Source organism: Drosophila innubila, assembly GCF_004354385.1.
Source record: "Drosophila innubila isolate TH190305 chromosome 2L unlocalized genomic scaffold, UK_Dinn_1.0 4_B_2L, whole genome shotgun sequence".
Lineage (NCBI taxonomy): Eukaryota > Metazoa > Arthropoda > Insecta > Diptera > Drosophilidae > Drosophila > Drosophila innubila.
The window spans coordinates 3972447-4094342 of NW_022995372.1; the positions used below are offsets into that span (position 1 = coordinate 3972447).

The 121896-nt window shown below is 32.1% G+C and overlaps 1 protein-coding gene and 2 long non-coding RNA genes across 9 annotated transcripts; 2 read left to right on the forward strand and 1 right to left on the reverse strand.

Annotated features, from left to right (window-relative positions):
- The first annotated feature begins 18729 nt into the window (after positions 1 to 18729).
- Positions 18730 to 120798, forward strand: LOC117780831 (neurogenic protein mastermind). 6 transcript variants are annotated; one of them, XM_034617502.1, is made up of 15 exons: positions 18778 to 19069; positions 19653 to 20084; positions 43469 to 43639; positions 100343 to 100919; positions 102035 to 102196; positions 106622 to 107507; positions 108264 to 109786; positions 109858 to 110052; positions 111468 to 112908; positions 112978 to 113163; positions 114357 to 114739; positions 114809 to 115115; positions 116980 to 117348; positions 119221 to 119523; positions 120700 to 120798. In XM_034617502.1, exons 3-15 carry the CDS (start codon positions 43611 to 43613, stop codon positions 120729 to 120731), a joined length of 6393 nt encoding a protein of 2130 aa, XP_034473393.1. In that variant the 5' UTR covers positions 18778 to 19069; positions 19653 to 20084; positions 43469 to 43610; the 3' UTR covers positions 120732 to 120798. The 6 variants fall into 6 exon arrangements, 5 of the variants coding, with proteins under 5 accessions (XP_034473390.1, XP_034473391.1, XP_034473393.1 ...); XM_034617499.1 differs by having other exon boundaries at positions 18730 to 18802; positions 114357 to 115115; XM_034617500.1 differs by having other exon boundaries at positions 18775 to 18807; positions 114357 to 115115.
- On the forward strand, positions 56953 to 67486 carry LOC117780857. Its single transcript, XR_004617125.1, has 2 exons — positions 56953 to 57141; positions 67315 to 67486. It is a non-coding gene; the product is annotated as an uncharacterized LOC117780857 (long non-coding RNA).
- LOC117780856 lies at positions 85764 to 97834 on the reverse strand. Of its 2 annotated transcripts, none has more exons than XR_004617123.1 (3): positions 97724 to 97834; positions 86397 to 86669; positions 85764 to 86082 (listed from the first exon to the last, which is right to left on the reverse strand). It is a non-coding gene; the product is annotated as an uncharacterized LOC117780856 (long non-coding RNA). The 2 variants fall into 2 exon arrangements; XR_004617124.1 differs by having other exon boundaries at positions 85764 to 86015; positions 97724 to 97832.
- Positions 120799 to 121896: the final 1098 nt, after the last annotated feature.

Consider the following 121896-nt stretch of genomic DNA (forward strand, 5'->3'; position numbering starts at 1 on the left):
AATTTATGTGCTTTCGAAGCGCACCGACAACGTCGTCTAGTTTTTGGCCAGGCTCAGATTTTGGCTCCGACCTCATCTCGTCTGACTCCAAGTTCTTCCTGAACGCCATTTGAAAGGCAGCCAAAGTTTTGGGCATACTTCAGTTTAATTTCTTTCGGTGCTGCTTGCCTTTTCCGGCCGGAAGTTGAGTGATTAAGTGTCCGCTTTTTGCACTTATGCTTTTTGCATAATTTTCCTGACTAATTTCAGATTCTCTAGCTCCCTTGCGGCATATGTTATTCTGTTTGTTTTTATTATCATTTCTATTTGTCCCACGTCGAATTGAATCAGTGATTTTATATAGGAATTTCGACAGAAAATAATTAAAATTCCAAAACAAAACTATAAAGCATGTTATTTGAAATTGTATATTTTTTGAAAGCAATATTATTAATAATAAATTATAAATTAATAATTCAAGAATATGTTTTATTAAAAAAATCCCCTATTAAAATAAATTATCTTTTGAATATTCGCTAACTTTTATATGTTTAAAGTTAAATTAATTTTTTTTGTATCTTTCCATCTTTCTATTTTTAATCTTATTTATATTTTTAAATTTATTAAATTTACATTTAATTTAGTTTATCATAATATCAATATGTATGTCACGATTTGAAAGGAAAAATGAATGAAAAAAAAATTAATCGAGCTTAAAATTCGTTTTTTATCAATTTTTATACTTGAAATATTTAAAATAAATGTCAATAATGTCAAGTATAGTTATAATAAATATTAATATTAAATAAAAAAATCGTGTTTTATCAATTTTTATACTTAATCTATTTTTTTTATGGAATTGATATCCTTTATTGCCATCCTTACTTTCGTTGTTTCTAAGTTAATCTAATATTGCAAAAATATATTCGGAAGTTACTTTCAGATTGTCTAAACGTTCCAACTTCAAACTTTTAATTAAAAGTTTTCACAAAAATTTAGTGGTTCACTCATAAAAAAGACTTTTACACGCCTATTCTGTCCCCAAAGAGAGACACAGTATCAGAATTAGAGAGAGAGGAGTGTGTATCGATAAATTTGATGACAGAACGGCTCCCGGAATTTTCGTTTTATTGAAATTAATCGAATAATGGCCCAGCTGTGGGTTGAGTTTCGGGACATAAGAACACAGGAAAAAGTCGACAATAAAGAAAGCAAGAACAAGAATTCGAATAAGAATAAGAATGAGAAAGAGAGAGAGAAAGAGAAAGAGGGGAAAACGTAGAAAACAAAAGGCAGAAACGGAGCAATTTTATGGCGCACTTGTTTCGCGTTAATCGCAAATCGTAAACTAAGCATTTTTACGGCACCTGCGGTAATGGATTACTAAAGCAACAACTACCCCTCATTCCACCCCGCTCTCTTAACGCTATGTGCCCCAAAGCGTGGCCAGGACTCGTCATTGGTTGGAAAATTAATAAAGTTAAGTGTCGAGCACAATAAAAATGAAATTTGTGTGAGTCCCCAGGCCTATGGCCACTCGAACTGGAACCCCCTGTTAGCCTTATCCATATAGGGGTGCAAGGGGTGCAAAGGGAGGGGGTGGAGGAGGAGGAGGAGTCAAGTTAGCGAGGCGTGAAACAGCCGCTATCCGAAACAGTCGCAATGTCAGGCTCTATGGCCTTTCTCAGTTATGGCTTTGGTTTGCAATAATTGCAAAAGTGCAATAAATTTCTTTTATTTGGCGGCTTTAAACTGAAAAGGCAGTGGCAATAACATGTGAAACTCGAGCCCTGTGGCATGCGTATCCGCTGTACCTTCAGAGCCGCTTACCACGTGCCCCTGCCACATGCCTCTTGCCACGTGTGTCGTCGCATGCACCTGTGTCCCTGGAAATGTTAATATTCGTACATTCCGACCATATAACAATGGGTAAAATTACAACATTAGCCCATATTAATTACACTAGATAACAGTCGAATTCTGACATGAACCAAATCCACGTTGTTTTATTTTTTGATTTAAACAAATTCATAAAAAAAAATGTCTTCTTTATAATGTCTAACTATAATTATTAGCAAAAATAATGTCTGCTGTTTGTGTATTAAATATATTTTTTTTGCGATGCATAAAAGAAATAAACTTGTATTTTTAAAATTAAAATAAATGCTTTTTTAATTGGTAAATACATCTTTTAACTATTCGTTATTATTAATTAATTATTTTAAAGACTTGATATGGTAAGTACAGCTATATATATAAAACTGTTTAACCTGATCGACTGACTGAGCGCAGCTCCAACGGTACGACCAAGGAGTCTGAAATTTTGACACAACATAGCTGAGACAAATTCATTGTGTAATCAGACGGCTTATTAAATATATCATAATCTCATACCATTTTAAACACGCCCATATAGATATTTTTATTAAATATATATCTTGAAAAATATAATAAATTACACATGAATAATTTATAACTGGTTTGTAGTGTTGGTAATCAAATAGATTAGAAAATATAAATTTATTCGAGCTTTGAAACTTTTAAATCAATACAAGCGAATCGTGTCTTTCTTGCCACTGTGCGTATGTCTGTGTTCTTCTGTCCGTTGATTGACAATGGGTCGACGGAGCGACTTTGTGGCGACTCTGATTGGAATTTATAGCACGTTTTCGGTTAGATGGCGTTATTGGGCTCTGTAATGCGTATTGTGGCATGTGGCATGTGGCTTGTGGCATGCGGCATGCTTTTCGCAGCATTATGCAACACGGGGCAGCAGCACAGTGGAGCAGCTCTATATCACTTGGTGTGCTGTCAATTACAAAGACAACGCTGGCCAGTGTTGAGAAATTAAATAAGTAAAACACGAGCTGCAATAAAAACTCGCAGCAGCAATAAAAAACTTTCCTCTGTCCGACGCCATTTGCCACATATGTATCTGTGTGAGTGTCTGTGTGTGCGTGTGTGTGTGTGTGTGAGACTTAACACGCAGTCGATGGGCACATTTCCGGCGTAAAAATCCGCACGTCGAGTTGCGCGTTGCAAGTTGCGAGTTGCGAGTTGCGTGCTCCGTCGCGGACAGCGCGCATTGCATAAATCACATAATAAAACCCATAAATTTCGTATGCAGCGCCAAGATGAAAAGTGCGCAAGAGAGAATCGAAAAAAATTGAACGCGATATTCAAGACCCTGACCTTAAAACACCCGATACTCAATTTAAATATACAGTTAGTGAAGAAAATGCCTTGACAAAATCAAAAATTTACACATTTTTTATTATTCATTTCATTTTTATTTTATTATTCAATAGAATAATATTATTCATTAAAATGAGCTATTTTAAAAAAATAATTTTTTTTTTTCAATAAATACGAGAGTTTTTATATTATCGAAGTTTATTTTTTACAATCTGTACAGCAGGAAACGTAATATTGCTTATTATTATTTTTTAATTCTTAAAAAAGTCAATAATTTAGAAAGTACATAAATAAAAATAAGAAATAACCCATAATGATTCTTTTACAAATATCTTTGCACATTTGCATTTTAATTAAAGGAACCCAAACTATCCACCAAACGAAAACAATAAAAATTAATTAATAAATTGAAAATTATGGCTCAATTCCGCTATATACATATTAACTCTGCTATAAATTAATTGAAATAAGTTCAAGATAAAGATTTATTGTGATGGTATCTATGACTCATGGGCTACAAAGAAATATAAAAAGTATTGCACACTTTAAGGCACTCGGTTTTTCGAAATAACTTAAAAAAGTCATAACTATTGTTTTTTTTAACCAATGTGGATTCAATTAAATGGTAGAATTATACAATTATAACAAAGGAGTTTTCATTTTAAGCAAAAAGTGTTTTAATCTACAAACGGTTGGTGTGGTGAAGATTTTAAAATTTTCTTGAGCGATAATGGGCATGGAAAATTTAAAAATATAACCGGATGTCCTGTTAATTCATTGCAACGACTACAATATACCCTTGTACTCTACAAGTGACGGGTATAAAAAGGGCAACAGGAAAAAGCTGCTGTGGCAACAGAGGGGAGTAGGAAAAGGAGGAGATGGCAGCAGCAACCGAACTTGCCACACAGCATCTACATAGATGCAGCAATCGAAGTGAATGATAATGTTAAAAGACTATTCCTCGTCCTCTCTCTCTCTCTCTCTCTCTCTCTCTCTCTCTCTTTCTCGCTTTCTTCCTTTCTGTTATAAGAGCAACAATGTTGTAGCCTGCAACTTTAAGTTGCAACAACAATTAATGCAAAGCAATTGCCACAGGCACTGGCGGCAAGTTACTTGACTATGCATTGCATTTCATTTGATTTGCCAGCCTGACACTGCGAGGGATTCACTTGAATTGCATTGGGCTTGTTTTCATCATCGTCATCCCTTTTGTCATCGTGTTTCTCAGCCTCATTCTCACACTGGCAAAATTTATGTTCTCTATATAATTATTTTCTTATATTTTAAAAGCTTTACAATTGAGAAAAATTACTATTATTGATCAAAATTCGGCATGCATTTATAAAAATAAAAAAAAACTATTTTATTAAAGATAAAAACATTATTATTATTATTATTGGGTAATTTGTTTATTTATAGCCAACTTAAACCAATAAGCATTACAAAATTTAGTGAAAATAAATAATAAGTAGATAAATAAATAAATAGACAAATATGTATAAATAATATTATGAATAATTGAAATTTATAACTGAAAAAAACATAGTTAAGTTAAGCCATGATTTTAAATACTAAAAAAGAACTAAAAAATTTAATTATTTGAATTGAAATTAAGAAAAGTTATTTCTGAAAATATTTCTAACACTCAGGTCTGCATTTATTTGGAACTAGCAAAAATATTATAAAGTTGGTACCTATTATTATAAATAATTTAAATTTATAACTGATTTATTTTATTTTAGCTGGAAACTTTGTATGTATTTATGATCATTTTAAGATACGATTTTTTTCAAGTGCATTCGCATTGTGATCCTGAGCTGAGTGTCTGTCTGTCTGTCTGTCTGTGTGTTGAGCTGCTTGCCACTAAACACATTGTGCGCAAATCGCAGTCCAAATCCCAGACGTGCCGTTGTTGCATCCAAAATGGAACTGGAATTGCATTGGCATCTGAACTGCATTGACAGCATTTTACAATGGGGTCAACAGCGCCTCCTGGTGGTCGCAGGTGGGCGTGGCCCATTTTAGTGGCATGTTTGTGCTAATTTATTACGCCTGCGAAGCATAATGGCTGCCACCAAATTCCGACGCCGATCTCCAATACCGAGGGGACAACGACGACATGACAGACGGACAGACAGACGGACAGACAGACAGACAGACAGACGGACAGACAGATAGGTGAATAGCGGGGGTGGTGGTGTTGCTGCCTCAGGGGTTGCAGGTTGCAGATTGCAGTTTGCTGTTGAAAATGAATGTCTAATTAATTAAAGTGCGAATTGCTCTACGGGTTTCGACTACGGTTTGTTGTTTTGGCAGCTGCATTAATTGTTCTCCCCTCTCCCTCTTAGACCACTCCCTCGCTATTCTCTCTCCCTCTTCTCGTCTCCAGCTTCCAGTTCCATTTGCTCCGCATGTTTGATTTATTGAAATTGTTTCTGCTTTTTGCATAACAATTTTCTATGCAACACACACAAAATGATATTTTATGCGGCGCAAATTTTTAACCAAAATATTATCATTGCCCTCTATTTTTAGCCCAGTAACTAAAAACTTAGCAGGGTTTGTGGGCTTGTGACAATGTTTGTGACAATATCAATATTTAAATGGAAATCAAAAATATATTTAAGCAGGAATCTTTTCATCGCATTTTGGTTATGGGTAATCGGTTACGTTTAGTATTTGTATATCGGTTTAGTAACGGTTATTAAATTTTTGTATGTATCGGTTTTAAAATACTGGTATAATATTATATAATTATATAATTTCAGTTAAAATAAAATATTACAAAAATATTTAAATTGTGTTAGTTTGTATACAAAATTCATCAATTTCAAAAAAGACCCAATTTCTAATTTAAAACAAAATTGCTAGACTGAACCGATATTGTTTATTATACATAAATCGGCTACTAGGTTCAAATTATTTAGTATAGTTATTCAATTGTTTACGGTTTCTGTTAAAGATTTCGATTTCAATTGGCAATTCCCGGCTAAGTTTTACGGTTCCCGCTACGATTTTAATCCTTGCATTGAATAATTTATTTTTTTAGAATAGCAATAACTGCCGAGTTGATATAAAAGTAAGAACAAGCAAATTTTGGCCCACTGACTTTTATGATTATATTTATTATTGCTGTTTTAAGTTAATTTTTTTTTTAACCGTAACAGTTTAGAATTTTTAAAATAGTGTATAATATACAAATATTTAAATTGTTTAAGGGGTAACTGCATACATATATTGGGCTTTTAACAGTCGAGCAGCTTAAATTAAGTGTTTTTTTTTTTTTTGGTTATCTCTCTCTTTTTCGCTGTCCATCTCTTTTTTTTCTCTTACTGTCTGCATCGTCGAATAGCAAAAATTGTCGCGCAATGAAGTTGACTGCCACTTCCCCTTCCCCTTCCTGCTCATCCTTCCCTTCTATCCCCTCTATGCACAGCAAAGCTTAGCGCCACATAAATAATAAATTTGTAGCATTGCATTTTACGAGCATATGTGTGTGTGTGTGTAATGGTATGTATGTGTGTGTGTGTGTGTGTGCGTGGCTTGACATTAACAATTTATCAGTGAATCGAAAAGCAACAAGCCAATAAAAATCACTCCGTTTGACCGGCAACATTCGGCCTTTTGCCCTGTCCTGTCCTGTCCTGTCCTGTCCTGTCATAGCACCCCTCTTCACCCCTTCCGCATTCCCCCATCTTTATTCCCTTCCCATTACTCGGACTGCGCTGCAGTTGGCATCGTTTTGTAACAAATGTCAAATGGCATTGCAATATTGATGTTAGAATACATGACGCTATTGTGTTTGTGTATGTGTCGTCAGCTGTTACACTGTGAGAAATTATAGATATTGATAGAATTATACCTAAAAATTCAACGTACATTTTTCCATTTAAATACTTTTTTCTAACTAATTTTTATTTATTAAATATACATTTTATTACAACATAAACATTTTTATGTACAATTTAATTTAATGTATAAGTTATCATGTATAATTTATGCAGACGTTCTTTTCTTTATCCACCTAGTATCCAATACTAAACTTATTAATTGTTAATCGACCACTAGCTACAAGGACCTTTGACTAAATTCAGATATTTATTTAAGGATACATTTTTTTTATTTTCCAAAATTTCAAATGTAAATTTATCTTTGTTTAGTTATTTTCCTTTTTTTAATAATATTTAAGGCATGTTATTTTTAATTCATTAAAATAATTAGTTACAAATATTCCATATATATATATTATTTACATATCTATAAAATATGTTGTTTAAATTCAACGTTTGCTAATTGAAAACGTCTGGCAACGTTGCTTACGAAAGCTCTTTTAGAATTCAGCAGTGACACAAACCAAACTTGAAACCCCGCTAGTTATCTTCTTCATACCCTTTATGTAATAAAAGCTTTCAGTGCGAGCGAGATGACTATACTATATGCCTTACAAACGACACGCAGTTGAGGCGCGCATTTGAATCTGTATTTGTGCATTGACTGAAACCAAAACGGTTTTAAATAAATCAAACTTTACGTATAATATAAACAAATATTTTTTTTATTAAAAATACTAGATTAAAATTTACTAGATTCTATGTTTGTTTTTTGTGTAGATGTGTAATATTTTTAAATTTAATTTGTTTATTTGATCAATCAATCAATTGTAAGGTCAATCGCTAAGATATTTTCACTTTTTAAAGCTACAGCTATGCATAGAGTACGGAAATTTTATGTGTTGCCCTTTTTGATTGCGTTATATTTATTTATTATTTATTTATTTTTTTTATTTAATTAATTGTAAAGTAGAATTTATTCTAGGAAACAATAGTATAGCCAAAACAACTGAGGCCTTAAGGCTTTTTGCGTAATATTATAAATCAGAATATATTATAAATGAGTAAACATCTATAATAATAACCGTATTAACAGCTTTATAATTAAACCAAAATTTCACTTATTTGGTTTGCATTAATTGTCATATTGATTTTTATCACAAGATTCTGTTTCTGATCCCATTTTAAATATTTTCTTAATTTAAAAGAATGCACGTTTCAAACTATCCATTTAGCAAATTAAGTTGAACAGAAGCGTAAAAAATATACATTTTAAGAATTATATATCGCATGAAATCAAAAACAGACGTATTTACATCAAAGCGAAGCAATTAACAAGAAGGAATTGTTGGAAAGGGAAAGTGTAGGAAGTGAGAAGGCAATACTCGTACATTAGAGGCAAATACATGGAGCGGGGGATCGCATTGGGTGTTGGATTCCTCCTTCCTTCCTTCTTTCAAGGATGCCACAAAATGCTTGTTAAACTGCGAAGTACGAGTATTTTGTGTTATTGTTACTGATGGAATTATGCAGAACCCCCAAGGCGTTTGGGTCACATTAATGGGGTGGTTCTTAGGGTTGCCTGATGGCTGAAAACATATGTTGCTTGTTAGGACAGCAGGTTGGCAAATGTTAAGCAGCTCTCACTGTGTGTTGCTTAGCAATCAAATGAGAACGAATTCTCACAGAAAAATATAGAATATTCTCAAGTAGTTGATATATAAGCTTGTTTGAGAAATAATCTGTTGCTTGAATCATATTCCGTATTTATAAGTTATAGATATTTTTATAGAACTTACAGACTCTTTGCTTGAGCAATAATCTGTTGATTAAATCATTATAGTTAAATATAAATAAATAGTTTTCAATATTTATAAGTTATAGATATATTTCTGGAGCTCTGTAAGGACTATACATTTCATAAATAAATCATTAACTCAACAAGCATCAATCTAGTGTATCTTTTTTGTTTTATACCCTTTGTTTGCTTATTATAAGCTTGTACAAATGTTTATAACAGGTAAATAAAAAACACTCGTCAATCTCAGAGGAAAAAAACTTAAGTCTAAATAATTGTTATGTAGTTTTCAAAAGATTTCACCACCCACCGATTAAAAAAGAATTGAAAGAGCAATTTTTACTAAATTTTTAATTAATTTAATAATATTTATATATAACAATTTATTTACTGACTGCTTCCTTATGATAAACAAGACATAAATTATTCAGAGTAAAATTTGTAATGTAATGTTTAATCGACGGCTTCTTTTTTTATTGAATTTCTGATAATGTGATATTGAGAATAACTGCAATACAGAATTCTAGAATACTTTTCTTACCACTCGCGTGATTTTCGATTTGACTTTCCATTATTTTTACACCAAAACTTGAATTCCAGAAATTCTTTAATTATTATTTCTCAGTGCTAATTTTTAAATTAAAAGTTTTCTCTATCTTTGCTTCTAATTTGTTAGTCCATCTTTTAAAATATTTAATATAATTCTTATAGGGAAGTTTACATACTCTTATGTAAACTTTTTTAGCTGGATATCTGTCAGTCGATCAGGCTGAATATTAGCCTTGTTGCTTGTTTTTATCATTAGGCATTTGTATGAAACTGATTGAATACTCGTAGATTCTGCTTGGCAACTGGATGCCAGCTGGAGGTCTTAACTCCCCGGGCGGTTGATGGATTCCATTCATAGGGACGACTCCCGCAATGGTTGATGTCCTGGCTGGCACAGTCCTTCAAGCAAAGGGAGTGGGGGAATGGAGGAGGGGTAGGGGGAGAGGGAAGACTGCTTGTCGGCTTTGACATTTTAATTTTACAACTGGCAATCATTTCTGTTGCTATCATGTGCCTTGACAAATTGTCCGCAAAGTCAACAAAAATCTATGTCAATAGATGAGTGTGTCTCTGTGTGTATGTGTGTGTGTAAGACAGGTCATGGTGATATATGGATTGGATGCTACCAACAACCAACTAACAACTAACAACTGACGATTCCTGTTGCGCTCTCAAGTAGCCGCAACATGTGTCGACTTTCCAACAATTTTCAATTAAGCGAACAATCACGATAAATAAATCTCATTGTGCAGCGAACTTCATCTAACCCGTTCTCTTCCTATTCCTCTTCCTCTGTCTTTTAGTCTTCCTCTTTCTTGGGGGTCTTGAACGCACTGTAGCGTGTAGCTTAAGCCATGGGCTCCACTTAATGTTAGGTATATGTTACTGTATATGTAGTAGCTACTAGCTACTGCCATATTGCCACTTTATTGCAGTCTTCAAGCTTCCTCTGTGCCGCTAACACGCTTTTGCTTCTAGCCATTAGATACACTATGCCAATCACAGAATCCAATCGACTAGCTCAACAGCTTGACAACACTTAAATATATATATATATAGCGAAGTTTGAATGCAGATTGAATTTATAGGCGAACCCATTATCAAAATGACAACCCGTTTGACAATCGGTTGAGTTTTGATAAAGGTATGTCAGTTTAAAGTTGTCAAGACAACAAAAAAATGAAAGGTCCCAGAATTAAATTTAAAGTGTTATTATATACTAATTATGATATAAGGCGTTGATTAAAAGTGAAAACTAGAGATTTAAATTTCTAAATTTTCAAAATTTCAAAGGGGGTACCCTTACAATAAAAATCGAATTCCAACAAAAAATTATTTTTTTTAAGAAATTAACAAAATTTGAATGCAGAATGAATAAAAATGCCAATCCATGATCAAAATGACATTCCGCTTGAAAATCGGTTCAGTTTTGCCAGAGTTATGACGGTTTGAGGTTGGTCAAACCTTCTAACTAGCAACTTAACAAGTCCAAATTTTTGTTTAATTTGACATGATCCAAATAATAAAATCTGAGTGCACAATCCAGCCACTTTGCAATGAAAATTAAAGATCTCAGTAACAATTTTAAAGAGGTTTTTTTTAACACTAATTGAAAAATACATGTAATTTATTTCTTTTATATTTTTATTTGTGAATTTAGTATATTGCGAGTACTATCTGAAATACTTGTTAGAACTGTTAGAGTATTTAAGTTTCGTATTGAAACTCTTGGAAACACATCTCAAGTTGTTTATGTTTCATTTCCTTGCCATAAATTATGCGTTTAGTGAGCTCTGAGTGTGTTTTTCTAATGTTGATATATTTGTGTTAAGATGGCAATTTATGAGTTACATATGAAACAATTCAACAGTTATGTTTAGTCTGGATGCTGTTATGTGTGTGTGTGAGACTGTGTGTGTGTGGTCAGTTTTAGACGCTTGACAAATATATAATAATGATAAAAAAGGAACCGCCAAATGCAGGCAAATTCAATCAAGCAAAAATTAAAAAAAAATAAGATTTCCGTGAAGAATTAAGCGTCTCTCACTCTCTTACTCTCTTGCTCCCTCTCTCTTTCAAATGCATAGCGGTTTTACCCCTCCCAAAAAAAAATTGAAAGAAAAAAGATTACATAAACACAAAACGAGAACGATGAGAAAAAGATTCGCCAAAGCCAAAAGCAAAGGCATTTTTTATAAAGTAAATAATAAATCAGCGACGAGACGAGATATATGAAAACCGAACCACATAAAGAGACACACACACACACTCACAGATACACGCAGACATATGCAGATACAAAAGCATCTGAGAAACTACCTATAGAAGATTTAGTGGTTGTCTTCTTTAGCTGTTTAGGTAACTCAAAGGAAGTAAACAGGATTTGAAATTTACCAGGAATTTGGCTCTTCAGTTTCTCTTGTTGTTGTTGTCTCAGTTTGTTGCTGTTGTTATTGTTGTGGCATGCCTTTAACCTATGCATTAGGTACACAAATAGTTTGGTTTTTTTTTTTTTGGCTCCCTAAATTTAAGCTTTGCTTCATAATTTTTTCTTTCTTATTTTTATTTATTTTGCGAGTGGAAATTCGATATATTTAAATATGTAGTTAGTTCAGTTTGTTGTTCGTTCTTCAATGAATTCACCTGAAATTTATTAAATGATAAGACGTGTAATTTGAAGACACACAAGAAGAAACTTGCTAGTAACAAGAAAAAAATGTTATTATATAAAAAACTTATATATATTTGTAAAGCCAAAAGTCATTTGATATCGGAAATACGTGGAATTCTGTGCCAGACAATTGAACGTTAGTCAAATTCTTCAGATCTTGCCTTAAATTTGATGGGGGTCAAATGCTGAAATAATAAATTAAAATAATTTATGAAATTTTTAAAATTATATTTTTTACTGTGCACAGTTATAAAGCTGTTTAATTGAATTAATGGCTTAATTTAAGAAAATAAAAAACGACTCTATTTAAATGCATTACAGTAGCGACAATTTATGATTTAGATTGGTAGAAAGTTAATTTACATCTGTAGTATAAAGTATTTAAAACTTTTTCTGTTTAATATTGCAATTGATTGTTTCAAAAAATTCATGGAAACTTATTATGGAGTCTATTATATATTTCTTGAGTCAACAAAGCTTTAAAAGTAAAACCACTGAGATTAAAGAAGTATTTAGAAATTTCAATCTAGGCTTAAAATAGATATAAGTATCTACATATATCTATTTTTGACAATACGCATTTATAAAGTTATACTTAATTATGTTTTTAGTTACATCAATAGTCAAACATTAAACACTAGCTGTTAAAGTTTACAACTACTATTTGTAATTAACATGTATAAAATAATATGTACCCTCGATCAATTATTCAATTTTCCCTTTAATTGCACATATGTACTGTTAGTTACTATACTCAGTACCCAAAAAATATATAAGTATTATGAATTAAGGGGAATGTATGTAACATGTAGCATTTTTAGCACTCTCACTTACATATATTTTCTTTAAAAATTTTCAATATATTTTTGTTATTTTTTATTTAATTTGTTTGTGATTCTATAAAGGTAAGAAGTATCGTGCTGTCGAGTGCACTCAACTATAATATTGTGTTGCACCTTTTTGTTGCATGTTGCCGTTATTTTTTGTTGTTGCTGGCTTCTATTTGCTTGGCTGCCATGTTGCACATTTGCCGCAAGTGAGCAATTATTTGTGCAACATAATTAAAGTTTCATTAATTCATAAACAAATGCAGCGTTAAACAGCAGCAACCGCGACAAGTAGAGCATGCTGGACTATGAGATTCCCTGTTCAGATATTTTTAAGCATATATATATTAGAGTGCATCGATTTATATGCGCCAACAAAAAAATAGACAAATGGTAACCACAAAGAAATGAGAGATTACCAAATAATAACCAGATTGATTAAACATAGAATAATTTTTTTAAATAATTTAAAAAATTTTATGTTTTATTACAAAAAAAAAATAAATATATAAAATAAATCATTTTTTTTGAAATTTTTTTACCAGTTGCTCAAAGATATAATACCCTTTTTTAAGATTAGCTATGGGTAACAACAAGCGCAGTTAATTTTCAGCACTTCATCAAGTAGGAAAGTTGTTGTTGCTGTTGCTGCATCATTCATAAATAATTCCAACAACTCATACTACAACAGACTGAAGCTCTCTGGGTATATACAGTGACTTACAGAATATTTGACCCACTACAATTTTAACTATGTTTTTTTTTTATTCATTAATTGAGCTGAAATAAATTGCAAATATTTTGCTCAAGTTTACATTTTAATTATCATATTTGTATCTGCATCCCATTGAAAGACAAAATTTATTTAAAAATTGTAATATGAAAGAGTTGTGGGTCAAATAAGCTGAGAGCCACTGTACATACACGTAGGTATACATTTTTTTGCCCACATACATATAGCATTTTCACACCGGCTTACAACATTGACACCTGTTCGCCCTTTCCCCTTCCTCTTGGATATTTCAAACCTGTCTTTGCTGAATTTCGATTTAAGCACGTGTCGTTGCTCGTGTGTTGCTTGTTGCCACTTTTGGTGAAGCTGCCACAACGACAGCCGTTAGTGTCAATTGGTAGGGCAACAGCTGTGTCGTTGTAACCAAAAGATTTCCAATTTGACTGCCCGATAAAGCAACTTCCGCAATCGCCAAACAACTTGGCAACAAACTCACAGCACAGCACCTCTCAACAACAACAACAACAACCACAACTACAGCAATAAATACTCAAAAAAAAATAAAGAAATCAGAACATTAAAAGTAAACAATGGGCGAGCATAAGTAAATACCCTGTAAATACTTTATTATTCATAAAATTTAAATGCAAAATGCAATTATTTTAATTAGTTTTTTATTTGAACATTATAAGATACATTTTTTAATATTAAGATATCATAAAATATCGTTTTCAGATTTTAATGAGTTTTGAAAATTGCTATACAATTTTAAAATAAACAATTTAAATTCAGATGCACAGATCAAACCATTAGAACTAGGAGGCTGAAATTTTCACACAACGTAGCTAAGACAATTTAATCGTGCAGCAAGGTTTTTGGAAAATTCGACCTGCAAGTCGGTAAATTTTGGAGTCAAAGCTCACCCTTTAAAAAAATTGCCCAATTAGAAAAACGTTGTTTGTTTTAGAGCTATCTCAACCAAACTTATATTAAATAAATATCTTAGAAAATGCATATTTTTATTTTTAATTTCGCACTTGTCTCATTTTAATTGGATATAGGGCGCAATTAATATGACCCCTTTATGTCACTTTTCTTTTAGGGTATACTCGTAATTAAGATAGAAATGAAAATTAATGAAAAAAAGTCGAGTCGCGTTGTGGTCAAAGTGTTTATTGTCGTCCATGGTTGCAACACCTGTCGAATTGTGGCATCAGCATAAAATAGAATAAAATGCAATCAAATAAAATGAAATAAATGCGGTGAAGCTCATAAAGCGAAAGCAGACAAAAAGCGAGAGTCATAAATACAAAACTGTATACGATAATATATACGTTTATATACACAGCTAAACAATCTTAAATAAATACAGTGCATTTGAAAGCCACACTCAAAGTTTATACAAAAATGTCTGCGCTTCAACTTGAGCAAATAGCAAATTAAGTAAATATTAATATAAATTTTAAACAATAATGATACATGCGCTAGCTTTGAGCACACACAATCGATGGATTAAAGAAAAATAACAAATAAAAATAAATAAAATTTATATTATTTTATTAGTTATGACCGTACGAATAGGGAAAATGCACAATAACTAAAAACTAAAAGTAAGGAGCTGATAAAATAGTAAATTAAAATTATGAAAAATATATTTTATTTATTATTTTTTCTGAATTATATATTCTATTTAAAATAATTATAAAAAATTATTTGAAACACTTGCATATCATATGCAAAAGTTATAGGACATTTCTAGCTTTGTTTTAGGGTATCTTAAAGTTGTTCCCGTTGTATTTGGTAAATTTGACACAAGTCTTGTAGCATTTTCAATGCCAACGAACAGTTTTCCAACGAAAACTTTGGAAAACTTACATTACATGCCCATTTGTGTGTGTGTGTGTACGTGTGTGTGTGAATTTATGTATAATCCGACACTACTGTCATTTTCTTGGTTGGTCATCAAGTTTTATGCTATGATTTAGCATTGTCTCTTGTCATTTTGTATCTAATTGTTTGTAACATTAAGCAAAAAAAAAATACGTTAAGAAATAAATACAAATAAAAGCCAAAGTCAAAGGAAAATGGCAAAAAAAAAATTGGTTTTTTTCAAACTGTCAGCAATTAAAGTAGCACATTTGTCTTTGTAGTTAGCAGTTTGGTAAGTTTCTATACCCTTTAGAATGGATAAAGAGTGATGTGATAGACTTGCGAATATGTGTGTAAAATAAGTTACATATACATAGATATATTTGTAAGCCATGGCTTTGGGTTTTAGTTTCTCGAAAAGAGTTATGTAAAGGTTTTTTCTTGAGTATTATACAGTTTTGAAAATTAATTTAAAGTCAATTAGAATGTTTAATATGTTTTTGAGCGATCGTTTTCTTGAAAGAAACAGCTTCTTTAAGTATTAATATATAATAATCATTTTTAACATAGATCTTAGAACGAGAATTTGGAGAAGATGCAATGAATACAGTTTTCAACGATTTTTTCCTCATGTGATTAAAAAAAAATACGCTTTCTTGGCAAGGCTTAAAACGCTTCTCACTTAGTTAAGTTATTTTTACTGGGCATCTGTCGGTCTGTCACTCTTGCCTAGCAATTACTCTCACTTGTTTAGTGGTTGTTGTTTCAGTTTTGTGGTCTTGTGCGGTAATTATGTGCATACAATCAGCAACTTAACTGCATTTGTCATGCATAATTAAGGCTGGCTAAAAATCCAACTAAAACTTAAGCTTAAGTGCCAACAGCAAACAGTTGAAAACGAAGATATAAATATGAAAATGTTTGTTGCTTTACTCTTGCAAGATAATAAAATATGAATTTAAAATATATTTACATGAAATTGAAAATCCTCTCAATGTTGAACATTAATGTTACTACAGAGCCTGATAAAAGTCTAGTTTTAGATGAGATTATAGGGAATTTAATATAATGCAAAAGTAAAGTTATGATTAAATTAATTTTACATTAATATAATCATATCGATTTTATAATTAAATGCTTAGCAATCTTCACAAAACTACTACAATTACTATTTTTTTTTTTTGAGGTATCTTTCTCATTAATACAATGCAAAATTTAATTTTTTTTAATAAGCAATACAGGTGCTTTGGCAATTTGAGCTTCTAGATTACTTATCAAATCTTTGACCATAAAACAAATGCTGAAATTGCGATAGTTCTTATCAAATATAGGAAATTATACTCTACCACAATATTAATGCATTATTTTGAAAAAATAACTAGCAAAAAAGTTAAAAGTTAAAGATCAGCTTAAGCTTATGTATCTTTTTGTGAATCAAGTTGGTTAAACTCGACATCTAAAAGATATTAGTGAGTATGTCGGAGGCAAAAACTACTCGCATTATCTTCTCATATTTTTTTTTTGTCATAAAATAAAAAAAATTGTTAAAATTTGTTGCCGTTTTGCTTAAAAAATGGCCATAAAAAGCAGCAAAATAGCTGCCAATAAAATCATGTACAGTGGCTCTTAGCTTATTTCAGACACAATTTTACAATTAAAAAGCTTAAAGTGATTTATCTTTTATTGGATAGCAGATATAAATAAAATTTAAATGCAGATATGTTAATTATGCTTAAAATTAAAAAGAAAAAATTTTAATTTATTTTTTAAATTATATTTTATCTGAACAAAACAATTAAAACAAGGCCTAGTTCAACATGTAGTTGGTCAAATAAGCTGAGAGCCACTGTATATACAAACTATGGAAGTGTCTATATATGTTTGTCTGTATTGGTGTATGGGAACAGCTAGTAGCTCCGAGTACTATTGAAATTGAAGGCGACAGTGACGACAACGACAACGACAAAAACAACGTCAACGGCGACAGCGACGTCGACGTCAAAAGCTTTTCCATTTTGTTTATTTTTGTGCTTAATTTTTTTCAACATTGTGACGCGCGACAAAGCTGCAATTGAGAGAGAGAGAGAGAGAGAGAGTAACAGTGCAGTTTGCTCTCTTTATATTTGTGTTTTGGCACTCTCACTTGCTCTCTCTATGTGTGTGTGTGTGTTTGCTCCACTCATCACAAAAACACAACATGTGTTTCGTCATCAACATTTATTTTTGTTGCATTTGCCGTGTGTTTGACTGGAGAAATTTTTATTGTGTCGTCTGTGCTTTTATTTCTATTTTTTGTGATGTAAATTCCAATTTTGAGTCGAGTTTCATATCGAAATCTAAAATCGATATCTTAATATATCAGTAAATAATACATCGACTTGCACATATTGAGTTTTTTCAAACAAATTTTTTAATTTTCAAAAGCAATTTTTATCATTTTTAGTATAAATATTTTATTTTTGTCGTTTTCATAACCGATTTCAAATTTGATATATTTATAGATCGTTTCTTAAGGTCGTTTATTAAAAATTAAACGATTTAGCTTAATTCTGCAAATTTAACAATCTGTGAAAGCGCAATTATTCATAAAAATCGCTTTAATTAACTCGATTGATTGTAAATAAAAATAATATTGGAGTTATCGATATTTCTTAGATTTTTACATCACTAATTTTAACGTGTCTGTGATCAACGGTAATTGTGTGTTAGCGGGAAAGCTTTGGAAAATTTACACAATCATAATGACATATAAATTATTTTAATATTTAAATAAATGTGAATATACATATTTATATTAATAAAATTTATATTTTTAAATAAATGTGATTATACATATTTATATCAATAATATTTATTTTTTAGCAGCTTTCTTCTTACCAAAAGCCGCCACAAATTTCTGCAAAAGCACAAATTTTTGTTTTTGTTTTTTTTTTTGCTTTTGTTTTTCGTATCGTTCTTTGCGTTTGTCGCTGTCGCTGTCGCCGCGTATCTCTCAGATACGCTAATTGTGGGGCCACCACGCAAAATGAAAATGCCGGCAGTGGCCTCCAGAGCGCAAGAGATTGAGAGAGCGTGAGTGAGAGAGCGTGCGTGCAAAACATTAGCCAGCAAATCAATCGTTGCATCTCCCTCTGTTGTCTACGCTGTCAGTGGCGGGTGTAAAGAGAGCAGCACTATGCAGGCAGCCATTGCAAAGCGTTGCCAGCTGTCAACGAATTTCTGCGCTCTCGCGACACTTGACACAAGCGAGAGAGCGTGAGTGAGAGAGAGAGGGAGCGTGAAATGACAGCAAACACACAGCTGGTGTATCTATTGAATGCGTTTCAGTTCGAGTTTGTATTTCGTTTGGTGAGGTTGCTTTCTGGCCCGTACATATTTCAGCTGAATTTTAGTGTCAGCCCTCGCTGTGCCCACTGTCGACGTGTCGCGTTCGCTCGCCGTGCGTTTTTAACTAATTCACAACTAACTAACCAAACAATTGTGCATATATTTAAATATATATATAAATTTCAAAGTGCGCAAAAAGCAAATTCCACTTGGCGCAGAAAAAGAAAATGAAAGAAAGAAAAAAAAAATAGAAGAAAAAGCAAAGTGCGTGTGTGTGTGCCTGTTTTTGTGAGTGTATTGAGTGTTTGATACCACAGCGTGTTAACAACGCAAATTGCTCTCAGTCTAAGCCAACATTTCATGATTGTTTGTTTGTGGATGTCGCCCAACAATTTTACACTATGCAACAAACTACTCTAAAAAAATATATATTTAAATAAATATACATATATATATATATATTTATATATATCTTATTAAAATTGTGTGCATCTGTATTTTCTTAAGAAATTTTCAACTCGGTTACGGAATTTTTGTGTCGCGTTTCATTGCCAACACGTCTCTCGCTCTCTCGCGCTCTCTGACTTTGAGCGAACGCGCTCTCTGCCTCTCTGGCTCTCTCGTGTCGCTTTGCCGCGCTGCGTTTCATAATCCAATTGCCGTCACTCGCTTTGTGGTCGTCTTCCTACGTCGCGTATCTTTATTTATATTTTGTTTCGTTTCCATTTCGTTTCACATTCGCGCCTTGTTAATTTTATAGTCCCCCCTTACAGCTCCTGCTCTTAACTTTCCCGTAAACACAAATCTTGGAGTTTTTCTTTTAAATAATCTTTAATGAATTTCCCAACTTTTTTCCTTTTTACCCATGCAGTTATAACTTCTACGACAAGTACTATATCATTTCTTGAAGAAATCCGTAAATACTATATGTTTTCACAAGTAAATAAAAAAATAAATAAATTAATTAAAAAAAAAACGAAAAATATATCTCAAGTTTGCCTTGAAAAAAATATAATAATAAATAGAACCAATATAGCTAACATATATATTTATACACGCAACGGTTTCACTTTGCAAATTATATACAACAACCACAACGACAACAACAAAATTTACAACCATCATTATAAACAATATTCATTGTTAGGCCAATAATTGCCTAGTGCCGCAAATAAATGTGCAACAAATTAATTAGATAAATTATAAAAATAATATATTAAAAAAAATGCAGCTAAACAAACTCAATAAAATTGGATTATAACGCTTTTAACGTTTGATTGAAGTTACGTTTAATAAAAAAAAGGTATATATGTAGTTGTAATAAGCTTATTGATATGACATTCTGATTTATATTCCTATATAATATTTAAATATTCCCATCTAATTTCTTAATATAATTTGTCAGCGAGTTTCTTAATGCATGTAACCATTAATTTAAATCTTATTTATTAAAAAATATTAGGGTTTATAATTAAGACATTATGATATACATATATACTTAAATATTTTATCATTTTTAAAAATAAGTTAAAACACTAATTTTTTTAATGTTGAAAAAATTGTCAGAAATTTTCTTGCCAATAAATTTGATAATTTAAAATTTTTCATTATTATTATTCTTTTTAAACACGATTTTTAAAATAATTAAAATATATATTTCTGAAGAGCATAGTTTATGTACCTAAACCTGTAAAGATACTTGTATCTGATAGGTGCTAGAGTATCTTAAAACTTTTGTACAGGGTAACTCACAGTCGAACGCTTTCTATCTTGCCTTAATTCATTATATAATGAGTTAAAGCTGTCGATAATCTGAGTATCTGAGTGTTTAAAATATAACCGAAAATCACAAGTGAAGTAAGAGTATCTTAAAGATCCATAAATACTTTTAGTTGTATACTATCGCACATTTCGCATATGATATTGAAATAAATGGTTATCTATTCATTTTATTTATATTTAAGCATTTTTATTTATACGCTCGCATTTGGCAATAAAGATTTTCTTTTGGCTATTTTAGTGTCTCTCTCTTTCTCACTCTCTCTCTCTCTCTCTCTCTCTATCTATTTCTCTCACCTGCTTAGTGTGCGTACTTTTGCGACTTATTTCGGTTTGATTTAATTAGTTTATTGTTGTTAATTTTGTGTTTGCGAACAGGTTTAACCAGTTTTGAGCACCAACAAAAAGAAATAAAAAAGTCACAAAAAAATGTCTTTAAAAATAGTTTCATGTTTGCCAGTTTTTTATTTTATTTTTTTTGGTTGTCCCCCTGAGCATTTAATTGTCTGCTTAATATTTCATAAATACGAGCATATACCTAAACAGTGCGCTTAGGCTTATCGCCAAGGCAAGTACGCACACACACACACAGATACACTCACACAAATACAGATACAGATACAGATAGAGATACACAGACCCAGCAGCGATTAGATAATAGCATTTTAAATGTTGTCTCTACTGTACGCTGAAAAATTGACCAACAATAACAAATGGACTTTGTTTTGAAACTGAAAAGAGAGTGAGAGAGAGAGCGTAAGTGATAGACAAAAGAGAGAGAGAGAGTGAGTGAGAGAGTGACTGATAAGGCAATACGCATAGACAAAGTGAGTGCAATTTTTGAGACAATATAAAACATTTAATTTGCAGTGAAAACATTGTAATTGCTTTAACAATCAGTTGAGATATGTTTATTAACATTTCAATAAGCATTTAAAAATACGAAAAGTAAATAAATTATCATAAGCATTACTAGCAGATACTTAATGGAATTATACTTGAGAAAGTTTACTCTGTATCTTTACAATTTTATATTAAAAATAATATTATTATCTTTACTTAACGTCAGCTTAAAGCAGTTGTTTAAAAATAAATTTAATGAAAATAAATAGAAGAATTATTTGACTTACTCGAAGGGGAAAGATAAAAACATATAATTGAAGAGTTTATAAAAATAATTAAATAATATACAAAAATAATGACACTTACACTTTAATTAATTTTTGCAGTCAGCGATCAGTTTGAGCTTTATACAAAATGGATTAAGCAGTTATTAATTTTTATTCAAAGATTAAAATATTTAAGAGGAAAAACATAATAATAATAATAAATTGTATTCTTTTACAGGTAGTCAAGTTATTGTTTTGACAAAATTATTTTATTTGTAATTAAATTAAATAAATTTTTCTCCTGGTTTCTTTATTTTTTCTTTTTGATAGTATAGTATGATTCTGAAATAATAAGATTTTCTAAGCTTATCTATAAAAAAAAAAATACTAAAGTGTGTACCTTATTTTACAATTCTTAATCATGTATTTGTGTATCTATGTGCAGAAATCGAAATATATATATAATTGTATGTACAGATATAAGCAATGCATAAGCCATTAAAAACTTGTTGCCGTCGTCTTTTTTTTTTTTTTTTGTACTCTTCTTTCTTCGTTTCTTTCCCAAAAACCCTCTCTGACCTTTACGTCAATGTCCTCAAAACCTTGAGTGTCGTATTCGTATTTATAATTTCTGGTATTGTGAAAAACCAACAGCAAAAAAAAACTCCAGTTTTTCGATACACATTTGTAGAAGATCGTGTAATTCTCCCGTTTCGAGTTTCATTCCACAATTCGAAGCGCAAATGAATTTTTTGCTACTACTAAAAAAAAAATAAAAATAAAAAATGCTTCCATAATTGCGAAATTAAGCATCCTCTTTAGTTAGTCTCTCTCTCTCTTTGCTGCAGTCTCTCAATTTCGGGCTCAAGTTCAGATGCAACTTCTAGTTGCAAATTGGCATATCTTAACTTTTGTTTTTTTTTCTTTCGTTCATAATTACGTTAACTTCAATTACTGCTTACGTACAATATCATACCAATTTCTTCTGCATCGTCTTCTTCTTCTTCGCATTATTTTTGTTGTTTTCCAGCTAAAACTCGTTTTTCGTTTGTTTTTTTTATCGCTTGCCTCACGAGTTTTGCTATAATTTTAATTTTTTTTTGCAGTTCTTCGCAAATGGTTTGAAGGTCTAAGTGGTTGTTTGCTATTTTAACTGGAGTTAAATAATTTTTGAAATGTTTTAAAAATGGTTGAAGCTGTTAATAAATGTAAACTAAAATGAAAAGACATGTTTTTTGAATGTTTCCATTGGGATCATCTATGAAAAACTATAGTAGATTATTGAATAATGTATTATGGCGAAATAAGAAATCAACTATCTGTTTCAAATAATACTTTTGAAACATGTTAATTAAATTGAGAGTTTTACATTTCATAAACTCTCCAAAAAAAAATTGTAGAAAACCGGAGAAAAATCTATATACATTAATTTTTGCAGTGTAAAAATGGTGAAGTTTAGTTTAAGATAATTTTAAATTGCATATTATTTACATTTACTTTATTCTACAAAGGGTATAAGTTTAATTTTAAGTAATTTTAATATTTATGTTATTAACATTTATTTTTGCTAAAAATACTTCTTTTTATCACATTAAAATTTATTTGATTTATTTGTTAAAAATAACTCATATCCTATCATTTCCCTGAGGAATTCATTTCATTCAGAAGATTATATGGTATTGATGAATTTAAATGAATTCAATAGCTTTATATTTCAACTTGAGATCTATTCAAATATTATTTAAATACATACTATAATATATTAAATATTATGTGAATTTATGAATTGTATTAATAGTTAATTTCTTGTAGACTGAAAACCAACTTATTATATGTAGAAAACAACTTTAAAACTTGATAAGTCTATTATAAATTGCCTAGTTAGCGTATTTAATTGTCGACTTGCTAAGCATAAATTTTATTTATTATTCGATTCGTAATTTAATGTTAAATTAAACATTCCTCACTTACATTTTGTGTCAACAAATGCCAATATCGAGTGTTATGAGTCGAGGTTGAATCACTATTTCCTACACACACACACGCACGCACACACACACACAGCTACTCATACAATCTTAAAGTATTTGCTTTGTTTTGGTTTTGATTTAGATTTTTTTTTTGAGTTTGCCGCCTGCTGCTGCGGCATTTGAATTTCATTTTTAGATTTCAATTTATTTTCGGCGTAGTTTATGCCAATTTGTTTGCTTTGTGGTTGTTGTTGTTGTGATTTCTTTTAATATTACGTATGCCATTTGTGAAAATGTATATTATTTATATATGCATCTGTGTGAAAACTTCTTTAAGTGAATTTGGTTTGATATTGTTCTTTTATAAAAGCATTTTTGCACTATTATAATATTCCGACGTTATTCATTTATTCTCATACAATAAACATTTGACTTTGACAGCGTATTAACTAATTGACGTCTTTGTTTATCTTAAGATATTTTCAAATTTGACATTTTCGACATGCCGCCAAATGGCAGACAAATGTTTCAACTCATTTCCTTAAAGAAAACAAAACAAAACGGTTGAGTAGTTTAAGTTATACCCTGGAAATATTTATGAGAATGTATATTTGCACATATAATAAACTCCAGCTATATTTCTTTAAGTATGTACAAAAGTATCTTTAACTTGACAGCGTATCTTTTAGTCGTTCTCTTTACTAGTTATCGTTTCACATGCCTTTTGAATTAGCTGTACTTATTTGTGCTGACTTATTCGTTGTTGTATTTAGTATCATTTACTGGTACTACAATTATCTTAATTAAAAATCTCAAGTCAAAGTTGGCCAGAATCTTACTCAGGCAACAAACAGAAAACAGAAGATTAGCTCATCTCTTTTCAGCTGAATTAAACAATCAACGTCCTTCTCTAATTCTTTCTGCCAGTTTTAAACAGGGCTTAAATTGCACAACTTGATTTTTTTTATGTTAGTTAAGAATGCGAGTGTCAAAAGTTCTTGACTTTAATTGAAATCAAGCTTAACCATCTCATACTCCTATTATCACTAAAAAAAAATAGAGAAAGAAGAGACTGAACTTAATTTAATATGTTCATCAACTAAGATAAATTTAAATATGCTTAACTAGACCTTTACAAAAGCTTAAATCAGCAAATTCGATTTAAATATGACGATTCAAAGTTAATTATTAAAATATACTATAAATTACTTAAATAAAAAATATAAAAAAAAATATTTTGGTAAAAAATCAAGGGAAATATTTATTTGTGTAAATGATTTGTTGCTTGGATTTGGAAAATACCAGATTGAAAAAGTATTTCATCTTTGACAAGCCACAAATAGATATCAAATCATAGAAATGCGATAGAATACCAAATATACTTGTAGAATTAACATTTATAGTATGATATTAATAGTATTAACTATTAAGAATTTGAGTTGTTTGTTTTGTTGCAGCTATTTATGAAATCAGAGTTAACGAGTGTTACCTATTCAGATATTCTATCAAAAGCTTGTTTTCACTCAAATCTTTTCATCTATATATGTATTATATAGTTGTAGTTGTATTTGTGTGGTCGTTGTGCTCAAAATTCAGTTGACAGCTAAATTCTGTGTGAGAGCGGCGACGGCACCTATACCTCTCTTCACCTCTCTTTAACACCATCTGATCTGGGTTCAAACTCGGAGCGAGTCAATCAGCGACCATTTTGCTTGTGTTTTCTGCACACAGAAAAGTTTAACTCAAATGCACTATGGGAAAAAATTGCAGATATTTTGGCATAAATTTTTTAATATTTGAGTAATACCTATAAATGAATACTCAAGATGGAATAAAAACAATTTTTTTTTTAATATAAAAATAAAAAATTTAAAATTTTTATTGAAATTCAATAAATTTGAATACACAATGAATTAAAAAGCCAAACCATGATAGAAATCACATTCCGCTTGAAAATCGGTTGAGTTTTAATAAAGTTATGACAGTTTGAAGTTGGTCAGACTTTGGAACTAGCAACTTAACAAGTCCAAATTTTTGTTAAATTTAACATGATTTTTTACAAAAAAATGAAAAGTCGCAGAATCAATTTTTAAGTGTTGTTTTATACTAATTATGATATAAGGAATTGATTAAAAGTAAAAACTTGAGATTTAAAATTTAAAATTTTCAAAATTTCAAAGGGGGGACCCTTACCATCAGAATCAAATTTTAGCAAAAAATTATTTTTTAAAGAAATTAATAAAAATTTAAATGCAGAATGAAGAAAAAGGCCAAACCATGATCAAAATATCATTCAGCTTGAAAATCGGTTTAGTTTTGACAAAGCTATGAAAGTTTGAAGTTGGTCAGACATTGGATCTAGCAACTTTACAAGTCAAAATTTTTGTCTAACTTAACACGATTTTTTACAAGAAAATAAAAAGTCGCAGAATCAAATTTCAAGTGTTTATTAACACTAATTACAATATAAAGAGTTGACTAAAAGTGAAAACTTGAGATTTTCAATTTTCAAGATATCAAAGGGGGGACCCTTAGCATCGGAATCAATATTAAGATCTAGAGCAGAAAATTTGTTAATAAAATTTAATTAAATTAAAAAAAAATATATATATGTAATTGGACTCGGAGACTAGTTTTGGTTTTCCGTTTTTGATTTTTAATGGTTTTATTTCTTAAGTCTAAGAAGGGCTTATATTTATAGTTTCTACCAAACTTTCGTGATTTTTTCCCATAGTAAAATGTTGAACTAAACTTTTAGTTGTGACTACCTGTTGCCGCAACAACAACAACTTTGAACAATGTTGTGTTTTTTTCCATGTTTTTTGGTTAAACGACACTAAAGTCTATTATTAAACAATGCAAGCATAAGAAAGCCTAAAACCAAAAGGAAAGATGAAACTAAAGAAGCAAAACACAAAAAACAACAAAAACAAACCAAAAACAAAATACAAAACTGAAAAGAATCTAGAATAATTATTATATGCGGTTTTTACACAACAACAACAACAGTAACAACAACATGAAGACTAAACACGCACACAACTTCATTGGCATATCAAAGAGCGGCAGCAAAGAGCGAGACACACACACGCAGAGGCAGTAAGCGTGACAGAGACAGCGATAGATTGGGGCTTCAAGACTTTGCCTAACGTTCTGAGCATGTGTGTGTGTGTGTGTGAGTGAGAAATGTAGGGGAAATATTAATGAGCATGTGTGTGGCAAAAGGCTCTCAGCATTTGTATGTGTGTGTGTGTGCGTGTGTGTGTGCGTGTGCATGAGTGTTTATAAAGTTGATTGCACTCGATTTTTAGATACAGCTTTTTCAAGGTCATCAACGAAAAAACGACAAGCTAACCAAAAAACGCAAAGCAGCAAAGCTCGCTGCTTAGTTGCTGCTTCTTGTTTCGCTGGCCGCTTCTAACAACAGCAGCCGACAAAGCGACAGAGAGCGAAAGCGTAATCTAAGATGTCTTCTTTTCTGCTTTGCACTCAATTTGAGCCTCTCTTTTCACACGGCCGTCGCGTCGCTGCTGTTGTTGCGCTGCCTCTGCTGCTCTCTCGCGCTCTCTTCTGCTTTAACTTCTGCACTTCTGTTTATTAGAGCGCGCTGCGCATCTAATTGAAAGCTATGCGCCGACAGCTTTAAATTGAACTTGCAGCACTTTTGGCCTCTTCTCTTGCCGCTCTCTCTCAAAATTGAGCTAAATAAATATGTAAATGCTTAAATCTAAATAAAATATCAAGTATCGAAATATCAAATATCGAAATATCAACAAATCAAGCTATCGCAAAATCGATTTTCAACTATTTGAACTCGATAATTTATTTGACGATCTATCGTATTGCTTTAATCGAATTAATGAAAAATCACAACTTACGAAAGCTTCTTCACAATTAAGCTCTTTTAATATAAATTAGAAAATTCACTTATTAAAACGATAAAATAATTAATCGACTTCTGTTCTTTTTTAAGTACGTGTCCTAAAAATGAGATTTGTAAAAAAGAACATGTGAATTATTTGATTTAAACAAATTTTTTATGAAAAAACTCGTTACTTGTAACTCGATTAATTGCCAATAAATCAAAAACTTTACATTTCGCTATAAAACTCGATTAAAAGTTTAAATTTACATCACTTGTTGCGCATTAGAAATTAGAAATATAATATCTACAATATTTGAACATTAACAATATTTAAGAGTATTTCCACTTCGACAAGCTAAAGATAAATATCTCGTTTTTTTTGGCAAAATATTCTTGTTGTGATTTGTTTTGTTGTGTGATGCTTGCAGCTGTTGAAAATGAGCCGGTTTTTGTTTTTGGACGCTAGTTCTCTCTCAATCTTTATCTCTCTCCTTCTCTTTACGTCTCGCTAGCTCTGTCTTAACTTAAATAACAACAAACAACGCAAATTGGTTGAGAATTTTTGCTCTCTCTTGTGCTCTGTACCAAACACAAAAACCATACAAAATAGTAAAATGAAATTCAAGAATTTTTTTTTAGTGCCTTTATAATAACAGGTAGTATTTGAGTTATAAAAGAAGAATTCATTTTAGACTCTATAAGAATGATATACAGCAAATACAGTACCTTAAGTAATTATTTTTACAATGCAAGATATTCCCGAATTTACGCATTATTTAATATTTATTTATTTTTAAATAACAAAATTAGAATGAAAGAAATGAGTTGAATTTTTGCTAAATAATATATATGAATTTGTCATTTTTTTCAGAGAAATGAAGTTTATATTATTTTTATGTTGGATAAATTATTAAGCATTAATTAAAACAAATAAAACAAATTAAAATTATTCATTCTTTATAAGAATACATTTAAAATGAGAAATATTCTCTTTGTGTAATAAAATAATTAAATTTAATTATTAATAAAAATGGATAACTTCTATAAAATACGCATAAATAAATAGAATGATTTGAACAAAAAGTAGTCTATAATGACATTTAATTTTAAGGCTTTGGTTTGAAAAAAAAAGAGATCCCTATATCTTGATAATGTCTTAAATAACATATTTGCTTGAGAGTCATGCAAGTAAAAATGAAAAACAAGAAGAATGGCAAAAACAACCTGTGCTTTGATAGTCTGACATCAGTTTTTCCTCAAGTGCCAGCATTAAAAATCCATTTGCATTTTTTAACCCCCCCTCAACTCAATCTGGGCCTACAAACAACTTGCTAAGGCCCTCCATAAAAAAAGGCTCTTTCAAGTGCTAAATGTCAAATTTACGCAGCTTTATTTATGACTAGCAAAATTTTCAAGCAAATCGAAATGAATTTACATAAAAGCCAAATAAATATCCGAGACCACAGATAAATACACATGTATAAGAATGTGTGTGTGTGTGTGTGATTATGAGTAAGTATCTTATATTGTTATGGTTTGACTTTCAGTTGTGTAATATTCGCTGTGAGTAATTATGACTAAAATAACCAGAAAGAATGTTTTTTAGGCATGCTGCCGATTGAGTTCTCTCAATAAGAATTGATGTAGTAGTTAACACATATTAAAAAAAAAAAATTGAATATATTCTAGGCTATAGTCATGCGGCTTTGTTAAAGGTTAGTCAGTATATTAAAACGTTACTATTAAATTATAGATTAATTAATATTCGTTTCTGCAATGAAAATATGTTTCTATTACAATCAAAACACTCTTTTCGTTCGATTTGTTCTATGAAAGCTTTATTATATAGTCGTCTGATTTTAATAAATATTTTTTACATATTTAAAATAAAACATAACTTATATAAAAAGGGTTTGTATATGCTAAAACATTACAATATTTTCTTTGACGCCAACATATATATTATAGTCATCCGGTTTAAGGGTTTTAAGAACTATATTAGAGATATTTTGACGTCAAATGTATAAAAGTTAATGTCAAGTTTGAAAATAACTCCTTGATCAAATTTAAGGAGACATTTAAAGATCGGTCCTAAGTGTGTTTTCAAGTTCTTTAGGAATGAAACAGAATTTACAATATGTCATCATGATTTTTGGATAGATTGTTAGACATTTTACTAATTTTACTAAATTTTAATACTTCATATAACATTTTGTAATTAAATGATAATATAGTATCTTGGGTAAGAGTATACTAATAAGAACTCAGATACAAATCAGATTCCATTGACAAGCTGTCAGAATGATGCCAAAAACTTTGGCACTTAATTAGACGACATTTCATCGAATATGGGCGAAGAGTGCAGTGTGTGTGTGTGTGTGTGTGTGTGTGTGTGCTTTATATGGCAGTGGAATCTGGTGAAATCTGGGATGTTGTTTACAACGGCCAATGCAAATCAGATGAACTGCAAATGGGGCAGAAAATTCCATTGACGCATATTTTATACATTCTTCACGCCGCGTACGCAATTCAAATGCAATGCGATCCACAAACCAATGTGGCATGTGTGTTGTGTGTGTGTGTGTGTGTGTGTGTGTGTGTGTGGCACGGTGGCGAGTGGCGAGTGTCGACTGCCTGGACTTAAGAGGTCTGCCAAAAATGGTCAGACTCATAGAAAAATCGAATTGCAAAATAACAATAATTTGCCAATTGTTGACTCTAATGATGAATACAGTTGTTGTTGTTGTTGTTGTTGTTTTGGAAACGAAAAGAAAAATGTTAGTGCTCTACTCTATTTGTATTCGCTTTTGGTTTCCCTCTTTGCATAGCTATGCAAATTTCTATCAAATAAGCGCGTGTGCAAGCAAAATAAAAATGTACTTATTTACATATAATAAGCTATATTTTATGTGCATATATTTTATCTTCTAGTAAATTTTAATAAATATAAGAAAAAATGTATAGAATTTTATTAAACATCTCTGTTGGTTTTTTGGCCTTACAATTCGGCAAACAATTTGTCATAAAATAAAAAAATCGATGTATAAAACTCTGTGTCCTGACTGACTCACTGACTGAGCATTGTGCAGCCCAAACCCTAAGACGTAGGAGGCTTAAATTTTAACACAACATAGCTGAGACAAATTTATTTTTTTTAAACTCCTTTTAAATTAATATAAACAAATTTTTGTACATTTTTAATTTGATTGTGATTTTTAAGATTTACTGAGATGTTTTCCTTGTTTTATATACCACTAACACTAAATCTATAACATTGTATAATACATATATTTTATTTATAGTAAAACTTTTAAGCATTAAAAAAAAAATATAAATATGAACAGGTCTTAGTATATCTTCAATCTGATTGTGACTTTTAAGATTTACTGAGATGTTTTCCATGTTTTATAAACCACTAAGACTTCATCTATAACATTGTATAATACATATATTTTTTTTATAGTAAAACTTTTAAACATTTCAATTAAATTTGAGTATTGTAGTATTATTTATTTTATTTTAATATTTTGCTGCTGTTCTGAACAGTTTTTCTTAGAAATTTAAAAATATACATTAACTTAGCAGCAAAATAATTTTTTCCCATGCACACTTTTTGTTTGTTTTTAATTAATATCTGGATTTTGCATACATTAATTCAATTTGTTTGCTGACAAAGAAGGGAAAAAGAGAAAGAGACTCTAAGAAAATGCAATATTACTCTCAATTTATTGCCAAGTGCCTATTGTGATTGTCTTGACAACACTTCAGCTATTTTTGGCAAACTCATTACAAGATTAGTTCAATTAAAAGTCTATCTTGGTCTAAAACATGGCTTAGGTACTTAGCCAGCGGCTGTTGTTTTTGTTATTGGTTAGAGGAGGAGTCTGCAATTAAGAAAAGCAAGAAAAATCAATAAATTTCCGTAATTGAGACGAGACACAATAAATATATTGTTTATTTTAGAGAAATGAGCATCATATGGAAACATTTTATTGATAATATTAGGAATGCAGAATAAACTTGAGTACCTATAAAAATAACTGAAATTATATGTCTGAAACTCTTTGTCCTGACTAATTCATTGAATGCCATACAACAGTGAGGCAAAACGATAAGAGCTAGAAGGCTGAAATTATGATTAGTTATAGCTTTTAGTCAACTAAATAATTTTCATATTTTTAGCAAGATATGTCAAGCTGAAATAAAAAAAAAATAAATAAATAAAATATTTGTCCCCTCTCTTTCTCTCTCTCTAGTAATTTGATTAATTACTAAAATACGAAATAAACAAGTTTTTGGCACAAATGAAGCAGAAGAAGGCAGATAATTTGAGAAGGGAATTCTATGCCTTTTGACCACACTCAGTACCAACTTGTGGTTGATTAATGATTTAATAGACAACAGATCCCTAAGGTTATTTTTGTTGTTTAGTGTCGATTGTTGTTGCTACTATTGTTATTAGCCAAACACTTGCTACTCTGTTACCAACTATTGCCTATTACCTGCTAGTATCTGCATTCTAAATGCTTCCGGGCAATTGTGACATCATTTTGTGATTTCCACAGCGTGAGTTTGATTGCCTCAGGAATGAGTTTCTATTGCCAAGTAACTAAGTTTGTTGCGTATTTCCAAATTCATTCAAAATGTTTGTAATTTATTGTTTCTGTTTCTTTGATTTAATAATGTCTTACTAATGGTTATTTGCGTAGACAGTTTGCATGTTCATCGACAGTTAGGCTTCGGACATAAATAAAGTATATAAAAATAATGGATTTCAGTTGGATTAAACTAATCAGATACTCTGTAATTATTGGATATAGCCATTTATATATTTTAAGGGTGTATTATGTATGGAAATCGGAATTATTTAATGTGTTATTGAGCATAAAACGAATATAATATAAAATAATTAAAATAAATTGAATAAAAACCCACGTTTTTATAACTTTACCTAACCGGAAATCACAAAAATTACATTAAATGAATAACTTGAAAGACTTATGCGTGAAATTTGAATTATAGTCATCTTATTTCATTCTTTTTTTATGCTAAAAATTCCATTACAATCGTTGGATAAAAAGAGAAGTTTTACAAGAAACGTTCATTTATTTTATTTTATTATTTATTTATTTATTTATATATTTATGCACGACTAAAAGCAGTCGGCAAAGAAAAAATTACCAAGTATAAAAATTAAGCTAAGGATTAAAAATACAAATACAATAAAATATAAATTATGAACTGTAAAGAAAAAAAAATAAAAGTTAGATCATGTCACCATATAAAGGCGAATAGCAATTAGTTTGTCTCAGAATTGCTTACAGGGTATTTTCCAGCTAAACTTTGCATGATTAGCATTGATTGAAGCTGTACTTTCAACGTTGATTTTATCTAGATATTGTTTATTGCTTTGTCTCTTGAGCAAACTAACCCATTTCTTAAGTTTGGATATTCCAAACATTTGTATTTGATTAACATTTTTTTGTAAATGCTAAAATTCATTTGCGCAAGTACAAAAGACCTTTTTGTAGGTGGCTTTGCACACAGACTGTGTGCCAGTTTTGAAACAGACAACGAATGATAATGTTAAAACCACATTTTGAACGTCTTTTTTTCCTATTTTTTTTTTTTGTTTTTTTGTTTTTTGGCTTATCAGTAACGAACATTTAAACAGCTGTCGTGAACGCACTGCAAACAGTTGAAACACAAAATTCAAATACTCTGCCATGAGATGTCGTTGTTGTTTTTATTGTAGACATATCTGCATTTTGTCAGGTATTCGAGACACGTCCCAAAACCCGAAGCTCAAGCTACCTCGTAATGTAACTGACTTATTGCGTTTCGTATCTATTTCTTTTAATTTTTTTCTTTTTTTTTTTTTTTGAAAATGTGTTTCAAACAAACTACAACATATACTGATATGCAAAGCATGTGCCTTCCATTGCCCCTATGCACACACGCACACACGCACACACACACTGACTGACTGACTGACTGATCACTATCTATCACCGATACAACAAGTAACATATATATATTTTTTTCCATGGCCCATGCCCGCAGATTTGATAGCATGTCTATTGTCTTTGTCATTAGAATACATGCATACCCTGTTAAAATGGGTCCGCTCTGGGTATATCAATTTTCAACTAAAACTTTTCAATAATAAAACTTTTTATTTTGCTGATCTTGAGTCGAATACCTAACAATTCAAAAATATACTAAAAAAATTACTTATATATTTCAGCTTGCTCAAGCTTAGCAGTTTGTACATAAAATGTATACATCCTGTGATTAGATCGTAACTTCTAGTCAAGCAAACTCTACTATATTTCCTATACTATTCTTAAGAAATTCTAAGGAAATAAATCCATTCAAAAATAAGTAAAACATAGAAAAAAGTGTCAACAGAGTATCTTATAGTCAATCAGACTACACTTTAGAACCTAACTACGGTCACATAGCTATCTCAGAAGTTACTTACATATTATCTGAAATTTCCATTAAAATAAATCAAGCGGAAAATAAGAGATAGTATTAACATTATAATCATTGTACAGTATTTTTTAATTTTTACAGGGTATATAGTAGTACATACATACTGCATTTCAAGCTTAGCTCAACTTCTTTATGCTTCTTCGTTTTGGTGCGCTATGCGGAAATAACTTACAGAGCTGATAAGTTGCCTTTTGGGTTGAAACTCCCGCTGTGGAAATTGTTATGCGTCCCTGGTAATGAGCAATAAAATGATCGTGAAGTTTTTGTCGTTCTCGAGAATGTCTTCTGCAATTTTAATGGCTTTTTAAGTGCGTGAACTTTGGGCAGCTCTAGAATAGCCAGACATATCCTGTTTAGTTCAAGATTTTGCTTACGAAATCTATAATGCATTGCAGATGACGTGTTAGACCCGAGAAGGTATTTTAAGTCTTGAACAGGTTTTTTTACGATTTCTATTTGTTGCTATGCAGAATTTTACTCGCAAGAATTGAATGAGAGTTGAGAAGATTCAAGTTTTTTCAAAATAACACAGGAATTTGGAAAAAATAGGTTTCAAAATGTGTTCTTTATTACATAAAATTGTACTGGTTTCTGCAAACATCTAAATTATACTTTTTTAATCAAATTTATATTATATTTCACACATTCTGAATAAATTTTCTCAAAATCGGATCCCAATAGGAAAAGTTCCTTGTTTTAATAATATTTCCACTAAACTTTCCAATGCTTAAATTTGATATAATTTCAATTTTGTGTTAAATTTTAAGATATTTATCTTTTTTTAGTAAATTCATTAAAAAATTAGTTTTCTTTAAAAATATTTTTGAATAACTTTAAGATAATTTTAACGCTAACTCCAAACACATTTTATAACTTTATGAATATTATGAATATTTTCAACATCAAATAAATTGAATATATTTTTTTTTTATATAAATTGAAGATATATATTTGGAATATGCGTACACTCCCTTCCTCGGATTTTGTGCTTTCCTTAAGCGACCCACCCAAAAGCTACAAAAAATATAATACGTGACACTTTTACCAAATGCATTTAAGCCGAAAATCGTCAACAATTACTTATATAAGTTATTTCCAAAAGGCGGAAAAGACGAGTACCGTAAATTATGTGTAAATTATATTTAAAAAAAAAATGTTGTTATGCGCTTGATTAATTGGCTTTTAGATTGAGTTATAGGACAATTATGAAACTGAAAAGACCTTGCTAACTGCTTGAATTAAGAGAGACAGAAAAAAAGATATTGAGGAGAGTTACCTGTCAATAAATAACACCTGATAAAATGATATCAGTATAATCCTAATAAAAACCGATAGGAACAGATGGATTTCCATTGAAACTTATCAATTCACTGAACCATAATGGATCAGTCAAAGTTATATTCAAAATAAATACCTAAGTGAATTTTCACAAATTACTCATAAAATTTCCTTCACTCTTTACAATTTTGAGAACATCTTGATAAGTACATTTTTCAACATTGTGAGTTTTATTTTTTCGGCTCGTAATGAGGCCAGTTTAAAATACATAAACTCATTTTTATTACAAATATATTTACGTTACTTATTGTTGTTGTGCACATAAACAATAAAAACCATTTAAAAGCCAAAAAATCCAAAATGTTTTATTGTCGCGTACGCAAGAAAACGTACAAATATTTTTGCCAAAAAGTGTGCCCCAAATAAGGTGTACAAAACAACAATAAAAGACAACAACAATGAGTTGTTAATAATGCTAAGTAAATAAATGAAATAAGCACATGCAAAGATATCTTCAAAGCTGACAGCATTTAACAAACGAATACAAATTTACTTTACGTTATTTCATATCGTAAAAGGATATATTTAAAAAATTATGTCTTAAGTTGCTTTTTGTTGACAGACTGACTGATTGACTGGCTTTATGATTGACTGATAAGTAAGAGTTTAATTCAGTTTTGTGATATTTTATTTTCAAATTTTATTATTATTTTCAACAATTATTATTTATATAAAAATAAGAGTTAAATTGCATTTTATACAAATTTCAATTTTTAAAGAAATATTTAAAATGATAAATCCTTTTCAAATTAAAAAATGAGAGACAAGATCATAAAATCTTTTACGATCTTTATTGCTATGATATGATTATTAACGTTTTTAACAAAAATAAGGTATAAAGAGTATTATATAAAAATAAACATAAATAAAAAGAAGATTTTCAAACTAAATAAATGAATATAATAATTATTGCTTTAGGTTTTAATTCTGTACCTTGACTGTTACTGAATTTGGATCTATATCTGTATCTGAAACTGTGGATACTGTTGATTAACACTCCATCATCAGTTCATTAAATGAAATTCAGTAAATTTTCACAAAGCCGTGTTAATTAAAAACGTCGCTTGTGTTTGGCCGAAAGAGACAAAGAGGAAGGGGGAGAGAGAGAGAGAGAGAAAGATCACATAACTCACTCACTCAATATATCTCTATCTTCAGATTGCTTGGAATTATCTATCGTGTGTTTCGTTCTGAGTTTTTGCGCTTGAGATACTTTATACAAGTCTGAAAGTTGTTTGTTTTATTGTCGTCGTTGTCGTCGCTTCAAATGTTGTTTGTGTTTTATTTTTATTTTTATCAGCGCTTCAAGCAACGTAGGAAGAAGTTGGAAAAAGCAGAGGAAAAACTGCATTGAGTTATCGAGTGGCAGACAAAACGTAAACAAAACGCGTCTCTCTCTGTTTCGCTCTCTCTCCCTCTCATTCTTTCTCTTCCTTGCGAACGTTTTTTATTTGTTTATTGCGTGTAAATTTCGGAAGCAAACAAATAACCACAAAATCCAAGATAAAACTGTTTTTTTCTTGAGTTATCGAAGTTTTAATACTCTTAAATTTATTTTTTTACTGTGATCAGTATTATTAATTTTTAATTTGTATTAATCGTTGTATTTAACGAACCTTTAGTGATTTTAAGGACAGTTGCTTTTAAATTCATTTTCAAATTTTAAGCTCTGGAATACAAATTTTTAATATGTAATCTAAAATTGTTAATTTTGAATTTTAAATTTATACAATAAAATTAAACTCAATTAAAATGTATATTTTTATATTTATTATTTATATAATAAACTACAAATTAAGTTTAACTTGTTCAATCAATTTAATGTTATTTTAAAAGTGAGCAACAACTTTGAAAGTTTTTATTTGCTTGGTTTAAAAATTCTTATAGATTGCTGAATAAAAATAAGAAATAAATCCTTTTATTTTTATATAAATGCTTATTCTTAAATACATAAATTAATTAGTAGCGCTATGCAAGTGACCCGGAGTGTATTTGGGCATTCTAGTTGCAGTTGAGTTCACAGTGTGTGTCAATAGTATGCATTCCTTTACCTTTATTTGTGTGTTTGTTGAATAGAGCGCATGACGAATTGACAAATTTTTTGATTATGTCTTAAGTGAAATTGTTTGAATATGCATTTCGTACCGAAAATTCATTTGCTTTTCCTTATCTTTTTACTGGCTCTGCTGCGCCCTCTGCTGCGGCCTCTGCTGCGGCCTCTGCTGCGTCCTCTGCTGCGTCCTCTGCTGCTGCTGCCATTGTTCTGTGTGCAGTTACATAACAAGCATACAGTCACTCAAGTAATTGTTTTCACCAAGCAAAAAATTCACACATTTTATTTTTTCAAAGAAAATATATATTTTTATTATATATATTTTATTTTATAGTTTCATTTGGTTTTTAGACAAATATGAATGTTACGATGCATTGTGTTTAACTATTTTTAAAAATATATTTAAAATACATATTTATGAATGTTTTCAAAATTATTTCAATTCTTTTGTCAAAACAATTACTTGACTAGCTGTATTAAAAAATTAGCCGGTTGCGTTGCAATACATGTGCAAAATAATATAAGCGTTGAGCCTGAGGAACTGCAAGAGCACAAAGAGAGCGCAAGCGAGAGAGAGAGAGAGAGAGAGCTGCTAGGAGAGCAGCGTTAGTTATGCAACGGCAGAACAACTACAAAGGTAACAACAACAACAACAACAGCAGCAGCAGCAGCATTGGCAACTGCGAAGAGACGCACAAAGCAACAAAAAATATCAACGGCAACCTCTGGTCTCCCTAATGCCCCCGCACCCCACCCCCTCCACATACACACACACACACACATACACAAATAAAGCCGGTTGGTTATTTGAGTTCTCGCTTGGCGCTGCACTATGGGCCTATTTGCAATTTGTGTGGCATAAAGACAAAGATTCGATGCTACTGAAATTCAAATGTTACTTTATTAAAAGTAGATATTTTAGTTAAATAAAAAAAAAAGTTTTTACTATAGGCATACAGTTATATAGATAAATAAATAAAGAAATTTTTTCCGTCTGTAAAGTCAGATGATTATTTAAAACGCCAATCGTGTGGTGATATTCAAAATCTAATAAATAAACAAATCTAATTATTCACAATAAACATATTTAATTTGTTATTGTCCAGTTATTGATATTAAACTTATTTAACTTGTTGTTGTCCACTATTATTATTTCTATAATTTTTTTTTACAAAAACCTAACCAAAGTACTCAGTAATCTTTTTCAAAAAAATCCAATTTGAAAAATGCGTCTTTGCTTGAAGAAGCTCAAGTAATTAAAATTTATTTTATCGAAATTCTAGTTTAATAAAGGTAATTTTTATACAACATTTTAAGTGCGTAGCTTTACTTTTAGAATTTAAGTCAACAATATTTCTTCGCAGAGTAGTATGGGGAGGGGGTAGGAGGATGTTATAAGCACAAAAAAAAACAATATAAATTCCACTTTACTCTTACTAACTTTAATTCAAATTTTAAGTCTCTAGCTTTATATTTAAAGTTTATGCCGCAAAAAAAAACGAAAATTGCCCATAGTGCGCTGTGTAAAGTTCTCTTTGCTTCTTCGTTTCTTCTTCTACTTCGTTTGCTTTGACTGCCCGCAAGATTCTGCACAGTTTACCGTTACCTTAATGGCTAAATCACCGTTTAGAAACGCAACGTAAAGGCATGAAAAAAGGAAAATGGCTGTGCTTGTTGTTGCTGTTGTAGTAGCAGTTGTAGTTGTTGTTGTTGTTGTATCTTTAGCTGTTTTTTAGTTGACCGATTTCAACGGAATTCTCTTGGCTGAAACGTATACGTAATAATAGTATTTATATATTTCGCAGACGTGCTTAGATTTTAATTAAATTAAAATTACACTCAATTGCGAGCCTGGGAGTCTACAGTGAGCATCAAAACTTCATTTATACCCATTAAAAAAAGTTAAAGCAAAAGGGTGTTTTCATTTAAAGTTATAAGTGAACTTTTGAAGCAACAATTAAGTAATTTTAACTGCAAAATGTTTGTGTTTTATTACCAAATGTGTAGTTTAAAAAAAAAGGGTATTAATAATTGCAATCGGTTTGATGAGATAAGTTTTCCGGTTAACTGAATATCTATATGTCATATGACTAGTTTCCCGAAAATAAATATGGACTATAATATTTGATATAAAATTGATGTGTTTATTTTTCTCAATATATTAAAAAATTAATTTAGTATTGATCGACATAAAATTAGAAATAATAAATTGATCTTGTGATTAGCGCAATAAATAATAAGTGTGTATGTATGAGTTAAATAATTTTCATAATAAAAAATAAAAAAAATAATAATTAAAATTATTTTTAATATCTTTTATTTTAATGGAGCATTAAAATGTAAAGCAGAATTATTTTATATAAATATTATCTTTATAGAAACAATCCACTATGGTATTAAATCATCTTCAAGTAAAAGATAACTATTATATCAAGTTTGAGTTGTATCTTTCTTGTAATTTGTATCTTATGCTGAAAATGTGAACATAAACTTGTTCAGAAGCAATTTAGTTGCTCTTATCAAAACACACAGAAAATTTCTAGATTCTAAATAGATGAACGATAACGAGTGTAGAATCTCTCATGAGAATTCTCATCATGAATTGCAAGCTTTTAATATGTGTTATTCTCAGCATGATAAGATGGATTCCCTTAGAGAAATATTTGGCTTAATGATTTGCCTGAAGTTCTTGATAATGAAGAAGAAGAGGAAGAACACGAAAACAAAGCACTTGTTGGGCTTTCTTTTAATCAATCACAAGGCGGGGCAGGAAAATGTATAACAGTGCATTATTATAAGTACGATATGGCAGATATATTTATGTGTGTATATGTAAACAATGAGAACCAACAATAACAACAAAGGCAATGAAATGCATTATTATTAATATCACAAAAATACATGACAAAACAATGAGCAGCAAATGAGTGAGAGAGAGACAGAGAGGGAGGGATAGAGAGAGAGAGAGAGAGAGAGAGAGAGAGAGAGAGAGATTATGCATCTGCTTTTGTGCCACGCGTACTGGAAATTATATAAAACATGTTTCTACTGCTGCTGCCCCTTGGGGTAAGGATGGCGGCAGGGGAAGGGAAAGGGGAAGGGGAAGCATAGCCTAAGGCAAAAACAATAAGAGTAGAAGAAGAACAAAAATATAACGCAATGCAGCTGTGCGTGTGTTTGTCGCTCACTCTCCCTCTCTCTCTCTCTTCTTCACACTCACTCTCTCTCTTTTTTTGAATGCAGCTTAAGCTTCAGCTACAACGGCAAATGTTGTTGATGTTTTTATATCAAATATAAGTGCAACAACAAAGCTGATACTCTTTGCAGTTCCCTGAAGAAAGCTGAATATAAAATACGCTTATCGAAAAATTCAATCGAAGATCGATTTCGTTTGATATTAATTTTATTCCGTTATTTTATAAGTGCATTTAGTTTTTATTTTCATTTTTTGTATTTAATAATTTTGTATATAATAATTTTTGTAAACTATCAACAAAAATTATGTGCCTTAAACTTATATTTTAAAAATTATAATCATTAATTGCGTGTGTATTAAATTTTAATTATCATTTTTGTAGCTTTATTTTCATTAAATAATTTTTTTTTAAGATTTTTGAAAATAATATATAAAATATAATCAATTAATTATGTGTATTAAAATTTATAAAATTATAATCTTTATTTTTTCTGTGCCTTCAATTTATTATTCTATTGTAGAACACTTTATTTATTTAACATTTTCTTATTCAGATAATTTTCAAATAATTCGGTTCGTAATACCGGAACCGTTAACCGAAACTAACCGTTTCTGAATGAAAATTCTCTGTCAAGAACCGAAAACCGAAACGTTTGTACCGGTACGGTTGTGGTAAAGTTGCTAGGTCAAAGATTTGTCCAACTTCCAACTGTCAAACTTCCAACACCAACTTCCAACTTCTTCAAAACTGAACAGATTTTCAAACGGAATGTCATTTTGATCATGATTTCGCCTCTAAATTCAATCTGTATTCAATTTTTGTTTATTTAGAAAATTTAATTATTTTCGACCAAGATTCGATTTCAATGGTAAGGGTCCCCCCTTTGAAATTTCGAAAATTCAAAATTTTAAATCCCACGTTTTCACTTTTAATCAACTCCTCCTATCGTAATTAGTATAAAACAACACTTCAAACTTGATTCTGAGATCATGAGAAATTGAACAAGAATTTGGACTTGTAAAGTTGCTAAATCCGAAGTCTGACCAACTTCAAACTGTTATAACTTGATCAAAACTAAACCGATTTTCAAGCGGAATGTCATGCTTTAAATTTATTATTTTTTAATATTTAGATCACTATAAAAAAATCACTATTACTTCAAAAATCATAATCATATCGTTTCCTAAGTAAATATATCATATATTGTCTGCTAAATGAATTATGTTCGTACTGCATTTTATAATGTTGATACCCTATAACTGCATAGTGTATAACAAGAATGCAGAAAATAAATACAAAAAGTTTTTGGTTGGGTGGTGGCTGCAATGTACTGAGAATGAGAGAATTTGACACGTTGGCAACGCGTAGCAAAAAATAAAAACACTCTCTCAGACACACACGCATACACACAGACACAAACACACTTGGATTATGCAGCTGATGAGCTTACAAGCGAGAGAGAGAGAGAGAACGCAGAACGAGATGAAGACAAAGACAATGATAGAGCTTCAACTGCAGCTTCTCAAATTGACAAGAGGGTTGACTTAACAGTTGTTTTTGCATTTTCACTTGCACCAAATGTAGCTTAAGAAAAGCAATTTAAATCTAAATGCACCTTGTTTTAATCACTAAAATTCTTGCAAATATGAAATAAAATTTTGTTTAATTTTGGCAATGAGTGCAATTTTATTACTTGCAAATATGAAATAAAATTTTGTTTAATTTTGGCAATGAGTGCAATTTTATTACTTTATTTTTATTATTTTAATGTCATAATATTTAATATGAATTTGGAAAGAAAAAAAAAAAAATATTTAAAAATTCAAATGAATAGTTTATCTTAATTTGAAATTTAACCATTGACAAATTTTGATTAGATTAAAATTTAGAAAGTCAGATTCTTAAAATAGTGAACTTTAGTTGAGAATTTCTAATTATTTACTATATTACTTATATTCTCTTTTAACTGCAAAAATATATACTCAGCATTTGTATATTTTTTTTCTTCAACTTTTCAAAATTTGTTTAGAATTTCTAAACATCAAATGTAAAATTTTTTTATTGAATTTTCGAAATGTGGATGTTTACTGGGATATTATCAATAGCAACAATTAAATTATTACTTAACAATAAAATTTGTATCATAGTTGTATTTTTTATACACTACATCGATTAAAAATTGACAATTAAGGAAATAAATAAATAAAGGTAGAGAATTTTTTGTAATCAAACACACATTTAGTTTAATATTTATATTAAATTTATTTTTCGTCTACTCCAAATAAACAATTAATAATTTAAAGTTTTACACATTCGAGATACTTGTATATTTGTAGTGTGTTAATGTATCTCAGCAATAGAGTAACTTAAGGTCGATCCGTCTTCGTGTTCATCTGTAGACATTTAGATAAATCTCTTCAACCTTAACCCTTGCCTGCCGAAAAGACAAACTTGCACTTAGCCAGCGGCAACACATAAAGACCCCAACATTGAGTTAGTCCCCCTATTTTGTAGAAAAAAGATTCACACTTGGCGCCTTTTACTCAGTTCTTTTCAAAAGGGTAAACAGGGGGATAGGAGGAGTTCGAGGGGAAGGTAGGGTAGGTCGTAGGCGGCTCGACCCGACTCTAAGTGTTTCTTGTAACTTGAGTCTTCAAGTGGCCAGCTGGCATTTGCTTTTTCTTTTCGTTTTCACAGTTTTCTTTTTTCCGCCGTATTCTTGGAGCCTTTTTCTACTTCGAAAAAAAAGGGGAAAGGGTGGCAAATTGTTTTGTTCACAGCAAAAAAAAAAAATAATAATAATGCCATGAAAAAAGAATTGTAAAAGTATGTTAATAAAAGTTGTATTCATCTCTGTTCTTTTTTTTCTCTTTTGCAGTGTCTTGAAGCAAGTTGTTATGTGTAGCCCTCGAGTTAGACATCAAATCAGCGACAAGCAGCATTAACAACAGCAGCAACAACAACAACAACAACAACGGGCACATCTAACGCTGCAGCTAACAGATGAGCCCCAACAACAGATGTCAATTGCTGCAGCCGAAAATGCAGGGTAAGTTTTCAAATAAGCCAAAGAAGAATTTTTTTAAATTTTAACAAAACTTGCAAAGTCTCTTGAAAAAAATCTCAAAGCATAAAGAACGTTTTATAGCTGTAAGTCCAATTATTCTCTTAAATTAACTGAAAAATTTACACAATTCAGTTGTTGAGTTACAATTTTAAATAAATTAATTTTTTTTTATTCTGCTACATTTTATTAATATTTTGAGCACGCTACCTGCTACTCAAAGCATTTTCAATGCAATTTCAAAAATTTTCAAAATAGGTAAGTTACAGATTTGCTTTAACACGTCAGGGTTCGAACCCAGTCTTTTTCAATCTGTAGTTGTAGTTTTGTGATAGGTCGGCGACTCTATCAGCTGAGCCACCTGACCACCCAAATAACTCTAAAAAAAAACATTTTGTTTTCAATTTTGAAGTTTGTTAAGCCGAAATATACAATTTTAGCGAAATAAAAACTTGTTTCAATTTTAAACATATTCATTACAACAAATTATTTGCAAGTTTTAATTTTTCTAAAATTACTTTTGACACTTGTCATTGTAAAATGGAACTCTTAGGCCACATATTTCCCACTCTATTATTGAAAAACGAAAAAATAAACATTTTTATGTACTTTTGAGTGTATTTGAATTTTAAAATCATTGATCAAGAATATTTTTCAAAAGGCCGCTTTATTTTCGAAAATATTTTAATATTTTGTGCTCAAGAGAATTGTCTACAAAAGCAATCGAACAAATTTTTTAGGCTTCCACATAATCAATGATTTTACGCACATAACTTTGAAGTCAGTTGAAATTATTTAAAATTTAAGTTTAATAAAATTACAGTAAAGTCATTTGTTATAATTATTTGCATATTTAAAACAATAAACAAATTTATTTAATATTTATTTTCGGGCTTTTATTCAATTAAACACTGAATTTAATTTACTTCAATAAATTTAAAATTTAATTAAAACTCAAGGAAACTATTTGGACAATCTCATTTTTCTTTTTGGGATAAATTTAATTCTCTCTAAAATTACGTGTCTTCTTCTCTTAGATTTTGAATAAAATCCTTCATTTTGGTAAAATTGATAAATCCATCTAAAAACTTACTTTTCTTTTAATTGTTTAATTCCGCATCCCAGTTATTCAATCGATAATAATTCATTCAATTAATCAGTCTTTTATTACTCAACCGCAATTTAGATGCAGGTCTGTATTCAGCAGAAGCTTATTGAATCATTAATTGCCCTCGCTCAGTTTCAAAAGTATCTCACAGATACAATGCGAGCAAATACATATATTTAAGAGATACAAATAGTCTACGACACCTTGCCACCAATTCAGAATGAATATTGGGAAGAAAAAGAGTTAAAGAGAGAGCTAGAGAGCGAACGAGAGATTCTCCACATTCTCTTTGTCTCAATTTTGTTGTGAAATATTTTTGCGCATATTTTATTTGATTTGATTTATAGCTTTCAATTACTTTTTGTATCTTTGTTTCTTGTGGTCATAATTTCTTAAGTTTTGTTTTGGTATTTCCATTCTTTCTTTCTTTCTTTCTGTCTTTCAGTGCTTTTTTTCTTCCTCTCTTTAGCTTTTTATGATTGAAATTGATTTTATTACCTTTTTATATTAGTTGAACTGCGTTCCAAGTGGAAATTTGTGGCGCTTTTTATGGTTTTATTTTCTTTCAACTGCGCGACTCTCGTCGCTTTTTTATGGGTCAATGTGGGAACTAATAGGTTCTAGAGCTTATAAAAAGTGCACTCGGGGGGAAAATGTAATAAATAATATAAAATCGCTGAGCTTTTCTGTATTCGAGGGAAAATTTATTGGAGTTGTTAAAATAAAATAAAATACATATTACAAGTTATTGTTATATTTATAACAATTTATGCTGCAGGAATTAAAAAAAAACTGTTGATTAGTTATATGAATATTGGCTGACAAATTAAGTATACGTCTATGCAGTACGCGAATTAATTGTTTTGACAGCAGATAAATATGAAATTAAACTCAAACAGTCGCATTATTTATTTTGTAATCTTTTTCTAAAAACCGTATTAATAAATATAATTTAAATTGTTAATTTTTAACATAAATAACATCCATAACATTATTCTTTAGGCAATAAGTAATATTATTTAAGATTTTTTTTTTTTGATTATATTATAATACAACATGTAATTTTTTTTAAGTAATATTGTTATAATATTCTTCAAATACAAAATACCTTAATTTAACTATGCAAATTTATTTATAAATAAAATATGTTTAAAAATTGTTTTTCTGGAAAAAAAAGTTTTAATTGTTTTATTATGCTCCATATATACACTCTCTTAATTTATTTTTTGGAACACACTTAATTAGATTATTTTTATATTTTTATTTTGCGAATTTTTAGTATTTGCAATAAAAAAGAACAACAAATTTTGAGAAACTGTCTTTATTTTAAGTATTTTTTTATTTAAAAAAAAACTGACTATGCACATATAATTAAATATATACCGTTAATGGAAACTGCAGCGATTTGTATTTGATTGTCAATCAGTCAGTCAGTACATTTATAGAGCTGTACTGTAAATCCATTCAAATGATATGCGACTTTCCCACTGAATTTAATGACTAAATCAACTCAACGCCCGTTGAAGATTTTCACTGCATAATTTTCACTTTTCTTCGATGCCGCAACGAAAACGAAAGTGAAATAAATGAGGTGTGCTGCAGAGAGAAAAAGCTAAAGAGATTTAGAGAAAGAGTGGGAGAGAGAGAGATGAAAAACAGTTTGAAGTAGAGTTACGAGTGCAAACCGTTTTTTTTTTTTGGTTTAGGCCTAGAAACACACAAAAACTGAGCTACAGTGAAGCCCAAGCGAACGACTCGCGGCCACGCTGATGAGTTTAGCCCACTTTCACTTTCATTTGGTTTGGCTTCGTTCCATTTTTCTAGTTTTCGGCGGCTCGACTTTAGCCGGTTTTTCCAACCGCATAGAGCGAGAAAAAGAGATGGAAAGCGAGAGTGAGTGAGAGAGCTAGTTGACTGACAATGAAATAAAGTTGTTTCATATTTCATGGCAAGTTGAAACTGAAACTGAAACTGAAACTATTTCAGGCAACGCCTTATAAAAAAAAAGAGAAAAATAAATGTGTAAAAAAAAAGTTGCATAGAAAAATGCCAGAAAATTACTCATCCAACTGTAGACAGAGCAGCGGCATTGTATCTTGATCAATGGCAAAAAGATACATTCATTGTCTGCCCACGTAATAGTCAGAAATACTCACACTCATATTCGAGTATTCGTCTCGACAATGTTTAGCTACTTTTTTACTAAGTAACTAAATATAAATCTATTAGTTTTCACATTTTGCTCGCTCACTTTCACTTTTGTCAATCGCAATTAGTGGCCAACAACAACAAAAACAACAACAGCAACAACACTAAAAAAAACAACAATATAAACATTGTACAAAGTTTCTCATTTTAATTGCATTCGTCTTCGAAATGAGCCTAACAACAAAATAGCTAAAAAGCTATTTATCAGCTAGTAAATAAAGCATTGTAAACAATAAAAAATACAACGCCAACAACAACAAATGCATTAGTTTATATAAAGCTAAACGCCAAAATTACTTAACTTGTAAATTTTAGCAAGTTTATGGATCTGAACTTTGACTTTTTCTAATTTGTTGCTTGAAAAATAAACAAAAAGGTAATATTCAAAAACTTATTTTTATGCTTGATCTGACCGAATATTTAATGCACTGTTCCATTGCTCTTACATATAATTTACACATAATTTATTTATATAATATATATTAATGATACATTTTACTTTCGTAATTTGTAGCTTGAAAATAAATGAATTTATAAATATTGGTTGAAAGTTTCAGACACAAATATTAACAGAATTTTTATAATTGACCTCACTTATATACTTAATACTCTATATGATTGTTCCTATATGAATCTGTTTATGAAATATGTCGAAAATTGCCATAAGATTTTAATTTTTCTTATTTAAGCAAAACTGAGAAATACCCAATTAGCCCTAGATAAAATTAGAGATTAGTTAGTTAGCAAAATTAGTTAGAAATACTAATATAGAAGCTTTAATATACATAACTAATTTTTTTTCTATTTCATAGTAAGAGTTTTAATCCTTTAAAGTAAAACTTCTGGTTTAAGCTGACATCGTTCTAAAAAAATATTAGTAAAGTATAATAAAAGATATTTTCCAAGCAATTTGCATTGCATACACAGCAACGAAACAAAGAAAATGAATGGAAATGAAGAAATAAAGTGTATAATAACAGAACTGAAAATGCAACACTGCAATTGCGCTGTGTGCATATAAATTATGATGGCAAAGTCTCTCTCACTCTTTTAGAGGAATGATAAGGATAAAAATATCTGGTTTTTCTTCATATTTTCCTTCCTTTTCCATTACTATTTCTTTATTTTTTATTTTTTTTTTTGCTTTGCAAATGCGTGCAAATTACAAAGCTTGTGCATTAGTTTTGGCGAGAGAAAATTCGCTGTGAAGAGGTTTTCCGTCATTTTCCGCATGACAAAGAAAAGTCATAAAAACAAAACGCAGTTATTTGCTTCAATGTGGGCGCGACGCCACTGTGGAATTTTCATCAAAGTTCTTCTTTATTTTATTTATTTTTTTCACAGATACAGCCATAGATACAGATACAGATACATTTAATGCACGCGCAACTGTAAGTCGAATTTCAATCTAAAAATCTGATTGATTGCCTGTTACTTGACCACGCCCCTGGCCAATTAAGGCGTACTTACCTTAAACACAACTTGAGAAATAAACAAAAACAAAATAAATACATTTTGAAAAATAAAATAGAAACAATAAAAAATCAAATTACAAGCAATATTCATAAAGATTCTGCTTATGTAAGCGGCTTATGAATTTTTTTCTTTTCTTTTCTTTTTTGTTTTTTTTTTTTTTTTTGTTACGAGTTTGGAAAAGTGATTTGGTTTTGTTGTTGGGGCGTTGTTAGGCTTGTGTGTGTGGGCGTTGTTTGTTGTTTTCTTGTAGTTGTTGTTGTTGCTTTAGAAATTATATGAAATTTGCTGCGTAGTTGTTGCCAAATGGAAATTTTGTGTTTTTATTACGTTATTTAATGGATGCTGTTTGGTTTTTTAAGTTCGCTTTATGGTCCATGGGAATAATTCATGAAACTGGGTTGTAATCTGCAATTATCATAGCACAGAAATAAAAGAAAAATGTTTTCTTGTTTAAATAAGTTTTTTTCTTACACTTCACATAAACTTGCCGATTAACAGACCTATAACAGAACTGCTTGGTTCAGTATGTTAAGTGCAACAGTTGCCGCAACAATTACATAGTTCAAACACAATTTCTAAGCTGTGTTATTTAACAGCGCTGCACAGGATCACTCTGCTTATCACACACACACACACACACACACACAACGCAAGCAGTGCACGACTAGCAGAGAGCGCAAACCGAACACCTTGAATGTGACGTCACGCGCTGACTCTCTTTCTCTCTCGCTCTCTTGATATTCACGCTCTTTGGTTTGATCGTCAACTAGCAGACATGCGCAGTGCTACACTTTTTGATTGATCTCCTCATTATTCTGATAATTTAAATTCTTTCGCGTTAATGAGGCGATCGTTTGACATATTCAACATTTCCATGTACGTCATCATTGAAATGAGATATTATTATAAAAAATACATTTCTATTTGGAATAAGACTCATAAAAAGCATAATAGTATTTTCATTTATCGCATAGATTCTTATTGTAATAATACTAACAATGACATAAGAAGTTGATTGAAAGTTGAATCTTGCAACTATACAAGTCAAAAGTTTTGTCCAATTTGACATGATTTAAAAAAAAAGTTTAAGGTCTCAGAATAAAGTTCAAAGTGTTGTTTTATACTAATTACGATATAAGAAGTTGATTAAAAGTGAAAAGTTGAGATTTAAAATTTTCAATTTTCAAAATTTCAAAGGGGGTACCCTTAGCATCAAAATCGAATTCCAGCAAAAAATAATTTTTTTTAAGAAATGAATAAAATTTAAATGCAGAATGAATAAAAAGGCAATTCCATGATCAAAATGACATTACGCTTGAAAATCGGTTCAGATTTGCCAGAGTTATGACGGTTTGAGGTTGGTCAAACCTTTGAACTAGAAACTTAACAAGTCCACACTTTTGTTAATTTGACATGATTTTTTACCAAAAAAATTAAGCATCTTAGAATCAATTAAGAAGTGTTTTTTTAGACTAATTATAATATAAGGAGTTGATTAAAAGTGAAAACTTGAGATTTATAGTAAGTAGTCTAAAGATACAATTAGTTGTACAGCAAGCAGTTCTGTGTCTGCCAGCTGTGTTAACACCCACTCATGTAACTATGTGTATCTTATTTTAATCGGGCCTACAACTTTTTGGCAACACACTTTCCAACATGTCAATCACCTATATCTAACAAAAAAAAAAAGAAAATACAATTACAACAACAACAACAACAAGTGCAATAAATACTTTCTTGAACTCGCCATGTTGTTTGTCATAAACAAAATTTGATATACGATTATGATCCGTCTAAGTTATAACGCATATTATTTTTTCTTATTTATTATTAATTTTTTTTTTTTGGTTTTTTCTTGGTTTGTAGGGAAAAGTTTAGCAAATCGTAAGGAGCTCATTAAGTTGTTGTCCATGTCAAAAAAAACATACATATATTAATTACATGCTACTTACCTAAGCATTTCTCTCCCTCTCTCTCTCTTTGTTTCTCTGTTTTTTTGCTCATGCTCTCTTCGAGTTTGTATTGTGAATTTTGTCCAGCTGTTATACACGCAGACATGAAGCAGACGACCGCTAATTACCCCAAAAAGCATCAGACAGTCTGGCAACCTGAACAAATCTCAACATACTTTAGTCTGGTTATATAACAGATTGCTTTAAGTCAGCAAAACAGTTGAAGGAATTTTAAGTAATCTAACTAGTGAACTAAGAAATCAAATAAACTAAAAGTAGAATGAAAATTTAAACCAAGCAAATCCAATTATAGAGTTGGAAAAGAAGTTTAAATTGGAACCAAATGAACTAAATGTAGAATGTAGTGTATCTAGGGAATTTATTTAAAGAAATATCGGTTCATATAAAGTAAATGAAAAAGGATGTGCAAAAAAAGTAAATACTATAATATATTTTAATTTAATCAAGATATACTAAGCTTATGAACATTTTTTAAAATTTTATATAAACTACAATAAATCTTTGTCTCATAAATATTAAAGGTAGCTCTTTAAATAAACCATCTTTATTCTGTAACAGCATTTGTTTTTCAAATTTAAATACGTTAAGCCAGAAGAGTATCTATATTCACCGAACACTGTATTTCAGTTTCATCTTTTTGCGTTTTTCCTTCAGGTACACAATCTCTACTTTAGGCAGTTGTCTCAATAACAAGACTTCACCTTCAAAGCAAATTTTTGCAAATCAAGTTTAACACCAAAAGCCCAAGAAAAGACATAACAACAACAAAAAAAATACTCAGATACTCGCAAACTGCCAAAAACAGAAAAAAGTGAATTAAAAAAACTATGTAATTTTTGTTTTTCGTTTAAAATTTTCGTTTCGCTTCTTGACGCTGCATAGTTTCAGTTTTAGCCACGTTTGAAGTCTATAAATGTTGGTTAAGGTTGGCTTAACTTTGAAATCAAGTTTGGGCCAAACACAAACATAAATATACACTTGTGTAGGCCAACATAGTTGGATAGTTGGTTAGCTGGTTGGTTGTTTTTTAGCCTGGTCTATCTAGTTGTTTTTGTTTGTAACTTAATGCAGCCAGGTTTACTGCAAGTTGTTGTTCAGTTTCAGTATCATTGCTGGATATTAGACACGGTCTGATTATCTGATAAATTCATAGATATGTGACGGCATTAAAATAATTGTGATTTACGTGAATTCCTAACTGCGTTTCAAATGCATTTCGATACGACTTAAACTAATATAGGAAAATTCAAATACTTAGTAAACATTTAAAAAAAAAAGTAAGCTGAAATTTTTTTGTAATCAAAAGTGCGCGACTTTAAATTTAAATTTTGATTAGCTTTCTTAATTCATAGAAGACCAAAGAAAAGAGCTTTCATATACATATAAATCTAAAAGCATTCCTGATCTATATAATAATATTTGCAGCAATAAAAATCGTTTACAAAAAAAATATAACTTAACATAAGAAAAATAAAAAAGTTGGGCACATAATGCATATAATAAATTTCTCTTGACAAACAAATTTTAGTTTTAAGACCTGTCTCCAGCAGGCCCGAAAATAAAAATTCCTGTCAAACTTCACATAAAAAAAAAAAAAAAAATTCCTGCATTTTTTTTTATATGAAGTTTGAGAGGAATTTTTAATTTCCGGGACTGCCTGAGTCAGGCCCTTAAATTATAACTCTACTATATTCATATGCTGATCCAATTTACTTAGTTTCTTCCAAAAAAAAATTATTTAGTTCTTAATTACGAGTCACGTTTTATAGATAATGCTCTGAATTTTAGCTTGTTTATCAAGCTCCTTATCTTACCTTATTCCTAACCTTCATTACACTCGATAAGCTCATGATACTTGATATGAAACCTATTTGCGTTCTTAAAGATAAAAATCAACTGCCTTAAAACGTTCAAAAATTCCAGACAATTCATGTTCAATTTTGGGTATTCAAGTTATAAGGATATTTTCACATTTCACACCCTAAGCTAGCACTTTTAATAACAAAATATCTTAAAAACTTAGTTTTTATCTTCAAATTTAAATAAATTAAAAAATTTTCACATTGCCCTTAACAGCTGTTAACTGAACAGCTTCATGTCAATGCTGAATGTTTGCGCTATGTTATATAACAGTTTGACAATAATCAACTTTAGTTAAGATCAATTCTTAATAAATTTTGCAACTTTTGGGTTCAATGTGCAGCCTTGGTTTTTTTAAAAACAAGAGAGAGGGAAAGAGAGAGAGAGAGAGGAGCAGAAAGAGAAGATACACAAATTCATACACACAATTTTACTGCCTGTGTGTGTGAGTCAGTGCAATAATACTAAAAGCAAATAAGCCTCTGTTTTCCTCCCCAATCAGCAACTGACAGTAATAAAAAAAATAAAAAAAATGAAAATAATAAAAATCGTATACAGCAAAAAAAAATAAAAAAGGTATATATGTAATATCAATAATAATAAGTTTCGCCTTCGGGTAGGTCATGTGAGATGTGAGAGAGTATTGAGAATGCTGCACATTCTTACAGTTCTCTTGCTCTTTGTTTGCCATTTGTCGAGGTCCATGCGTGATAAAAGCCAAGAAATAACTCAACATATGAGTTGTTACGGTAGATAAACATGTAAACATTTATTTATATATAAAACTCTGACAGACTGACAATCTTTTAGCACTTTTTAATGGCGTTTTGTTAAATGGAAACAGTCTAGGGTGCAAAAGTGTTTACGAAACTGCTTTGTGCTTCATTCAATCTGTTTCTTTATAGTTAAATTATATGATATATATATTTTAATATTATTTCGGAAAATTCAACCCTTCGTTGGAAGAGTTATCTGCTCAATAAATAAAGAGTCGAGAAAAATTCTGGAAAATTATTTGTTATTCTTTTTAATAAATTTCAAATTGTATTTACCATTTAATTTCAAAAGTTTTAAAAATTCTAGAGCAAAAGTTAATAAATAATTTTTCTATAAATATGTAACTAACTTTATCTACAATTATTATAAATTATTTGATTTAATTTTTATTGTTAAACTTTCATCAAATTAATTGCCGATTGATTTGATTTTCCATTTGACCGTTGGATTTTTCATCTCAATTTGCCGTTTGCATACATAAAAGTGACAATTATCGACAGGCCATTAATTAAATGTATGAATTATTACAACAGTTAGTTTTTATTGCTGCATAAATTATTGTTAAATAAATAATATGTATTTTGCAGTCGTAAAAATTGTTGACACAACCAAATGAATTTTCACAATGTTTCAAAGTGTCAAATAAAATGTGCTACATTTCAATATTGTTGCCAAGTCTTATAAAAATTTTATTATTTTTTTAGTAAATAACAAAAAAGAGTTGACCTGACTATAAAAAAATCAGGCTATCAATCGATCGATGAATCATTACAAAAAAACTAAATACAACCGATTGGAATTCAAATGATTCACATTATAATTGAGCGGTTTTTAAAGTGGATTGGCAAAAAAGATAAGTTTTCTAATTACAAATTTCAAGAAATAAAAAGCAATGCTATTTTTAATTGTGGTAAAACCATGGGTAAACTTTTGTTTTTAATTTTTTTTATTTATTGCTGTAATTTTAGCACTTAAAATTAAATTTTTAAAGCGATTTAGCCATGACTAATTATAATTGCATTAAAGTGGACGGATTATTTATTGGCCTTTATCTTGTCACGAATCAACGAGTTTCGGTTGTTCTTTTCATTATTCTGTCTTAGTTTATACCCTGTGAAAAGTGTGGAATATAAAATAAATACTTGAAAAAGAAAAAGAACTGCAGTTTGACGTGACTTAGGTTTTATACATTTTAAAGGTGTTCAAACAGCCTAAGAATTCAAGTTTATTTTGTGTTAATAGTCGAACATTAAATAACTTTACGTATAAAATTTGATATGTCGATCTTTGAATATCAAAGATCAAGTTTATTTGAATTTTATCAATAAAATTTTGGACTTTTTTAAAGATATATATATTAGACTTATACAAATATTTATTTATCTCTTAACTATTTTACAAATTTTAATATGTTTACATAATAAATACAGGAATAATCATATTTCTGATATATGTATAGGGTATTTGCTAGTCAAGCACTCTTAATTCCAACATTTTTAATAAGCTTTTGAGCTGCAAAATATAACAGATTATTACGAATTTTGAAAAGATTCTAAATATTTCTCAGCGAAATCTTGGAGATTATATTTAATTTATTTTAAATTATGTTTATATCTTATTGGGGCGTGGCAATATTGCCAAAATTTCCCTTTCTTTTAAGTGTTTAGTCTTCTTCTCCCCTTTAGCAATCCAATTAGCCAACTTTATATGTTTATTTGTTTTCCCACTGCGAATTTCATTTGAATTTTCCTTGTGTTGCACTCGGTTTGCAGCTGCTTTGTGTCTTTCAGTTTTCCAGCAAGAAAATGCTTTTGCCTTTCTGTCTTTTCTTGGTGTTTGTGTGGGCGTGGCCTTTAGTTTGCTTTTATTGCAATTAAACATGCAATTTGGGGCCAACCATAAAATATAGGATGCAGTCCAGCTAATGTGTAATTATCAGATACACACACACACACACACACACACTACACACCCAACACACAGATACGTTTATATATAACGCTTATACATAAATGTGACTCAGCCAATTTGGAGTTTCTTTGTTCTGAGAATCAGACTTTGTCCGGTTTTAGAGTAATCCATATTAATTACTTTATTTTTTATTCATGCTCATATTCAAATTCAGAATTCAGTTAGAGCATTGCAATTGTTTTTGCAGATATCAGAAAATTATTTATACCAATCAAACAATCTAAATTACTAAATTTAAATAATTTTATTAAAAAAAACTTCTTAAACCGTTTACAATTAATTAAACCATTTAAAAAAAAAAAAACAAATGCTCAAAACAAATATTAATATTATTTCTTTATCAATCAAATTACTAAAATCTCAAAAAAAAAAAACGAAAAAATTACAGATGTAAGTAATATTTCATTAGAAAATTATAAAATTGATTAAATTAAAACTATTTAAAGTAAAAAATTTCATTTATTGCACTTAATTAATAAAAACAGCAAATATACAAAATAAATAAATAAATGAAAGCGAATGAGTTCGACAGATGCATATTTGCAGATACAGATACATTTACAGATGTGAGATACAAAATGCAGACAGTTTGCGCGGTTGGCAACACCTTTCAGCTATAAAAGATACATACATGCATATAAAAGATAGATACATTTCACCAGATAATGAATTATTAGCGAGGGCCAAAGTAGCCGGATATTAGGGAAAAGCAAACAGACATATAGAGAGACAAAGAGAGAGAGAGAGAGAGAGAAAGAGAGAGAGAGAGAGAGAAGCAAAGTGACAACATGTGTCGCGTCACGGAGACTCGCACTTTGGATTTCATTTTCGCAATTCCCAAGAAGTCGTGAAGAAGTCTGTGATTCTCTTGTGAATCACAGCTATATTCTTCCCCTTTCTCTCTTCCCTTTATTTCTCATTTGTTGCTGCTTTTAATGTTGCATGGCAAATTTAATTTCTAAATTGCAGCTGTTGTCGTCATCAGCTGAAACAGCAACATAAAAAAACAGCAGGAAAAGCAGCAACTTATTTTGTAATCACTCCAATCAAATCATAAATCATATCAAAACCATTTGATCAAAAATAAAAATTTAAAAAAACATTTGTTTCTAAGCGAGTTAATCGAATTAAAAAAATCAAAAAATATACTTAAATTTTATTTAAAAAGTTCATTTTAATCAACTTCAGCTGAGATCAATAAAGATTGCAAATATTTAATTTTTTAAGTATGAGAAATGAAAAACAAAAATTGATGAGAACTTTAAAATAAAATGTAATAAAAAAATATATTTTTAAAAGGTGACTTGCCTGAGCAATGACAGCAGTCAATAAAAAACAGCATTAAAAGTGGTTTCATTACAGTAAAAAAAATTTTGTATTATAATAAATAATAATTTGTAACAATATACTGAAATCTAGCCTTAATTTTGGCTAATAATTTCAGAATTCTTCGCTAAAAATTCTATCTATTTATCTGATAACTTTAACAAAGCAAATAATTTAAGCTTCTTTTTTGTTTGATAATTCCAATAAGCAATGATATTAAATCACAAATTTATAAATAGTTGAGAGTTTAGTAGAAAGTTAATGATAGAGTTTAAAATAAGATATAAAGAAAAAATGTATTAATAAAAGCTAAATTAATTCAGCAATGATAGCAGATAATAGAAAACTAAATTGAAATAGGTTTTATACTTTTAAGAAAAAAAATTCAATTAAATTAATATAATAATTTACTGAAATATTCCTTTAGTTTTGGGTTCTGAATTAAGTTCTCTTTGTTTAGATTCTATTTACTCTATTTATTTATTTGAGAATTAGAACTGAGCAATAAATACTACTATATTCCAAGTTTAAGAATTCAAATCAATAATATTAATTTCAAGAGTATTACCAATTTTAAATAGACAGCAGGGAAGAGACCGGAGGGGACAGAAGAGCGGGAATGGAATGTCGGAAAATAAAGCAAATTAAATGGAAAGCGGCGTGTAAATCTGTCGCATTAGCAAAACATCATGTTTCACTGCGAATGGCACGCACTGTAAAATATGTTAAGTAGAAGGAGGCTGTTCTCTGTTTGCTATTGACACGGCGGAGGAGGCGAGAGAAAGAGGGTAGAGAGAGAGAGTGGGGGGAAAGAGAGGTAGATCTCCTGGCAACAGTGGAGGACAAACAAGTGTGACGGGAATTGTGGGGAAGGAATATGAAACCAAGCAAGGACATCATCAAATTGACAGCCAACGTGAGTGGAGCACACTGGAGCAAAAAGCAACTAAAAACAAGTGGGCGGATACAGTCGAGCACGCTCGACAGTAGGATACCCTGAACCCAGGCACTCTATACTGAGGTTGATTTTCAACCAATTGCTCCTATGGCAAAAAAAAAAAAACTTTTTCATACTAAAACTTGATTGGTGAAATGGTGGTCCGATTTGCACCAAATTTAGTCAGGATAGATAAAACCAGCCCAAATGTATATTGTGTTAGATTGGTTAAGATATCTCAAAAAACAAACAACTTTTTCATACTAAAACTTCATTTTTGACGTATCGTTCCTATGGCAGCTATATAATATAGAAGTCCGATCAAAAAAAAAAAACTTGGTCTGCGTACGGTATCCAGGAACCTACTTACCAAGTTTGAAGTCTCTAGCTCTTATGGTCTCTGAGATCGACGCGTTCAAACAGACAGACGGACAGACAGACAGACAGACGGACATGACTCAATCGACTCGGCTGTTGATCCCGATCAAGAGTATATATTCTTTGGGGGGTCTGCCACGCCCTCTGCTGCCTGTTACATACATTCTGCCAAACATGTTATACCCTTTTTGCCCATTTTCAATATGCCCATTGTATAAATAATAAAATAAAAAAAATTTATATTTTTAAGTAAAAAAATGTATCTTTAGAAAATATACAAATATATATATATGTACAAAAACTAGATAATTCAAAGCACTTTGAAGTAAAAATAGAAAATAATATTCGAACTTTTCACTTTAATTGTTAAAAAATTAGATAAAAGATGTATCTTTAGAAAGAAATTTAAATTTATAATAAATTGGCCAGGAATCTATTTATACAAATAGAACTTTTTGTCCTGACTAACTTACTGATTGATCATTGCACTGCTTAAACCATAAGTTTTAGGAGGCTGAAATTTTCACACAACGCAGCTGAGACGTTTTGACTGTGCAATAAGACGGCGTTTTGCGAAATTTGAGTTGCAAGGGGTAAAAGTACACAAATCAAGAAAAAATTGTTTAGTTTAAAAAATTTTGTTACTTTTAGAGCTGTCTCAATTTAATTATAAGAAAATAAATAAATTAAAATGAATAATAAATATTTTAATGTGTGTTAAATCCAGATATGACAAAGATTCTTTTCCCAATTAATCTTTCAATATAGATATATATTTTACGATTCGAAATATACTATATATTAAATAGTTATTCAATTAATTTAATGAATTCACTTAGTTTTCCTGCGCACACAACTCACTGTGCGCTGTGTCTCGACACTTGTAGATTTCTGTATTGTTGTGGGTGTGTGTGGGTGGGTGTGTGTATTGGTTTGGTATACAACATGTTGAGCCTGAACCTTAATTTATGCCACTCGACGTCGCCTTTCGTCCTCGTTGTCGTCCTCTTCTTCTTCGCCCCGTCGTCCTTGTCTCCTGTTGTCGTCCTCGTCTGTGTGTGGCAAAGGATTTTTGGGTTTCACCTTTTTGCCTTGTTGTTGTTTCAATTGTCGCCTCTGCTGCTTTTTCTTGTTGCTGTAGCTATTTGCCATTATTACTTATTGTCACTTTTATTTAGTTTTCCACTTTTCCACCCACGTATTTTTTTTCTATTAGCTTTTAATGCTACGTCTCGCTTTATGATAATTTTTATGGCTTATTGTGTTTGATTACACGTGTTGAGACCAAAACATCAAGAACAACAACAACCACAACAACAATTGCAAACAATTCGTCTCGTCTTTTGTGAATTTCTTTTTCTGTTCTTCTGAGACTTTCGTATATACATTTTTAATGCAGGGTTTCTCTTTCAAAAAGACCTTTTTAATACCCAGTTATTATGAAATATATCGAAATCGAAGGTTGTTATAATTTCCTATCAATATTATTTACAACTTATTCAGAAATGAGGAATTGAGTTTGCATGCAGGGTATCTTCTAGTTGAGCACTTTAACTTGTTTTTTCTATGTTCATTGGTTTCACAATAATTTCTAAATCACTGCGGACGGCAGTTCGCGTTAGTGACGAAAGCAGCACGAAGGGTGCGAAAGGCGACTAACTATATATACAGCTAATTTGGAAAATTTGCTATGACTGTCCGATCAGATCGAGTTATATACCGATCGACAGATTTAGTTCTAACTTACAAAATGGCGTACTAAAACTTTTTCTAACCAACCTGGGTCATGAGATACGGGGGTGTAAGTGGGAGGGGAAAAATTTTGATAATTGCAGCTTATGGGGCCGTTGGGGCTTTTGGTAAAATTTTTTATTTTTAAAATTCTACTTAAAAATACGCGTCGATTGATACCTCAATCACCCAAATCCGATAACTGGTTCAAAAGATAATTAAATTTGAAAATTTTAGTGGACTTCTCAAAATGAAATGAAAAGTCAGTTTGTTTGTCTGTTTGTCTGTTTGTCTGTTTGTCTGTTTGCATCAAAGCGCTAAAGAAGCTTAAATGTAATGATGGGATTGATTCCTTTCAAAATCTAGAAATGTTTGTTCTACGACTTTTTCAATTTCCCGCTAGTTTAGCGGGAAAACGCTAAATCGCGCCAAAATTGAAACCTCAACAGTTTCCAAACCATAGAAGCTACAGATATGTTCTATATATCATTAGAAAGGTGTGTTTGAGGGCTTTTAGGCGTACCTTTAAACTTTTTTTCTAAAGTACTCAGGTAACATTTTACAGGTGAAATAAAGTTTTTTAGCTTACGATTTTTGACAAAACGGCTCTAACGATTAATGTTAAATTTTATTATGTTGTAAAACGTACAATTTCGCGTTTTTTGGCATATGAAACATAAATTTTGGTCGAGGGGCTTGGAAGATATTACCTGTTAAGTGAATAAATACATTTATCTATCGGTCGAAAATCACGTTTTAGTACGAAAAACTTTTTGGTTTTATGAGATATCTCAACCAAAATGATACAATATGCATTTAACTTGGTTTTATATATTCTGACCAAAGTTGGTTAAAATCGGACCACTATATCATATAGCTGTCATAGGACCGATCGGGTAAAAATTAGGTTTTAGTATGAAAAACTTTTTTGTTTAATGAGAAATCTTAACCAAACTAATACAATATGCATTTAACTTGGTTTTATATATCCTGACCAAAGTTGGTTCAAATCGGACCACTACATCATATAGCTGTCATAGGACCGATCGGTCCAATATTAAGTCTTAGTATGAAAAACTTTTTTATTTTACTAGATATCGTAACCAAACTAATAGAATATGCATTTATTTAAGACTTATATATCCTGAACAAAGTTGGTTCTAATCGGAACCACTATATCATTTAGTTGTCATAGGACCGATCGGGTGAAATCCAAGTCTTAGTATGAAAACTTTTTTTTCATAGTAAGTACGAGGTCTCCGACAGTATAGTATGCTCAGCTGTAGCAAAGCGAGCAGGGGCAGGGCCCCTAGTTTTCTTTATAATTAAAGAAAAAAATTTTTTAAATATGAAATACGTTCAACAACTAAATTTTTATATTTTACTATTTGCCTGCATTAATGATAAAGTTACAATGTCAAAAGCGAAAGCAAAATTTCTGATATCCACAAAAAAAACCTCTAAACGACGTAAAGTCTAGTGAAGCAATTTCTAGACCAAAATTTCTGATATCAATTTTGTGACGAACAAAATTCAGTTTAATCTAAAATTTTAAATAAAAATATAAATTAATATAAAAAACCAAAATTGGCATTCGGCACTGCGCAAAAGTTATTTTATGTACAAAGAAGATCACCTTTTACTCACAGTGCCGAATGCCAATTTTCGTTTTTTATATTAATTTATATTTTTATTTAAAATTTTAGATTAAACTGAATTTGTTCGTCACAAAATTGGATATCAGAAATTTTGGTCTAGAAATTGCTTTCGTCACTAGACTTTACCTCGTTTAGAGGTTTTTTTTGTGGGATATATTATTCTTGGAAATTTTTTCGATAATACAATCCTCCAGACTCCAGAACTGAATTTATATTCAAACGAACATAAAAAGTGTTTAAAATAACGAATTATAAATTTTAAATATTCTCCATATAGTAAATTAACTCAGCTTAGATTCGAAAATTTCTAAAAACTTCTTTGTTAATTTCCTAAAAATAGCTATATTCATACACACATAATAAATTATTTATATTAATTTTACAAAATTAGACATAAATATTTAATTATGCCATTTTATTGTCTCAAACTAATCAAATTTTATTTACTTTTTTCTTTACAGGTATGTACTAATTCAAAGCAATTGAATAAATTTCCAAGATTGGCGTAAGTTGCCTTCAAAATTAGATATTAGTTAATATAAAAGATGTATTTAACAGTTTATATAAAAATAAAAAAAGAACAAAAATTATCTGGATAAATAAAAATATTGCAGACATATTTGTTTTCTGCGAATATCCTGAGAAAGAATATATAGTATATGTATTTTTGAAGTTTGTTTTAAAAACGAACTTTATTTAAGCTTTTGATTTTTATAATAATAATTTGAAATAATAATTAAATTTAAATTGTTTATTAAAAACTCATAATATTTATTTGTATATTTGATAAAAATAAAAATTATTAATTTGTATATTTGATTAAAATAAAAATAAAATAATTGTTTTACTTAATTTTCGTGATGAAAATAATCAAAATTCTTGTATCTTACAGTTCTTACAATCTAATTTAATTTTAAATTTTTATTAAAATAAATAAAATAAGTGCTTAACTTAATTTTAAAAATACAAATCATCAAAATATTTTTACTTTACAATTCTTACCATTTTATTCAATTTTTTAATTAAAAAGAAAAGCTTGCTCATATTTTTACAATTTTTCGCGTTAAAAGTGTTAAATATTTAAGCAAAAAAAATATATATATTGGTAAAAAATGTTAAAATATTGCCAAGTAGCTGAAACAAGTTGTTACCTGTAAATAGTTGAACAACGTGTTATTTACAACAGTTGGCAACTTCTTAGCTGCTTCTCTTGGCCATTTTGATATCGGGATTGTTATCAGGCTATAAATCTTTAATGGCATTTCCGTTTTTCATTTAAGTATTGACAACTAGAAGTGAGTTTTTCTTTTCATACATTTATTGCTGTTGGTCATAACGGCGTTTATTAAAAAACTTGCCCGTTTCAATGCAAAACCAATAAGAGAACAAGAAAAGGTGAACAAAAAAATATGGCAAGTTGAAAATGTCGAACGACATTATTTGTATTTGTATTTGGATTTATGACAGTTTGCAAAGGGGTAGGGGGAAGGGAGTTGTGTAGTCTCAAGTAACGTTTTTAAACTATACGTAGTTTAATACTACACACGCACACACACACACATATGCATTGCCCCACTCTCTTTTGCTCTCAACTCACACACGCACATACGCTACTCCAATGCCACTTCAGTCAACTCAACTCAACGCTTAGCTTACGTTAAGTTTAGCGAACAGAGCGAACTCTGTTCCAATTGCCACAACGTTCCGCGAGAACGTTTCTTGGCGCTTTTGGAGCTGCTGCTACGAAAACTGCGACGCAATTGTGGCGCTGAACTGTACAGTGGAGGACATTGACATTTTGCGTTTTCGTTTCGTTAGCATTTTTCGTTCGTTCGTTCGCTCGCTCGCTCGTTCGCTCGATTCGTTTCGCTCGTTTCGCTCAGGCAGCCAAAAGAGAGCCCAGTAGAACTTTATACAACGTGTTGAAAAGAAACAACTTTTAGACACTGCTTCTTGCTATCCTACAAACACACACGCAAACATGGTAATTACTCATACTGTAGTTGTTGTTGTTGTTTGTATGTTTCTTAAGTTTCGCTAGTGGAGCTCATTAAAATTGTGATAATGCGTGAGGAACGGTTCTCACTCCAAAAATCTTGACACTTTTCTATACTACATACATATAACGTTTGAATCTAATCCCGACCATAAAACTGGGATTTGCTCAAATCTGCAGAGCATGTGACCATACATAAAATCGTATGATACTTAAGACCGTCTAATGTTTTAGGGCTATAAAAGTAATTGCTTCTAATTCAGTTGAAAATAACAAAAAGATATTTAGCAGGCAACTTAATCATTACAAGCTATTCTTTTAAAAGTTACATAATAACGATTAAATTATGATTTTTCAGAATATGTATCAATAATTTTGACTAGTTTTATATAAAAAATCTGACTGTAATCATTATATTAAAACTAAAAAGTAAAAATCACATGTAATTATCATATAAGAATTGTATTAGTCCTTTTAAAAGGAACCCAAAGGAAACACCCTACCAAACGAAATATTAAAAACTATTCATTATCTTCGACTTATTTTACTTGATTTATAGCATACTATAAAATCATGACGAAAATGAAAAGATTTCTATGACACGAACATTATAGTGTTATTCTTCTTATTGTACAAGTATTCCAGTCATTGATTTTTTCATTAAAAAAGTATTAATGTTTATTATTTACGATCACTGATGTTTAAGAAGATTTTCACAGTTTTTAGCAGACGAACTCAATAAATTTCAAGTTTAATTAAATTTTCAAAATATCATTGATTGCATCTTTATTCAAAAACCATCTTTTCGCAAGTTTTGCTCATTAATCTTGTAAACTCAATAAAAAATTATTTTTGAATGATTTATGCCCTGAAATCTTGAGCACTTCTAATTATTTTGATAAATTAATTGCAGTTTGATGATAAAATGTTTCTATTTTACAGTAAAAAGTTTCATTTGCTCAGCGGGGAAATTCACTTTTGATTATTTTTTGCGTGATAAGCTTATCATGAAAGGTGTTTTAATCTTTGTAAAATTTGCTAGCTCATGGAATTTGACTGAATTTTAGTAAATTTATTATTTATGTTTAAACATATATACAATAACAATTAATGTGGAATCCCTTTCTCTAATAACTCTGTTTCTTCCAAGGAATAACTACATAGTTACAGTGCCCGTCAAAAGTCGATTTACGTGCTACAAACATTATTTGCTATTCAAGACTCATCATTAATTTGCTTTCGTGTCTTTGGTGTCAACTAGTCGAATTAGAGGTCGCACGTGCCGAGACTTTCATCAGCCACTGTAAGCTTGAATGTTTCGTGTTGTGTTCAAATTACGTTTTGTAAAGTTGCCAGGATATTTCCTTGAAATTATTTTGACGGTCACACGCCTTTTCCTTTTGCTTTTCCACTGAACAATTTGCCAATTCCTTTTACTTTTGTTGTACCGCACCCAGAGAAGAAAAAAACTAAAAAATTAAGAAAACTACAATAGAAACAAAAATAACACGGACTGGAAATAATGATTATATTGGTGTTTTTTATTAGAAAAAATCATTAGCTATAAAAGAGCAAAATATATCTCAATATTATATTTTAAGAAAAATCTATGGATTTTCACAATGACCTACAAAATTCGGATTTTTAATTGATTTATCTCAATATATACAAATAATTTTGAGTTATATTTACTTTAAAACTTAAGCAATTATCTTTATATTTGAGAAAAAAGTTCATATAAAATGATTATTCCTTGAGTTTTATTTTTTGTGAAAAAGAAATTATTATGAATACTTAAAAATCAAATTCCAATTGTAATTTTGACATATTCAGGGCAAAATTAATATATGTATGTATGAATATTAGCCATAAATAAATTTTTTTTTTTTTAAATTTAAAATATAACTCAAAATTAATCATTATATTGTAAAAATCAGTACAAATAACTATAATATTGTAAAACTTCAAAAGGTTAAAGTCCCTGAAAAATACTCTATGAAATTATGCATAGTGAGAGTGAGAGAGCGAGCGAAATAAAGAAAGAAAGAGAAAACTACCAAATTAATGTTAGAAATTTGCATTATTAAAGCACAATGGAATAAAAAGGTGAAATAATAGTTAAGATTAAATAAGACAATAATAGGGTGAGGGGGAGGGGAAGGGTAGTACCCTATCCCAACCGGCGTTTTGACAGCAGTGCAGCGGCAGAGATGGCGGCGGCAGCGGCGCCGGCGTCAGCAGCAGCAGCAGCAGCAGCTTCGTTGTCATGAATGGGGCGACTGACAATGAAACACACGCGAGCAGCGCGACAAAAGTAACGAAGACTCGGCGACAAAGTGCCGAGCAGCTGTTTGGGTTCCCAAGTGTTGGAAGTACAAAAAAAGCTTTCACCGCAGGGCCAAAAGCAAACGTTTGCAATGCTTAACAATTTCTTTGTTTGTGTTTTGTATTTGCAAACGCAGCGACAGCACTACAACGCGTCTTGAGAGAGCGAGAGCGTAAGCAATTTGCTATTGCTCTCAGAGCAGCTGCCTTGCTAATTGGAGCAAAGCAAACACAAACAAATGGCAATGGGTCGGCATTGTGTTCCAATGCCACAGTGTTTCACATTCGTATTTCGTCTTATTTGTTGAAGTGTATGTTGTAGTTGTCGTGGCGTCAAAGCGTGCTGCTGGCGTCGCTGCCAGCGCTGCTCTGTGATGCTTTTATGCGGCTGCTGCTGTTGTGTCCTTACACAACTGTAAATGTAATGTGTCAGGATTTAATGCTGCTCTTTGTGTTACTCTCTCTGCCTCTCTCCTTCTCTTTGCTCTGCTTATCTGACCGTATTGATCTTGTTACAATTTAAAAATGTGTGTAATTTGTTTTGTCTGACGCAGGCGCAACTCGTTATTTTTTTTTTGCTTTGTTTGCATTTGATTTTGCTTTTGTTTTTGTTTTGGTCGCTGTGTGTGTTTGCTGTTGTTTCTCTTTTGTCGGCTGCCTGTCGATTACGTCACGTGTTTGTCGCTTGTTTGTTGCTGCTTTTCTTTTTCTGTTGTTTTCTTTTTGTTCTCTTCACTAATTTGTTTTGATGCACGAATTCCTTTTATTGCTGTTGTTGCTGTCATGTTTCTTGTGCATTTTTGACATTTTTTGTTAGTAGCATTCGGAAACTGTTTAGTTTTTACTTTTTTTCTGCTTTGGCTATTTTATTAGGGGTATGCCTATTTCAAATAATTGCAAGATTAATAATATTTCAAAATAAAAATTGTGTACTTTGTTTTAGTTATTAAGTGTCAATAAAGAACAGTTGATAAGAACTTAATTAAAATTACAATACAATGTCAACAAATAAGATTTAAACTGAATTAATAAATACCGGTACGGATGTGGTAAAGTTGCTAGGTCAAAAAGTTGTCCAACTGTCATAACTTGATCAAAACTGAATAAATTTTCAAGCGAAATATCATTTTGATCATGATTCCGCCTCTAAATTCGTTCTGCATTCAAATTTTATTAAATTCTTTTAAAAAAAAAATTTTTCTCTAAATTCTACTAGATATTGATTTCGACGGTAAGGGTCCCCCATTTGATATTTCGAAAATTCAAAATTTTAAATCCCAAGTTTTCACTTTTAATCAACTCCTTATATCGTAATTAGTATAAAACAACACTTAAAACTTGTTTCTGAGAACTTTAATTTTTTTGTCAAGAATCATGCCAAATTTGGACTTGTAAAGTGGCTAAACCCGCAGTCTGCCCAACTTCCAACTGTCATAACTTGCTTAAATCTGAACCTATTTTCAAGCGGAATGTCATTTTGATCATGGTTTGGCCGCTTAGTATATTCTGCATTAAAATATTTTAAATAAATTCGTAATAAAAAAAAAAGTGTTTATACAAGTAATAAATTTAATTATTTTCACTCACATATCTCACTTGAAAAAGCATTTATCCTAATAAAAAAATCATATTGACCGAATACCCAATGAAAGTTGCACTGAATTCATGCAGCAACTTCCACAACTCAAGGCAACGTAACACATATTCATATAATTTCCTTGACAAGTGCAAAAAAAAATGATAAAAACAAGCTGAAACAGCAATAACAGTAACAGTTAACTGGCCCAAAGAGTGATTAAAGCCCAACTTCAACTTTGGCCAAAACACGCACACATAAAAGGCCTAAAAAGCATTTTAAACTTTGAAGTAAAACTTTATCGACAGGAAACTTCATTATAAACGACATTGGCACACAGACATATAAAGTAAGAGAGAGAGAGAGAGGGAGAGAGAGCAGCTTTGGTCGTCTAACGGCAATGCAGCCAAGTGTGCATTACAGTGGGACGAAAGCGTGCGGTAATAGACAGTTTAATTTAAAGCGAAAACAAAAATAGCTTTGTGAAACAAATTATAAGTCTAGTCGTAAGCAAGACTGAGAGAGAGAGAGAGAGAGAGAGAAAAAGAGAGAGGGGGGGTAAATAAGTGGGAGTGGGAGGAAAATGTCTAACATTGCACTTGTAACATGTTTCAATGTTGTTGTTGTTGCTGTTGCTGTTGTCATGTAGCTGTAAACTCGTTCAAGTTGCATGCAATTCGCCAGAGTCTGCAGAAGAGACAGAGCAAGAGAGAAAGAGAGAGTGAAGAGGTTAGAAAGAGTAACAAAAACTTGATTATTGGCCTGCGCAACAACAACAACAACAAATGTTCGTGTCAGAGAAGCCTTGCCACCAAGTACAGTGGAGCAACTGCTATGAAAACATGCATAAATTATGTACAAAAGGAATTGACAAATTGAAATTAACTAAATACAATTATTTAACTAAAAAGTAATTAACAATTTATATGTCCATTTTTAAATGTTTGTAGAAATATTTTATCGAAGTGTCTAATACTAAAACTAATATAACTCACAATGTCACCTCTAAAAACCGTAAATTCCTCTCAAGCTTTATAAAAAAAATATAATGAAAAAAATTCCTGCAGTTTTTTTATATAAATAAAAATAAAAATTTATTATTAAATATTAGTAAATATTTACGTAGATGTATTTTATCTATATAAACCATACTTAATTCTAGGTCATTTCTTAATATCAAGAAAAATGATATATATACAGCAAACAACTAATCATTTTCAAAAAAAACTTAAGAGTTACCGAAACCTTAAAAAATAATCAATTTTTTTCTTCCTTGCTTTCGTAATGAAAACAACTGTTGCATTTGTTTTATATTTTAAGCATTTCAGTTGTACTCAAATAAGAATATTAATTAAATATATTATTTTAATTCGACAAAAATTTAATGTAATATTCTTAAAATTATTTACAACAAATAAGCTTTTCAGTCCACTGTGCGCACGTCATCACGAACATAGTGCACATCGCCCCAAAGCTCGATTCGAAGTCGAAGTCGAAACAGCAACAACAACAAATACATGCAGGCAATTCGTTGTTATTGTTGTTGTTGCTGTTGTTATTTTTGATCCGTTCGTTTTCGCTTCGTCTGCCTTGGAATTATTATTATTTTTTTTTTGTTTTTTGCATTGTTTTGTTTTTGGCACGTTGTTTTTTGTTGTTGTTTCTGTAAAATAGGCAAAAGTAGTGAAAACTCGTTTTTTGCATGCCTCTTTGGGAGTTGTTGTTTTTGTTGTTGTAGTTGTTGCTTTTGTCGGCTTTTGAAGTTTAACTACTTTTGGAGGCTAGCAACGAGCTAAGGTTTTTTTTATGGCGCTGTTGTTGTTGTTGCATGTTGTTTGTTGTTTGTTGCTTTTGCCATATCCTTTAGCCAATGACGCCCAGTTTTGTGCCACGTTTAGTTCCCCCCTCTCTCTCTCTCTCTCTCTCTCTCTCCCTTGGCCAGGCCATGCTCTTGTCTCGCTGACTTTTGCAGAGTAGGTCAGGAATGCAACAAAAGTTGTTGTTATTGTTGCTGCAGCTGCTGTTGTTGTTGTTGCAACAACATGACGCGCCCACTTAGCAACTGCAACTTTGCCATGTTTGTTGTTGTTGTTGTTGTAGTTCTTGTTGTTGCTTGTCATACGGTATTTTTTTCTATTTTTTTTATTCTCTTTTTGCTTTTCTCATAAGCATTTTGCACGTACCGTTAGAAGCCAGTAAAGTTAAGCGCTTAACTTGACCAAGTTAGTTGCACATACATACATACATACATATGTACACACATACATACACACGTTCTGGCCATAAGACGAGGCTCTTACATTGGCTGACAAATGATTTAACACTTTGCTCGCGTGCCATAAAATTAGTTTAACAATTTGTTACAATATGTTTGAATTCTTTTTTTCTCAAAAAAAGTACTATATTCAAAAAGGTTTATATGTGGTAATATACTAACATGATATAAAATATAACAGAAAACTTAGCAAACAATTTAAATAATAAATTAAAACTTACATTTTACTATAATTATTAAAAGTATACTTCATTAAATTTAGCTCGAAAAACGTCAAAAAACAGTCGATTTTGCATTTAAATTTATAATGTAAAATATTAAAAGAAAAATTGCACAAATTTAAGTTACTTGAATGCTTTAATTTAATAAAAAAAAATATATAATAATCAAATCTACAAACTTTAGTAAATTATAAATTAAAAAAAAAATCTTATAAAATTAAGAACAAATTTTAGTAAATTAATAATTTAAATTAAAAATAAAATGTATTTAAATTTAAAAAACTTTTAATTTTTAAAACTATTAATTTATAAATAACTGCTGATATTTTTGTGAAGAGTTAATATCGCATTTTTATTAGATTTATTTTTTCTTTAATTTTGATTTGATAATTTAATTTAGTATATTATATTTTTGCTTTAAAAATGATTAACAAATATAATTCAATTAAAAGCAAATATAATGTTTAAATATAATTTATGTAGATGTCTTTTCCAATTGCTTGGTAAAAGTAAAGAAAATGAAATATTTGTAAATAGGTTTCATTTATTTTAAGAAAGTATTGATGTTACACATTTCTTTTTTAACAAATAAACTATTATTTTATATATTTATTCCCTTATGAAAATCCATCCATTGTTGGTTCAATACGTTTTCAGCAATAAAAATCAATCTATTGTTATATTTATCACGTTTTTTGAGCGAACCAGTTTTTAATTTTCTTTATTTAAGCTGATGTAACTGTTGGCTACAAGTATGTAAATACTTTTGTGACTAACTGTTGGCCACAATCAACACTCATCATCATCATAATTTCCATCATTAAGTTGGTGACAATAGCGAGTTTAGAGTTTGAGTTAATAACTCAACTAATAGCATAAAATACAGCAAATGTATCTACGTATCTATGAGTGTATGTTTGTATGCATGTATCTGTCAGATAGCTGTATCCGCTGACGGTTAGCGTGTTCTGCTTAGAGACCAGCTTTGTAATTAGCAAAACTAATTAATGCTGCTAAAATGTGTGCCATGTATCTGTGAGTTTGCATCTGTGTATCTGCGAGCATGTATCTACAACTCGTCGCCTGTATGTATCTGGCACTATCTGAAAATTAACAACATTGGAGGTGTTGCTTTTGCCGTTGGGCACCGTTAAGCTCTTCTCTTCTTCTTCTTCTTCTTCTGCTGCTGCTGTTGCTAGTTTGCGGTATTAATTTTAAAACAGCTTTGCGACGCCCGGAAATGACTTGTAGATACTTGATACAACCTATAAATGTATTAATATATAGATATATTAATATTAACCAATAAATATAGTTTTACATTTACATTTTATTTGGGTTAGTTAAATAATTAATAAATGTATAATAGATATACTCAATACATTTACCTTTTAAAAATAAAAAATATAAATAAATAAATAAGTTAAATAAGAGCAATTAATAATTTTTTTTGTAAAATTTCATTATTAAATAAATGTTTTGGTCTATTTAGAAGGAAAAGTAACACCTTTTTTTCTTGATTAATATAAAAGTAAATTATATTTATAATAATAATTATTTTTAATAACAGATAACAAAAAAACACATTTTTATTTTGGCTGACTCTCTCACATTTTTATAACTTTATTTTATTTTCATTTCAAAAAGTTTAAACCTCACATTTTCGCATATATTTAAAGTGCTTATTTTAATATACACGCCTGATCAGATTGTCGGAATCTACGTGTACAGACAACATCGTAAAACACGAACGCAGCTGCGCCTAAAAGTAGACTGCAGTATTAATATGAATGTTAAACCAACTTTGACATAGCCGAAGTCTACAATTCTCTTGAAAAATTAGAAAATACTCTTGACAAATTTGAAAATAACACATACATTTTTGGCTGTTTTACATTTCTGAAACAATCCTGATAGATACATATTTTTAATTTGATTCTATCTGTGATTTATATAGTTTAGGATATGTTAATATGTTTTAACTGGGATTCAATGAATGTGATCGAAATATCTGCAATACAAAAAGTAAACTTTTTTCATGAAATATAAAATATTTAAAGTTTCGAGCACATTTCCAGAGTTTGCTTAATCATATATTAACATATATATTAATTACTGGTATATTTAATACAGTCTTAAATCAACTTCAAGTGTATATTAGCCTAAGTCTTAAAGGATTAAAAAGTATAACATCCAGATGTGCAAATCAAAAGAAAACTAAAATAACTTTTGGTTGGTTTTCGGTTGTTTTACTTTTCTGGAACACCTCTGATAGATATGTACATTTTTTTGGTTTGATTCAATATGTGATTTAGATAGTTAGGATAGGATATGACTAACATGTTTTAATTAAGATTTAATAAATGTGATTGAAATATCTGATTGAAATATCTGCAATTGTTGTTTTTATACAAAAAGTGAGTTTTGTTCATGAAATATCACAGATATTAATTTTCGAACACATTTGCTGAATAATCAAAATTACTGGTTTATTTTATACAATGTTAAATTCATTTCAAATATATATTAACCTATTTCTTAAAGAAAAAAATTTAACATTTGAAAATACAAACCAAACGAAAACTAACTAAAAATCAAGACATCTTTTTAATGGTTTTCGGTTGGTTTACTTTTCTGGAACACTTCTGCTAAGAAATATCCATGCGTTACACATTTTGTGGGTACTTTACAGTACCCTTTGTAAGAGTATATTAATAAGTGCATGTTACTCGTGAAAGAGTCGCTCAACTGTTGTTCAATTGTGACGTGCTTGCTAAATAATTCAAGTACCGTAGAACGCACTCTCTTATCGCCCGCTCTATTTCACTCTTCCCAGCTTAGAAAGCAGAGAGCTGACAACATAGGAAAAATAACTTAACCAATTTTGTAGTACGCCTTTCCTTTTTGGCAATGCCGACGCAGCCTCAAGTTCAAGGTTGTCTTTGCTCTCTCTCTCAATCTCTCTCACTGCTGCACTCTCTTCTGCTGCGCTCTCTCACATTTTTGTTCATTTTTCGGGCGTGAATATTTTCGCTTAATGCTTTTCGAGGATATCTGAAGCCTTTTCATGTTGTTTTTCTTGTTGTCGCAGCCATTTTTTGGGTGTTGTCGCCGACGCTGACTGTGACGTCGACTGCGACTGCGACTGCGCTTATGACGACTTTGCTGCCCGAGTTCAGGTTATTTACCCAGCGTGTAGAATTCGTTGAACTTGAATTTTATATTTTTTTATTGCTGCAAGTTTCTTATACCCGAATTGTAAATGTCATGTGGGTGGTTGGGTGGTTTTATTCATTTTGGGGGCACAGCTGCTGTGGTAGAACGTGTTTTATCAAAACTTAACCATTATCTTAGCCATATCCAAAACTTATTTATTTCTATTTAAGATCATTATTTATATATTTTATATTTATATTTATTCGTTTATTTTGTCATTAAAAATCGGCGATATATTACTAGCTTTAATATTGGTGTGGAGCTTTGAAAAAAAATTAAAACTATGATTTATTTATATATAAAATACCTATTTTAAATTCTTTAAAAAAAATCTGTTAAGCTCAATGAATCCAGTTTGTTTTTAACTTGTTCTAAGAACCAAATGCAGGTTTATTTGGAAAAATATATATGTACTTAATGTATCCCAGAAAATAATCATATTAAAATTTTTAGTATTGCGAATAGCGAACTTGAAGTGAAATTTTTTTACTAATTTTAATTTTATATTTAACTTAGTGAGTTTTTGATATCGTTTGTACTTGAATATCGATTGAATCATTATGGAAATATTGATTTTTTTTCTAAGTGTATAATCAAATGAGATAACAAATTAAAAGAAAATTCTCATTGGTATTTTGCATCGATAAATTACATGTGAGAATTTTTTAATTTGAAAAAATTGTAATTTGACTAATATTTATAAAAATTTCATTCCAACAAAAGTTATTCAATACACTTTGTGCACAGTGTAAAGCAGGGAAAAGATGCTACAAGCGCCACCTAGCGATGAGTAGCTAGTAATATATTTATTAATGTTACTTATGACTGCGTTAATTTTAAAATGAATCCCTCTTAAAAACGTTAACAAGATGAAGAATCGTTATTTAATTAAATGCCGACCACCATTTTCAATTTAAGAGCGAACATAAAAGAACAATAATAAGTTTGATTTTATTATTGTTAGACATGCGCTGCCGCAGTCGCTGTCGCTGTCACAGCTCCAAAACAGCAGCAGTAACAATACAATAACAACAACAAGGGTTAACCACAAGTGATGGGAAAAGAGTAAAGAGTAAAGAGCGAAGAGAGGAGTTAGAAGAGTGTGCGACAGCAACAACAAAAGTGTTACGCATGTCGCGCCAACTACACTGCTTAACAAATATAAGGCATGTAATATGTATAAAGAACAGTAGCAATAATAACAACAACAACAACAACAACAATGACAATAACAACAAAAGAGCAGGCAACAAATCGGGCAGAAAGAAAGAAAGCAAGAAGAAGAATATAAAGAACTTTTTGACGGTTGAACGTACGCAGGTCCTGAGTTCATTCACCGGTGAAACCAAAACCAAAATCAAGATACAAAACGGCGACGCCAGCGCGTAAAATCAACGCCAACGTCGACAGCAGCAGCAGCGACAGCGGCGACGTAAAATAAAAGACGTGAACGACAATAACAAGAACAACAGCAGCAAAAAATTTGTCAGTACAAATGAAACAAAATGCAAAAACCAAAAAACAACAACGTAAACAATACGCGCGCCTCAAAGCTTTTAACGCACTTTTGAGCTACACACACAGAGAGCGAGAGCGAAGGCGCGAGCGAGAGTGTGGGAGAGAGCGCAAGTGAGCTGCAAGGAGAGTAAAGACAGTGTGGATTGCAAGTGAGTGTGAGTGTGAGCAAGAAATGTCAAGCGTTGAGTGGGAGTTGAAATGTAAGAACACGCTCTCTCTCGCTCGCTCCAGCTGTGTTTGTGTGAAATGTATGCAAATAAAATGCGTATGCGAGGCTGAAGTGGGTTAATATAAATACAACAACAAGAAGAACAGTAACAGCAACAACAACTCAACTGAACAACGGGGCAAAAACACTCGAAAAGGAAGACATCGAAGGACAAGAGAGCGTTGACCGATGCTGGTCGCAGCATTTACAGCTCTCAATAGTGCTAAACATTTATGGAAATGACCATATATAAGCACATACAAAAATGTACATATGCATAGGTACACTTAGAAAAAAAAGTCGAGACTTAATCAATTTCAAGTTCGCAAATTTCAAAAATTTTATTTTATTTTCAGTAATAAAATAATAATTATTAAATAACTTTTATTATGCAGCAAACTTAAAATGTACAATCGTATTTTTCTGATTGTATGTGTAAATATATACATATTTTTATGCTACTTTTAGGCGCAGCTCAAAGGCCTACAGGCTTCAAATACAAATACATACAAAGAACACACACACATATACAAAGACAAGAAGCGGTCATTTTTTTATCTCTCAATATTTTTTTTGTGCCTTTATTTATGAGTATAAGCAGAGTTTAGCTTGGCTTTGTCTGTCGCCTGTCTGTGTGAGCGTGTGTGAGTGTGTGGGTGTATGTGGGTGTATGTGTGTTTAAAAGGACAATACGTAGGCGTTGCCACTTATACAAAATGGTATTCAACTCCAACTGTTCTGATGATGAATAGTAGAGGGGACAGCAATTCAAGAGCTTCGACAACCCTAAACTTATCAATTCGATTAATCTACGAATAAATCACAAATAGAAGAATATAAAAAAGCTTAATCAAGATTATTTATTATGGCATATGTACGCCTATTAATTAAATTATGGAAATTCGTAAATAGCCACCAAAATGAAAACTTGAAAAAAGCCGGTGAAATGTGTGGAAAACTTGATAATAAAACATTTTTCAAACAGTATTAATTTAATATGGGAGTTCCAAATATCTCTGGTGATTTTTATGACAATTTTATTTGCTATTTATTTAACAAATTTTCATTTTAAAAGTATTAAGTATTTAAAATATTTTACAATAAGAAATTCTCTATTTAATGTATTTAATGAATTTTTTCTAATTGAAATTTAAAAATATTTTCTGTTACCTTTAAAAGAGCAGCATTTTATAAATATTTAATTTTCGGCAAGTTTTAGTAGTTTCTGGAATTTCTTACATTTAATTTTAAAGTCTGTTAACTCTGTCACAGTTATTGCAATATTTTCCCAAAAATGTTCCTGCATATTTATGAGGATTGTCGCATCATTAACTACAGCTGGAGACTTTATTTTGTTCGAGGCAGCTGTAGATAAACTCATTTGTCCGCATTTATAGCACTTTCCTTGACAATAAATCAAGGCTGGGCACACAATTCCGTCGCTTCCCCCCCAATTCACTTTCTCCACACACAGATTTTCCACACATTCTCTGCTTTTATGTTACTTTGATTTCTATTTGGCTGACGATGTGGTAATTTAATAAATTGTTCATTTATCACTGACATGAGAGCGTTTTATTAGAGCGTGTCCCCAACTCAACTCAACCTTTTTCGGTCAGTCCATTATCCTGTCTTAGTCCAAATGTTCTGTGATTGCTCTCAATTTTTGTTGATTTGCTGCAATTAATTTCATATTTTATTGTAATTTCATATATAGTGCGTATTCTATAGTTTTAATAGTTGCACGTGCCACAAATTTGCTTGTAATAAGTGGTATAATTGAGGCAAGTGCACGATAAGACGCCTAATGACTCAGACCCCAAGTGGAGCAAACTTAGTTTTATCGGATGAAAAGAAAAACGTCTAGGAAAGGAAGGAACTCTGCGGAAAAATCAACAATTCGGATTATTATTATTAAGAACTAACTTTTCCCCAAACATTTCAATGGGAAACAACGAAAAATGTTAGCAGTGGTGATAAAATAAATTGAGTTTTTAAAATGAACAATATTTTAATGCGGAACCAATGTAGAGGCCAAATAATGATCAATATTATATTCCACTTAAAAATCGGATGAGTTTTAGCGAAGTTGTGGCAGTTTGAAATTTTTGACACTGATGACCAAATAATGGAATTTTTTAATGAACAACATTTTTAATGCAGAATCAATTAGAAGGCCAAATAATGATCAAAATGATATTCCGCATAAAAATCGATTGAAATTTGTCAGAGTTATGGCAATTTGAAAATATTGAAAAAGTGTCAAGGGGAAACAACCGGGAAAAGTGGACAGTGACCAAAAAATTGAATTTTTTGAATTAATAAAATTGTAATGCAGAATCAATTTGAAGGCCAAATAATGATCAAAACGATATTCCGCATGAAAATCGGATAATTTTTGGCAAAGTTATGATAATTTAAAGTTTCTGAAAAAGTGTTAAGGGGAAAGTACTGGAAAAGTGGACAGTGATGACCAAAAAATTGAATTTTTCGAGTTTATAAAATTTTAATGCAGAATTAATTTGGAGGCCAAATAATGATCAAAATGATATTCCGCATGAAAATCGGATAATTTTTGGCAAAGTTATGATAATTTAAAGTTTCTGAAAAAGTGTCAAGGGAAAAGTACGGAAAAAGCCGGCAATGTAGACCATAAGTTTAAGTTTTAAAACGAAAACAAATTAAATGTAGAATAGTTAAATAACTCTAATGGCACAGAAAAATAAAATTAAAATATTACAGGATAGAATTTCATTTAAATATTCTGTCAGTTGCACAATATTTTGTTTGTAGGCGTCCTTAGGCTGCCTTCCTGCCTTTCTCCCTTTCCTTCTCTCCTATTCCTCCCGTCAATTTGTAAAACCAGCTTATACTGATCTCACACTTGGCAACACAAGTGTTAACAAAAAAATGACGTGGCCATAATTAAAGCAATCGAACAGGAACTCAAGAAATTGCTGCCACAGCAAATAAGCCATTGACGTGGGACCATCAAAAAAATACAAAAAAAAAAATACAAAATGGAAAAAGAGGTGGAAATAAAGCAGAAGAAAAAGCAACAACTCAATGTAGGCAGTAAACGAAGCAAACGGGCAAAGTGAAATAAAGTAAACCAGTCCAAGAACGACAGAAGGTCTTTTCGGTTTCAGTTTTAGCTTCGTTGTGTACTTGTGTTTCCCTTTCTCCCCTCTTTTTCCCCCTACAAAAATGACGTCAACGCGTAAATATAACTATTTCCAAAGGCAAAAAAGTAGGAAAAAATGAGAAGCATGCTTTAGACCAGGCCAAATTGCGTGGCCTATGTCAAAATACAAAATATTGTTGTTTAAGTAGCTTTTAGAATGAATTGAGCTTTTTTTTTTGTGTTCTTGGGTTCATTGAACCGCTTAAGCGGCAGGACATGAACTTTGAATACTCTTGACTACATTCCAATTTATTTGATAACCTAATCAAGCATTGACATTTTGTGTATCTTTATCAATACAGCTCAAAGCCATGGCCGATATTGTTGACTGAAAACAAGGAAGTCAATCGGTCAATCAGAGTTCAGTCAGTTAAAGTTAGATAAATGAGATAACTTTAGATTGAATTGTAACTGAATAAATTCCAATTACAAAAAAAATTAATCTCAATACATTCCTGAATATTCGAGTATTTCAATTTAGCAGCAAACGAATATGACTAATTTTTAAGATATAAGTATGGGTATGTGAGGCATTCAAATCATTCAATGTGATTTCAAACAGTTTAAAAATAGACACCGTTTATGCTCTTTTTATTTTGTTTGTGAATGTTTTGAGTGTTTTCTGTATTTATTTTTGTTTGAGTTTCAGGGTTAAGTGCGTATTTATATAAATTTGTGTGTGTGTGTGTGTGTGTGTGTGTGTGTGTGTGTATTGAATATATTCACCATAATGTTAATTAGTTCCTTTATGCTTTGATTATGTGTAAAATTTATTCACTTATTAATATGCTTTGCCTTATGCAATAAAGACTTTTGAAAGTGTTTGAGATAATATTAATATTTTCCGTTTGCACAATGAGCTGCAAATTAATTTAAATAGTTTTAAAATTTTGTTAAGAGTTTGTTTAATCATTTGAAGTGAATAAAGGTATCTAAAAGCGATACCTAATTACCAGAGATCGAGTACAAAAATTAGATTAAATCTATTTCTTGTGAGTTTTCTGACTTCAGTTGATTTTTCTTATTCCTATGTTCCTAATATTAATTTACTTATTCAATACTTCCCAATTTTGTTTGCCTTGTTTTTATTTTCCAATTTTTTTCTTAAATTTGTCCATCAATTTTTATATATTTAGGACCTTTTTCTATTTAAAACCTCAGTTAACTAACTAAAATATATTTTTTACGTATAATACATATAAATTTATGTCAAATTCAAAAATATTTCTCTGTTTCCATAGTATTGGAAAAAGGAACCTAAATTTTTTTTTGTGGAAGATCTAATTTGAAATTATTTTTTTTATTTATTAAGCTTTAAAAAATAATATATTTTAGATTTAATTAAAATTCACTTAATCTAATTGATTTTACATCTCTTTTTTTACAGGTAAGCAATCTTTACTTCAACCTGAACTCTGCTCAGCATCCTTTAATATATGATTACTACAATAAAAGCGTAAGTTTTTTCTGACCTTTTGGGTCAATTTCTCATTCGTGATGTTGGCTATTAACTTGGCCAAACTTGGCTGAATCACAGAAAAGAACTCTTATAAATTGTTAATGTCAACACGTTGTAGTCATCTGACTGTTTTTTTTTTCTATCATTCCATTTCTCCGCCCTTTTCATCCCGCTTTTCCCCACTTCGAGCTACTTGATTCGTGTTTAATTTTGCTTATTGCCTTGTAATGAAAATTAATTGCGGTCGAGGCATTAAGCATTTAGAAATTTCTTGTTCAGTAAGCTGACTTTGGGTCACGATCGAGGGGTCGGATTGTTGTTTTTTTGGGGGTCAATCTTCAAATACCCGTAGTGTCGTGGGTGAAATACGTGCAGCATATTTACACAGCAGATTAATCTCTTTTATGTGGGCAGCTGAGAATGACAAGATTTTTTTGGTATTTACGCTTTTTGGCAAAGACTCTTGTCAACAATACAATTCTTAATTAATTTATGCATTTCTCCACTTATTCATCGAATTTTTTGTGTTCTTATTCTTATTTATTTTTATCTTATACCAAACTGTCTTAAAATTTCCCCTAAATATGTAATTTTCGTTTTTTTTACATTTTTTCTAAAAATATTTGAAACACCAAAATATTGATCTTTTTATTAGGAAATTAAATTTATTTATTTTTGTTTCAAAATCTAAATAAAACAATTCTTAATTAATTTATGCATTTTTTCATTTATTCATCAGATTTTTTGTGTTCTTACTTTATGTTTGAGAATTTTAATTTAGTCTTAAACTGTCTTAAAATTCCCCCTAAATATGAAAAGTTCGTTTTTATAAATTTTTTCCAAACACATTTGAGACACAAAATTAGTAAACTTTTTATTGGGAAATAAAATTTAGGAAAATGTGATTAGAGTCGTAATATTAAGAACACTTTTCCAATTCAAAATCCAAATGTCTCAATATTTCCCCCTATTTTTGGAAAATTGTTTTCTATAACAATATTTTATACAAATTCTAGGAACAGAAAATTAAGAAAAATTTAATTCGGTAATGAAAAATGTGATTAAAATCGTACAATTAAAAAAAAAAAATATCAAAATTTAAATTTCTTGGCCTAATCACTCTAAGTTTTGTCTTTTATTGGAATTTTCTAGTTTACGTTTCGTCTGATTTCATAAATATATTGTGCTCTTTAAATATGTTCTTTTTTTATTTTTTCCTTTATTTTTCCTGCATTTTCTCTGCACTTTTATTTACAAAATGAGCGCAATTTTGGCATAGATTTTTGAAATGAGCAGAGTCTGCATTTAATCGCATTTAATCACCTAATGCAATTCCATTAAATTTCCAAGCACTTTCATCAGCCACATTTCATTTTTATTGAGGTATTTTCGCTGTTTCTTCTTTCTCCTCTCTGCGTCGGTCTTGCTTTATCTCTCTCTCTTCCTCTCTCGCTGTCTTTCTATGACTGCAACTGCTTTTATTGTCGTCCATTTTTAAGGACAGGCAATTCGGACACTTGAAATGCTTGTCTTAAAAATGAAATTCTTGCAAACATACGTTTTTTTTTATGAGCCACAAAAAAATGTAATTACCCTATTTTCTACGAAAATAACAACAATAAAAGAGCAACAGAAATTACATATATACCAAATGGAGAAATATTTCCTTCAAAGAAAATACTTTTAGTAGTTAATCTTGATTTCTTGCTTTAGAAAATGGGAGAAAAAGGTATCTTCTCAGCTTATAATATTCGCTTAGGTTTTTTTTTTCAATATTTGTATTAATAATATCGTATTAAAAAGATCGCTAAGCCAACGAAAAAATTACCATAGCCTAATAGTTAGAATTTTCTTATCTTGTAAATATTTAATAGATTTGAAAAACATATTTAAATCATAGAGATTGGCGTCATCGATGTAAAATTAAGTTTACTTATAACTTAGCACGTTTTTTATCTATCCTGAAAATTGTATCCGAATTTATTTAAGTAATAATGAAGTATCTATAGTTGAAACAAGGGTATCTTTTAGAAGATAACTTGCGCATATCTAAATGAAATTTACAGATAAGCTATAAAATATAGTAATTTAGCTAATTTCCTAATCTTATGACAATAAGTTAATAAACTAAAAAGTTATTCCAGTAATTGTCAATCAAAGAGTGGCGCCACCTAGCGCGGGGAATTGTTAAGCGGCTTGTATAATGCTACAAATGAGTGCTAATGAATTTCAATTATATTTCTTTCAAACGCAACTAAATTGTTTAAATTAGCTCCAATTTGCTTAAAGGGTAACTCTTAGTCGACTATACCCAACTGCACTTTATACACTTGTTAGGCAAAAGTTAAGAATGGACAATTTATCAGTATATTTAGTGTATTTTTTTTTTTGCCTTCATAAACATATTTTCACATTTCCTTATTGCATATTGTTGAAATTCTTTTTTTTTTTTTTGATGTACTTGTTGTTTTGTTATTTATGTTGTGCGGCGTGCGTCTCCTCGAAATGAATGCAAATATTTGCCAATGAGGCGGTTTTTGTGGTCTTTAGTATCTTTGGCCCCATTTATTACTCATAGAGTCAACTCCGAGTAACGAGTAAAAATCCGTTCCGAGTTGAATGACCCCATAAAATAAATGTGACGCATCCTATGAAATTACTACAAACATATATTTGAAACCTACATATATGTATATATTTCCAAAACTTGTACAGTTTTGTTCTTTCAATATTTGCCTGCTCCATTTAATATTTTGTTTATGCATTTTTTTGTTGCTGTTGTTGTTGTTGTTTTAACAACGTTTTATAAATAGCTAAGACCTTTTGCCTGACTTCGACTTGTTGGCCTGTGTTTCTTTGATAAGGCCTCCCTCCCAACGGCAAATGAGTCGCATTCAATATATAATGCGATTCTACGCGATTCTTCACAACTTACACCTTATGCAATTCGCACATGATACGAATTTAAATTCTAAAATTTTGAGAAGACAAACTGTTTGAATAAAAATAATAACTTTTTCTTTTTTTAAGTGATTGTCATCAAATTTTGATATTGGCTGTATAACTATATTTGTTGGGGTATCTGTAAAATTGTATTCAAAGTTGATATGTTGAAAATTGTAGACTTTCTACAAACTACCTTAGAGCAAAATTTTCCAGTCTTAGCAGATTTATGTTTTTTTTTTCTGTTTTTTTTATTTATTTATTAATATATATATACACATTTTTTTTAGTTATTTATATATTTTTTTATTTATATATATGTATATATTTATTTATTTTATTAGTTTTTAATTTATTTACTTTATTATTTATAAATAATTTTTATATTCCTCTATCTCTCTCTCTCTCTCTCTCTCTCTCTGGCTGTCGCTGTGTTCTTTCCCGCTCTATATAGCTCGCTCTCTCTCTCTCTCTCTCTATCTTTTCTTCTGTCACATTAGTCTTATCTCTTTCCATCTCTTACTTAATCTGCCTCCCTCTCTCTCTCTTTCCCCCTGTCTCTCTCCCTTTCTCAAGTACACCTTTTGCTTTTCTTTTTTATTTACCCACCTAAATTTAACTTAATTTAACAACTTATGTTTTATTTACTGCTTTACTTTACAACTCGACAATAATTTCGAAATTACCGTTAAGTTTCATGCAATTTGACATTTTGCAAATTATGCCATCATTTCAATTGGTTTTCTTTTGTTTTTCTTCTTTGTTGTTGTTTACTGCCTCGTTTTTTATGTTTGCTTTTCATCATTATGATAACTGTACTTTCCAGTTAGTGAGAGACGAGTAGCGAAGAGAGGGCGAGAGAGAGAGAGAGAGAGAGAGAGGGGGAGAAGGCATTGCTGTGATTGCTTGACAACTTTGCATGCATATTAAAAATGCGATTACTTACAAAGTGCTCGTAAGTAAAGCAGTACTATTATTAAATTTTACCGTTCTGCATATACATATTTAACGACTCTCTTTTGCCAGAGAATATACCGTGTGTCATACGCACTGCTTGCAACGGCTTTGCACTGCATCCCCTCTGATCCACACACGAACTGCTTGTTGGCCCAGAGGTTCTCACGCTTTGCGCTAGTTATTGTCGTTGTTGTTGCTGCTGCTACTGCTATTGTTGTTTTGTTGTTATTGTCGCTACTCCAGTTTATTATTCAGTAAACTGTTGTATGTTGACAGCGATAAAAATGACATGCAGTTAAGTTCACATGTTTTCAATTTTGCATAATGGATGACTGCTTGCCTATTGTATAATTTACACGCTGCCAGTTTAAATTTATGCCTAACATACATACATATATTCTGATAAGTAATTTTGTGTGTGAATTTGGGCATTTGTGCCTTGTAACATTTGTGGCTTAAATACTTTTAAATTAACCAATAAAGTCACTTGAGTCACAATCTCGCTCAGAATCGACTGCTTGCAATAGAAATGACACTACACTGCTTTTAATTTAAACTGCCTTGTCCACACGTTCATTTTCAAATAGACGCTGCTCTTCGGATTATAGAAGAGAAACAGCAACTGTTAGAGTTGTTGTTGTATTTTTGTAATCCACGTCAGTATTAACATATTTTTGCGTTTACATATGTATGTATGTATGTACTTACGTCACATGAAATTACACTATGCGTGACATGCTTATACATATGTCAATGCATAAGTATGTGTGTGTGTGTGTGTGTAGAGAACCTCAGCAAACTCAACAGAAACAGAAGCAGAGGCAAACTTCAACTTCAAAACAACAGAAGCAAAGCAGTACAAAGCATAACAACTACAACAATAACAACAACAGCAACAGCGTTGACATATTTCCGCAATAAAGCTGCAGGGCGAAGCAGCAGCACAAAGCAGTCAACGGACAAGTTTTCAATGTGAACGCGATTGAGTAAGAGTGTGAGAGTGTGCTGTGAGCGTGAGCGTGAGCAAGAGAGGGGGAGTGGGAGCGAGAGCGAGAGAGAGAGCATGCTGCTGTTGCACAATTAAGAATTTGTTATGCAAGTCTTTTGGTCTTCGAGTGCAACTGCAGCAGCACACTATGGGATAAAAAGCCACAAATTGTGGCATAAATGCAATCTTTTATTTTATGTGCAGTAAATTTAAAACTTATTGATTTTATAAATATGATCACTCTATATAGAATATAAAGTATTTTATTTTAGATTTCTAAGGATTACCCTTAATACTTAAAGCTCGTTTAAAGTCAGCTGATTCAGAGGTGTTATAGCATAGTAAAAAAGTTGATATTTTAAAAATGTTAATCTCTATTAAAACAAGTTAATACTTAATACTTACTGTCCAATGTAATTTAGATCAACTCTAACAAATGAGTTAATGTTCTCTGGAGTATAATTTGTATATAGAGAAGAGTATAGAAAGTTTTAAAATTTTAAAAATTGTGATGTAAGAATATATTGAAAAAGGAAGAAGAAGAAACTTAGAAATAAATACAATTAAGTTTTTTCTCATATTTACGTTTTTTTATATTTCCAGCTTTTTTTATATTTAGAGTTTATGCCAAAATGTTGGTTGTTTTATCCCATAGTGCAGCAGTAGCAGCAAAAATAACAACAACAACAGCTACCCTGCAGCAATGTTAACCGTTGCATTTTGCGGCGACTGTTCTAATGTTGGGGTAGGACCACAAAGAGAGAGTGAGTGAGTGAGTAAGAGCGTGAGCGAGAGAGCTTTGAAGTTCTTCATATTATGAGCATTATTGAGCAGCTCTGTGTATGTTTGTATGTGTATGCGTGTGTAATTAATGCAGCTCCTGTCAAAAATGCTATTGTTCTTTGTCTTTCTTTCGTTTGCAGCTATTCCTTTTCTTCATTTGTTACGTTATGATTGCCATGGCAAAAGAAGGGAATAATAAAAAGAAGAACAGAAAAAGCCAGCAAGTTAAACGAAGCATTAAATTGCGTAATTTACTGCGCATTTAATTTCAAGTTGCGTTCGCAAAAGAATCAAACGTAACAAATATAAAAAAAACGAGTGAAACCGGCAAACGACAAGCTCAAATAACTGAGCTTAGCTCATTGCCAAATCTTTCGAAACGCTTGCTCATAAAGCTGACTCACAAGAGAGAGCACACACACACTCACCCACACACACACATACATGTAATAAGCCAATTTGAAGAGTGTGAAGCGCAAAGAAATTAAAGTCAGTTGAAGTTGAAATAATTCGAATAATTCTTGTAGATCGCGTGGGTGTAAGCCATATTGGTTAACAGTGTAATGTTTAAAAGGGCATTGAATAACTTATGCTAAAAAAGACTTGTATATACAGTGAATCTAGTAATTGTTTTGACATACATATGTATTTTTGCAAAAAAAAATCTTTTCTTGGTTTTTCATACATGAATTTTTTCTTTTTTTTAAATAGAATTGAAATACATACGTAACCCTTTTTGAATAGTTAGCTGATGTTAACATTAACTTGAACTATACTTATGCTGCATAAAAGTTAACATAAAATATAATAACAGACATATGTAATGTAATAAGTAATGTAAGTATGTTAATGTTAAAGGCACGGCTTGACGCAAAATAAGGAGGCGAAGATCGTTTTAAATGTATTTTATTTGATCATTTTAATGAGGTTACAAAACAAATAGTTTATTTATTAATGAAATTACAAATTTAAAGAATTCGTGATTCATTTATTTCGATTTCTATGTATTTTATCAAAGTATTCGAGTTTCCTAATTAAAAAACAACTATAAAATTATTAAAAAATGCAATTAATTTATTTTAGAAATTTGTGTGAATATTTAATTTCTTATTGATAAATTGTGAACTTAAAGCTTCAGTACGTATTACATACCTATAAATACATACATACAATATTTCCATTGTCAGTTTATTTTCCATTCCCAATGCTTTCATTGTCAACGCCTCGCCTGATGATCGACAACTTTTTGAAAGCAAAACGCAGACAAAGGACTCGATGAGACAAAGGACGTAGCAGCTGTTTGTTGATCCTCCAAGAAGAAGAAGAAGAAGAAGAAGAAGAAGTGGAAGAAGGATCTTCACAAACCTCAAAACAACCTTTAAAGTAAAGCAGTTTGTTTGCCAAAATCAAGTTTGAAAATGAATTCGAAGCCAGTTTCCGCCTATGCTACCTACTACCTCAGAAAAGTTTCAAAGCTGTGCTTAAGTATACCCTGTTATTTGCTTTTTTTAAATTAATTATACTTATTTATTATGCAAAAAAAAGAAAAGGGCCAAAATTCAAATTAATTGTCTTAGATCACTAGCAACTAACAAATATACCCTGTAAACTTAAAAGGAATCACGTAGGGAAATTTAAAATATACTAAAAAAGGTCGCTTCTACTAATTGTATCTGCCTGATATACTTACAGGTCATCTGCTAGTCGAGCATTACATATTTGCTCCGTTTGTAGAGAAAATCCGACAAATGGGCGTGGCTGGTTAACGCCTTTCTGAGCTCAAAGCTCGCAATCATTGCGTTTTGTTGGTTTTGCTCCCATTCGTTCCCCTTGGTTTTCCTGCTCTCCACTCCACTTCGCACCTCCCCCCTTCTTAACTCCCAGGCGCAACTCTTTCTTCCTTTTGGTAGCTCCATCAATCCGTTCATCCGTTTCAAGCAGCGCTCTGTAATTAATTTGGCAGCTACAAAGCAAAGCAAAGAGAATATTTAAAGCGGCATCATATCAAATTACGTTACCATTGACAGACAGAGACAGAGATAGCAACAGGCAACAAATATGCATACAGGGTGTTTCACTGGACAGTGCTCAACATTAAATTTAGTCCGCCTGCAGGCGTAACATTTTCTTAACAGTGTGTGCAAATATTGCAAGCAGTTCACACTACTCTCTGTTATGTTAGCTAACAGCGTAAGACTGACTGCTATGTTATATTAATTAATCTCTGTTATCTCTGCTTCTAACATGCAGATTATAATTTGGCAAAGAGAGAGAGAGAAAGAAGTAGCGTGAGAGAGACAGGTATATTTTACAAATATACAGGGTATTTCACTTGAAAGTGCCAAATTGAGCTGACAACTGTGTAAGTTCATTTGGTTAACCTTTTTTTGCCTTTGGCCCCAGCCTTTTATTGTAATGTCTGCTTTGGCCCAACTTAATTAAATTGCCGCTGCCCCAGTCTCCCTCTCTCTATCTCGCTCTTTTACTCTTTCTCTCCGTCTCTCTCTTATTACAACAGCAACAGCTCAGCTTACAAACAAAACAACGGGTATGTCAAATAAACGTACATTTAATTAAATTTGCATGGAATTAAAACAACAACAGCTGCAAATTGAAAAAAGTAAAGAGAGAGGGATCAAAAGAGAGAGAGACAGAGAGAGAGGGAAAGAAAGAGACGGAGATAGCATCTCTGTAGTGCTTGTCAAAGTGTTTTATGGAGAAATGCAAAATAGTTCTTAAACTAATGAACAGCACTGTTAAAATGAAAGCTGCGCTTAGTTTTCCCACTTCCCGTGGAGCCTGCTCGAATACGAGCTACCCTGTACTCAGTGCTTAACCTTTTTAGCAATATGTAGACATTCTTATATTTATCTGTAATTTTAAACATATAAAAATGATTCAACCTAGTACCGATTCAGCCATTTGCCCGATTTAAAAAGCCGTTTGAAATCTGACTACTAAAAAAATTAATTATTTTATATTCTTCAATTTAATATTACTTCAATTCAAATTATTAAATTACTATACATTAAGCCTCCATTTAAATATTTTGAATTTGAAATGGACAAATATTTTAAAATTCCATTGATGTTCCCATAAAAATGCTCACAATTTTAAATGCATCTTTAATAGATATATGCATCTACAGATGCATATTTATTTTTATCTATAGCTTATTGATTTAGCCATCGGATTATTCCATGCACCTGCCGTTCAACTGTCGAAAACTCGGAGAAAACCAATAAAATAGTTATTGCGGTGCAACTGATAATGGGGAAATCCCTCAGCTTTCACACACTTACACACACATATTTACGGAGAAAAACTCATTGAGCGGAAAATTGTAAAAAACTGTGAAAAATTTCATGTGAAAAAATAAAGTAAAACTGTGGCTGGCAAATGTGAAATGAATGAGAGGGAAAAGGGGTGAAAAGAAATGGGGCAGCAACTGTAGGCAAATGGAAATGCGAGCATCAAGTGAAATGTTAGACACAGTGGCTGCCAGACATATACGCACACACACATATGATACGAAAAATCGTTTGTTGTAAACTTATACCTTCAGCAAACACTGAAAAAACTAGATGGACGCAGCTACAGTCGAGCATTCTCGACTGTCGGAGACCCCGTACTTACTATGGAAAAAGCTAAAACTGCTAAAAAATTCAAAAATATTGTGCTCACTTGACGAATAGCAGAACGCTGTATTAAATTCTCGACTACTTGTTTCAATGGCAGCTATATGATATAGTAAACCGATTTGAACTGTTAAGGATGTATAAAACAAACTTGAAAGCATACTCTGTCAGTTGGCTTACGATATCTCATAAAACAAAAAGTTTTTCATACTAAGACTTGATTTTGGCCCGATCGGTCCTATGACAGCTATATGATATAGTGGTCCGATTTTAAGCAACTTCGGTAAGGATGCTTAAGACTAACTTAAATGCATATTCTATAAGTTTAGTTATGATATCTCATAAAACAAAAAAGTTTTTCATACAAAAACTTGATTTTCGACCGATTGTTTTTATGGGCGCTATATGATATAGTGGTCCGATCAAAAATAGAAACTAGCTTGATCTGCTTGCAATATAGAGGAACCCACATACCAAGTTTTGTGTCTCTAGCCTTTAAATTGTTCTTATAATTTGGATATGAAATTTTCTATGTCGATTTTTAAGCGGTAGGGGGGGCGTGGCCGAATTCTAAAACAAACTTGATCTGCTTGCAATATAAAGGAACCTACATTCCAAGTTTGGTGTCTCTAGCTCTTATAGTCTCTGAGACTTAGGTATTCATACAGACAGACACACAGACAGACAGACACACAGACAGACGGACAGACGGACATTGCTATGTCGGCTTGGCTATTGATGCTGATCAAGAATATATATACTTTATAGGGTCTGCCACGCCTCCTTCTGCCTGTTACGCACATATTCATTAAAACAAACTTAATATACCCTTTTAATTTTTTAAGTACGGGGTCTAAGAACTGAAGGCAGTCAATAGAACTCGCACAATTACATGTGTATGTGTGTGTTTATGCTTTTTAAAAGGATATGACAGGCAGTGTAGAGCCGTAGATAGAAGAATCAGAGAACAATTGCAACAAAACTGTGGAAACTGTCACAATGTGCAGTCGTGTATGTAAACAATTGTAATCCGGTAGAAAAATCACAGAAAGAACAGCAAAAAGCGAACCTAACCCAACAAAAATGTACAGCAACAAAGTCAACCTAACCTCACATACGGGAAAAGAAGAGAAGAGAAGAGAAGAGCAAAACAAAGCAAAGTCTACTTAACGGAGATATCAGAGGCTTAGCTTGTAATTCAATATGGAAGGGAATTGTAGAAAAAAGAAACAACATCGAATTCCAAATACCCTAGCAGATGAATTTTTGAATTTTTCATAGCATTTTTCAAGCTAAATGTGTTCTCTACAAATTTACCAGTTTTAATGCAGAATCCAATTAAAGTGGTTGATTTTTCCTAAAATTAAATCGATTAATTCGATTGATTGTCAAAAAAATAATCGAGTTACAGTAGTTGAAAATCGCCTTTGTGAACATTATGTTTTCGATTTTTGGATGTATTTTTATATTACTATATAGAAGTAAAATTTCAAATTTCTGAGCACATTATGTACTGTAACTAAGATTTTTATTTTAACAACAAAATTTTCTATTCTTCCCACAGCAGAACAATTTAACATATGTTAACCTACTCACTGTTAAACTGCAAAACTGCATTTTGTATATATACAACACTTTTAATTAACATCGCTGCACGTACTTGCTATGTTAACTAAGAGCGATGAAGTCACAGCCATGTTATGCTTAACAGAATAATGTTATTGCCTTCTGATCCTACAAAGCGTATTACAATTTACGTAAATAATTTTAGGTACTTTAAACAGCGATACACATAAAAAAACAATCTGTCAAATACAATATAAAAAAAAGATAGTCGTCAGCTTTATGATTTGTATGTAAACAAAATGCAAAATACTCAAAAACAACAACATTTTGAAGGTTAGCTTATTATTTTTATTTGTTCATCAATTAAAAGTTTTGCAGTTTACGTTTTCCTTGAATCACAGCCAAAAAAAAACACTGAGAAACACAAACTTGAAAGAAATATAAATTTAATTGTTAAAAAATGCTCAACAAGCTTTAACAAGAAAAAAAAACAAATTAAATGTCAGCATTAAAAAAAAATATATGACAGCTTATTAAAAGTCTGTAGGAAAAGTACAAGTACAGTTAGTCAAGTAATTATAATGACAGAATACAAAATTCACACATACTTCTTGGAAATCAAGAATATTTTTTTAAGAACCGAAAAGAAAACTAAGAATATTATTTTTAAATACACAAAGATAGAAAACACTGTTAGTAGAATTATTTGTAAAGTTGACCAACTTCAAAATTCAACCGATTTTAAAGCGAAATGTTATTTTGTTCATGGTTTGACATTTTAATGCAGTCTGCATTCAAATTTTACTAAATTCGAACAAAAAGTTTTCACTTTTAATCAATTCCTTATATCATAATTAGTATAAAGCAGCACTTAAAACTTGATTCTGAGATGTTTCATTTGCTTGTCAAAAATCATGGGAATTTTAACAAAAATTTTGACTTGAAAAGTTATAACTTTGGCAAAACTAAGTCGATTTTCACCCAGAATATCATTTTGTTAATGGTTTGGCTCTTAATTTAGTTTGCATTCGAATTTAATTAAGTTTGATAAAAAAAATGTTTACCTCTGAATCTTGGTTTCTATTTAGATGATAACGTTCCGCCCTTTGAGAGTTCCAAAATTCTTTATTGACATATGAAATCTGACTCTGTAAATTTTAATCAGTTCCTTATATTTTAATTGGGAAAAAAGACAACAAGTTCTAAACATTTCAAAACTGATTTCTTTTACTGGTATGTGTCAATTTAGTATCAGCCAAATATAAATTTTAGCCGAAGTAGTTATTTCAGGACCTTACGAAACTGAAACCGGAAACGATATTTGTTAATAGTTGATTCGCTGATTTCCCTTTAATATGGCGATTCTCTTAATATTATTACAAATGGGTCTACAAACTGTTTGCTCAGCTTGTTTACAGTGTGACCGTATTTGGTAGTCGTTGCCGAAAACACAAAACAGCTGTTTTTTTTTTTTTTTTAACTCGTGTCTAACCTTAGATAGAGTGTTTAGCAAAAGCAACAACAACAACAATAATAGCAACAATAACAAAATGCCGCAAAATGCTAAATCGACTCTGACCCACTGACATTATTTCGCTATAGCGACGATGACGACAACAACAACAACAGCAACAAATGCAGCCACTCAGACAGCAACAACAACTACAACAACTACAACAACTACAACAACAACAACAACTAAACAAAGTGCAGTTTATCAGCAGGTGGATTTCTGAGGCCGATTATACAATGTCACACTGAAAATACTGAGTATAATCGTGAATAAATGTGTTTATACACATAAAAAGAGATGGATAAACAGCGAAAGGGAGAGAAAGAGAGAGAGAGATATTGAGTAAGAGATGCCGGAAAGAGAACGACCCTGTTTATGTCTATTTCATTGTTCTAGTTGATTTGCCTGTTTTGTGCTTTTTGCTTATTTCTGACCTTAACTTATATTCGATACAAAAGTTGCTACAAAAATCCATAAATAGTTTTTTCCGCAAACATGAAATTAACATTATTAAACGATCATTCCCTATACTATCCATATACGAGTATAGTCTAAAACTGATCGATCTTGATTAAAATGTAGTCAACATATTTAGTAAAAACTTTGATAATAGTTTGAATTAAATTTTTTAAGTTATCTGCAAAAAATGAACAACAGATTTTTTTCTAAAAAAAACTAATTTTTGTTCAGATTGTTTTTGCGAATTTTTGTTTATGATAATTTGGCGATATCAAGCTACGAATTTCTTGAGATTCATTGATATTTCTGCCAAAAATAATAATATATTTTTCAGTAAACATAACTTTTAAATCTAATTTTTCTATAACATAGATAATTCTATGTTGATAATAAAACTTTGGGTTTAAAAGAGGGAGGCCAAATTTTGAAATTAAAAATTTTTATTCACTTTATTAACGAGAAAACTCTTTTGTTTCGTATCATTTATATTAAATTAAGGAGCTATAATATTAAAAAGACTTTAAGATCAGTCAGATTTTAAGATGAGTTTCATAAAAATGATGAAAATTTCTTAAATATGGAATAAAAGTTTCTGAATGTATACTATAACGAGAGCAATCTGAATTTAATTAATATATCCCTTTTTTCTCAATTTGTAAACGCTCGTTTAGAGATATCATAATGTTATATTATTCCGATATAGCTTATTTTTAAATTCAGCTATTCATGTTAAAGTTAACATAGAAAATGACAGTTCCTCAGATCGATCAAGAATATTTATACTATGCTTAGCAATTCAGCCTCAAGTAGGGTATACCCCATCCCCGAAAAAAAATAAAAATACTGTCAAAATAGAAAACAAACATTAACCAAAAAAAAAAAAAATACAAACACAAATATCTGAATCATACGACTTTATCATACATATAAATATACATAAAAAAAATTTTATGCTTATTTTTATTTGCAAAATAGTGTATAAAATATTTTATTTTTTAATACAATAATAATAGCAACATGTGCAACAACAGCAACAACAATAAAAACAACAATAAGCAGCAATCGAAATACACTTGAACGTGAGTGAAACAAAATTCATGACCCACTTTATAAAACGCTTTTTCTTTCATCCATGACCCACTTTATTATTTGTAGCAATGATTGAGCGCGCGCGAGAGCGTAAGAGCTGAGAGAGAGCGGGAGCGGGAGCGGGAGACAAAGAGAGCGAGCTGTTTTTAAGCATATGTTTTATATGCACACAATTAGTTGCTAAAATGCAGGCTTACAGCAACAACAACAACAGCTGAGCAAATGAGCAGAAACACACACACACACACACACAGACATGTCTTGTGTAGGTGGGCGGCTGTGGTTCAAAAGAGAGCCAAAGAGAGCGAGTGAGCCTAAGTTTGAGAGAGGCAAACTGAAAATGGCAGACGACAGGCGGCAAACAGCGGCTTAGTTAGCTGAGCTCTTTTTTAGTTAGTGTGAGTGTGAGTGTAAGTGCGTGTGTGTATGTGCGTGTGCATGCTTTGAGTGTGTTTATGAATGTCAGTCAAACTGAGAGACAGACTGAAAAACACTCGAAACAACCGCACAACAACTAAATTATGTTGTGCAGTATAACTGCAAAATAATTTGCGCTGGAGGTTAAGTGATCATTTAAGAGCAATACTTATATTAAGCTTTGTATGAATACTCGTAGATAGAAGTACTTATAACTCGTAATACAACTGCTTGCACTATTTACTATTAACCCACTCACAAATATAATTAATCATTCAAGTAGCGCAAAGTAAATATTACCTTTGATAATTGTCAATTATCAGTAATTTTTTTAATACTAATGTGACTCAACACTAAGTCAACTCAAGAATTTCAAGCATTTTATTAAATTCCGTAAGAGCTAAAAATTAAAGTTACATCAGGTATTACAATTTAAAGATCCTTTCAATTAAGCAATAATAACTCATATTATTGATTTTCTCATTCCATACATCATTAAAATAATTTATTTACTAAATTAATTCAGTTTTAAGGAACATGAAAAGCGTTTTTACGAGAGACTTTGTAATTATTTTTTTACAACTCTGTAATCTGGTGTAAATCTTTTAAGCGAAAGATAAAACTTTAATTTTTACCGGTTTTTCAATGTCTACTTAAGCTTTATTAAATATATTAACGTCAGATATTTCTAAGATAGTTATCAAAGACATTGAAAAACCATCCCTTAATTTATGAGGTATAATCTAAGAACACGAAAACTAAATATTAGAGGTTGATCTACTAAATGTTGCAGATTAGGTTTATTGCAAATTTCACCTAACTAATAAAAATAATATTTAATAGGCATATTAGAAAATATAAAATGGATCATTATATTCCTGTAATACTTAGCTAACTTTCAAACGTAATTTATCATAATAGAAATTAAAGTTTAGGGCATTAATGAGCATGAAGTATGAATTTAAGATATTACGTATACGCGTTGTGGTACCATTCAACTTAGTACAGCGTATCTGTAAGTCGAGCACACTCTGCTTGTACTTTTTTAACTGCTTTTACGGGATATAAAAACAGGCAACATCTGAAATTGCAGTCATCGATTGTTGTTGTTGCTGTTGTCGTTGTTGTCACTTAGCCAAAGTTGACATTGTGGTCATTACAGTTGTCATTGTTGTTGTTGTTGTTTGCCATGTTGTTTCGTCATGCTGCATCTCTTTCTATTGCATTTTGTCACCTTTCTCATGTTGTCACTTTGCCATCCACTTTTGGTTGCCATTACGAGTATGTGAAAAATGTTTGTTGTTGTCCATGTTGTCAATGTTGTTGCACTCACTCAGTGGCAATTAATTGCAATTGACAACATTGACAACATGTTTGTTTTTCGTCTGGCAAATTGGATGCTGTCCAATGCATTTTGGACAGCAGCAAGTTTTTCAGACTTAAATGGAAAATTTGCGAAAAAACAATTTTAACTCCCTTAAAGGGTAAATTTTGTTTGAACTAGCTTAAGAAAATCAAGCAGAGAAATATTTTAACATCTCATTTTTATTATTTATTCGACATAAACTACAAGCAGTCGACAAAAGTTAAATAAATAAAATTAAAATAAAAATTAAGGAACTGAGTTTTGAAATTAACGTTGAACGACTAAACTTCAATATTTTTCTTCATTACTTTACTTTTTTATTCAAATTATTTACTATTATATTTAGAATAATTTATAATATTATTATTATAAAATTATAATATTAGTATTATAAAATAAACTGTTTCCTAAGCAAAGCAAAGGCTAATCTCCTTATTTTCTTACTTAGGTTAACAAAAGCATGACAGATTTTCTTTAGCAGTTTTTAAGCAAAGCTGAAAGGCCTGAAAACAATGTGGTAGCAGAATAATTCATTGAAAATTTCACATAAAGGCACAAGCAAAAATCGCTGGCTCGTCTCAAAGTTTAGATTTTTTTTTTTTTGGGTAATTTCCAAGTCAGCTTCAAGTTGCGTCTGTTCGCAGCATTTGCCTAAATGTTCAGCATCACGTAGACCACAACCCAAAGTCCGAAAACAATAACTCAAAACACACAGAAAATCTTGATTCGTTCACAAATTGCCTTCAAGCTATTGTACAATCATCATAATGAATATGATTTTATTAGGATAAATAGCTAAGAGTGTGAAATTGATAAAAAAAAAACATTTTAGTTAGTGAACTATACGTTTTACTTTCATATTTTGTCAATAATAAATTTAACCATGGTATATAATGATTACTTTGTTTGTTTTTTAAAAGAAAAAATCTTTCACTTGTAGTAACTTTTTAAAGCGCCTCAAATATACCAATATTCTCTTTAATTCTGATTTAAAAATTTATGATTTTCAATAATTTACTCTCAAAAAAAGATTTAGGTTGAGTTTTACTTTCAAATTTAAAAAATAACACATTATTTTTTATGAAAAAATAAAGCTCAAGAAATCCTTATGATTAATGATTTTTATTACTCAAAAATAAAACTAAATTTTTAAGACTTTTTATAAGAATATTCAAATTTACAACTTGATTTTTATTTTTGATGAATTAATAAAGGAATAAGCATTATTTTATGAGTTATATGTTTTGCTTAAAATAATAATTTTATTAGCTGTAATGTATAACTCAAATAAAAATCATTATATCGTAAGTAAATCAGTTAAAATATAAATTTATCATTAAATAATAATTTTTATTACAAAAAAATGTATAATAATTATAGTCCCTGCTTATAATTTATTATATATAAAATGCATACAATATGTCAAGTGATTGTAAATTGTGAATTTATTTAAAGTAGTTTAAAATTGTTGAAATGAAGAACGTAAAAAAAAATTGCTCTCTTCAATGTGAAATTATCCGATAATCCATTTGAACTTTGTTTCAATTGTCAGTCACTGATTCAACCAGTCAGTCAATCAGTCAGTCAGTCAGTCAGTCAATTACAAAGGGCTTTATTTACAAAGATAGTTGTAGTTTACTTGGGACCACACACAGTAAATAAAAAAAATAAAATTGCTCCCGTGTCCATCGTTCATCAGTAAACAGCAAACTGACTGTGGACTCTTTTTTTTTCTTATTTTTAATTACATTATATGCATAATGAAGGGCTTTACTGGGTCCCAAAGAGAATGCGAATGGAAATGTAAATGCGAATGCGAATGCAGGCAAAAATAATTACAGACACTGGACGTCTCGAGTCAACGATGTAATCAGCATAAAACAGAACCAAAAACAGAGGAAGAGGGAGAGAGAAGAATCACAAGAATATAAACAGAATTCTTGCTGGAAATAAAGCAAAGTATTTTATGGTAGAAAACGCTAAAAATGCCCTGTAAATTTATAATATTTATCAGCATAATTATAATCAAAATTTGAATTGAAAAAAACTCAAGTGCCCAGACACTTATGCGTAATTTCTTAACCAAAAACTATAATTTAAATCGGTTGTACAATTTTTTGTATGCTTTTAGGCAAAGCTCACAGATTATTACTTTGCAGAATACCTTGAAAATACCATTTAAATATCCATTTAAGTAAAAAAAAATTAAATATTAATATTTGAATACTAAATTTCTAATTTCTACTTAATATACAAAGTGTTATTCTAGAATTGTATTTGTTACAGCTCAGACACTTTTGTGATATTGCTTAACTAAAAAAAAAATAGATAAGTATTCTGTGTACATCGAATCGATTTAAATTTTCTGTATGATTTGAGGTAAACAATCCGCATACTTTGAGCTTTACTTACTTTTTTCTTTGTTATATTTCAGAAAAGTTTTAAATTTACTTGAACTAAAGTATCATTATTATATTTCATAGCTTATTATACCCGATTTGCTGTCTCGTACAGGGTATAGCAGGCGGACGTCAAAATAAAGGTGGAAGTGACGGACAGCTGACCAACAAAATAAAATAAAAAAAAATAAAAAAGCAGCCCTATGAGCGCTAAAATGAGTGACGTATAATCACAAAAGGGGGCAGTCCCCCCTCGCCCCCCCCACAACCACTTTTTTACCAACTTGCCTGCTTTCCTCCCTGGGCGGAGTAGTAAGTAGTTCCCTGACAGCGCTGCAATTTTACATTTGTGCCAGTTGATGATGATGATGATTCAGCTGATGATGATGATTCAGCTGATGATGATGATGATGATGATGATATTAATGATGATCATTATCAGTGTTGTGGGTTATGCTAGTTAACAGTTTGTGGCTTGCGCACACGGGGCGTATGATTGACAATTGAAATGCCCAATTAAGAAAGCCCGTGCAGTGCCTTAATTAATTAAATAACAAATAATGCAGTTACCTGCTGTTGTTGTTGCTGTTGTTGTTGCCGAGCTTATCAACATTTGCACTTTGTATATATGTTTGTACATTTATTTATTTATACTCATTTAATCTGCAGCTATCGCAGTTGCTCACAGCGCTAATTTCACAACTTATCAATCATTGAGGTTAAACGAGGGCTGCAATACCGCTTATTTATAGCGAAACCATGAAAGAGTCTTTTCTCTCTCTCTCTCTTTTCTCTTTTCTCTTCGTTTTCTCTCTCTTCTTCCTCTTCTTTGTCTCTTTTGATTAACAACTTTCGCCTTACCTCAGCAACGACACTAATTTGACATGTGCTGACAATGAGAATCATTTACGACTCTTTATTATTTGTTTTTGTTATTTGTTCATTTTATTGAGAGACAGAGAACAGCACTGAATACTACATGAATCATCATGTAATTATTTATGAATAAAATAAGCATATACCCGTAAAATTTTTCAATTAAATATTTGATACAGTTTTTAGTAGTGATGTAAATCCAAACTTTTAATCGAGTTCTATATCGATATAAAAGATCGCCAAAAATAAGTATCGAGCTGTCGATGTATCGTAAAGTAGTAGATCGAGTTGCAAATATCGAGTTTTCTCAAAAAACATAATTACTAAGTATTTTAGATCATTTATTATGGTCTTTCATTAAAATTTGAAACGATTAAACTTAATTCTGAAAATTAACTACGAAGAACAAGACCCAATGAGTTATTGATTTTTCTGGAAACCATTTTAATCAACTCGATACATCGTTAAAAAAATGATCGAGCTACAGCACTCGATAATCGCTTTCGTGAAAATCGAGTTGTCGATATTTCGATGTATTTTTACATCACTAGTTTTTAGGCAATAAATATAGTTACTATTTAAAGACTTAAAAATGCACACTGTTTTTCGAAATTATGTAGAAATTACTGTTGAACATCCATAACAAATTCAAACTCAAACATATTTAATTTCCAACATCTGTAGAAAATAAAAAATATTCGAAAGGTTTTTTCGTACAACTTTACTATTTCAATTACTTTTAACTTAAATAATAAAGTCTGAATGTTAGAACTTTACCATATTTGAAAAATGCTTCAATCTTTGCTAATTCTATTTTCGATTCTCTACTTTTTCAATTTTCGCTTCTAACAAAATTAATTATAAAAATATTTACTCTATTAACTATTTATAAAACTATAAAATAAAATTAAAACAAAGTTTATTTGTAATTTAAGTCTCTTGCTTTCTTATTCTACAATTTAGACACTAAATAATTGTATAATTTTTAAAAAAATATAATTTAATATGACTAAAATTCCATTCTCTGCGCTTCAATGTCTCTGCTATACTTTTTAATTGTGATGGATTAACAAACTAATAAATTGAATTATGAAATTGCAAATAAATCAAATTAAAAACGAATGTCTAATTAAATGTGTAATATGATTTAATTAATTGTCTGCGTTTGTTTATGTAGGGAAAATTATTTGAAGAAGTCTTTAAAGGCGTTTCGTGATTCGCAAATGCAAATGGATTAGATTTTACAGGTGTTAAGAGTGTAATCAAGTCAGCACATTAGCTGGCAGGTAGCAGACAAATGTTGAGGCCTATTTGCAAAACATTTTGGCATTTGCATTTAGTATAGGGCACATGGGGTTAAGCCCACAGACCAAGGCCAGCACTTGAAGAAATCTGAAGGTATTAAAACTTAAACGAAAGTTTAAGAACCCGATACCCGGTTCTCTATATAAGTATACTTTAATTGTATCTCTAAAGTTGAATTGAAACTAGTGGGCCGGTGCTACAGTCAAGCATACTCGACTGTCGGAGACCCCGTACTTACTATGGCAAAAACTAAGAATGGAAAAAATTCAAAAATATTTAGTTATTTAAATGCATATTCTATCAGATTGGTAACGATGTCTCATAAAACATTAAAGATTTTCATACTAAGATTTAATTTTCCGATCGATTCTATGACAGCTACTTATATGATATAGTGGTCCGATTTTAACCAACTTTAGTCAGGATGTATAAGATTAACTTAGATGCATATTCTATAAGTTTGGTTATGATATCTCAAAATAAAAAAAGGTTTTCCTACTAAGACTTGATTTTCGCCCGATTGTTTCTACGGGCGCTATATGATATCGATAAAAGAAAAAAGCTTGATCTGCTTGCAATATAGAGGAACCTACATACCAAGTTTGGTGTCCCTAGCTTTTAAATTGTTCTTATAATTTGGTAATGAAATTTTCCATGTCGATTTTTGGGCGGTAAAGAGGGGCGTGGTCGAATTCTGAAACAAACTTGATCTGCTTGCAATACAGAGGAACCGACAATCCAAGTTTGGCGTCTCTAGCTCTTATAGTCTTTTTTTTAAAACAAACTTAATAGACCGCTGTACTTTTTTTAGGTACAGGGTCTAAAAATTACAGCATACAGCTAGGGGCAACAACTTAAAACAGTCATAGCTAGCGATATATATGTTCGATCTTGAGGCGATTAAGGATAACTATTAATTTACTTATGTATAAAAAAAAATATAAATAAAATAATAAATATATTGAAAATATTATAATAAATTGTTGTTTTTTCTTAAATTTGTTGCAGGCTTAGCCCAGGTGACTTACCAGATCATTGGGCCTCAGGTACAGCAACAACAAACGGAGCAGCAACAGCTACAAGCAACAGCAAACACAACAGCAACAGCAGCAACAGTAGCAACATCAACAACAGCAGCAACAACAACTCTGTTTTCAATCTGCCGCGTTCATCGCCGGTCGCTGCGACCGCAGCCGTTACAATTCCAGCCGCTGGCGGAGGCGTGTTAACTGGCCCGGTTCCGGGTCCGGGCCTAACGCCCAGCACGCCGCTGCAACGTCCGGCGGCAGCAACACCCACGCTCACCCAGCAACTACAGCAACAGCAGCAGCAACTTCTCTACCAGCAGCAACAACAGCAACAGCAGCAGCAACAACAACAACAACTGAGTCAACAGCAGCAGCAACAACTCAATCCCCATCATTCACATCATAATAAGACAGCGGCTGCCGTTGCAACCGCACATATTGCAGCTGTGTTGCAACGATCGGCCGCCATTATGAATGCGGTGGCATCGCCGATTCCAGCGAATGCAGCGACTTCCGCTCGCAAAATACGTCGCAAGACGGATACTAAAGTTAATCTGGTAAGTGACTTAACTTGATCATTAGATAACAAACAAATCTCTTATATTTGATCCCTTAACTTGAAAAACTCCGGATTGTCGTTGAAAATTTGTTTTGATTTTTACCGATCGGTCGTATGACAGCTGTATGATATATATTGAAACAAACTTCAGGCAGGATGGACAAAACTAAGTAAAATGCATATTCTATCAGTTTGACTAAGATATCTCAAAAAGCAAAAAACTTTTTCATACTAACTTATTTTTCGACTGAGCGTATCTATGGCAGCTATATGAAATATTAGACCGATTTGCACCAAATTTGGTCAGGATGTATAATATCAGCCCAGATGCATATTCTATTAGTTTGGTTCTGATATCTCAACAAACATAAAAGTTTTCCATACTAAAACAACATTTTCGATGTATCGTTCCTACGGCAGCTATATGATATAGTGGTCCGAATCAAAAATAAAAACAAGCTTGATCTGCCTATGGTATCCAGGAACATACAAAGTTTGAAGTCTCTAGCTTTTATGGTTTCTCAGATCGACGCGTTCAAACAGACGGACAGACAGACAGACGGACGGGCGGACAGACATGGCTCAATCGACTCGGCTGTTGATCCTGATCAAGAGTATATATACATTGAGGGGTCTGCCACGCCTACTTCCGCCTGTTACATACATTCTGCCTACATATACATACATTATACCCTTTTTTGATCAATTTCAATGGGTTCAGGGTATAAAAATATTATATTCTCAAAAAATCTGGCATTAAGACCGTAAAAATTTTTTGTAAATATAAGTTATTGAAAGTAACTTTTTATCCGTAAATTAAGAAATATATGTATTTATAAATAACTACAAGCTTGCAATTTCAAATTAAAAATTAGCTACAATTTATATTAAGAAAATAATAAATTAAAGGTTTCTGCAGGTTAGAATGAAAAAATTAACCTTGTTAAAATTTACCTTACCTTCACATTGATTTTATTAGTACTTTTTTTTTAAACTCTTGCCTTCTATTTTGTTGTTATTAATTATATTAAGATAAAAAAGCTATGAACTAACGAAAAAATAAGATTACTACATAAATAAATGCTAAAAATGTATTTAAAATATATTTTGCAGCCGCAATCACAAATCAACAAATGCAACAATGAGAAACGACGACGTGAAATGGAGAACAATTATATTGAGCAGCTCTCGGAGTTTCTGCAGCTCAATAAACGTGGAGATATGACCTCAACGAAACCGGATAAGGCGGCAATATTAAATCAAGTTGTTCGAACGGTGAGTGAATCTCAAATGACCAAGTATGAAAAGAATCTCTGCTGACATTTTAATCAAAAACTCATCAAACAAAATTTAACTAATAAGAGAAACAAGTTTTCGTAGCACCCAAGGGGAAATGAAGCTGCTTTGAGGGGAATTTGCCCCTGGAATAGCTAATGATCAATTAAGAGAGAAATTAAGAAGCAAATCCCCATTGTAATTTCCATGCAGTTTTTCCTCTATTCTTTTTTATTTTTTTTTTTGTTTGTCCTATGCGACGCGTTTCAATTAAAAACCAATTATGTTCAAATTAAAATCCGATCGAAATGAGCTTAAAATAATATACCCAATGCTGGTAATGAAAGGGAGAATTCTTTATTCGTTGACGTCATTTCGCCTGTAAGAATTTAATTAATATTTTTATTTCATTTACATAAATTTATTTATGTTTCAATGACACCGACATGAGGCTCGACTGCCAGGTGCCATACCCTGTAACAACAATTACCTAAAGGGTATAAGCGACTTGTGCATCAATTTAAAAAAATTGTTATTTACAATTTACGCTCTCTGCAGTCAATGTATTTATTTTTAAAACATATTACAAAATGAGGTTTGTGTACAGGATAACTGCTAGTCGTGCTTGCAGTTTGTTGCTTTTCTTCTGCCGATTTCAGGTAGCCTGAGCACTTTATTATGCAAATTATAAGCGCCACGCTTTGCCGAACTTCAAAAAACAAATTTAAATAAAATGCCCGACCAACAACATAATCCAAAGCCAACAACAACAACAATAACAAAAGCAAACAAAACAAAATGTGAGCGTCGACAACAACAAAAATAAACAAAGTACATAATAGAGCACACGGCAATTTGATTTAAACTAAACACTAGTTAATGCAATTAAACCCTCCGGTCACGTAAATAATAAATTCAATTAAATGCAGATGACGATGCTTTAATTATTGCTAATGAAAATGTTCTTTGACCATTTAACGGCTGGAAAATCAAATTTTCACCACAGCCAAATTATTTTTTTTTTTATTTTATTCGATTAATCACAGTCTAGACAAATAAAACATTGTTTTAAGCTTATATGGGAACATTTAAGAGTGGCAAAATATTAAAGCTATATGACTATTTAAAATTTGTTGTATGGATTGTTTGACATAGAAAAAATTTACATATTTTATTAAAAAAAAAAAAAAACTTTTCCAGTTTATTTGAAAATTTTTTAAATTGCTTACAGTTCTGGTTATGGTTCTAAAAGAAAATATTTAAAAAAAATGGAAAATGGACATACACATTATGTTAACTCAAACGAATTCCGATTGAATTATTTTAAGGATCTATAAAAAGAAAGAAAATAAAACAAAGAATGCAACTTTAAGAAACCAAAATATGGACAAAACGATAATGAATTATAAGTAAGGAAATTCAACTGAAATTCAAAATATAAAAATTCGGAATTTTATTGGACTTTCAAACAAGGCTTATATGTAAACCCCTTCCTTATTCTAGGTAAAAAAATGTTTTGCTGTTTTATTTTTCAGATTCATTTTAAAACTTCCGCAAAATAAATACAGCAGATAAAAACAATTCAAGAGCCAATATAAAAATTATTTTATGAAAAATCGACCAATTTTTTGTCTTAATTTTTATTCCCTAACAACATTATTCCCAATTTCGGCATCCCAATTTGTATAACCATATTAAATGCTTTCTAGTTGGTCTTTTCTAATTTTTATTTCAAAAATTGTTCTGTTCTTAGCTTTATCTTTCGACATTCGCATAGGATATACCTATAAAAGTAATAAAAATAAATGAAAACTGATCATAAATACTCCTAAATGTGTCTCACGCAAAGCAGAGGATCCTGATGATTAATTTCTCTATTGCACCCCTCATTTAACGCTTATTGCTGCCTCTCTTCTTTATTTACTCTGGTGATATTTACCCCTTTTTGAATGGCCATTTTTCGTTTTGTTGTTGTCTGCTTTTAGCTTTGCATCTGCGTTTTTTGGAAGCTTTTAAAATTCGCACATTACCTGATGCGATCAAGAAAACCGAAAAGAAATTCGCAAAACAAAAAAAAATAAACACACACAAATGCATAAAGAACAAAAAGACCAGACACGTTTTAGACATACTCACAGATACTTTTGTGTATGTATGTGTATGTGTTCACACATTCGTCATTGCATGCTCTGGTTCGTGTTGTTGTTGCTGTTGTTTATTTTATCATTTGACTGATATTTTCGGAGTGCCTTCACCCCAACAAATTGAGCAATTTTTCCTGGTTGGCTAGCGTAAATACACACATACGCTTATACTCTCTTACTCACTGACACATATGGAAGCTTCCTTTAAAGCAGCAGCAATTAAAATGAAGTAAAAGCTCGCTCTCTCTTAATGCTCGCGCTCTCTCTGGCTTGCACTGTCAGATCAACGAACTGCGTTCGCTTTTTGGCGATGACGTCGCACAACTTAATTTCATATTTTTTGTTGTTATTATTATGTGTTGTGTGCAACAGGAATAGCAGCAACAGCAGCAGCGCCACCCTCTCTCACACACACACATACACACACTCACAGAGAAGGTGCAAAGGCAATGATGATAACAGTCTCACATGAATGTATACAAATACCTAAATACTCGTACCATTACCCACACGTGAGCCGGTAAACAAAACGCCAGCAGAGCGAGTGTGAGTGTGAGCATTCATTTCGCTCAGCGTGAGAGCGCCAGAAAGAGAGCAACGCTTCATGAGCTTGTGCCTTCTTTGTTACTGTTGTTGTTGTTGCTGTTTTTTCGCCGTGTTTTCGGGTATTTTTTTTTTTAATACAATAATACAATTGCATCAAAATGTATGTTTAGTATTTCGGCAACTTTGTGACAGTGCTGAGTGTGCGCAACGTTTCTGTGATTTTCAGTTTGATTTTCGTTTGTTTTGCTTTTGATTTTTCGTGATTAATTCTCGACTCAAAACTAAGCAATTTAGTGAAATACATGTATGTATGTTTGTGTGTGTAAACAAGCAAAACAGCACGTATGTATGATTTTATTAATGCGGCACCAGCGACAACAACAACAACGACCACAACAACAATTGAATTGAGTGCCAAAGCCATTGACACGCTCAGAACACGCGTCCTCAAGTTGATTGACCTTGAGATTTTTGCTGGGTGGGGAAAAATGTGAAATTTTTGTGACTAAACTACGACTACAAAGTTTTCAATCAATTTATAATATTGATAATATTCAAATATATATTTACATTAAATGCATTTACATTAAAGTGCCTTGCAGTCTAGTTGTATAACTCCCCGCAGTACGATTAAACGATGACAACCTAGGGAATTGCCTAGGACATTGATGAAATAAGAACTATTATTGAGTGATAACTTAACACCAGCCGCACAGCAGGCTGTCTATGCTGTGTGTGTGTGTCTGCTTCTGTTATTTATTGAGTGTATTTGTGTTTTGCATGTGTCAATGACTCAAAGCTCAAACGCGCGCGCAAAATATTCACTGCGATGTAAAAATACAACACACACAGCAGAAATGAGATGAAATGCGGTTTATTGCACTTCATTGTGTAAACACAATGAGCGAAACGAAGCGCCGACAAAGCTTTTGCTCTCTTTGAACGCACTCTCCGACTCTTACGCTCGCACCCGAGTCGCTCAGTTGGCTAGCCAAAAAGCTTTGTGCAACAAATCGGCAATTCAAAGTGCTTTGATATCGATCATAATAATTATTAGAAGACTAAAGCAGCGTTCTGCTTCATTCTTCTTCTTCTTGTATGAGTGATTCGTGTATGTTTAAATATGTATGTGTGTATAGAGAAAACTTCCGCAGATTACTTGCACTCAAAATTGTGTATTTACTTACTTGTATGAGTGTAAGTCCGCCATATTGATCCAGTTGGATCCAGAACAAGTGTAATGTTAAATCTACACTGCCCACAAACTTGTTGAGTTTGAGCTTTAAAGTCTTTGGAATGTTTAAACAATTATGGTTTTATATGGCAAGTCAGAAGATAACGCTATCTTAAGAGGAACTTTGCAGCTAAGAGTGATCGACTACAAAGTACCCTGTCGATTATAATATAGCTAATTTAAACTTTAATTTTAAGAATCAAACAAAAAAAAATTGTTTTTAAATTTTTAGTATGTCCTATAAGAACATCATATGATTTATCATTTGAAAAACTTATTGAGCCCTTTTTTTAGACTTTGGAAATACACCAATTGTTTTTTTAAGCTATTTTTTTTTCAAAAAAAAATTTAAAAATAATTATTATTATTGAGTTTTTTTAAAAAATATTTATATAAATAATGTTAAAAATCTGTTATTTCAATAATTGTAATAAAATTGTAACTATTTGTCGTAAAACAAGAATTACTTTATTGAATTTATAATCCTATTTTTCTTTTCAGTATCGTGATATTTATGACAAAGGCCAAAGCCGTGATATATCCTCAACATCAACCAATAACAATAACAATAACAACAACAACAACTCCACGACAACGACCAACAATAATAACAATAATAATAATAATAATAACAACAACAATAATAACAACAACAATAACAATAACACAAGCAACAAACCACAAGCGACCTCAACACGCTGCACACGCTGTGCCACAGACAACTGCTCGATACACCCTGTGCAACAGGGTGAAGTCTCCTCAACCGAGCCTCCATTGCCAGAGCCGTCGCTGTTAAACGGTCAAGTGCCCGAAATATCCGCATATTTTGAGGCACTCGAGCATTATATCAGTTCAGTGGGTTGGGTACTGCTCCAGGTGAACGCGAACGGCATCATTGAATCCTGTACGCAGAATATACGCGAACTGATCGGCTATGAGAAGCAGGAACTGTACCACCAGCCGCTCTACAGGTACCTCTATACGGGGGATCACGCCAAATTGGAACCGATCATAAACAACATGTATAGCTCCAGCGGTGCTGGTGGTGGAGGATCGACAGGAGCTGGAGGTGGAGCTGGCGGTGGTAGCAGTGGAGGTGGAACTGGCTCAGGTTCAGCTGGTAACAATTGGGGAGATCTGGATGAGCTGAACAATGGCAATGCGTCACAGCAATCGGCGGGTTCGAATTCCAGCACGAGTGCTGTCGGAGGCGGAGCGGCTAAATCGAAGCGTAGCATTTCGACCAAGGTGAGGATGCTAGTCAAGGATACGCGACCAGCGACACAAACCTCCTCCAATTGCGATACCATGGATCCAAAGCCGTTGAGACAGTCCGGACAGCAGGACAAGTACGAGGAAGTCGTTCTCATTGCGGCGCCAGTGAAGGGTGAGTTGACTTTCCAGCGCAGGATTGATAAGGCATTGACCTAACAAGGAATAGTTCACTTTTGAAGTCAATTTTATAGTGTTATCCAGTCAAAGGCATAGCCGACCACATAAAGTGTATATATTCTTGATTAACTTCAACAGCCGAGTCGACATAGCCGTGTCCGTCTGTCCGTTTGTCCGTCTGTCCGTTTGTCCGTCTGTCCGTCCGTGTGAGCGCTGAGATCTCAGCGACTATAAGAGATAGAGATACCAAATTTGGCACACATATTTCTATAGACCCCACACAGGTCAAGTCTGTTTTAGATTTTTGACACGCCCCCTTCTGCCTCTGCAAATCGCGAAATGCCACCAAACCCACAGTTTTTAAGATAATACAGTTTTTCTGGAAATGAACGTTATCTATTAATATTATCCATAATATTACTTAACCGCAGCATGATCGGACAAGTAGAACGGGAGTAATAGCTAACCAAAGTTATTAATTAAGCTATAATTTTAATACAAGCACCTAAAAGTATGCATTGTTTTTTTTAAAGGTTGTAATTTCTTAATAGTAATTGCTGCAAGCAGGCTCATAAATTATTTGTGTTCAGCGCTTCGACTCGAAGCAGCTCATTTGCTGTGTTGTTATTTCTTACTAATTAGGATCATAAATTAGGCAGAAAGACTAAAAAGACTTAGACTAATGACTTATCAGCCCAATGCCGTATTTAAGCCACAATCGCTAATCGATAACTGTTATCGTTCCTTACAGATGATGCCGATGCGAGCAGCTCGGTGCTGTGTCTGATCACACGGCCGGAGGACGAGTCGCCGCTGGAGATCAACATGCAACAGCATGTGCAACAGCAACCCATCGAGCAGATGACCTTCAAGCTGGACGTGAACGGCAAAATACTCAGCCTGGATACGACGGCATTGCGTGAACCCTTCAAGCAGCATCTGCAGACGTGGATAGGACGACTGTGGCAGGATCTGTGTCATCCGCACGATTTGTCCATGCTGAAGTCACATTTGCGGGATATTCAGGACTCGGCATCGGTACACTCACCGGGCAGTTCGGGCGGTGGATCTGTGCTCAATATTCCCATATCGAATGTTATATCACGTCCATTTCGATTGCGTCTGGGTGCGCCCGATGTCTATGTGCATGTGAAGGCCAATTCGAGACTGTTCCTCAATCAGACGCCCGGTGAAAGTGACTTCATAATGTCCGTGCAGACGCTGCTCAATTCGGAGAATGACATGAACAGCAACAACACGGGATCGGGCAGCTCGGTGGGTGGCGGTGGTTTGGGTCTTAGCCAAATGTGTGCCATGTCGCCGGGTGCCTCCTTGGCCAGTTCTCTGGTCAGTACGCTCTCCATGGAGGCGCTGGGACACAGCTCGACATCCTCAGCCTCGGCCTCAGCTGGCTTATTGCCAACTCATTTGCTGGGCGGTCTCGTCGGCGGTGGTCAGCACAACAACAACAGCAGTAACAATGGTGGAAGCAACAACAGCACACAGACAACCAATGTGGGTGGTCCATTGATGAGCTCGGCGATCATCAATGGCAGCGGGGGGATGCAACAGCGTCTGGGCAATGCCAGCGCCTCCTCGGCATCGAATTCGTCGGCGGCAACGCTGGTGAATGCTTTCAGCTCATCGCCAGCTCTTGTGGAGCATTTCTATGGCAGCGATGCCTTCGAATTTGATATAGCACATTCCTCGTTCGACATGGATCCCAGCGGTGGCGTCGGTGCCTGGACGGATTCGCGTCCCAATTCGCGTGCCTCCGTTGCCACTCCGGTCAGCACGCCGCGTCCACCGTCGGGACATGGCTTCAGTCCCGCTGTCTGCGCCTCCCCAGCGACGCCCTATCAATTGTCCTCACACTCGGCGGCCAGTTTGCCCTCGCCACAGTCAAATGCCAGCGCCGGCGCTGGCGGCAGCTATGGTTTCAATTTTCAATCCTACGATCCGGCGGATAGTAAGCCGGACAAGGAGCAACTCCAGCAGCAGCAGCAGCAGCAACAGCAGCAGCAGGTCAGCAACAACAGCAATGCCAACAGTAACAGCAACAACAACAACAGTGCATTGATGGGAGGCAGCTTACCCAACGGCGTTGGCGTCGGAGTAGGTGGTGTGGGAGGATTACTGCTCAGTCAGCAGCAGCAGCAGCAGCAACAGACCCCACCGCTGCAGGAATCCTCGGAGCGACTGCGTCATCTGCTAACCAAATCACAGAGTCTGGCAAGCGGCCTCGGCGCCGGCAGCCTGGCGGATGAAGAAAAGGTAAGGCAACCCGGTCGGGAAAGCCCAAGAAAATAGAAATTAATATGACTGTACTCCATTTTTACGTGCAGTACTTCAAGCAAGAGTGCAGCGAGGATGACAAACTGAATGTGGGACCCGTGGGCGTCGCTGCTCCGACGGGTAGCTTCAAGATGGGCGGCCAACCCGGTCAGATGAGCATGTTCGGACAACTGGGACGCGGCGGCGGTGCGAATGCGACGCTACTACAAAAGGCGGGCAACTCACAGAATCCCATGCTACTCAAGGTAAGTAACTAGCTGGGTTAGGTTAGGTTGAGTTTGGTAAGGTTGGGTTAGGTAAGGTAAAGTAGGGTTGAGTTAGGTTAATCGGACTGCTTTTGGAGGCCGTAGCTCTCGATTCTCTAGCAGCGAATGCGACGCTACTACAAAAGGCGGGCAACTCACAGAATCCTATGCTTCTCAAGGTAAGTAACTAGCTGGGTTAGGTTAGGTTGAGTTAGGAAAGGTTGGGTTAAGTAAGGTAAAGTAGGGTTGAGTTAGGTTAATCGGACTGCTTTTAGAGGCCGTTCTGTCCATTGTGGTGTCCGTAGCTCTCGATTCTCTAGCAGCGAATGCGACGCTACAACAAAAGGCGGGCAACTCACAGAATCCTATGCTCCTCAAGGTGAAGCGAGCTGGGTTAGGTTAGGTTGATTTAGGTAAGGTTGGGTTAGGTAAGGTTGGGTTAGATTAATCGGACTGCTTTTAGAGGCCTTTCGACATATTGTGTTGTTCGTTGCTCTCGATTCTTTAGCCGGTCGTGTTATGCAAGATACGCCTTTGGAACCGGCCAGTAGAGTTCCAAAAAAGTATCAGGTCCTCTTATTGTAAATTTGCGCGGATTTCGTTTGAAGAAAGGTCCTGAGAATAGTTAGTTAGTTGGGTTAGAAGATTGGTTACAAGGTAGGGGGTGAGTTAATCGGACTGCATCTAGAGACCATTCGGACCATTCTCTATCCGGTTGTATTGGGCAAGGCCTTTGAAACCTGCCAGTGGAGTCCAGAAAAAGTATCAGGTCCTCCCATTGTAAATTTGCGCGAATTTCGTTTGAAGAAGAACCCTCCTCGGGAGTAACGATCTGGGTTAGGTTAGGTTGGGTTAAGTTAGGGTGGATTAGGTAAAGTTGGGTTAGGTTTAACGGATTGCATCAAAAGACCATTCGAACCATTGTGTTGTCCGTATGTTAGTGGAATATATGTGGTGAAGGGGGAAGGGCGAATATGCCAGCTCTCGATTCTCTAGCCGGTTGTGTTGGGCAAGGCCCTTGAAACCTACCAGTGGAGTCCAAAAAAAGTACCATTTCCTTCAATTGAAAGTTTTCGAGACTTTACAGTCTTTCGAAGAAGGAGTCCTCGGTAAGTAACGAGCTAGGTTAGGCTAGGTTAAGTGGACTGTACTAAAGGGCTGGTCAGTCCGACAGCTATATAAGTAAATAGGAAAGCTCTCTCTGCGATACTTTTCAGTTCTTTGAGGACGGGTTTCTCGAGGAAACAGGTTTTCCTTCTAAGAAGTACAGATCAGTCACAGAGATGGTGTTGGATCAGTGTCCTATCCTCATTCTTATACTGATCTTAAAGTGTAGTAGCTCTGATGCTTGCTTTGGGTTATGACTTTAACAAAGTGCTTTAGATTAACTCATTCGATCCCGCTCCCTTTTACAGCTGCTCAACGAGAAGAGTGAGGAGGAGGACGGCAGCGGCGGTAGCGCGACGGGAGGACCGGGTGCGATCAACAGTAATGCCCGACAGAGCGAGCTAATGCGACAGCTCCAAAAAGATGATGGCGGGGGCAATCATGGACCGGGGCATGGCATGCTCGGAGGTGGCAACGGTGGCCCTAGCGTCGGTCCCATGAGCAACGAGGATCTCAAGCGCATGCTCAAAATACAAAGCGATCCGGCGAACAGTCGCAAGCGATCGCTCAACGAGCCCGATGATGATATATCGGCCAAGCGTTCGGAGGATAAACCGAGCAAACTATGCTCCCAAAACAAGATGCTCGCGAAGCTGTTACAGAATCCGCCAAAGCTGCCGAAAGCACCGAATCCGGAGCAACCGTTGGTGAAAACGCTGCCGGATATCACCAGCTCAACGGTGAATAATGTGAGCAGCTCGCTGGCAGCACCGGGTAACTTGATTAGTGCTGGCAGCACAGGTCCTAAAGCGGCGGCAGCAGCATCCAATCGGGCACGCAAACTGCAGCAGCAACAGCAGCAGCAACAACAGCAGCAGCAACAGCAACAGCAGCAACAACAGCAGCAGCAACAACAGCAGCAGCAACAGCAACAACAGTCGACAACTCAGCAGCAAAACGATGTCTACCTCAGTCAGCAGCAGCTGGCATACCAGCAACAACAGCAACAGCAACATCAGCAGCAGCAACAGCAGCAGCAACAACAGCAGCAACATCAACTGGCGACCACAGGAACTACCTCAATTACCATAGCGGCCTCGACCTCAGCAGCTGCAGCAGCAGCAGCTGCCGACACGGAGTTGTCCAAGTTGCTGGACAGCGTGATGGATTATTATACGGATGACACGCCCATTGTGAATGCAGCGCCTTCGGAGGCATCGGCAATAAGCGATATACAAAAGTCATTGATGGATGTGGAATCAGCGGCGTTTGGGCATGTGATGAATCAGCACTTGCTCATGTCACAGCAACAACAGCAACAGTTGCTGCTGCAGCAACAACAGCAGCAGCAACAACAACAGCATCAACAGCAGCGACAACAACAGCAACAACACTTGCAGCCACCAGCATATCCAGGCATGCTGGGACTGCAGCAACATCAGCAGCAGCAGCAGCAGCAGCAGCAACAACAACAGCAGCAGCAACAGCAGCAACCACAACATTTAATGCATCGCCATCAGTTGATGGAAACCATGCGAAATCAGGGCTTCCAACGTCCACCGCCCATGTATCCGGTGCGCGGACGTGGACCCATGAATGCTGTGGCCACGCCCAGCGGCGGCGTTGTGTTGCCCAATCAACAGATGCGCAACATGCGACAGCAACAGCAGCAACAACTCGCCGCCCAGCAAAAGGAGCGACTGCTGCAGCAGCAACAGAAGCAACAATTGCTAGTGCCCGAGAATGCCAGTGAGTAGTAATTGAAGAAATCCTAATCCTTAGCTCCTCTTCAACCTCTATTCTCCATTCCTCTCCCAGCTGGCATCAATGCGGGCATCAACAACATTGGCTCCCTGCTGAACACGACGGTGGCGCCCAACGTGTCGCTCTCCAGGACAAATCTGCCAGCGGATGCGCAACTCAGTCCGAACTTTGCGCAAACTCTAATGCAACAACAGCTCAGTCCGGGACGCAGTGCACCCTACAGTCCGCAGCCGAATCAGGGTATGTATTCAGTAAAGATCCTTGACCAGAGATCGCAAATAACATTCGACACATCTGCTTTAATTTTGTGCTGACCAAAAAGTGCTGTGCAGTAACAACATAGAATAACACTTTCAGGAATTGATGTTCTTTGAAATTACCATTACCTATAAGCAGGGAATAACATCGAAACCGGTGGTAAAGTTGCAAGGTCAAAGAGCTAACTTCCAGCTGTCATAACTTGAAGAAAACTGACCCGATTTTCAATCGGAATGTCATTTTCAACATGATTCGAACTCTTAATTCATACTGCATTTAAATATTTTGCATTTATAAAATTTTATTATTTTTCAACTGTCATAGCTATGGTTCCGTTTTGTATGTAAGGGTCCCCCCTTTGACATTTTTGAAAATTCAAAATTTTAAATCTCAAGTTTTCACTATTAATCAACTCCTTATATCTTAATTGTTATAAAATAACACTTTAAACTAGTTTCTGAGACCTCTCATTTTCTTGTTCAAAATCATGTCAAAATAAAGAAAGATTTTGTCTTGTAAAGTTGCTAAGTCAGAGGCCAAAGCAACTTCGAAGTGTCATAACTTTGTCAAAACTTAACCGATTTACAAGCGGAATGTCATTTTGATCATGGTTTGGCCTCTTGATTCCTTCTGTATTCAAATTTTATTAATTTAAAAAATGTAATTACTTTTCGACAATCATAGGCGTGGTTAATGGTTTAAAATTTTGAAAATTCAGAGGAACAAATTTTTTTTTTTTAAATTAATTAAATTTAAATGCAGAATAAATTAAGAGGAAAAGCATGATCAAAATGGTCTTTCGCTTGAAAATCGGTTCAGCTTTGACAAAGTTATGAATTTATTTCAGTTCAGTTTCCTATTCCGGTACTAAAAATTAAACGGTTAATTTCAATTAACGTCTCTGGTTCCGGTATTATTACTCGCTTAAAATATATATAAAATTATTAATAATAAAGTATTCCCCGCTTAAAATATATATAAAATTATTAATTATAAGTAAATTCTTAAAATGCATGTGGCAAAAGACGAAAAAAAAAGCAATGACAGCATAAAAATAGCACAGAATTCTTGCCGCCAAATATACCAGCTATTTAAGAGACCAACTTAAAGTGTCGATCGTAATTTTGATCTGATCTAAAATTGAACTTTAATTCATAACTTGTTGCATTTCTCAGGCTATGCTCCACAATTTGCACAAAGTACACAGCGATTGTCGCCGCAGCAACAGCAGCAGAATAATCCGCAGCAGCAGCAGCAACAGTTGGCGTACCTGCAACAACAACAACAGCAGCAGCAGCAGCAGCAACAACAGCAGCAACAGCAACAGGCGGGAGATGGAGGCAGATCCAATACGCCGTTTGCCAGTGGATCTGGATTGCAATCGCCTGGCATGCAGAATAGTCCACAGCAATGGCCGACAGCGGGTGGTGGCAATGGAGGGGTAACGGGTGTCGGTGGTGTTGGTGCTGTTGGTGGACCAGGTGGACCGCTGCCGTCTGGCAATGCGGGACGCTCACTGCAGCAGCACAATAATCCATTGCTCATTGCGCAGCTGCAGGTGAGTGGCAAAGAATTTACACTGCCCAATGAGCCGCAACTAATCTCCTACCATGACATCACCAACCAGAGTGTCAGCAACTACAATGCCCGCCAGCAATATCAACAGAATCAGCGACGTGCTCTCAACTCACCAGGTGCCGTCGGACCCGTTGGTGTTGGTGGCAACAATCCGGCCGCCTTGCAGCGCCAGAGCTCCTTCCAAGCACAAGGTGGCCCAAGCACACCCGACGGCACTACCGGACCGGTTGGTCCCTTTGGCGGTGGCGGACCTCAGTCACCCTACGGCGGAGCTGCTGCCAATTCGTTCCAGCAGCAGCAGCTGCAGCGTCTGCAGCGACAGGGCAGCGTGCCACAGGCAACACAGCATTTACCAGGTGAGTACGGCACCGGGGAACGGCCGAGCCGTCTCTCCAGAAAGCAAACCAGCTTATCAATGGGTTTATCATTAGATATATGAGCAGTACCAGATCAAAAAACGGTCACTGTTGAACTAGTTTGAATGTTGAAGAACATTTATGAGTTTAAAAAAATTCCTTCCAAAAAGGTTAGAAGGAAAAGTTTCCAATTACACAAATTTTTGAATAATAAGCAAGGCTGCAAACCTCCAAAATGTTGTTAAAGGTTCGGTTCGGCGGTTCGAACCATAGAGCAAGAAATCGTTTCAGTTCGCGAATTGGTTTATATACCCCCTGAACCCAAAGATTGGGTTCGAACCTTGATTTACTTTTATACAAATAAATATTTTTATTGTTATACATTTTTCTCTACATTTTGAACTAATTAAATTTTTTTTCAAGCAATCATAAATGATAAATTCTATTTATTTTAAGATTTAAATATGACTTATTTTAATCCGAAGTCTCAAATAATTGCGTAATATTAGAAAACCATACAATTTATGTAATTATTTTTTTTTTTTCGAACCGAATCTTTTATTTTAGAAAGCGGTTCGGTTTAGGTTCGGGCTCGCAAAGTAAATAATTTCAATGGTTCGGTTCATGATCCGGTTTAGGCTGCTTAAAAACCCGAGCCGAACCGGTTCTATTAGGTTGGGTTCAGAACCGAATTGCAGCCTTGATAATAAGTATATCATAGAAAAGAATAATTTTTTTATATTAATTTTTATTATAAATGTTAGGTTCAATTAAAAAAAAACCCATTATTTATTTTTATTATTTTATTTTAAAAAATCTAAAATAATTCTTTTTTTTTTTTTTTTTTGAGTAACACTTTTTGCTAAATTACACCTCTGGATTAATATGAGATTTGCACTCAATTTTTATAATAAAAATTAAAAATTAGGGTCTTGTTGGATTTTTAAATGAAAAGTAAAAAAAGAGAGTAATATTTGATTTTTAAAATGAAAAACTAAAATAATATACAAAATTAATTAATTTCTTTTATAAAGATAACTCTTTTTTCAAATTTTTATATAATAAGATTAAAAAAAGAGGATATCAAATTGAAATTTATGACAAAAATCCAAAGTTATTTTTATTTTAGAAATTATAATCGATACAAATGCCTGGTTTAGGGTGCCAAAAAAATGTGGAAACTAGCTCATCAATGAGTTTTCTATTAAATTTATAAATAGTTCAAAAAACAAGGAAAACCAGCTAATTCATGGCTGTTCTAATTGTACTATCAAAAAACCGAACTAGATTGAAAAATACTCAGTTGAGTTGGTTTCAAATATGAATAGTGGCAAAAGCGATGGGAACTAGCCCATCAATGGTTCACGTTCGGATCTAGTTTTAGATTGAACCGAAACTAGTAACTAGATCGTTAAGAAAAATGAACTAGTTTCGTAATGATTAGTTTTAGAATTGGCAGATCTACAATTAGTTGTGTTGAATATATATCTAAATTGTCTTGGACCCATTTAGTTAATGAACTAGTTCTAGATGACTTTGCGAACTAGTTCCAGTTTTACGATGAAGAATTAGCTTGACTGTCTTGGACCAATTTAGTTAACAAACTAGTTCCAGTTCATTTAATGAACTAGTTCCGATTTCACATTGATAGCGAAAGATCACAAAAATAGTTGCAATGCAGCTTGCTTCAAATATTGTTAAATATGCATACATAAACAGCATCACACACACAGCTGATTCACACTCACACACACACACACACACACACACCTACACATACATTGTTACTATTTGACTAGTATTTAACAAAATGCCAAATAAAATAAGAAACAAACAAACAAATCAAACGCTTAACCGAAAACAGGCTCAACTCGCTTCGGTTTATCGCCGAGCAACAACAACAACAACAACAACGGTAGCAGCAGCAGCAACAATGGCAGCAACAACAACAGCAACCACAACAATCACAATGAGAATGCCGACGCCGCCAATCAACAACAACAGCAACATCAGCTGATGAACGGAATGAACATGTCCCCCCATCCGGCCATGTTGGGAATGGGGGGGATGGGAAGTGGCGGTGGCAATGGCATCATTGGCCTGGGCGGAGGCGGTGGTGTTGCAGGCGGTGGTGTTGCTGGTGGCGGTGGTTATGCGGCATTGGCTGCATATGGTCAGGCTCAGGCTCAGGCTCAGCAGCAGGCGAATGATTTCTATGGTCGATCACAGACCGGTAAGAAGTGTGCTTACACTTGAACTCTCTCTCTCTCTCTCTCTCTCATTCTCGCTCTCACGCTCGCTCTCTCACTTTCTCTCCATCTCCATTTCTCTGCGCTCGTTGTAATCACCTTGTTATGCCCGATATACGATATACGCACGGTTGCCATTCGAAAACAAATCGATAAATCGCACAAAAAAAATTTCAACAAAAAAATAATAAAAAAAAAACAAATTTGATTTTTACTATAACAAAAGAGTTTTTTTTTAATTCATAATCTTTTTTTCTCTAAAAAAAAAAGTCATATATATGTTTCTCCGTTTTAATAAATTATTTTCAATATATTTATTTATGGTGAAAAAAATACAAATTTTATTAAAAAAGATTAAAGAAACATATTTGTTTTCGTGTTATACACTTTTTTTCTAAGAAGGTTACGTATTTTTTCCGTTTTATCAATATAAACAAATTTACATTTTTTGCCTTTGCAAAATTAATTTTTAATTAGATATAAAAAATGTATAAAAATTCAGAAATAAATATAAAAACTTTATATTGGTGAGATTATTTTTGGTTTGTATGATTTTCAGAATAAAACATAAAAATAAAATATATAGGTCTAGTTAGCTGAAATAAATTAAAAATATTTTGTTTAAAGTCAATCACAAGTAACAAAAAAATTGAAAAGAACATAAATTTTAATAAAAAAAAACCGAAAAAAAGAAAAACCGTCTATCGTGGCAACCGTGAATATACGATGTACTTATATATATACATATCTACATAATATATAAACGAAATTCAAGCTAATGATTGTGTAAATACGATCCACACACACACACACACATGCAACCCATTGGGCTAACACACATACACACAAACATACATACACAACAGATTTGCGTGTTATACTATATAATTGTATGAGTGTACCATAATATATGATCTTGTGTATATAACCAACAGTATTTATAAGTAGATAGGCCTCCATTTGTATATAATATACTCGTAAAACAGTTAGTCTTAGGTTGCTGCACCCCCTACCCATTTATCCCTGTGCCCTGCCCTCTTTTGCCACGCCCCCTTTGCTGTATTAACCCTGTAAAGATTAGAGAATATTGTATAGAACCAAATTGGAAGCACTATGATGGGGAAATGTATGTGTTTAGTATATTTTAAAAATTAAAAAAAAAATAATATATATATGTATACGCCAAATTCATGAAAATTATATTTGAAATAAAATGTGCATATTTCATTGATTTTAAATAATTATTTTAAAGGGAAATCCCAAGAAATACCTTAAATTGCATATAATTTTATACTTATTTAAAATTTTCAGTTGGTGAAGTAATTGCTTTGACAATCTAAAGAAAGCACAAAGTTTAATATTATTTATTGATCAATACCAAATGCTACAAGTGCAGAAACTTATTAATTAATACATTAGTCATGAAGTTATATTATTTAAAATTTATTTTGATAAAAGTATTTTTTTATAAAAACAGAAATAGGAAATAATAAGAAATATTTGTTTAAAAAAAATTACAAAAAAAATTCTTTATTAAATAAAATAGTATAAACTAAAAAACATTGGTGTTATTACTTTTAATTTGTCTAAACAATTACTTGACACTCTGTACATATAAAATCAATATATATATTTATGTTTATGTTTTATTGTTTGTATGTTGTATTCTAATTTGTCTTATGTGCATTTATTTATGTTAAATGTGTCTAGCTAAAATGATCAATAATTATTGTGACTAAAAACCATTAAACTATATATACTTATATACTATTTTTGTGGGTGAAATGCAAATTGTTGTAATATATTTTTTTTTAATTGCGCTAATCTCGTGACCTTTTTTTCTTCAATTGTTGCAGCTGGAAATGGCGGTGGTGCTGGTGGTGGCAATGCCAACTCGGACTTTGTCAAACAGGGACTAAGGGCGATTGTTGCCGTGCGTGCCCAGCAGGCGGCATCGGCTGCCACGGGAGGCGGCGTGGGCGTGGGCGTGGCACAACGTGGACAGACGCCACAGAGTCCGTTGCAGCAGGGACCAATGATTGGCGATGGCAATAGTACAAATGCAATGGGCAATGCCACGCCCACAGGTAGCGGTAACAGCGGCAATCCTATGCTCAATACACCGCCAGATCCAACGCTCGGATTTAGCTTCGAGACGCGTGAGTATATATTCATATATAAACAGTGAATCAAGAAGCCAAATCATGATCAAAATGATTTCGCTTGAAAATCGGTTCAGTTTGATCAAGTTATGACAGTTTGAAGTTGATCACACTTCGAATTTAACCACTTTGCAAGTCAAAATTTTTGGTTAATTTCTCATGATTTTTTACAAAAAAATTGAAAGGTCTCAGAATCAAGTTTAAAGTGTTGTTTTATACTAATTACGATATAAGAGTTGATTAAAAGTGAAAACTTGAGATTTAAAATTTTGAATTTTCAAAATTTCAAAGGGGACCTTAGCATCGAAATCAATATCTAGTCGAATCTAGAGGTAAATTTTTTTTTGGAAAAATGAAATAAAATTTAAATGCAGAATGAATTAAAATGCCAAATAATGATTAAAATGACATTCCGCTTGAAAATCGGTTCAGTTTTGATCAAGTTATGACAGTTTGAAGTTGGTCAGACTTCGAATTTAACCACTTTGCAAGTCAAAATTTTTGATCAATTTCTCATGATTTTTTACAAAAAAATTGAAAGGTCTCAGAATCAAGTTTCAAGTGTTGTTTTATACTAATTACGATATGGAGAGTTGATTAAAAGTGAAAACTTGAGATTTAAAATTTTGAATTTTCAAAATATCAAAGGGGGGACCCTTAGTATCGAAACCAATATCTAGTCGAATCTAGGGTTAATTTTTTTTTGGAAAAATTAAATAAAATTTAAATGCAGAATGAATTAAAATGCCAAATAATGATTAAAATGACATTCCGCTTGAAAATCGGGTCAGTTTTGATCAAGTTATGACAGTTGGAAGTTGGACAGCTCTTTGACCTAGCAATTTTTGCACAACCGTACCGGTACAAACGTTTCGGTGTTCGGTTCTTGACAAAGAATTTTTATTCAGTTCCGGTACTAAAATTTAAACTGTTAGTTTCGGTCAACGGTTTCGATGTTATTCCCAGCTATTTTCAGAACCAAATTAAACGCCAAATAATGAATAAAATGACATTCCGCAATTAAGACGGTTTAGATTTGACAAAATTACAGAGTTTGAAAATTTTTAAAAGTTTCAAGGTATAAATTTGGAAAAACGATTATGTGAACATTTATGAAATAAACAACTTTATACTGTTAATCATATTTAATTGGATATTTATAATTCCTTGCAGCGGACTTCTTTACCAGCAGTGCTACGAGGTGACCCTAAGGTGTGTCCAGCTATTAACACTCAAAACGATCCAGGAAGAACTACGACAAACTGCTAAAAAAAAAAAAACAACATAAATATCTTCTTCAAACGCATTTATGGCTAGCCAAAGTTTTTCTATTTTTAAAAAAGAAAAATTTTAAAAAAACATTGCCGCATTTTCATAAAACAAAAAAAAAAAAAGCCAGGCGTTAGAAAATCAACAAAAAAAAATTATTTAATAATACAATGAAAAACAAACGTCTAGAAATGTGTAAAATTTAAACAAACAAAAAAAAAACTAGCAGCACTTTTCAATAAGCCAAAACGTTAATAAAATTAATATATCTATATATACATATATTTATTATTAACACTAGCAAATATTAATTGTAATGCATAAAACAAAAAACAAGATAAATATTAAATAACAGACACGCTATAGTTAAATATTTTGAAATGCTGCTAAACATTATACAAGAAACAAAACAAACATATTTATTACGTATAAAGCTTAGGCTAAGATGCTATATATGAATATATATATATACAAACAAACACACACAGACATGTATGCCTATGTATATGTATAGTGTAAATCTTTGTGCATATATGCAGAATATTTCAAGCTGTTGTTTAATATTGATATTTGTATAACTGCTAAAAATTTATAAATTAAAAAAAAAATAAAACGAACGGCAGCAGTTTGATAGGCTTTAAATTTAATTTAAAAAAATAACAAAATGTATACAATTTGAACGAACTATATAAGCATACAACACACACACACACACACACCCTCCACACTCACACAGACACCCACATTATTAAATATTGCTATATGTATATTATAAATATATGTATACATATATAAAATTTAGTGTTGAATTTTTTTCAGTGTGATAATTTGTTAAATTTTATAATATTTGTTGCTCCACTGCTATATGATTTCCAATCGTTTCCACTTTTTTATCTTTTATACAAACAAATAAAATTTACCATTTTTTTGGGCTTATTAAATCACAACAACAATCGGTTAAACTCTAAATATTAATTAAAATGTAAAAGTTATATTTGTTATGCTCTGTAATTATTTTTGTAAATACGCTTACACAATTACCACCCATACATATATATTATATAAACACATAGTCTATTTTCTATTTCTATTCTATTTCCG

Coding starts and splice junctions, on each gene's coding strand:
- LOC117780831 (XM_034617499.1), top strand. CDS start 43,611: ATGTCAATTGCTGCAGCCGAAAATGCAGG. Junction 100,920..102,034: donor CGGATACTAAAGTTAATCTG/GTAAGTGACTTA, acceptor TATATTTTGCAG/CCGCAATCACAAATCAACAA. Junction 107,508..108,263: donor CATTGCGGCGCCAGTGAAGG/GTGAGTTGACTT, acceptor CGTTCCTTACAG/ATGATGCCGATGCGAGCAGC.